The 144,179-nt window shown below is 36.9% G+C and overlaps 1 protein-coding gene and 1 long non-coding RNA gene across 2 annotated transcripts; one reads left to right on the top strand and one right to left on the bottom strand.

Annotated features, from left to right (window-relative positions):
* Nucleotides 1-25,783: 25,783 nt before the first annotated feature.
* On the bottom strand, nucleotides 25,784-65,416 carry LOC140531712 (uncharacterized). The gene is made up of 2 exons (XR_011976408.1): nucleotides 65,100-65,416; nucleotides 25,784-26,054 (listed from the first exon to the last, which is right to left on the bottom strand). It is a non-coding gene; the product is annotated as an uncharacterized lncRNA (long non-coding RNA).
* A 17,734-nt stretch (nucleotides 65,417-83,150) lies between these two features.
* Nucleotides 83,151-140,550, top strand: UGCG (UDP-glucose ceramide glucosyltransferase). The gene is made up of 9 exons (XM_072598066.1): nucleotides 83,151-83,393; nucleotides 119,916-120,057; nucleotides 126,833-126,935; nucleotides 129,892-129,993; nucleotides 131,271-131,383; nucleotides 134,882-135,060; nucleotides 136,808-136,894; nucleotides 137,389-137,578; nucleotides 138,083-140,550. The coding sequence occupies exons 1-9, from the start codon at nucleotides 83,296-83,298 to the stop codon at nucleotides 138,251-138,253; spliced, it is 1,185 nt and encodes a 394-aa protein (XP_072454167.1). The 5' UTR covers nucleotides 83,151-83,295; the 3' UTR covers nucleotides 138,254-140,550.
* Nucleotides 140,551-144,179: the final 3,629 nt, after the last annotated feature.

Below are 144,179 nucleotides of genomic sequence, written 5' to 3'. Positions count from 1 at the left end.
GAATCATCTTAGAAAGAGGGGCTAGAGATACACTGTGAAAGGCTTTAAATGCTGAATTGTATTTTATCCTGAGAGCAATAGAGAGTCATTAAAACTTTTTGAGCAACTGAGTAATATGGCCTTTGGCTGAAATATGAAGCATGGAATGGAAAAGGGAGAGACTTGAGTCAGGAAGACCAACTAAGAGGTGATAATCATTTAGTATCATTTGAACCTCAATAAGGGCCAGAGTTTGAACTAATTAATCAGAAGAAGCACCTTGGCCTAACTGAGTAAACTCAGAAAATGCCTCTTTTTGTGTCAAGAAGGCCCAATGGAGCTGACTAAGAGCATTTTTTCTGTTTGTGGCCATTAAAAATGAGGCCCTTAACCTGAGACACTATCTTCAATAGTGGGACTTTCCTTATCTCAATATTTTATGAATATATACTATGTTATGGCATGTTAATGGTAAAGAAAACACAGGTATCCTGGCTTGTAATTTCAATTGACACTTTGTCAACTCTTTTACCTTATTGTATTTATCACCTAAACAATTAAAAAAAATTCCTTTCTCATACTATGGAGATCATAAAATTGAGTCCTGAGCTGGGATTGCTCTAAAACATATTTAAGACTGGTCATTCTTTTATCAGTCATTCAGAATTTATCTGACTCCACACATATATTCTGCTAACTTTAGGGCAATAAAACAATACGAATTTATATATTACCTAGCCTGTTTGTCTCTTTTAACCAAGCTTTCAGGTCGACAGAGGCTATTGCAGTATTGAAAGCAAGAGAGAAATGAGAACCTGAGCTAGTGGTAAGTGGTACTGACTGGGTACCAGCCCAAACCAAGACCTTTGCCCCTTACCCCAAAAGAATTTGAATCCTATTTGCCAATGGGCCCTGGAAAACCCCACCTACAACTGTCCTTGAATCTTCCCACGGGATCAGGCATTGGCCTGAGGCCATAAATCTTCCATTATGTCTATGCCCAAATCTCTGTTGTCCTTAACCTAGCCTAGCCCTTCTCTGTCTGTTATCTCTGAGCTTCCTGAATGGGGACCCAGCCAGTTGGCTAACTCAGCTTGTCCTGTCCCTCTCCCTCTCCTTCACTTTTCCAAAGGAAGGTAAATTTTGATGGCTGGAAGTTGCCCAGTTAATTTGGAGTTTACTGGCAAGATTCCCTCCTTTCTCCCTTCCTCCCTGACTTCCTCTCTTTTTTCCTTCCTTCCTTCCTTCCTTCCTTCCTTCCTTCCTTCCTTCCTTCCTTCCTTCCTTCCTTCCTTCCTTCCTTCCTTCCTTTTTTCCTCTCCCTCTCCTCCTCTCTCTCTCCCTCTCCCCCCCCACCCCACTCTCTCTTTCTTCCTTTCTTCCTTCTCAAAGACCAGACCTTAAACTCATTTTACTCTGGAGCTCTTAGATTGGACCACAATAAGTCCCTGCCCAAGCTCCACTTAATGAGTATATTTTGGGCCCTCCTGGCTCAGAGTGAATGTCAATAGTAACTATTTTTCTTTTGACAGCAACTCTGAGGGTCTTCCCCTCCCAGTTTGATTTTTTAAAAAAATTATAATGGCTATCTCTCAACTCACTTCTTAAAAAGGCCTCCTATTCACTGAATGGGTACTTCTCTGTCCCTCACCATCTGGTCCCTGATCTCATCACTCAACTGAAACTGCTCTCATGAAAGAGGTAATAAGGATGACTATTATCCACAGTTCTCTGATTATTAATATCAAGCAAGGAATAAAATGGGGACAAAAAATGCTTGCCAAAGTTATTTATTACTGTCAGGGAGGATAATCAACACAGAATCCAAGTGGAAGAAGGATTCCTTACATAATGTGTAGGAAATTGCTTGTGCTTACAGGTGTGCTGATTGCATCAAACTCCAGTATGTCAGAAATCCAGAAAAGAGATGCATAGCCACTCAAAAGAGTTCTGCCAACTCTCTGAATAAGAAGTGTCAAGAGGAAGAATGCCTATCATTGAGACTATTATACAGGCGGATGGATGGACAACCTATAGAGTTAGTCATCATAACATATATTTTGGTCAGAAAATTAATTGGAATATTAGTGGAATAAGAGAAGGAAGAGGAAAAAGAACTAACTCATATTTGGGCAAAATTGTGTTCTTAATGACCCTAAACTTCTCACTAAAACCAGTGCTCATTTTTTTTTAAATCTTAGCCGTTATTCTTAAAATGATGTTGTATGACTGAAATACAGAAATATTAGTGTGCCCAAAATTAAAATTCTAAATAACCTAAAGGCAGACAATGAGGCTTAAAGACTAGTTGAATTTGTTATTATTTGAGAATTGGACATTAATCTTGAGAATACCCAAAGGTATATGCCATTTGAAGGCACAGAGGGAGCTGATTTCTCATACTGGTCCTTGGAATCATTGTTGATGGGTAAGCAGAGGAACTCCTCAACCCTCTTCACTCCAGAATGAGCATTGCAAGAGAAGAAAGACTTTTCTCAAAATACTGGTAAACAATTTATAGCTGTCTCATTGGCAGTGACTTATTCAACTGTATCGAATAGTTTGCTTTAAACAAAATAATGCCAAGCTATTGGACAGGGAATTCAACTTTCTCACGTTGCCATTGAAATGGCTGACTTCCTGGTGAGGAAGGGCTCCAAAGTGGAAGTCTCATTTTCACAATGAAGTGTATCCATTCAAAGTAGCCTCTTTTCAGAAGTAATATCACTATTCTAGACCTGGACGGAGCACTTTCCAGTCAGGATACCTTGCTCAACAACCTTTCAGATGCTTAAGAACCATGAAGGATTAATAAGTGATTAAAAAAAGCTACTTTGTACAGTTAAATAAGCTATGTCTTATAGACAAAAGGCTTAGTTGTTTAAATATCTCCTTATATTTGTAAAATGAGGCTATAAGAAACTTGAGCAAGATCTGCAGCTAAAAGAAGAGGAATTTCAGGCATACATACAGGAGTCTGAAAGACTTTATACTTTACAAGTAGATCCTGTTGGAGCTCTAACACTCAAACAGAGCAACACGGTCTCATGGGAAAAAATAGATTTGGAAGTGTGGAGACCTAGATTCTAGTTAACAGTTCTTCCATGAACTGGCTTGGACAACTCTCTTGACCTATGTAAGCCTCAGTTTCTTCATTTGTAAAATGAAATAGGTTCAATTCAACAAACATTTGTGAAATGTTAACTTTATCCAAAACATTTTATTAGGTGCTGGGCATGAAAAGACAAAACCAGATCAAAAAACCTGTCCTTCTGAAGGATCTCACTTTCCAATATAATAATCTTTAGAGTCTTCTCCAGTTGCAATATTTTATGACTTAGTTTTAACAGTATCATGAGACTTGAAATGTCCCATAGGGGCCATGGATAGTGTAATTATCATTTTTCTTTGAGAATCTTTGTGTATTTCTGGTCATATTCCTGTGCTTGAGCAGGACAAACTCTTGCCCTGAAACCCCAGCCTTCTGATTTACAAGCAATTTGTTTATGTCTGATCACATGTTACTGGAACCTGGTTCTTGATCATATATACTAATTATCTACATATTTTTGATGTCAGACTTTTATCAGAGGTGTTTGCTGCAAATATCTCTGTTGTGTTCCCCCACCCCTTAATTTGTAACTATCCTTGTGGTTCTTCTTTTTCTGCTGTTCCAGTCATTTCAATCGTGTCTGATTCTTCATGACCCCATTTGGGATTTTCTTTGCAAAGATACTAGAGTGGTTTGCCCTTTCTTTTTCCAGCTCATTTTATAGATGAGGAAACTGAGGCAAACAGGGTGAAGTGACTTGTTCAGATCACACAGCTAGTAAGAGTCTTGAGGCTACATTTGAACTCAGGTCTTCCTGACTCCAAGCCTGGTGCTGTATCCACTGAACCAGCCTGCTGCCCCTTCGATTCTACACTCATATGTTAATTACCTGAGAAAAACAGTCATTTTAATGTGGTTTCACTTGATGACAGCATTGGTTATGCTCCCATGTATCTTTCTTGACAGTGAGTTGACTTAGAACTTCTGACTTCGGCAGAGTAAAACCAAATTGAGCTGGCATCCCCACCTTTAATTAGTTCTCTGTCAGTTGAATGCAGGCTTATGTGGCATACAGTCAACCACAGTTAGTCAGTCCACTAACGTTTATTAAGCTTTTACCACCTGTTGAGCACTGTGCTAAGTGCTGGGCATATAAAGAAAGGCAAAAAAGATCCCTTGTCCTCAAGGAGCTCACATGCTAATGAGCAAGGGAAGGAAGTGAATGAACGTTATAGAGAACCTACTATGTGCCAAGCATTTTCTAAAGGTCTCATTCGATCCTCACAACAACCCTAAGAGGTAGAGGCTAGTATAATAACCAATTTACAGTTGAGGAAAAGGAGGCAAACAGAAGGTCAGTGAATTGCCCAGGGTCACACAACTAGTAAGTGTAAGAGGCTGGATAGGAATTCCCTTCTTTCTGGCTCCCGGCCCAGAGGTCTATCAACTGCACCACCTAATTGCTTGAGGGAGATAACATGCAAATAACTAGGTATACTTAAGATTTATAGAGTATGTGGAAAGCAATCTAGGAGGGGAAGGCACTAGCAGCTGGGGAAACCATAAAAGGCTTCTTGCATTTAATATCTTTTGTTGAGTTTTTAATTCTGTTGGCTTTTAAGAATGGATATTACTGCAAAGAAATGTCCAAAAATTGTAGCCAAACATTTCAAGGATCATTCAAGACTGCAGTTAAACGGGATGAGTCACCCTGAAGCATGAAGGGATTTGTGATCCAAAACAAAACACACCAACAAGAACTGATAAACTATTGCTGCAAAAACAGTGTAATTAATCCTTAGAAAATAAGCAAAGATGTTCAGGAGGTTCTCAAATCTGGAGAGACTGTTAATAGCTCCTCTCCACTATGTCATACTTTTTTTGAAAGTGGATAAACAGTGAGAAAACCAGTTAGAAAAAAACAACAGCAAAAAACACCAACATCTGCTTACCATTGCTACAAGGGGAAAAAAGGGTAATTGGAGACTGGCCAATGAGAGGCAAATGTGCAGTACATTTGACCAAATACAGAAACCCATGCGAATTTCAAAGTCAGCCTCCATATTCAATTATGGTTTCCTGTCTATTTACTGTATATTGAGGAAACGCTTTTTGATCAGAGGAAAGGCCTCTGATCCTGAACTGGACATGACTATAAGACTCACACAGAGACAACTCAACTTCTTTCCTTCCCTGGCTATAATTCAAGTGAGTAAGATGAGCTTCTCTTGCACCAGCTCTGTTAAATGTGCTTGTGAATAAGATAATTGCTGGATGAGTTGCATGCCTGCTACAGGACATGGGGGTGTCTTGGCTCCTATTCATCTGCTATTATGCTGCGTCAAGCAGTTTGCTCCTCATAGAGCTTAGAATCCAGAAAAGTCTGGCTTAGAATCCCATAATAGTACTTGAACTCAGGTCTTCCGGACTCCAGGCTCCATTGTGCCAGCTAGCTGCCACTTTTTGTTTCTTGGAACTTTTGAAGTATCATCAGGTCACTTACCAAAGGAAAGAAGACACAGACAGGACCTAGACTCTATTTCAGACACAGGCTTGCCCAGGAGACCATGATCCACTGGGCTTATGGTAGCACCTAATGAGAGGGCCTGAGGCTCCTCCCCCACCCTCAATCCATGGCAGATAGGTCTCCTCACTTGGAGATAGAGAGGAAGGGAAAGAATTTGAGGAACCCAAGTGGGAGTCTTCTGTAGGCAAACTTAATGTCAGCTCCTCAGCAAGATATCTTTGCTCACTGTACAATAAGGAGACAGAAAACGGTAATAGCATACTTTTCCATGCTCTGAAGTCCACATGGAGGATTATATCACTAGGGTGCAAGGACTGGATACTCATTGGACTTTTGTTACAAATGCTTACCATAAGCAAAACAATAAAAAGACTAGAGAACTGGAGATCGTAAAAAGAGAATACTGATAAAATTCACTTTTTTTTTTTCAAGGCTGTAACACACTCAAACTAGGTGAATCTGTAAGATATAGACATCTTCATCAAACTGTATAACCTCTCAAAGTATTTCGGGGATCTTTTTACTCCCAATGAGTCTGATAACTGTGTTCCTGTTGAGAAAATGATGAACTCTGCTAAATATATTGATATATTGGTAAAGAATATTTTTTCTGGAATTACATAAATTCCCAAATGAAGATGGACTACTTCAGCATGACCTTGTACCATGTTTCATATTACAAAATGTTAATATTATCCAAAAGACGGAGACAAAGATGTTCCAGTGACCTGACATGACAATCAATAAGCATTTATTAAAAACTTACTATGTGCCATACACTGTGTTAAGCACTGGGGATATATCAGAAAGCAAAAACATGCCTGCCCTCAAAGGGCTTAGATTCTAATGACAGAAGCAATATGCAAATAACTATGTAGGTATAAGACATACAGTTGACCCTCCTTATTTGAGGATCCCATATTTGCTAATTCTCCTACTCCCTAAAATTTATATGCAGCGCCCAAATCAATACAATGATTTCAGGATCATTTGTGGAACTGTAGAGAGCCACAAAAAATTTGAGTTGACCAAGGTAGGTGAAATTGAACAAGGTGATGATCTGTCTTCCTGTTTCAGCTCTCATACTATAAACAATTGTCCTTTTTATTGTCTCTTTAGGGCACTGTTTTCCTCATTTTTTGTGCTTTTGGGGGTGGTTTTGCTCTTTAAAATGGGCCTCAGGCATGGTGCTGAAGTGTTGTCTAGTTCAAGAAGGCTGTGATGTGTCTTACGGAGAAAAAAATATATGTATGTATATATATATATGTATATGTATATACATATATATATAGATAGATAGCTAGATAGCTAGATATAGATAGATAGATGTATATGTGTGTGTGTGTGTGTGTGTGTGTTAGCTAGGCTTTGTTTAGACGAGTTATAGTACTCTTGGCTCTGAATTTAATGTTAATGAATCAATAATACAGTACTTCCAGAAAATGGAAAAGGAAATTGCCAATCTATATGTTAGTGCTAAAGTAAATATACCCAGAAGCTTACAGGAAACTAACCCTGTATTTTCCCTCTGAGCAATGGGTCAGTATTTACTTATTCAGCGTTTTTGGTGGTTTCACATTTTTTTTGTTGTTGCTGTTTAGTTGTCTGTAGTTGTGTCTAATTCTTCATGACCTCATTTACGGTCTTTTTGCAAAGATCCCAGAGTAGTTTGCCATTTCTTTTTCCAGCTCATTTTACAAAGGCAAACAGAGGATAAGTGACTTGCCCAGGGTCACACAGCTAGTTAAGTGCCTGAGGTCAGATTTGAATTTAGGTCTTCCTAATTCCAGGCCTAGCACTCTATCTGCTGTGCCACCTGGCTGCCTATACTGTGAATGATAAGAATCAGCTCCATATAGTCTTAGACAGAGTGTACTACCAGTGGTCAGTGGTGGTAGAATAGGAAAAATCTATTACAGAATGCAAGATTTGAGTTGAGACTTGAAGGATTCCAGAGAAGTAAGGAGGTAAGGGAGGGAGGGGAGGTAGGGAGATCAGTTAGTGAAAAGGCACCAAGTCAGAAGATAGATAGTCATGTGTGAGAAACAATAAGTACATCAGTGTCGTTGGATTAGAGAGGGGCTGGAAGGGAGTAAAGTATAAGAAGAGGCCAGCTTGTGAAGGGCTTTAAATGCCAAACAGAGCGTTTTATAATTGACCTTGGAGGTAGTAAGAAGCCATAGCTTAGATGACTAAGACATGATCAGACCTACACTTCAGGAAAACAAGCCTGACAGTTGAATGGAAGATGGATTGGAGTGAGGGGAGATGAGGCAGGGAGACTAAACCAGAAGGTTATTGTGGTAGTGAGATGATGAAAGACTGCACCATGGCAGTGGCTATATGGGCAAAGAATATAGGAGAGATGTGGATGTGGAGGAAAGATGTTATGAAGGTAGAAAAAACAAGATTTGGAATAGATTAGATGTTTGAGTTGAGGATGATACTGAGGTTGTGAGCCTGTGAGTGTAACAGCAAAGACTCTAGCATACACAGGAGGGCCTGCTATCACAGTTTCTTTGATTTGCTTTTGTAAAAGGAAAGCAAGAGTCAGCAATCACTTTTATTAAGCCCATATGTCATTCACTTAGTTCCAGAGAAAAAGTCAGCACCCTGAACTTCAGAGAAAATACAGAGAAACAAAGACCAACAGACAGGGCTTCCAACTGTCTGACCATAAGCAATACATACATCACAGATCAAGACAGATCCAACCATACATACATAGTTAACAGAGAGAGAAGCACCTGCATCTGGGTTTTCAAAGCCATGGGGTTCCTTAGTGACTGCCCAGAGTCTTGTCACTTCTAATTGAGTAAGCCCCAAACAAAACCTCACCTCAGAGTATATATACATTTTTCACAGCCAGAAGGTATTATGACCCTTAAGAGCCAGTGCCTTATTAGAAATTAACAAAAAGTGTGGACCTTCCTACAAAACAAATTTCCCCTAATCAAACTTCCCTTAATGGACAGGCCCATTATTGAGTGGGGGAGATCTTTAACTCTCATTAACATTATAGTGATGAAAAGAATGATACTACCCTTTTCAGTAATAGGAAAATTGGGAAGAGGGAAGGGTTTTGAGGGAAAGAAAAAAAATTCTATTTTGGAAATATTGAGTCTGAGATGTCTGTCTACGGGACATCCAATTTGAGATACCCAAAAAGCAGTTGGTCATGTAGGACAGGAGCTCAGCAGATGGACAGGGCTAGATATATATAGCTCTCTAGGTCATATAAAAGATGATAGTTGAACCCATGGTAGTTGATGAGATCACCAAGTAAGATCGTATAGAAAGAGTAAAGAAGAGGGTCAAGAATGGACTCTTGGTGAACACCCATTGTTAAACAGGCATGATATGGAGGAAGATCATAGGAGACTAAGAAAGTGGGTCAGACGGAGAAGAAGAAAACTAGGAGAGAACAGTGTCACAAAAATCTGGAGAGGACAGAATATTTAGGAGGAGAGGGTGACCAATGGTGTCAAAGGCTGCCAGTAGGATGATTGAGAAAATGTCATTAGATTTTGGAACTAGATCAATTTAAATTCTGTTGAAAACCCATAGGTTATAATCAAAACTGACTTTGAAAAATGGACTATTCATCAAATATCCAGTACTTCGTGTTGTTTAGTCACTTTCAGTCCTGTCCAACTCTTCATGACCTCATTTGGGATTTTCTTGGCAAAAATATTGTAATGGTTTGCCATATCCTTTTCCAGTTCATTTTACATATGAGGAAATTGAGGCAAACAGTTATTAGTCTAAGGCAAGATTCAAACTCAAGTCTTCCTGAACTCTAGTCCTGTCTTTCTACTTGCCCCAAATATCCACTATCCAAATATCAGATTATGAGGATTTTAGTAAAATTGTATAGAAACATCTAGGGTTGTATACGAGGATGTTAGTAAAATTTTATAAAAATAGCAACAAGGGTTCTTCTGTTCCACCCAATTTCAGGACATCCTTGAAAACTTTTCTTTGTATCTCTGGTGCTTAACGTAGTCTCTGGCTCATGGTAAGAACTTAATAAATGATTGTTAAATGAGTGACTATTCCATTTGGTTAGTTCCTCCACTTCACCTGGTCATGCTAAATCACTTATATCTTTGCAGCTAGACTTGAAGGACCTTTAGTATGAGTTTTCCTTGGATAAGGGACAAGATTCAGACAAATCTCTGACTATTCTAAGTGTAGGACCTCAGTAGGATTGGAGGCCATATACTTGTCATTATGGCTTAGAAGGGGGGTGGGGGGGCAGCAGAACACTAAACACATAAGGGATTGCTACATATTGGCCTCAAGGCTGGTTGGTTTTCTTCCTTCATTCTTCAAAAGGACCAAAATGACATCACTATGTTAGAGTCAAGTTGCATTGTGGCCAACTGTGGCTGATCAGACCAATATGAGCTCAGAATGTTTTACCACAGGTCAGGCACAAATAGTCCATGTAAACAGTGGGGTGGTAAATTTGTGCATTCTGTGTTTCTTTTGAACTGCTTCAATTCTACCCTGCTCATAGAGCACAGCACTTTCTCTGATGAGGGTCCTACATACTGAATGGTCCTGTGCCAATGTCACCCATGTCACATAATCACTTCCAAAGTTCTCAAGAGAGACCTTGAGAGTATTCTTGTATCACTTCTTCTGACCACCATGTGAGTTCTTGCCCTGTTTGAGTTCTCCACAAAATAACATTTTTGGAAAGTGTGTGATTGGCATTTGAACAACATGGCCAGCCCATCAGAGTTGCACTCTCTGAATTAGAGTTTGAATGCTTTGCAGTTTAGCAGAAGATCCCTTTTCTGAGTTTCAGTTGTGGTGGCTAATCAAAGAGGAAGGAGTATATTATGAGGATGGGTATAATGAATTTAGAGGAGTCAGTACCTGTACAGTCAGCTTCTGTGCTGATTGTTGTGGACAGGGCTAAATGAAATCTATTAGGGTTGCCTAAACCATCTCATATAGTTAGCATTTCCTTCAATTCTGAATTAAAAAAAATTTTTTGGTTATCCATAGTCTTCATTCACCTGCCAAAGGGGTCTATGACCCCCCCCAAAAGTTAAGAACTCCTGCCCTAAGAGAACACATCTTTTTTCTTAAAGTCCCATTGTACCATTGCTTTTGCTCAGAGCACCCATTTTACTGTAAAGAAGCTTCAAGTTTGGACCTCTTGCCATAAAACTCATAGTGAGTTTTCCATTTCCTATACCATTCTCAGGTAGCTAGTATTATTGAATAACAGTATGGACTTTTATTTTTCTAAAATAATATTTCCTCCAATTTTTAACATTAGTTTAAAAAAACTTTGAGTTCCAAATTTTCTCAGCACGGATTTTTAAAATAACTGCTTTGTTATCAACCCCTACTTATCCAGGTTGTCTACCATTTCCCAGACTGTAGCTTCAATAACCAATACTTCTCTAGGAATGGGTAGAGCTCTCTGGCCCAGTGATTTTTAGATCTGACTCACTTTATAAGGAATTTTGGACATAATCCTAGTTAACCCTCTTTATGTTCCAATTCCCTAACCCACACTCAGAAGATTCTGAGGAAATGATTTAGTTTTTTTAATTATCAAGTTTTGTATAGGATGGTTTGGACAACCCCTTCCTAGAAAGGGTTTGGGGGGAATAAGGAATGGAATTATTGTGAGGCATTTTGCTTTTTAATGATATGAAGGAAGTACAGTTGTCTTTACATTTGGTGAGTGAAAATTCACATGGAAGAAGAGGGATCCTTTAGTTGACTTGGTAAACAATCTTTAGTCCCTGGAAGAAGGTGAAGGGGAATGTTCATTTATTTTCCACAGAAAAAGGGAGTAGCCCCTCAGTAATGACCAAAGGGGTCAAAATTTGGTAGTATATTCCTAGTGGAGTTTCCAGAGAAAGAAGATTTTGTCTAGTGGGCCAAGGAACACAAGCAGGGGGTGGCATAGGGTAGGTTGTGTAATATCTTGCGTCTTAGAATAGGTTGCATGCAAGAGACTTATGACCTCTTAGCTACTTTGCCACACCAATGTTTGACTTGTGATGGGGACTGTTGACAGTGTTGGAGCTAACATCATAATGTTACTGGTGCACTCTTGTCTATTTCTTTCTTTCTTTAAATACCATGGTTATTTTTTTTTAAATATCAGAAGACCTACCATGAACTGCTTCTGAAACTATTTTGACTACATGAATTAAACTTTTTAGAAGGTTATTGTTTTATGTTTTTATTATTTGTGTTAAGCTTCTCCTCTGGTGGTACTTATTAGGTTAGAATTATTTTTAATACTGCTTTAGTCGTGGAAGGTCTCATAGAAAATTTTTGTGAAAGGAATGTGGTAGAAGGGGCATCTATTTTACATACCTGGGGATGGTTTCCCCTTAAAATGTCCAGGAGGTTGTCCTGGGGATTTGGTTGGGGAGGTGGGAAGGAGAATTATGACTTGAATGATTGGTTTGACTTTTGCTCCTGAGGCGTACAAGACACAATTTTATGGGGAATTTGTATTCTGGAAGATTTTGTAGCATTCCCATTGCCCCAGAGGGATATCTTCCTGATTGTTACTGATTGTTATGTTAAATAGGAAATGGAGAGGAGTTTTTATTGCTATTGTTTAGTTTTGTCCTATGGACCATACTGTCCACGGGATTTTCTTGTCAAAGGTAGTGGGGTAGTTTGCCATTTCCTTCCCCAATGGATTAAGGCAAACAGAGGATGTGACTTACTCAAGGTCACATAGTAAGTGTCTGAGGTCACATTTGAACTCAGGTCTTCCTGATTCCACGCCCAATACTTTATCTACTAAGCCACCTAGCTGACTCCAATTCAACCAGTACTTGTGTCTCTTTTTAAAAATCTTAATGTAATATCAGTAATGTTTTTATCACATATTTATGGTCGATGAGTAAACCTTCATCTTGACCTGGAACTTGAATCACTGGCCTGGCGTGGTTGGGCCTAGTCTAAAGTAACAAAGATAAGAATTGCAAAGGATGGGCAGGGATGAATGAGTTGCCATTATGTGAGGCCATAGTTCCTTTGGAGTGTTGGAGTACTGTATTTATAAATGTGAATTGCGGCGGAAAGAGTCTGGTCCCAAGCTCCACTTCTATTACTGTCAACTTTACTCAGTTAAGATGATTAAAACCAGTGGACATTCCTTCCTAATGGTAATTAAGTCTAAATTTGTAAACTTGGCAGGGCTGTCCATGTCCTGACTCCATCCTGCATTTTAGCCAAACTGGGCTGCTTCATTGTGTTCTTAACATGCCCTACTATTGACTATATTTTTCATATTTTTGCTATTTTCCTTGCAACTGGAATTTCTTTCTTCCCTCTCTTCTGTCTCCATATTCTGTCAATATGTCTTGAAGGTCGTACTCCGATGTCACTTCCTTCATGAAACCTTCCCTGATTCTCCCAACCAGATGTGCCCTTTCTCTCTTCTGAATCCCCATGGTACTTTGTACCTTTCTTAGGTATTTACATTCTGCCTTATCTTATAGTTACCTGTGAACTTATTGTACTTTGCCAAGGTTGCTTAGCTATGTACTGAACGGTTGAGATATGAGTCAATCAGTCAATAAATATTTATTGAACACCTGCTACCAGCTAAGTATTGGAGAGAAAAAAGGCAAAAGACAGTCTGTTCTCAGGGATCTCAAAGTCTAGTAAAGGAGACAATATGAAAGCAGCTATGTTCGAACAAGATATAGACTGAATCAATTGGAGATAATCTGCAGAAGGTATAGACTAGCACAAAGGAGGATCAGGAAAATTTTTTTGGAAAAAATGAGGTTTTTAGCTGGGAAGGAACCCAGGGAAGCCAGGAGGAGAGAATGTGAAGGGAGAGCATGCCAGGTATGAGGCACAGACAGTGATAATGTCCAGAGTCAGGAGATGTAGTCTGCAACTTTATTCCTTCTGAGGAGAAAAAGGATCATTAGGCCTTACCATCTACCCTGCTACTACCCACTAAAGTCCTCCGGGACTTATCCCCTGCCCCTTCCTCTATACCCTTCAGGCCCCATGCACTGCCAGCCATCTGACCTATTGCTTTAACCTATAGCTGAAACCTTAGGACTCCTGGGTCTTTACATCTTTTCTGATGACTTTTTTTTAATGTGTTGTCCTCCTCCATTAGGGTATGAGCTCCTTGAGAGTTGGGATTGTCTTACTCTTTCTATGTGAAGCCACAACATTATGTGGTCAAGGCAATATTCACAGCACTGGTGGTGACTATGAATATGCCAGCGTAGCTCTCAATTGCCAAGTGTAACAGACTGCCCATATAGAAGGCAGAAGAAAAACATTCGTTCAGATACCAGTAAGCCAAATCCCAGAACCAGACGCAAAATCAGTCATAGTAACCAAGAATATTATCATCACAGCAGGCAGTCATTTCCAAACCTCTCACCCCATGCTAGGACCATCCTACAAACAAACACTCAGGAGCCTAAGCTGTTCCTGCCTGCCTGTGTCCTTCCCAGCTCTGACTAGCCTGATCAACTTCTTCCCAGCTCTGCTCCACCCTTCCTGTTCCACCCATTCAGCAAGCTTCTCTCACCACAGATAACTTAGGCTTCCATGTGATTTAAGCAGGTCACATGGGTCTGTTAATGAATGGGAAAGATTTTCCATTTAAATTACCATTACAAACACTTAGCACAGTTCTTGAAGCTAAGTACATGCATTATAAAAGCTTTTTCATTCATTCATTCCCAGATTTTAAGCTGGGTAAGAGTTGACTCTAGGGGCAGCTTTTTGGTGCAGTGAATAAAGTGCCAGGTCAGAGACAGGAACATCTAAATTCAAATCCCACCTCAGGCTCTTACTAGTTGTGTGACCCTGGGCAAGTCACTTAACCCTGTTTGCCTCAGTTTCCTCATCTGTAAAATGAGCTGGAGAAGGAAATGGAAAATCACTCCAGTATCTTTGCTAAGAAAACCCCAAATGAGGTCATGAAGAGTTAAAAATGATTGAAAAATCAAACAGCAGACTGTATTAGGCAAACCTTCAGTTCAATGAATTTCTCTGATATCTTTTCTTCCACTCCTGTACAAGCCTTCCTGGCTTGATGTTTCTGCTTCATTCCCTAATGTTCCCTACTTCTGTCTTAGATTTCATCACTGAGAAAATCTGGCTCTGGACAGGCCCCAGTCCCTGATTTATATTGGCTTAGGTCTCCATTTGCCCCTTGCCTTTCCTGGGAGGAGAGATTTTCCCTCAGCATGGTACTTAATGAATATCTGGTCGCTGGATTCAGATGGCTGTGGAGAATAAGTGAGGCTGGTGACCTGTACAGCCCTCCCTCACTCAAAACAAAGTCAAGTACAAGTCATGTCATCATTTCTCTGATGGCATCATCATCTTTGGCAACGAAGGACGGACATACACCCAATTACTAGCATGTGTCAGTCCCTATAGGAGATAAGATGGTATCTTTTCCTTGACATGTTTTCAAAAAGTCAATTAATGATACTAGATGTAATTTCGTAGGATGATTGATTTGGAGCTGATAGAGAAATTAGAGATCTTAAGGCACAGAGAGATCAAGTACTCTGCCCAGAGTCATTCAACTGGTAAGTGTATGAAGTCAACTTTTAAATAATAATTAACTTAAAATCAAAAGGAAGATAATGTAAAACAAAAGACATAGGGCATGGAAGGCTTAGAAAGCCCATAAAAGAATTCAAGGGCAAAACTTGACTTTTAAATATAAGGATAAGCACAGAAAGTTCCAGGTCTTCCTGTCCTAGGTGTATTCCAAGAGTGCTGGCCTACTAAATGAGGGAGATGGAACAATTCTGCAGTTCTTATACCTGACTGAGAGACTGTTTCCTCTTGACTTAATTGACAATCATCTTTGAATGTCAGGGGACATACTAGAGAGCAAATAATCATGTGTCAATGGATTTTGCATCCTTTAGCAAAGGACCAGACACAGATCTGCCCCATGTCCCCATGTCCATGCTATGACCTTTACTCCACTAATTCAGTTCTCTATTATTACTCAGGAAGTCTATTGTAATAACTTGCTAAATGATCTCTGCATCAGCATTTCCATCCTTCCTGAATCTGCCAAAAATTTTTCTTTCTAAATAATAGATATTATTCCTTTAATCAATAACATTCACTGCTTCTTATTGTCTCTAGAACAACATACAAATTCCTTGGTCTGGTCTTTTTTAGGCCCTCTATATTCTGGCTTCAGTTGACCTTTGCAGCATTATTTCACATTACTCCTCTTCATGCACTCCTATGTTCTAGCTGAACTAACACCTCTTCTGTAATCTTGACCTTCTATCCCACTTTTATATGATTATTAGGCTGTCCCCTATATCTATATTCTCATCTCTATTAAGATTTTCTTCTTTTCGTCTTTAAGGATTCCATCTTCTCCATAAAGCCTTCCGTGTTTTTCCTGAAGAAAAGTCTTTTCTCCTTCCTCAAATTTTCCTAAAGCAACTTGTATAGACCAGTTTATCCCCATCTATCACATGCCTACGTTGTATTATGTATTTATGTGTATGTAGTTCCTATCTAGCCTCTGGAAGGTGGGGTAGAAATTTCCATCTAAAATTTTTTTCCTTAGTGATTAGGGCATACTTTTGCAAATAGTAGATGTTTAATAAATGTTTGTTGGCCATAAGAAGGAAATAGAAAAGGTTTCTAGAAAATGAACATTTTAATTCCCCTTTGGAATTCCCCTTTGGAGCAAACTGACTTCCTTGGCTCAGTTTCCTTTGTTTCTGTTCTCTTTTAAAAGTTAAAAAAGATCATGTGTTTATGAAAGACCTCTACTTCTCCCCTTAAGAAATAACTTATCTTAATGCTGTTTTCTTAGAGGAATGGGGTTATGTGAGGAAGGCATGTGATGGTTTATAGCCTTAGAGAAGGTAAGGTTATTTTTTTCTTCTTCTTTTCCAATTGAGACTAGACAGTTCACATTTTCCTTGTGGTTGCTGGCAAAGGCAAAATCAAAAACATTTCAAGGATGTATTTTTGATCTGGCAAAAAAGAAAAGCATCTGTCCTAGCTGCCTTAAGTTTCTAACATGAGGTCAGGTGACAAAGGAAAGCAGATGCTGGCTGTCACCTCATCTCAAGGCAGATTTCTTGTCCTTGCTTTTGGGAGAATTGCTCCCTGCTCTAGGCCAGAAGCAGAATTGACCCTATGTATGCCAACTGCCACTAACATGGTGTGATTTAAGGGTTGTCAGGAAGACCCCACATGCTCCAAATGTACCTCACATAAATCCCTAATGCCTCAAAACTTACAGTGAAAGATTATTTCTTTGACTCCAATCTTTATGTGGCAGAGTGGAAGAAGCAGTGGCTCTGCCATCAGAGGGCCTGGGTTAGGCATTTGCTACCTATGGGACCATGGGCAAATCCCTTAACCTCTCTTGTCTTTAGTTTCCTCATCTCTAAAATGAAATGCCTAGACTAGACAGCCTATGGAGTTCCTTTCATTTGGATTTCATTTAAATTTATAAATCATATAGATTTATAATCAAGCAATAAATATTTATTAAGTACTTGTTACATTCTAGGCACTATCCCAAGGTCTGGGAATACAAATAAAAATGAAAAAGTAAAACTTTACTTTTTTTTAAAAAGTTTTTTATTTTTTCCAATTACATGTAAAGACAATTTTCAACATTCATTTTTTTACGAGATTTTGGATTCCAAACTTTTCTCCCTCGCTTTTTCCCACCCCCCTCCCCAAGTAATCTGATATAGATTATACATGTGCAATCACATAAAATATATTTCCATATTAGTCATGAAGAAATAGAACAAAAGGGAAAAAAAGAAACCACACACACAAAAATAAACCCAAAGAAAGTGAAAATAGTATGCTTCTGTTTGCACTCAGACTCCATCAGTTCTTTCCCTTTTCCATAACGAGTCCTTTGGAATTCTTGAATCATTGTATTACTGAGCAGAGCTAAGTCATTCTTGGTAGATCATTGTACAATGTTGCTATTATTGTGTACAATGTTCTGGTTCTGCTCACTTCATTCAGCCTCAGTTCATATAAATCTTTCTAGGTTTTTCTGAAATCTCCATGCTTGTCATTTCTTATAGTGCAATACTGTTCCATTACATTCACATACCACAACTTGTTCAGTCATTCCCCAATAGTGGGCGTTCTCTCAATTTCCAATTGAAAGACCTTACTCTTAACCAGCTTATAATCGAATAGGGGAAGACAACACATAAAGAGGAAACTGAGAAAGTGGTGGTGGTGGGGAAGTTACCTTGGCCAGGGGAGTGGGTAAGATGGAGAAATAATCCAAAGGAGCATGACTGGGTGGAAAATGAAGAGATGGCTGGCCTGTATGCCTTCCTTAAGTGAAAGATTTGAAGAGGAGCTCTCTTCTCCACCTTCTAATTACAGAGGTCCCCGTGGCAGAGATACTGATAAGATATGAAAATCAATATTAATGTGATCTTGCAGAATGATGAAGTTGCTGGTGATATGGAGAAGTTCAAAGGGACGGGAAATAAAGTTACCTTAGGAGGAATAGCTCATTAAGTTAATCAGTCATTTATACCTTGAATAAATGTGCAGACCAGATCTTATCTTGAGAATAGATTTGGATAATGGGGGTTGGGAGTGAGTAGAGAATGGGGATATAGCATGAAAGGGCGGTTTTGATGAGGGCAAGCCCTAGCCAGGAGGCCAGTTTTCACCATAGCTCCCAGTTAAACTGGAGGTAACCCACCCATTACTATTTAATGAGAATTCACCAAAAGCAATTGAGATTTCTGGCAAAGAAAGCTTCCAGCTAAGTTCAGTTCCTCCCCCAAACCACCACAGGAATGATGGAGAGTGCCAGAATCAGCAAAACCAAAGAAAAACACAAGAGAGCATTTCCATCCAGCCTAGTACGGTACCAGGAGGCAACCAAAGTCCAGAGACATTCCAGGCAGGGGAATTAGGGCTGAATCCAGGGGAATCTCTGGGTAAGGCTTGTTTTAAAAAAAGGGGAGGGGGTTTAGAACAATTCAACAGGGATTGAAGGCTAAGTGGGTATAGATTGCTGCAATAGGGGGAGCCTGGACCCTGCTCTTAGTCTAGCTCCAGGTCCCTATAGAAGCTGGCAAGGGCTAACTCCAGATAGCTCCTGAGTCAATGAATAGTGTAAGGGAGTTGAGAACAGTATCCAACCACCCTAACCAGAGTTACAACAGAGCAGCAGCGGGGCTAGGCTCAGCTACCCCACCCAAGAATCCGAAAGAGAGCATAGCTTGACCTCTGCCCAAAATTCCAATCCAGCCACTGAGGATGATGGCAGAACCAAACTGAAGAAAACTCCAGATGCAATGAAGGAATATTATGGATTAAAACAATTACAGGACAAAACCTAAGAAGAAGAAAATAACTATTATGGTTACAAATAGAACACTAGAAAAATACCAGGTCACAAGGATTCTTAGTAGTAGATGAAAGAAATGAAGGAAGAGTTGAAAAAAAGAGAAGAAAGAATGAATTTAGAACCCCTGGATGGAGAAACTTTACCCAAGAAGTTGATACCATGGAAAAAAGAAGGGGACAAATGGACTGCAATAATTCCATGAGACAAGGTGGAAAGAGGAGTAATTCTAGAGTCAAAGGACCTGAGTTCAAATCATGCCCCTGTCATTCTGTGTAACTTTGGGAAGTCAACCTCTCTGGTTTCTTCATCTACGAAAGGTAGGAGAGTAGCCTAAATGACTTTGTGGTCCCTTCTGGCTTAAAATCAATGATCCTATGACATAACAAGGAAATGGAACAAAGTCAGAAGTCTGAAAAATTAGAACACATAACATATCTTGTATCAACCACAACTGACTTGAATAGAGGTCATGCAAAATGCATAGAATATCTGGGAATCAATCTACCAAGACACATTCAAGACTTTATGAATACATCTGCAAAATATTCTTTATAGAAATAAGAGAAGAATTAAATTATTGGAAAAACATTAATATATTGTGGTTGAATCATGTAAATATAATTTAAATGGTGCTGTTACCTAAATTTGATTTATAGATTTATTTCCAGACTAATGAAACTATGAAGAGTTTACTTTACAGAACTAGATACAATCATAACAAAATACATCTGGAGGAAAAAAAGACCATGAATTTCAATGGCAATAACGAAAAAAATTAGGAATAAAAGGGATCTAGCAATTATTAAAACTATTTGATAATGTTTAAAAAATAGAAAAGTTGTCCAGAGGAACTTATTGTATTAATAAGAAGCAGAAGTAACTGAATATAGTAGCATACTGTTCAATAAACTCAAGGACACCAACTACTGGGTAAGGATTCCCTATTCAACAGAAATTACTGTGATGACTGGAAAGCAGTTGGACAAAAATTAGATTTAGATCAATATCTCACAACATATACCACAATAAACTCCAAATGGATACATAACTTAGATAGCATAACATTCTTCTTAAACTATGGGTCTCGACCACATATGGACTTGTGTAACTGAACGTGAGAGTTGTGAAAAATTCGGTAACAGTAACATACAATGACCAAAAATTAATTCTAAATTAAATGTGTAATGGATCTGAGGTGTTTCTGGTAGTATTTGCCAGTGTTGCATTGTGCGATTTCACTGCAACCTTGGTTACGAACACACAATATGCACACTTTACACTGCGTGTGCCCTCACACCACATAATGTCAACAAATACTTCCAGAAACATCTTGGCTTAGATTCAAGACTATTGTATGTTATGAATTGCAGCATTTTCTTCTGTACATGCAAAGCTTTTGGCTCTTATGGAAACATAATAGTTTAATTATGGAAAATAAAAACTTTTAATGTTTGCCTCCCATCATTCCTCAGCATGTATCACATTAGTATAACTTTGGATTGTATTGTGTTAGATTATCTGATTTTTGAAATTGCCGTTATCTTCTTCTTTTACAGAAACTTATGTGTTCAATTGCAGCAAGTAAAGGCAAAAGCCCTTTAAAAATATCTCTCCACTATCACTACTATATGTGGTTAAGTGTGAACATCATTTTTTTAATTAAGTGAAACAAATGTAATTTCATAAACTAAAGTTAGTATTTATTTGAGAAATCATTAGTAATATTTATTTATATCTTAGGACAAAAATATTTTTCTATTATGGAGAAGTGGCTAAATTTAGACAGAAGAGGTACAAGTACTGATAGCAATGTGGCAGAGACTTTGCTACCAGGTACACCTAAACTGACAAGAAAAAGAAAATATGTTGAACTACTTTTGCAACATAAATTTACTTCTAATAATATGATGGTGTGGGAAAACCTCTTTGCTTAATTTGTAATGAAGTTTTGACTGCAGAGAACATGAATACAGACAAACTAAAATGCTATCTTAATACCAAGCATGCGATGTACTGCAATAAACCAAAGATATATTTTGAACAACTTCTAAAATCTGCAAATAAAGAGAAACAATGTTTTGAGATATTTGTTACTGTCAACAAGAACTACTTACTTGCATTTTATGAAACTTCTTATTTAATTGCGAAAACTAAAAAGCTCTATGTGATAAGAGCTGATCTCATGCTACCTGCTGCTATTAAAATGTCAGAAATAGTTCATAAGTATGGGGATCAAATTAATAAAATTACTTTATCAAATGATACTGTTTTCAAAAAGAATTTCTGAAATCAGTAATGAGTGATTTCAGCAGCTTAAGGGCAGCCCAATGTTTGCAATTTAGTTAGATGAAACAACTGATATTTGTAGCATGGCACAGTTGGTACTTTATGTAAGATGTTTATGAAGTAAGCACACATGAGGAACTATTGTTTTGTCACTCTTTGGAAGGGCATCTAAGAGGGGAACATATGTATCTTAAGGTCAATAAATTTTTCACAAATGAAGGTTTATAGTGGAAAAATTGCATTGGAGTCTGTACAGATAGTGCTAGAGAAATAATAGGCAAGAATGTTGGATTTGTAGCAAAAGTTAAAGATAGTGGCAATGAACATATCACTTTTACCCACTGGGAGGCACCTGTAGCCAAAAAAATATCACCAGTTAGATGTTATGCTTTGTGATACTATCAAAATCCTTAACTTCATTAACAGCTCTGCCCTTAACAGTTGTTTGCTTTCAAACCTTTGGAAAGACATGAACTCCAATTACAAAAGATTATTATTACATGCAGAAGTAAGATGGCTTTCAAGAGGTGAAAGTTTAAACAGATTATCGCAACTGAAAGATAAAGTTGTTTTATTTTGCCTGAGCAGAAGTCGTCTTGTTAATTTTTTTTTCATAATGACTTATGGCTTTCAAAAATCTTTTATTTGTCAGATATTTTTGAAAAACTCAATGATTTAGACATGTCACTTCAAGGAAAAAATTGTAACATATTTATGTTATAAGATAAAATTGAATGTTTTGCTAAAAGTTATATGGAAGAACAGGGTGGAAAACGATTCTTTAGAAAAGTTTATAGCTACAGATGATTTTATAATTGAAAATAACTTTCCCAAAGATTTAATTGAAAGAGTTATAATTGATCATCTAAAATGCCTAGGGACACAGTTTCAGAAATATTTCCCTTCAAATTTTGATTCTACAAAACTAAGTTGGATATATGTGTATTTATATATATATGTGTGCGTATATATATATATATATATATATATATATATATATATATATATATATATATATATACATATACTCAATTGAAATACTAGTCATTGCCATTAAAAGTTCAAAAAGAATTTTCTGAGTTATTAAGTGACAGGTTTAAAACTTGAGTTTCCTAAAAACTCACATGTACAAAAAATATTTATGGCAGCTCTTTTTGTGGTAGCCAAGAACTGGAAGTTGAGGGAATACCCATGAGTTGGTGAATGGCTGAATAAGTTGTGGTATATGAATGTAATGGAATACTATTGTGCTATAAGAAATGACGAACAGGCAGACTTTAGAAAAACTTGGACTTATATGAACTGATGTTTTGTGAAATGAGTAGAACCAAGAGAACATTATACACAGCAACAGCCACAGTGTGCGAGGACAGTTTTTGATAGATTTAGCCCTTCATGACAATGCAAGGACCTAAAACATTCCCAAAGGTCTCGATGCAAAATGCCATCCGCGTCCAGAGAAAGAAGTGTAGCATTGGAGCACAGAATGAAGCAGACTATTTTCTCTTTTGTTATGTTTTGGTTTTTCTCATGGTTTCTCCCATTCATTTTAATTCTTCTATGCAACACGATTAATGTGAAAATGTGTTTAATAAGAATGCATATGTACAACCCACATTAGATTGCATGCCATCTTTGGGAGGGAGGAGGAGGAGGAAATTTAAAATATATGGAAGTGATTGTTGAAAACTGAAAACAAATAAATTAATAATAAAGTAAAAAAGCTCACAAAACTTGAGTTTCCTAAAACATTGTTAAATGAATTTTGACCTGGGATTAGGGCGGAATTTCCAACAATTTCTGAAATGGCCCTAAATATACTTTTGCCATTTTGTACCACATATATATATGAAAAGTGGCATTCTCAAAATGGATGATTATAAAATCAAAATATCAATCAACTCTGAAAAACGCTGAAGATGTTCCGAGTCCGGCAGTATTAAATAGTCCAAGGTTTAATTCTTTATGTAAAAAAAAAAAATGCACATCCATCTTATTAATATGCAAATTTGTTTTTGTCTTTAATAAATGGTAAAATTATATGTATACCAAAGAACTTTTAAAATGTATTTCTTTATGATTTATTATCAGTAAATGTTTAATTTGTATACCTATTTTATACACCTGTATACCCAGCATTGTGTAAAAGTTTCCTGGGCAAAAATGGGTTGCGAGTGAAAAAAGTTTAAGAAGTCCTGACCTAGATATAAGAGGTCATAGACATATCGCGTGTGTTTGTCATTCGTTGCCGAAGAAGACCATGCCATCAGAGAAATAATGACATGACTTGCACTTGACTTTGTTTTGAGTGAGGGAGGGTTGTGCAGGTCACCAGCCTCACTTCTCCTCCAGAGCCATCTCAATCCAGTGACCAGATATTCATCAGGATGACTGGGGATGACCCAGGATGAGGCAACTGGGGTTAAGTGACTTGCCCAAGGTCACACAGTTAGTACGTGTCAAGTGTGTAAGGTGAGATTTGAACTCAGGTCCTCCTGACTCTTGCACTGGTGCTCTATCTGTTGCACCACCTAGCTGCCCCCATAGACATATTAGAGGAAAAGAGAAGGAAATGCCTTTTGCAGCTATGATGAGGGGAATTATTCTTAATCAAATAACGAATAGAGGTCATCATAGAATATAAAATGTGCAATTTTAATTGTATAAAATTGAAAAACTTTAGCATAATCAGAATCAGTGAAGTTAGAATTAGAAAAGAAGCGGTTAACTGAGGAAACATATTGAAAGCAAGTTTATCTGATAAAGTTCTGACAATATACATAGGAAATTGAGATGATTATATAAAAATAGATATGTGGGCAAAGGACATGTTTCCATAGATAATTTTTAAATTAAGAAATGCAAGCAACTAGCAGTCACAATAAAAGAATGCTTGAAATCACTATTATTAAATAATACATGTTTATTTAATTTAATTTAACAATACATGTAAATTAAACACAACTCTGTGGGTATACCCCATCAGGTTGCCAAAGATGAAAAAAGAGGAAAAATAGCAATTATTAGAGGGGTTGTACGAGGATAGACACACTAAAGCACCATTGATGGAGATGCCCAAAGGTCAAAGTAGTCTGGAAAACAATTTGGAAATACATCCCTAAAGTCATTAAATTGTGTGTATCCTTTGACCCAGTGATACCACTCCTACACGTATAACCCAAAGATGAAGGGAACAGATCAATATGCTCCCAATTTTGATATCATCATTTTTTTGTTGTAATGATGAGTTGCAAACAAAATGAGTGCTCATCATTTGGGGAATGACTGAATAAATCAGTATATTAGTTTTGGTATAGTCAAGTCATTTCTCCATGAGATAATAAGGTTGTGCCAATATATTTGGCTCTTCTCCAACACCCCCCAATCCTCGCCAAATATGAAATTAATGACTGCCGTTGCCTCATCATCAGAGTGGCCTAAATCAGCTTTAAGTCACTGAGATTACACACATGATGTTAGAGAGACCTCATATTTAATTTAGTCCAAATCTCTACTTTTTACAGATCAGGAAACCAAGGCCCAGAGAGGTTAAATGATTTGCTAAGGATCAAATGGCTAGTAAATGACAAGAGTTGGAATGTCAGCCATGGCTTTTTTGCCCACAATACTGATGCTTTTTCTACTACATCATGTTGCTTTTCAAAGTCCACATGCTTCATCCAAACAATTGAAGCAGAGAGCTGAGCTAACATGAAATTTTAGTGTGTATATCTTAGACAAGATTTACAAGGCTACTCTTCACTGGGGAAATTCTGAATTATGGCTAGATTTCAAAAAATATAAGCCTACTACTGTAGTTCTTGGAGACAGGAATTCTCTGGCATTAAAATGTTTTTTTTAAATAATAGATTCCCTGTGTGTTTATCCTAAGTACTTACCTAACCCTAGTCCAGACTCTTAGAGCTTCGGGGTCCCATATGGTCATATAGGTACACAGTTTATCTTTTACACTCTGTTTTGGGAATATCAGGTAAAGATTAGAGATTGACTTAGAATCTACATAATACTGAACATTTAGCTTTAAGGAACTAAGAAAAATCCCTTATAAAACTAATATGAAACTGTCTGTGGATAGTAAAACTGATTTTTTACAAATTGTATCTCTTTTTGGCAATTAAAATAAAATGATCTCTAGCTCTTAGGACAGTGTTTGAAACATGGTCAACATTTAATAAACGCTTCTTGACTTGACCCCATTTGAAAACACATAAAGAGAAGCCACAGGTGCCATTTTTACAGTTCCTTCCTTTCTTATCCTTGGAACCATGAAAAGACTAGATCTACCAAGATTTGCTTCCAGTGCTAATTCTAGCAGAATTCAGAAAAAAGAAAAGGAAAAAAGAAAAAGAGTTTTCTTGCTAATCGGTTCAGACTCTCGCTAGCAAATGTTACCATGGAAATTAGACACAGGGTAATTGAGGTTTAGAGTAATAAGTACGTGCAGAGTAGCCAAGGAAACAGAGGACAGGGCACCTTGCCTCCCAGTCCTTTCATAGCCCTAAAGAGTTTTAATCATGAGATTATATGGGTAACACAGTCATAAAATCATTATCAACGGCATTTATTAAACTCCTGATTATACATATTAGAAACGATATAAAATGAACAGAGCCAATTTCTACTCTCTAGGAGTTTATAATCTAATAGACAGCAGCCAAGACACTACCAGATGATATCATCTACATGGGAGTACTTGACTCATCTCTCTTATGATTTCCTTTTTTTCTTGGCCAGTCACTTTAAATATTATGGATATATCTTATCTTTACATAATCTTCATTTCCAAGGATATTTCTTTCTCCTTCCTTAACCTAGAAAGAAAAGAGAGGGAGAAAGTGGTTTAGCTGAACTAATCCAAGCATCAGTTGAGTCTTACAGTGTATGGAATATACCGTCTATATATATAAGTATGGAAATACCAAAAGTCACTCAGCTTTTCTAAGAATGGAGGAAGGTGTATTTTCTTATCTCTTTTCCTGGGACAATCATTAACATAATTATCATATAGCATACAGTTTTGTCTTCTTGTTTTTTCCATTTCTACTGCAAGACAACAAGCATTTATTAAGTACCTACTATGTGTAAGGCACTGTGCTAAGTGCTGGGAACACAAAGATAGGCAAAAAGAATCCTTCTTCTTAAGGAGCTCACAGTTTGATGGTAATGACATTGTGGAAACAAATATGCACAAAGAACATATATGTGCATATATATGTGCATACACACACAAACATTATATATATATATATACATGATATTTTGGAGATCATCTCAGAAGAAAGGCAGAGAGATATTATGAAAGCAGAATTAACAAGACTTGGCAAATGAGTTAATGTTGGGGCAATGAGGAGGAGTGAGTAGTCAAGAATGACATATGAATGGTAAACCTGGGTGAATGGGAGAATGGTGGTGTCTTTGACAGTAACAGGAATGTTCAAAAGAAGGAAAGTTTGGAGGTGGGAGGCAGGGAGGACAATGGGTTCAATTTTGAACATGTTCGGTTTAAAATGTCTTAAGGGATATCTAGTTTTTGATGTTTATTAGGCCATTAGAAACATGAGACTAGAAGCTAGGAGAGAGTGGTTAGGGTTGGACAAACAGATCTGAGAATCATCTATGTAGGGATTGTAATTGAATCCATGGGAGATGATGAGATCACCTCATTTGGTGATTTTTCATTTAATAGTACAGAGGGAGAAAAAGGCCCAGAATGGAGCCTTGGCGGCTACGACACTCATGGTTATCAGGCATGACCCAGATGAAGATCTGGTAAAGTAGAAATGAGAGTAGTCAGATGTATAGGAAGGGAATGGGGAGACAGCAGTGTCAAAAAGATCCTAAGAGAAGAGAGTAGCAAGGAAAAGAGGGTGGCCTACTACGTCGAAGGCAGCAGAGAAGTCAAGAATAATGAGCACTGAGAAAAGGCTCTTAGATTTGGCAATTAACTGAGTAATTCTGGAGAGAGCAAGCTATGATTTTTATTGATATATAATTAAATATCTTACAATTATATGTATTTTATAATATATGCTAAATATTATATATGATGAAACACAATATATAATATAAATATTTAAGTGCAAAGAAAGGAATTAAGTTGAGGAACGACTAGAGAAGGCTGAGAGTAAAATGCTGTGGCAAGCATGAACATTCCTTCAATTTGTTTAGGGCTGATTTCCAGGAGGAGTTTACAGAAAGAACTTTTTGAATGACAGTATGCAGTATGCCAAACTAAGGTAGGAAGGCAATGCCAAACATAATACACAGCTTTTAAGAAGGTTCAGGAGTGGGAGTCAAACAAGTGAATATCCTAATTAAGTTAATTTGTCTGGGAGAGCAGAGCAGGTGGATGGTGTAATAGGAAGAGTGGTATGCTGGTAAATGTTTAATGACTGACTCTCCAGAAAAATGAATGCACAACATACTTTTAAATTTCATCTGTTACTAGTATTTTTATCGATCACTTTTTTAAAAAAAAACTTAGAAGACAGAATAAGCAAGCTTCATTCCAGAAGGAAGGAAACAAGCCAAAATAAAGATCCAAACATATACAGGACTACCAAAATAGGATTGGGGGGAGGGGAAGGGAAAGGAACAGATATTCATTAAACACCTACTATGTGCCAGGCACATAGTTATCTCATTTGATCCTCGAAAGAACTCTGTGAGGTACATGACCTCCATTTTACAGTTGAGAAAACTGAAGCCGACAGAGGTTGTCACTTGTCAAGGGTCACACAGCTAGTGTCTACAGACAGATTTGAATTCAGTTCTTTATGACCATTAGCTCAGCCCCTCTATCTGTTGAGGTACTTAGCTACCTCAGTGTTTGTTGGAATCAGCTTTTCTGATCCCAGATGAAGTCTCCAAGTATAACAATAAACTTGCACTAGCTGAGGAGACAAGGGACATTATCTTCAACTATCTTCAAACTCTGGGGCGGGCTTGCTGGTACTAAACCTGATCTGAACACTTGCCCAGAGCTGGAGCACCTTAGTGGGAGACGGCATCATTCCCAGTCCTCTAGAACAATGCCTGTTGATTATTATAAATGGATCTGGAAAGGATTTTATATTCTATCTGGTCCACCTATTTTATAGATAAAAAAACTGAGGTCCAGAGAGATGTATGAAAACAATTTTGATACCCTATTCAATTTAATCAGTATTAACTCAGTTTATTGTGATTTAAGGGGTATCAGTGATTGTATTGGTGAGTTTGAATAAAGTATTGGTGAGCAGAATAAAGTTTGATTTAATTAATGCTGTAAGAATAAGAGTCATATGGGTTACAATTAATTAACCCACCATGTGTTGATGATAATATTACTTCTATTTGATTAATAGGGTAGATTTATACTTTATTAGTTATGCCTGCTATAAGGATTTATATTAACTTCTGTTGAAAATTTGCTGTGTTGGCAGTACCCCTCTCCCCATTCCTATGAGAGAATGGTGCTTGAAAAAACACAGCTTTCTTGTGCTTCCTTGATCCCTTGCCATAATGTTTTGGATAGCCTCTGGAAAGCCCTAGAATGCTGCTGACAAAGTAGTAGTGGTTGATGAATATCTCCCTTAATCAAACATAGGAGTTTCCCCTGCTTCTGAAGATGACCAGTCATGAATTGTAACACCTGATTAGTAATCTCCCAAGATCCATGAAAGCTGCTGAATGATAAGCAGAGGGATCCTTGACTGTGAGGAACGTCTTGGATCCAATCATTTAGGGACCACTGATCTCCCTAATAAATTAATCATGCTTAGAGCTCTGGCTCAGTTTTCTTTTCTTGCAGATTGGATTTTTGAAGTCCATGGGTAAAACAAGTTGTCTAAGGCTATATAAGTAGCAACTGGAAGAGTTGGGATTTGAACTTAGGTCCTGTGACTTCTCATTGAATTCTTCAAACTCGGTGCTCTGGATAAAGAAGTTTTTGATTTGATCAACAGTTTCATGAGATCCACCTGTAAGGTTTGGAAGGTCAGAGGAGCTATGGTCAAATTTATTGGTAGAGAAGACAATTTAAGTGATATTATAAGGAATTGATTAGAAGAGAGAAATTCAAAGAGTAAAGGGCTATAATATTCTCATTGAACAGGGATTCTTTAAATAAAGTCCAGGGAGGTCTGTGGATAGATTCCATGAACTTGGATGGGGAAAATAAAACCATCTTTCTTTTCACTAACTTGTAAGTGAAATTTAACATTTTCTTTAATTATTTAAAAGTATTCTGAGAAGGGTTTCATAGATTTCATGAGATCATGACAAAGGGATCATGACACAAAAAGGTTAAGAACTGTTCCCAAGAAATGACTAATGAAATTATGGTTTTATGGAATGGAAAAGGAAAGGGTAGATCCAGAAGACATCACGAAGGGAAAATAATGGCTTGCGCAACACCATCACCAGATCTAGAATTGGAAAGGTACTGGGATATTGACTGAGTCCACCACCCTCATCTAAGGTTGTGAAATATGAGGACACTTCCCAAGGTTCCACAGGTTTCATTTGGGTTCCAAATCCAGGTCTTCTGATTCCAAGTAGAGGATTCAAGGTGGTATGGGAAGGGCAACAATAAGACATAAATCATTATAAAGTTTTACAGTGTTTGTAATATAAATTCACTGCAGTAAGATGGGAAACAAGCTACAAGGGAAAGCTGTAGAGAAGGAATGATACAGGTATTACTGGAATCTAGTTTACTTCCAATGTTTCACCCCCATACTTCCACCTCAACTCTTCCACTCAATGTGGATTTCACTGGTGTGGATACTCCCTTTGCTAATGCAGACTGCAACTCCTCCATCACTTAAAAGAGTTTCTACGGACCAAAGCAATCATCCCACAATGGCCAACCTTTAGGCGGTGAACCTCTCTAAACACAGAGAAGCTGAGGCAGCCATTGCTGGGCCATGCTTGAAGTTTCTCCTGTTTGGTTTATCCTCCCAGAGTTTGTGCTCTGTTGCCATAGCCCTTAAGAAATGTACAGGATAATAATGTACATGCCATGATGAAGCAACCTTGTAGGACTGCTCTGCCTTGTTTAGGGAGGTAGGGCTGGAGCGCGAGGGTGTGGTTTTATTGTAACATTTGAGAAGGAATCCAGCCATCTCCTATTCATCCAGGGTAACAAAGAGCAAAATTATAACTATTACAACCTACACAAACCTCCAAATGATTGTTCAAATCATAAGGGTGCCTTCCATATACACCATAGTTATCCTTCTGTCTCTCCTTCCTTCCTTTTTCTTTCTTTCCCTTCTTTCCCTCCCTTTCCTTCCTTCCTCCCCTTCCTTCCTTCCTTCCTTTCCTTCCTTCCTTCCTTCCTTCCTTCCTTCCTTCCTCTTCCTTCCTTCTCTCTCTCTCTCTTTCTTTCTTTCTTTCTTTCTTTCTTTCCTTTCTTTCTTTCTTTCTTTCTTTCTTTCTTTCTTTCTTTCTTTCTTTCTTTCTTTCTTTCTTTCTTTCTCTTTCTTTCTTTCTTTCTTTCTTTCTTTCTTTCTTTCTTTCTTTCTTTCTTTCTCTTCTTTCTTTCTTTCTTTCTTTCTTTCTTTCTTTCTTTCTTTCTTTCTTTCTTTCTTCTTTCTTTCTTTCTTTCTTTCTTTCTTTCTTTCTCCAGACTGGAAATTCAGGAGTTATTACATGAGCTCCATCCCACTATCTATTTTTTTCATTGTTGCAGCTTTTATTTTTAGTGTGCTTATTTATAAGATGTATAGGTATAGATGGATATATAAAGTTCAAAATTTTCAATTAATAAGTATTTATTCTCTGTCTGTTTGTCTGTCTCTGTCTATCTCTGTCTTTCTTTCTCTGTTTCTCTCTCTCCTCCCCCAAAATGGGGCAAGGATAAAAAAGGAAGTATGTTTGCTAGATATATAGTCAAGGAAGACAAATGTCCACATTGACCATGTCCAAAAATGTAAGCCGCATCTTGAGTCAATCACTTCTCTATCAGGTGTTGAGTCACCTGCAATGTCGTTGGCCCCTTAGTATCATAGTTGTGGTTGGCCTATTTTTATTCATCAGAGTTCTGAAGTCTTTCAGCATTGTCTTTACAATGCTTCTGTCTCCCTCCTGATTTTACCACTAAAAACCATCAAAAAAGGTTTCCTTCTCTTTCCAGTAATAACTTCATACATAAGTTTTGATATGGTCCCAGATAACTCCATAGTATTTGAAACCATAGGTATAACCATCCTATTCTCCTTATTGGTTAACCTCTGGTAAATCAGAGAATATCCCAGTCCCATGTTTAATTACTTCACTCAAAGATCCTAAAGTATATATGTGGAAATGGGGGATAACAGCTTATTGGCACCAGAACTTTGACTTGCTCTGTTTCTGATCTAAGCTCAGTCATCATCATTAGGCAATCTGGTGCCTCCCTGCCCATCCTCCCATCCAAGGAGCTCACCACAGTCCTGCAGAACTAAATGATACGCTTAGGCCCAGAGAATATGAGGAACTCTTGAGTTCAAAAGATCCACCATCCTTAGCCTCTCTGGTAGCTGAGATTACAGGCCTGCATTTATCTTATACATACTGGTTTGTGTATATGTTATATCCCTCATTAGAAATATAAGCTCTTTGGGGGGCAAGAACTATTCTCTGTGTATCCAGCACTTAGCATAGTGCTTGGAACATGAAAATAGGAATGAGGACTTTGATGAAAATAACTATTGATAGGTAATGCCTCTCAGGAACTTTATCTTAGCAAGAGACAGAGCACCAAGAGTTTAAGTGAGTTGCCCCAGGGAACACAGCCAGTATGTGGCAGAAGTTGGAATTGAACCTAGGTCTTCTTGGCTTTGAGGACCATTCTCTACCTACTCTTATCTACTACGTCCTGGAACGTAGTAAGGCCTTAATTAATTCTTGCTGATTGATTAATTTTAGCCTTTTCTATAACTAACTTGGCAGCTAGGTGGTGTAGTGAATGAAGTGCAGGGCTTAGAGTCAGGAAGACCTGAGTTCGAATTGCAGCTTCAGATACTTACTAGCTGTGTGACCCTGGGCAACTCACTTCACCCTGCTTGACTCAGTTTCCTTGTATGTAAAATGGGCTGGAGAAGAAATGGCAAACTATTCCAGTATCTTTGCCAAGAAAACCTCAAATGGAGTCACAAAGAGTTGGACACAACTGAAAAGACAGAACAACAACATATGTAAAAGACTGGGAGGACACAATGTGTACGTAGGTAAGTAAATAAGATACATAGACTTATAGATAATAAATATAAAATATGCACAAGGTGAATACAAAGTAATTTCGGAGTTAAAGGGAAGGGAGATCTAACAGACAGAGGTCAAGAAAGGCCTCTTGTACGAGGTAATTCTTGGGCTGAACCTCCAGGACTGTGAGACCAAAGATGCAAAAAAGTGATGAGGAGGGAGAGCTCAACTCACAATAACTCTGTGAAGCAGCTAACTGCATTTTATAGATATGAACTCCTCCCCACCTCCCCAGCAGTAGAATGTAAGCTTCCTAAAGGCAGAAATTGTATTATACTGTTTTGTTTTGACCTGTGTTTCCCCAAAGCCTACTAATGCCAGGTTAGCAGTGAATCCTTAATAAATTTTTGTTGGATTGAGGCTCTGAGCAGTTCAGTAACTTCACCAAAGTCACTAAGTCAGGAAGTATGGGGGTTTGTCCAATTGGGGTCATGTCTGATTCTTCATGATCCCATTTGGGGTTTTCTTGGCAAAGATATTGGGGTTCTTTGCCATATTTCTTTCTCCAGTTCATTTTACATATGCAGAAACTGAGGCAAACAGGGTGAAGTGACTTGCCCAGGGTCACACAGTTAGTAGGTGTCTGAGGCTGCATTTGAACTCAGGTCTTCTTGACTCCAGGCCCAGAGCTCTATCTGCTACACCATCTATCTGCCCCAGATTCAAATCCAGATCTTGTGAGTCATAGTGGAGGGCTTTTTTCCACTCCTTTGAAACAAAATTATAACATCAGCAAAAAAGTTATCATCTCATTTTCACAAAGTTGGCACAGCTTCAAAATTAGTCCAACTCAACTCATGTCAAAATCAAAATATCTTTCTACAGGGTGGAGAGACAGACAGATTGTTTATATTTCTTCATTTGCAGTGGGCTCCAGGAAAGTTCAAGAAGGCAGCTAGGATAAAGAGTCTGAGGCCTCAGGAAGTGCTGGATCCCAGGGCTTGAGAATGAGTTTAGTAATCCACCTGTGACAGAGATAAATTCATGACTATCTGAATGTCATGAAGTTTGGAAAGTGGGAAGGGAAAAGGGAAAACGTATCTGAGAAGGAAACAAAACTATAATCTGAGAAAATCGAGTCACTATCCGAATGAGGAAAGGCAAAGCCTGGGAACAAGATTTGGGTGGAGTGATGTAGGTACTGATAGCTGTCTGCTTACTCACAGGAAGGTTGTCATCGTGTGTGACCTGCCCCATTCACCAAAAACATTTTTTTAAATTCAGTTTTATTTTCAGTTATGAATTCTCTTTCTCTCTCCTTCCCTTACCCCTCCCTTGCCCATTGAGAAAGAAGGAAAAATAAAATCCTTTGCAAAAATGTATAGTCACGTAAAATAAATTTTCACATTAGAGCCATCTCTCTCTCTCTCTCTCTCTCTCTCTCTCTCTCTCTCTCTCTCTCTCTCTCTCTCTCTCTCTCTCTCTCTCTCTCTGCCACACACACACACACACGTATGGGTAGACAGCTAAATAAATAGACTTCAGTCTTTACTCTGAGTCCATTACCTCTCTATCTGACCTCTCTATCTGAAGATGGGTGGCATGTTTCTTCATGTCTTCTGAAATTGTTGTTGGTTCAACCGGGTTGATCAAGTATTCTTAAGTCTTTTAAAGTAATTTGTCTTTACAATATTGTTATTATTGTATAAATAATTTGCTGGTTCTTTTCATTTCACTTTGCATCAGTTCACACAAGCTTTCCCACATTTTCCCAAAACAATCTGCTTCATCATTTCTTATAGCACTATAGCATTCCATTCCATACCTATACTACAGCTTGTTCAGCCATTACCCAGGTGATGGACACCCCTTAGGCTTCTGGTTCTTTGCCACCAAGGAAGAGCTGCTATGATACATATGGGGTCTTTTCCTCTTTTGCTAATCTCTTTCCACCAATATCTCTTAAAGATACATACACACGCACGCACACACAAATATCATACATAAGTATCAATGTGTACCTCCATGGAAAGTATACTGCCCAGGTGAGTGAACTTATCCACAGGACTCAAAACTTCTCCATTTGGAAACTACATCCAAATTCTCCATTCAAAACTAATGGTTCTTCATATGGATGATGTGGTACAGACTGATGGAGCACCTGTGTTTTCTTGGTGGTGTTAGGCCAAAATCAGTACAAGCAGCAGAAACTGATCCACACTTTATTGCATCTCATCTTCAGAGGCTGCATTGAACGCACAATCATCTATGAACAAAACATCACACACCAACTCTCCCTCCATTTTAGTCTTGGCTTGTAGTCTTTTCAAGTTAAAGAATTTACCATCAGTATGGTAGCTAACCTGGATGCCATGTTTGTCCTCATTGAAGGTATTTGACAATATGGAAATGTATATAATGCAATATATATGACATAGGCTCATAAAGCATTGGCTGACCCTCCTTTCCTTAGAAAGTAAAAGTACTTGCTATTTGTTTTTTTTCTTCTGAAGTACTTCTTTTTGTTGTTGTTGTTGTTCAGTTTTTTCAGTTATGTACAACTCTTCATGACCCCGTTTTCTTGGCTGAGATACTGGACTGGTTTGCCATTTCTTTCTCCAACTCATTTTACAGATGAGGAAACTGAGGCAAACTGGGTAAAGTAACTTGCCTAGGTTCACACAGCTAGACAGTGTCTGAGCCTTGATTTGAATTTAGGTCCTCCTGACTCCAGGCTTGATGCGCTAATCATTGAAATATTAAAGCATATTTCTGTGTGGTATCATTAGAATACATAGTCCTCAGTACCTTTATTTTTTCATCTTGTGTTAGAAGCAGTGGTATGTGATGGAGTAAAGACTGGCTTTTGAACCAGGAATGTCAGAATTCAAGTTGTTCTGCTTGTGATAATAACTATGAACAGTGTAACTACAAGCAAATCACTCAGCTTCCAGTGCCCTGGCGTCTCTCTAAGACCTTAAGGTGCTGATGAGTTGCCAATCTGCATCTGGGAAGCGAATTCCCTACACTGATGAAGTCAAAAGTTTAGACAGAAAGAAACACAAGTAGCAGGCAGAAATCATGATAGAAAGACATACATTTTATGTTTTGTTTCATCAGAACATCCCCAAAAGATACTGCTTCTCCAGCAAAGCACCCCTTCCATTTCATTTTTAGGAAGCTAGCGTTGCTAGAAAGCCAAGCCTCAGGGTAACTATTGTGCTTTATCTACCGAGCAAAGATGGAGCTGATGGTCAGAATCTTTCTTTGGTAAGGCTTCTAGGTGGTGTAGTGCCTGGAGAGTACTGAACTTAGAGTCAGGGAGACCTGAGTTCAAATTCTGTCTCAGGTACTTTCTGTGAGACCTTGGGAGTCACTTAAGTGCTATATAGCTCAATTTTCCCAAGATAGTAGCATCTGCCTCTCAGAATTTTCAGACTCAGGTGAGATAACATATTTAAAGGATTTTGTGAACCTTAAAGTGCTGTATAAATGCTAGCTATTATTATAGTTCTTATAATTACTATCCAAATACCTTCTAAATTTTTCCCTGTCCTGGTTTCTTGTCCCTATCAGTTACCATTTGTCTTCCAGCAAATAAAAATTCCAAACCAAAGAAATAAAAAGATATTTTCACATCTGGAATGTAACTCTTGCCAAGCTGTGGATGTACACAGTATGCAATTTAAAAATACTTTTGCACACTTTTTGCTTATGACACATGGCTGATCTGGGGCTAGTCTCATGTGTCACGTATATTTCAACACAGGCCCAACTTATGGGGGCTGTTTCAATCTTATGCCCCTGTTTATGATGGTCATCTAACTTTTTTGAGGGTAGGATAATAATAGTTTACATGTATAATGCTTTATAGTATATGATAAAGTGCTTGACCATGGGGGTAGGCAGTGAAATATACACTGTGTGCCCTCATAAGGAAGTGTGTGGTATGTGTGATTGTGTCCTGTGATTTCATTGGTGAAACACATATATTCAGGTCTATATACACATGTACACAAGCACACCCATAGGCTTAATGGATTAAACTTCAATGAGGTTTTTGAGATTTTATGTATGTGTGTATGTGTATATATTGATTACATATGCCATATATATTTATTTTAAAATATTTATTGTATATGCCATAGAGTTTGATGTAACCATATCCACATACACATGTATGAATAAATATACAAATAGATATATGTGCATATGTACATGCGTATGTTCAAGTGTATGTGTGTGTACCAGATCTATGACTTCACTGGTGAAGGGAACTTCTTCTACCCCCGGTTTAGGAAACTTACTCTACCAATACGAATTGGCAACTGCCCTACAGCTTATTGTTATGTGCAATAGCAGAGAGTTATCTGGCACACTGAGAACTTGATTCACTTGCCAGAGTCAGAGATGATAAGGTCCTTGAAGTCAGGTCTTCTGATTGGAGTCCAAATGTCTTTCTGTCACACCATGCTGCCTCTTTAAGGCAATTCAAGATATATGTTTGGGGTGAGGAGAATTTAGAGCTTGGAGCTGAGAGTTAAATAACCTCTGGAAGAAGCTAAGATGCTTGTCCTGGTCTGATCTTTGCTCTAATGAAATGAGAAAAACTCCCGCGTTAGAAAGGAAGGAACTACTCTGCTTTAAATCAATGACCTTAGTGTTTGCCCCAGGCCCCAGATGGTGAGGAATGAAGAACACCCAGAAGATACTTTTAATGTGTAGCATCTCAGCTCCCATCTTTGTGTCCCCACAACCACAGGTCCTCTACTATTGACACCCTGAGACTTAGGATCTCTGGTGAAGGTGGGTTCCCATTGGTTCAGACACTCTAGTGTAATTGGATCCCAGAGGCCCAGGACCTCGCCTATTTAAGAGATGTTATATATTTTACATTTATTTGTGTAGCTATTGTACACAATAGATATAGGTTCCCCAGGAATAAAGACTTTTTTTCTCTCCCTTCTCTTCTTTTCTTTCTTCCTTCTTTTCTTCCTTTCTTTTTCTTGTTTTCTCTCCCTCCTCTCCCTTCCTTCCTTCTCTCTCTTTCTTTTTCCCTCTCATTCTTTCTTTCCTTTCCTTTTTTCCTTACTTCCTTTTTCTTCCTTTCTTTCTCTCTGTCTCCCTCCCTCTATCTCTCCACTCCTCTTTGTCTGCCTCCCACCCTCCTTCTCTCTCTCTCTCTCTCTCATCTTCCCAGCACATAGCATAGTGTCTGGCAGAATGTGGGCATTTTATAAATGCTATATGATCTTGATCAAGAACCTCCCCAAGTAGAACCTGTGAGTTACCCTTTCATTTAGCTACAACTTCCTTCTGACTTCTGGCTTCATTTACAACAAGAATGCCAATATTGACATGATTCATTTCCTCCAAGAGTGTGTCCATTCAGTCATTCTACAGGGATTTCAAATAGAATGCCAACTCTTATACTAATGCTCGTAAGACAGACTAAAAATGATGAGCTTCTTAATCCCATCTACCCCATTTTCAGTTCCTCTGACACTGACACTGTAGAAGTAGAAGGGTATTCCAAAAAGTTACTAAACTAGGTGTGTGTGTATATATATATATATATATATATATATATACACATATATATGTGTATATATATATATATATAATGTGCATATATGCACACACACACACACACACACACTCCTTTGATAACACTACTAAGGTCATACACCAAAGAGACCAAGGAAGAAAAAATAAGATCTAAACATACAAAAAAATAATTAGAGCTTCTCTCTTTGAAGTGGAAAAGAACTGGAAATTTAAGGGATTGCCTATCAAGTGGGAATGGCTAAACAAATTATAATACATGAACATAATAAAATACTATTGTCCTGCAAGAAATGAAGCAATGATGGTTTCAGGAAAACCTGGGAAGACTTGTCTGAATTGCTTCAGAGTGAATTGAGAAAGACCAGGAGACATTTATACTGTAACAACATTGCAAAAAAACTAACAACTTAGAAATACTTAAGATTAACACAATGACCAACCATGAGTCTAGAGAAAAGATGATGAAGCATGCTATCCACATCCTGACAGAGAAGGGATCAACTCAAGATTTAGAATGAGACACATTTTTGGCTGTGGCCAACATCACGATTTTTTTTTCTATTTTTTGCTTGACTGAATCTCTGTTATAAGGGTTTTGCTTTTCTTTTCTTTCTTTTCTTTTTTTCCATAGTGGAGGAACATGGGAAGCAGAGAAAACAAACACTCATTAGTAAAAAAAAAAAAAATTAAAAAATAAGTAGAAGGGCACTCACTGCATTGGACTAAGGGTCATTCCTGTGAATATACTGGTAAATGTTTAATTGGTTTTCCAAAAAAAAGGTATAAAAAATATACATGTGACACACTTTAAAGCTTAATCATAATGCTGATATTTCCTCTACCACTGTCTTAAGTCTATACAATCAACAAAATAATATATAAAGCCCTGATTTTGTAGAGTTTTCCATTCTGTGAAGTGTGAACGCTTCCACTGAAAATTTAACAACTGGTGCTCCCCAACTGGTTTGAGCTGGCTCCATCACACTCTCAGCAATTTTTTACTTTTCTGTTTCATGAGCGATAAGCTAAAAATGCTCATCACCTGTTAGTCTGGTAATTAGTAAGTCAGAAAGTACCTCTCAGGGCTTATCTAATTTGGTCCTTGGAAAACAGACACAGTCTGTCACAGGGACTGTACAATTAAACTTTTAAATTTATAAAGTAAACATAGTTATTGAAAAGCAGGCTTAACATTGTGAAGTGTTAATAACTCCATAATCAATACAGAAGTCATTAGTTAAACAGAGAATCAGATTGCCAATATATGTAGAGTTTGCCAATTTCCTGATTATTGATGGACATTAGTGAGTTGATGAACATCCATTATGACATTCTCCTAGGGGCAGGAAATCTGACCACCTGTTGCTATTAATTCCACTTCAATGTCTGTCCAGTATATCCTGGATGTTTTTTAATATAAATTCTTAGTTTCTTAGAGAGGAGATTCACTCGCTTTTCCTCTTTAGCCCCTGTGAAATCATAAATAGGTTTGTGAAGACACAAAGATTCTGAGCCTGGGATCTGTGAACTTAAAAAATTATTTGGCAGGGGGGAGTTGTGGTGGTGGAGATAAATTCATTTGACTATAATTGGTTTCCTTTATTTTGTGCACTTAGAAACATTATTTGAGAAGGGATTCATAGGTTTCACCAGACTGCCAAAGGGGACTCCCTAAAAAGTTGAAGATCTTTGGATTGTGGAGAGTCTCTTTCTCAGGTGCTTTCATTGTGAAATCCATATTTTTGGGTCTTTTGTAAAGTTAATAACCATAAACAGGAAGCACCAATTTAAAAGTATGTATGATCAATTAGAGACATACGCAGGACAAAACTAAACATGTTTTGCTGTATAACTAGCTTGTCTACCTTCAAATTGCACCACTGTATTACATAAGTCAAGATGAATGGGCTTTATTGGAAAATATTAATATGAAGGTTATTTCCCTTCTCAAAAGATATGTGATGAATCATAGCATTTAATTCCTATGCCAAGAAAGAAAAGTACTTGAAAGAATGGTTTGGAAGCAGAATTCAAAGTTGAGTTACAAAGAATATCAAGCATGTCTGACTGCGACTTTAAAAGACCAACAGACTGGTTTTATTGAACTTCCTCTCTTTTGTTGTGGAAAGAGCACTGGGCTTCGAGTCAGGAGACTTGGCTTCTAGCTTTGGTTATTTGTGACCTTGGGAAAGTCACATCACTTCTCTGGGCCTCAGTTTACCCATCTGTAAAATTAAGAGATTGAATTATGGGTTCTTAACTTAAGCTCTGTGCATTTTTTACATAATATATTTTGATAATTATTTTCAATATAATTTGTTTCCTTTGCAATCCTGTATATTTTATTTTGTGCATTTAGTTTTCACTAGACTACCAAAAGGGGTCATCACACACAAAAAAGTGAAGAATTCCTGACTAGATGGATTAGCTCTAAAATTCTAAGGTTCTTGACATTATTCCCTTCAACACCTCTCCCCTCCTTCCTATTACTTCTCTCAGTTTCATTCACATCAAACTTTGGAAGTGTCTTGGCAGGTACAAAGATTTTAGAGTTTGTGTACAAGGGTTTTATTGCACATAATACTTTAGTCACTTACACTTACATAAGAGTGTTTGCTCCAGTTGGGGAGTCACAGGAACTACCTTTTCACTGTTGGCAATTGAGATTTCCATCCCCTCCTCCCTCTGTTTCCCTCTTGCTGCTACAGACCATGGATACTTTGAGAAGCAAGACTCTATGGTGGAAGGAAACATCAGGCCTTGAGTCCAAAGACCTGGATTCAAATTCTACCTTCATTACTTATTATCTGTGTGAATTTGAACAAGTCAATTTACTTCTCTGGGCCTCAGCGGTTGGACCAGACAGTCTCTAAAGTCCTTTCTGAATCTAAATCTATGACCTTATGGTCAATTCTTGGGAACTGACTTTTTTAACCTTTTAACCTATTTTTCACTTCACCTCAGTACTAGTGATTCAGGAATGAGTCTGAGGTGCCAGGAGAAGTGGTGCAAGGAAAAGGGGGGAGTAGGATGGAAGGGTAATAAACTCCTAGAGCTTTTCTTTATCTCATTCCTATCCCATCTTTATTATCATAATGGCATTGTAGAAAGGTCCCCAATTCTGTTCCATTCCTTAAGAGTACCAGTTCAATTCCTGTAATGAAGTGCTGGGAACTGCCTTTATCTGGGGAAGGGGAGGAGGAAAAATAGACACCTATACTTTCCACTAAAGCAGAGATAATTCTTCAGCTTCTGTATATTGAAAGACCCGCTATGATCCCTTATATCTTTGCCTCCAGGAGAAGGGAAGTTCCATGTAGGAAACTGGAAACCAGCTTAGAGAACAATTTAGATGTGGGGAAGGGAGAAGCTAAGGATAATTTATAAATATTTATTAAGACCTACTCCCCATCACGTAATGGAAGAGACTTTGAGTTCTTAAAGACTATGCCAGTAGAACACATGGTCTAAAAAGGTTCTACAAGACTGCAAGAAAAGCTTCAAGCAGAGAGTAGATAATAGAATATCTTTGCTTTCTAACGATCAGCATGACTGAGATGGAAAGGCTCCTCCTTAGTAAGTTGACCACATAGCAATGAATTTTTGCCTATAGAGGTCTCCATACAACAAAAGAAAATACAAAACAGTTCTTTGTTTCATGCAGAGTCTTTCCATTTCTGCAGTCATGGCAGTAGAGTGGTAGAAAAGAGGGTTTCTGCTGATTGGTTCTTTTTTTTCTTTTCGCTTTTAAAAATACTATTTGTTCCCTGGGATGGCTCTTTTGGAGAAAAGGAGGAGTACTAGGGAAAGACTGCCATGATGAAAAAAAAAAGACTTTAATAAAACTTACCTAAAAATAAAAGTAGACCAGAGGATCCTAAGAATTACACAATCTATGAATGCTATATACACTATAAATATTAACTGAGCTGTTGATAAGATCTACATGTTTAACCTTGGTCACTCTCCTGAGTTTCATTCTGGTGTCCCCAATTGCTTATTGGACATTTAAGACTGAATATCTTGGATGTATCTTAAACTCAAAATGTCTAAAAATGGATCTTGTTGCCTTTTTACCCAAACCTACTCCTCTTCTAAATACCGTCATCTTTCTATCTCCCACGTTTATGATCATCATTTTTATCAACTCCTCAGTCTTTACATATATCCATTTTGTTGCCACATCCTGCCATCTCTACCTCCACAATATCATACTCACCCCACAGCCGCCACCTTCACTCAGGTCCTCATTGTCTGTCACCCACACTATTGTAATGGTCTCCTAATTGGTCTCCCTGCCTCAGTATCTTCCTACTCCAATCCCCCTTTCCAAAGTGATCATGTAATTACCCTATTCAATAAACCTCAATGACTCTTTATTGCCTCAAGAGCCAAATATTAACATCTGTTCAACTTTAAAGTCCTTTACAAATCTAATCCCTAGCCTGTCTTCTTAGCTTCATTACACTTTACTCCCCTTTCCACAATCTATAGTCTAGCTAAGCTGGCCTTACTGTTCCTCATACATAGCATTCCATCTCATCTTCATGACTTTGTACTGTCAGTCGTCACGTCTCTAAATTACTCCCTCCTTATGTCCACATTTTTGCTTCCTTCAAAGACATATTTCAAGCACCCCCTTCTAGGTGAAGCCTTTCCTGATTTCCTCAACTCTTAATGCTGTCCTTCTCTGTGTTTTTATTTTGTATCTATCCTCTTTCTATACACAAACATATATGCATATATATGTATATGCAGATGCACATATATGTATATGGGTATCTATATGTGTATGTGTCTGTTTGTCTGTCTATCTAGTGATCTATGAAGCAGTTAGGTGACTCAGTGGATAGAACACTGAGCTTAGAGTCAGAAAACCCTGAATTCAAGTCTGGTCTCAGATAATCACTGGCTGTGTGACTCTGGACAAGTCACTTAACGTCTATTTGCTTTAATCTGCTGGAGAAGGAAATGGCAAATTACTCCAGTATCTTTGTCAAGAAAACCCCATATAGGGTCATGAAGCATTAGAAATGACAGAACTCATACATACATACATATACACACATGTGTGTTACATGTATGTGTGTGCATGTCACCTGCTTTAATCGAATGTAAACTTCTTGAAAGAATGGATTTTCTTTTTCTTCGAATTTGTATCCCAATGTCTAGCACAGTGTCTGGAACATGGGTGCATATGTACTTGCTTGTTTGGCATGCTTTGTTTCATATTGTTGTCTAGTGATGAAACAAACATACTACTAAGAAAATGAATCATATTAATGTTGACCTTTTTGCTAGAAATGAAACCAGAAGACAAGAGGAAGTTGGAGCTAAAAGGAAAGATGGCTTTGAGATTATTCATTCTTCATCAGCAGTTGGTGGAGTTAGCTTTGTTGGGTATCCAAACAGAAACAGTGTTTTATTAGACAGTTGGTAATCTCCTATTACACTGCTGATAAGTATGAAAAGTATTAACAAAAAGCCTGCTACAAAGATTATTGCAGCTTACATGCCAACATCTCTTGCAGAGGATAAAAATGTAGAGAATTTCAAAGGAAAAACAGTTAAACACAATCAACTGACATAGTGACCGCATCTGGTAGAATATGTAACCTGTAGCCTTCCTCCCCTTTTACTAAAATTAGGGCAGTGCTTCTTTCTGAGGTGAAATTTAATAAGAACAAACAAAATTACATATTTGTACTAAAATAATTTGATCTCACAAATATAAAATAGGGGAAATGCAGATGGGCAATAGTTCTTCTTAAAAAGAACCAAAGGCCTTTAATAGACTACAAACATAATACGAGTCAACAAAAAAATTATGCCAGCCAAAAAAGATAATTCAATCTATAAGAGAGACATGGATGCTTAATTCTGGGTACCACTTTTTAGGCAAGACAAGAAGTTAGAAAGGGTCTAGAGGAAGGGTAAACAGGATAATAAAGGACAATGAGAGCATATCCTATGAGAAACACTTGAGGGATGTATAGCCTGTATATGAGAAGACTTAGGTGAATCATGATAGCTGTCTTTAGGTACTGGTAGGATTGTTGATGTGGAACAGGGAACACTTGCCCTGTTTGACCCAAAAGGGTAGAACTAAGAGTAATGGGTGGAAACTGATGAGAATCAAATTTAAAGTTGATGTGAGAAGAAACTTCTAAGCCATCAATCAGCTCTAGTTAGCTAGTCCAGTGCTCTTATTCCACAGAGGGAAAAAAAAACTGAGGCACAGAGGGGTTAAATGTCTTACTCAAAGTCACACAGATAGTAAGTATTAGAAAAGAGATGTGAATTAAAGGCCTTTGCCTCCAAATACAGTAAATACTCTTTCCACTGTACTGTGCTCTCTCTAAAGTAAAAGTTGGGTGACTACTTTTTGGAAAGTCTTTCTCCATTTTCCATCCTCTACTTATTCTAGAGAAGATTTTTCCTGGTTGGATTACATGGCTACTACATTCCCTTCCAATTCTAACATTATATGCTTCTGTAAATAAGTCAAGCTAGGATTCATTATGTGCCAGACAATGTACTAAGTCCTCAGACACAAATAGGAGAAAGAAGAAAGACAACCACTGTTCTAAAGGGATCATATTCTAATGGGGGAACAAAGCACATACAACGGAATTGAAAAGAGAGACAAGAGATCCCTTCCAGGGGCAAAGTGGCCTCATTTGAAGAATGCAGGATGGCTGGTCGGGGTCCCTTCTCAAAATGGAGGTTCCAGGAAGAATTTTCCAATGGTAGAAGAGTGCTAAAGGGGTGGAGAAGAAAGGTAGCCAGGGTATGGTGGTGAAGTCCAGAGAATATAAATATCTACTTACTTTCATAATTACTTTTTTTCCACTATGAAAATAGATACTTATATCCTCTGGATAATAATAAGATAATATAAATATATACTATGAGAGTAAGCTAGCTGACTCAATGAATAGATCACTGGGCATGGAGTCAAGAAGACTCATCTTTGTGAGTTCAAATCCAGCCTCAAACTTACTAGCTGTGTGACCCTGGGCAAATCACCTAACCCCTCTTTGCCTTAGTTCATTCATCTGTTAAATGAGCTGGAGAAGGAAATGGCAAACTACTCCAATATCTTTGCTAAGAAAATCCCAAGTAGGGTTACAAAGAGTTGAACACGATTGAGACAGCTCAACAAAACAACATGAAAGTAAGTACCTATTAGGTGAAAAACTCTATGCTAGATGAGATACAAAGATATAAAGCATCAGGCTCTGTCATTAATTATTGGGAAACTCATAACACATATTGAAATAACTTTTCTAGAAAATAGATCATGGTAAATACAAACAAAGCACCAATCAAGATCCACAGAAGGAGAGATAATATATTCCTGAGCATCAGAAAAGACTTCAAGGACATTAGAGACCTTCACCTGGCTCTTAAAGTATGGGTAGGACTCCAACAGGTAGGAATGAGAGACACAGAACCTTCTGAAATGAAAGGTAGGGGAAATGTATGGAAGGTGGCAGTTAATACTGTTTGACAGGAACATGGAGTATGTTTGGGGTTGGGGTGGGGATTGTGTGGAGTAAAAGTTAGAAATAAGACTAGAAAGCTAGAGTGGGATTTTGAATATTGAACTAAGGATTCTGAACTATGTTGGAGAGATAATGGGAAGTCAGTGAGGGATTTCGAGCAGAGGAGTGGCACGATCAAATTCCACATAAAGAAGATTGATTTGACAGGAGTGTGAAGGATGGATTAGAGAGGAATAAAACTGAGGGTGATAAGGCCAAACGATAGCAGCAGAAATAAACATGAAGGAGTGAGATAAAATAATGTTGTGAACAGTTATCATTTAAATACTTACCAACCTGTTTTTTGATATAATTTCTTAGTAGAATGTAAGCTCTTTGAGGGTAGAAACTGCTTTCCTTTTGTCTTCATATCCCCAACACCTAGCATTCTGGGGGTTTAATGATTGTTTGTTTGGATTGGAGTAGATCAGATGACCACCATAGGAATGTGACACTTAAAGAAGAAGAAATTATCAAATATCACAATAATGTTTCAAGCGTGGGTGCCCAGGTGGATGGTAGTATACAAGGGGCCTTTTGTTAAAAAAGGAAAACCATCCAGTAATTTATCTTTTCCATAAATTTGGATTTTACCTGTATTGATATATTTTGTATATAGGCCTACCTTATAAATGTGGAAATACACATATGCCTATAGAAGTCATGCAAAAGGCCTTTTGGAACTAATAGCAGAGGATTCTAGTAGGCCAAAATCAAATTTTGTTCGGGATTAGCATCTTAACTTAAGCTTGCAGCTGTCAGAATCATTTCTTTAACAATAACTGAAACTCAGGAAGAAGTTTTTCCATTCCTATTTATTTTCATACATATTAAAATCTGTCATCAGTTGGCAAATTCTGATTTCAGATCTGTTGTACCAGAAATCTGTAATCACACACTTGCCATGTCCATCTTTCTTCATACATTCGTAGTTGACAGATTAGGAAAAGCCAATGGATCTGTTTTATTGAAGACCATAGGGCATCAGACTGGCCAGTAAAATGTGTGGTTACAATGGCCAACAGACTAAAGATCATATTACACTGTAATATAGTGTAAGTTCTCTGAGGGTATGGTCTGTCTAGTTTTTTTTTTTTTAATATTCCCAGCATCTAGCACAGTGCACAGTGTTTAATTTAATTGAATGCTTAGGTTTAGTTCCATTGCATAACAACATGTGGATTTTGTTGATTTCAACAATGGCAAATTCTACTGGGGGACTATATATTTGTGAAAATTAAGCCAAAGGATAATTCATATCCTTTAGCAAATGTCTTGTCTTTGAAGAAGACAATGAAGGTGACAATAGTAGATCACCTCAAGTAAGAACCCAGGAAATGTTCTTCAGAATTTCCTCTTGAATGAAAACTTACCTGAGATTATTAAGCAAGCTTCCATGCCATCTATCTCCTGTACTTCAATCAATCAATCAATCAATTAGGATTCTCTGAAGCACCTACTACGTGTACTGATGTTGGATGGCCATAAGACATACAATGCAATAGCTTATGATGTATTAAAAATGAATATCACTCAAAGGATAGGGGCAGCTAGGTGGCACAGTGGATGAAATGCTGGGCCTGGAGTTAGGATGTCTCATCTTCCTGAGTTCCCCGAGCAAGTCACTTAATCCTGTTTGCCTCAGTTTCCTCATCTGAAAAATGAGCTGGAGAAGGAAATGGGAAACCACTCTAGTATCTCAGAGGAGAAAACTCTAAATGGCATAATGAAGAGTCAGACATGACTGAAAAATGACAGATCAGACAAAGGCTATGTACAATAGATCAGAGATGATCAACTGGTCCAGTGGCTGAGGTCTGAAAATGGAAAGACATGAGATACTTGTAGTCCATCTAATAGGTAACAAAAGGAGTTACTTAGTCATAGCAAGGGATGGACACTAAAAGCAGGAACAATATATTTATTAAGGATGCAATTGATTCTGTTGATTATATTTTTCCTGTGCCACTATTGATCATGCTATAGATCCATGGTCAGGAAGCTGTGGAAAGATCTCATGCCCTGACTGTTTTGGACTCAGGTGACCAGGAAGCTACATTACTCTCTTAAATCATGGTCCTCTGAATGAATTAAATCTTGGGAACCCTTTCAATACCCTTTAAAGAAGAACTAATCTAACCTGTCAAATAGAAGCAATGGACTTTCCCATAGACTAGTTAGTCTAACTCTCCCTAATAAGTCAGTGAAACTATCTTTAAGAATTAATTTAAGAATTAATTAATCTTTAAGAATTCAGACTAAGGCTTGAACCATTAAACAACTTTGTAGACACCTAAGGCAAAACAAACAAACACACCAACCAACCACAGTCACAACAAAAAAATAGGCAAACAGGAGCCAGAACCTTCAGGAAACTCTGAGTTAACAGACCCTCCTGATGAGGCTTTCTCTTTATGGAGATTAAGGAAGCTGTCTGCTCCTCAACCAATTCTACAGGTATCTCATTTAATTTTAATCCTGAGATGGAACCACCAGATTGGCCTGAATCGGGCTTGATCTAAAATAGAGGATAATGCATGATGTGTGGGAACCGGCTACAACATAAAATCAAAGAGGAACTTTTAAGAGAACAAACAAAACGTATCATCAAGGAAATATATGACAGGAAGAGAAACCAGGCTGGTCATGTAGAGATGGTGAGGGGTGACAGGCGGATGGACAATAGTGTTCCACCAGCACCCTTGTAATGTTCTGACAAAGGAAGGAAGGGCCTAGCAAACTGGGTGGACCTTCTGTGGGGGACTTAGGAGAAGACACTGAGAAGAGTCAAACAGTTTGGGTGGGTGGGTTTGCATCTGCATGTTTGGAAGGAAGTTCCAGACCGATGAATAACATTTTTGGAAGCTAAGCATATGATTTCTATTTTTCATGAGATTAGAATATAAATCCATTAGAATATTCAACAATGTGCCAAGCACTATAGTAGGCACTGGGAATAAAAAGCAAAAGTGAAGGTGTCTCTACTCTCTGTTGGGGAGACAATATATAAATAAGTATACATAAATGTATAGATATAGATAGATTGGCAAATAATACCGTAACTACAAGGTAATTTGGTGAGTCCTAATTAGGAAAGGCTTCATATAGAAGATGACACTTGAGTTGAATTTTGAAGGAAACTAGTGATTCTAAGGGGGCAGAATAGAGCAGGGAGCACTTTCCAGGCATGTATACACTTGACTTAACAAAACTCAAAAGACAAAACTTGGTACCAATGGCAAGGGTGGAGTGGGCAAGCTAGATATAGAAACTGCCACAGGATAGGGTTTCCACATCCCTTAAAAGGTGATATCCCCTTGCAGAACAAGAGGTTTTTACTACCACAGGGAGTACAGAGAGAGCAGAACTGCAGCTCTTGAATATTTTCCTTCTCCTTGGAGGGAGAAACAATTTAGGAGTGAAGCTGAGCCTAAGTAAATGCATCAGGGGTTTTGGGAGAAGATGAAAAAAAATGGTATCAGCAAGATTAGACAATAGTAGAAGGATGCAGAATCAGGAACTCTGGTTCATAGGATTGCTATCCTAGGGCCAGTCGCTGAGGACTAATCTGTGTAGATGACCTTCAAGTAATCCCCTTGGCATAGAAGGCAGTATCTGAAGTGCCTTTCTCCTGGGCTATGTCCATTCCAGACATCTGTCAAACCAGTCCTAGGAATTACATAACAATCCAAAGTACAAGCCCTCACAAATTGAACTATATCTGAAGTCTGGATCTGGATACTTCCAACTCACCTATGACTGATGAGGGATGGGGAGGTAGAGGAATGATAGAGGAACCCCAAGACTGGTGTTCCCTGCATGGGCTGCCTGGAAAAGAATTTGTGGACTCAAGCATTCTTGAGATCAAGGTGGTAAAGATTTATTACACTGTTTAGTGGGCAAGAGTTCTTAGAGAACTTGCTACCTTAGTGTGTATAGGATATTCCATAGTAAGACATTTGCCAAAGGTGCTAATTAGGTGATTCAGGGCGGGATTAGGGACTGTTTAGGGAGTGGTTAGCTCTTAAAGGAACATGTACTTTTAGTATCTATTGTGCAGGTATTTTACCCAGAGTTCACTGGGAAATAACCCAAAGCAGGGCTATATGGAGGTATGGTTTTAGTCCTGAAACATCATTAAGTCTACTAAAGGTCAGGACTGACTAATACCCAGGCTGTTCTCATCAATGTCTTGTTAGACAAGATAAATGTAAAGGGGTATACTTATGTCTAAGTCTAGGATACACAGGACTGATCAGTGAGTAGTAAATGTCATTATGACAGTACACAGACCATTCAGCCAGCACACAGCTGGTTCAAACCAATAAATTCTATAGGTGTAGTTTTGGTTGCTGTAGCAGGAAGGAACACAATGGTTTTTGCTGGGGCAGGCCGTTCTTGGGCTAGGGAGAAAATGCCTGGGACAGTGTTTTGAGGCTAAGGAGAACTGTGATTTTTAGAGAGAAATGTGATTTTAGATTTGGGTCCAAGCAGAGGCACCCAAGCACCCCATCATGACTGCAATCCGCATCTATTAAATGCCAGAGAGCAGTAATATTGGTGGGCTGGCGTTTATATAGTACTTAAAGATTTGCAAAGTACTTTAAACATGTTATCTCATTTGATCCTGATAACAAAACTCAGTGGTAGGTGCTATTATTATCTCTATTTTACAGATGAAGAAACTGAGGCGGATAGAGGTTACGTGACTTCAGGCCCACATGGCAAGTATCTGAGGTAGACTTTGAGTTCATGTTCTTCCAGACTCCAAGTCTAGAATTCTAGCCATTGTGAAACTAATAGATACCTAGAACAATGTAGAATAACAGAAAAAATGGAGAGACTGTAAATCCTGGTTTCAACTATAGATAAATGAAGGCCTGAGGTGGTTCTGTTCTTTGGGAGCTTCTGGTTTAGACCATTTATCCACTGTGTGAGTACAGGGCCAACCTTAGGCAAAATTGCAAAGTAGGTCCTCCAGCCTACTTTCTCTTCCCCTAGGGTAATACTAATAACATTTATATAGCACCTTAAGATTTGCAAAATATTTTACAAATATCTTTGATTTTCACAACCCTGGGAGGTAGGTGGCACTATTATCCTCATTTTGCAGATGAGAAAACTGAGGCTTAGAGAGATTAAGAGACTTGTTCAGCGTTACAAAGTTAGGAAAGATATATGCGGAAATCTGAACTCGGGTCTTCCTGACTCCAATTCTAATACATAGAGTACTGCCTCCCACAAGTTCTGGCTCTGAATCCAGTGCTCTTTCTAATACCCCATTGTTTTTATTTTAAAATGCTGTTGCTTTCTTTTATCTTTACATCATCTCTGTTTTCAAATATGCTCCCTGCCAATTGTCTATTAAAAATAATGAAAAACAGTTAAAACTAAACTCCGTATTAACAAAGTCTGATAATCACTGCCTCATTTTTGAAAAGTTATCATCCCCTTCACTAAATATTTAAAAGCATGGGATTACTTTATTAAAAGTGTCTTTAATTCAGTGTACATATTTTATGAACTATCAGTCCAATCTTTCAGCATTCTCATGAGAAGGTTTGAAATTCTTCCTTCTTATTCTTATTATAGTGGAATTTGAAATCATCTATGGGGGCCATCCCAAGCAATCACACACTGAATTCATATATTCAGTCATATGCTGATATTGCCTTAAGAAGTAGACTCATGAAGAAATTACTTGTAGTTCTGTTTTGCTTTGCTTTTTCCCCTTGAAAATTAAAAGAGATGAAAAGACATAATCAGTCTTTTTTAATCTTTTCTTTCCTTTTTCTTTCCAGTGCAGGTGGCAAAGAGTGGAATTGTCATTTTGTCCTTTCCCTTCTTTAATGTCACTGAAGTCTTAGCTAAATAGAGGAGCTTTGGTTAATTTGATGGTAGTATAGGCAATCCTCTATTTTCAGTGTCCATTGTTCTGCCTTTTCAAGTTAGTTTAATTAACATGTGTTCTACTCCTCAGTGCCTTGATCCATGCTGCATGTTTTTACAATTGGGTCCCATGGATATGGTAGCTTCAGGAAAAAAATGTACAAAGGAATAGTTCCTTCACTAGCCATTATTGATCACACACACACACACACACACACACACACACACACACACACACACACACACACACACACACACACACACACACTCTCACCCCCAAAAGCACAAAAAAACATTTTTAAAAATCCCCTGATGCAAGGATCCTGAGCATCCATCCCTAAGCCAAAAGATCTGGATCCATTGTTGACTCCACATCTTACCATCTGGGTAGTCTTGGACCAATCTTTTACCTTTCCAAGTCTTAGTTTCCTTATGTGTAATATTCATGGATAGTGATACTTGACTTTATAACTCAGAGGGTTATTCTAGAAATCAATCAAGCCATCAATGAGATTTATTAAGTCTTCCTTATACGTTAGGCTTTGTATTAAATACTTTGGCTACAAAGAGCAACAAATCAGTTCTTGTCCTCAATTAGCTTATATTCCAACGTAGAAAGCAGCACATACATAAATATAAGATACATTGGAGAAGAAAATTGTTCTAATATTTTTGCCAGTATTGATGTGCTATGGTCCATGGGATCACAAAGAGTTAGACGCAACTGAATGAACAAACAAGATACACACTGAGTAAATGGAAGATAAACTTGGAAGGAAGGAAGGAAAAGAAAGAAATAAAAGAAGGAAGAAAGAAAAAAGGAAGGACAGAAAAAGAAGGAAGGAAGGAAGGAGGAAGATAGAGAATAGGGGAAGAAAACAAGCATTTATTAAACATCTATGTATCAGACACTGTGCTAAGTACTTTACAAATATCTCCTTTGACTTCACAACAACCTTGGAAAGAAGGTACTATTATTATCCACATTTTACAGTTGAGGAAACTGAGGCAAACAGGTTCATTTTTACTTTTTTTGGTGACTTGTCCAGGGTCACATAACCAGTGTATTTGAACTGACTTCTGATTGGCTGACTCCAGGCCCAGAGCTCTGTACTCTGATCATGAAAATGAGAATTAAAAGACCTGGTTTCTGGCTTAGCTATTAACAAGCTCTCTGACTTTTGACAAATCATTTTAGCTTCATGGTCTTCAATTTCCTCCTCTAAAAAATGTGCATAAGATTAGATGGTTTTCTTCCAGCTGTGATACTCCATGACCTGGAGGCTTATAATTGTTGAATTTGAATTTCCATGGTAGACACAAATAGACTTGGTAAGCAGGAAGGCAATAAGCACTTAGCAAACACTATTGCCATTCACTGTGCTAAGAGCTGAGGATACAAATTTAAACAAAAGGAAACAGTTCTTGCCCATGAGAAGTTTATATTCTTAAGAAGAAAGATAACACATGAAAAGGAACTGAAAAGAGGAAATGGAGAAGGACACTTCCACAAAGCCAGTGGTACTTCACTGGGTTAGAGGCAGCTAGGCTGTGTAGTAGACAGAGCCTGGGACCTAGAGTCAGAAAGATTAGAGTTGAAATTCAGCCTCAGACAAGTCCCTTAAATTCTGTTTACCACAGTTACCTTGGTTGTAACATGGGGGTAAAATAATACCACCTACTGCCCAGAGTTATTTTGAGGCTCAATCAAGATAATAGTTGTAAAATACTTAGCACATTTCAGGCACTATCTTAATGCTATCTGTTATCATTGTTATTATATGCAATCCCATTCATGCAGACATTCTTTCCATTGCTGTAGATTGCAAATAAGTCACTTCTCAAGCTGTATATCTGTTTTGGAAGCCTCTTTACATTTTGTGAGTAAAAGTGCAACAGCTTTGGGTTGTCTATATATTTTTTTGCTGAGGCCACATGACAGGACCATTTCCTTTTCTGATCTCATTTTCAGCTTAATACTGGAATCAGTTTTTTTGGGGGGTGGGGTACATTTTATGAACTTTGTTCCATGACCAGTCTGCCTTCTCACCCTGAAACTTCTCTCAATGTCTTGACCTTTTCACTCCGGAACATTAGCTTTCTCCATTTTGGGGAAAGGCCTAGGCTGGGAGGCGGTGCTGAGATGGTGGAAAAAAGGCAGAAAACTGCAAGAGCTTTCCCCAGTTTCCCTTGAAACAACTTTAAATCATTCCTCAAAGCAAATTCTGGAGCCACAGAACCCACGAAAGGACAGGGTAAGACAATTTCCCAGCCCAAGATAACTCAAAAGAACTACAGGAAAACTTTGTCTCACTTGGTTAAAAGGGGAGCACAGCCCAGCATAGTTAGTGTCTAGGTAAGTCAGCAAGAAGTCCCTACTCTCACCATAGATCAGCAACCAAGGCACCCTGCCCTGGTTCAGCAATCCAGAAGTACAGCCAGCCAGCTGTGAGGCTTCTAGTGCAGCCGGCTAGAGGTCAGGTCTCAGAAGTCTAGAGGCCCTGGCACATAAAGCCAGCGACCAAACCCTTGGCCCCTGGTGTAAGAAGATTGGAACAGTTCCCCCTGTACCCCAGAAGCAGAGTTCAATTTTAAAAGTCACAAAATAGACTTGAAAAATGAGCAAAAATTTTAAAAAGCCCTAACCATAGAAAGCTATTATGGTGACAGGGAAAATCAAAACACAAACTGAGAAGAGAACAATGTCAAAATGTCTATATGCAAAGCCTCAAAGAGAAATATGAATTGGTCTCAAGCCTAATGACTCCATGAGACAGCAAGAAATGATAAGACAAAATCAAAAGAATGAAAAAAATAGAAAATGTAAAATGCCTCATTGGAAAAACAACTGACCTAGAAAACAGGTCAAGGGGTATAATTTAAAAATTATTTTACCACCTGAAAGTCATGACAAAAAAAGAGCCTAGGCATCATCTTTCAAGAATTTATCAAGGCAAACTGCCCTGATATCCTAGAACCAGAGGATAAAATAGTAATTGAAAGAATCCACTTATCACCTGCTGAAAGAAATCTCAAAATGAAAACTCCCAGGAATGTTGTAGTCCAATTCCACAACTCATTGAAGCACCAATGGTTTTGTAAAACAGTGTTCATCTTATTCGTCATTTATTTTGAGAAGAAATAGAAATAAAGAGAAGGACTGCACCTGTGATTCATTGATATAGGTAATTCCCAGATGAAGAAACTTCCTTTACCAAAGCAGCAAATGATATCTCTGTACAACTAAGTTTTGGAGAGTTGCTTAGAACATTGAGAGGCTAAATGATTTGCCCAGGGTCACTCCACCAGTATTCATCAGGAGAAGGACTTGAGTCTAGGTCTTCCTGGATCTGAGACCAGCTTTCTTATCTACTGATTCTCAGAGAGGAAATTCATTCTTCATTTATAATATGATTTCTTTTGAAAAAATACCATCAACCTTATAACAATCTGTGTGATGACAATTGACCCTTCAATAAAATTTTCAGAAATGAATTGTAAAGAAAACAGATCCTTCAAAAACAGGAACTTCAAAAGGGGAGACATTACTGAATGATTATGAAAAGGAGAAAATCTGGAAGTAGAAGAGGAATAAAATAATATTACAACTCTCCATCTACAATTAATATGAGGAAAGATACAGCTAGTGCTGGAGAAGGCCGAGGATATTATTTCAAGTGAGAAAAGCCTATGAGTGCCAGAAAATGGAATAAGCATGAGAATAAGAGGTCCAAAATAAAGAAAAATCTGTTAGCTATAGAATGGGAATTCCAGAGGCACAATAGATGAAAGAGGTAGAATTGGATTGGAAGATGGGAGGGGTATGGACATAAAGGAACAGAAAGTGATTAGGATAGTAATAAGTGATGATATTCACTCACATACTCTCCATCATTTTCTCAATCTTGGGTTGAATGGATGAATGAATATAAAAGCATTTATTAAGCAATTACTACGTGTCAAGTACTGGGGATATAGACACAAGAACAAAGATGGTTCCTGCCCTTGAGGAGCTTAAATAAGGGGTGGCCAGAGAAGGGTACTCTGGATCATAAAGTTAAAGGGGTGATGAGTGCAGCAGTAGAGGAGGTAGTTGGCATACCCCATTCATAAACAAAGGCAGAGGTGATTTGCTCAAAGTTCATGGTCATAGAAGTGGATGAGAGTTGGAGGAAAAGATATATGCATGAGATGGCAAAAAAAGTTGTAGTAATGGCAATATTGCTTTAAGAATGATTTTGAGTGACTAAGTCATTTTGACTATTAAGAATGCACAAATTAAAGATAAAGGATAAAATGGACGGGGGTGGAGCCAAGATGGCAGAGTAAGAACAGGGACTTGCTTGAACTCTCCATCAAACCCCTCCAAATACCAGTAAAAAATGACTCTAAACAAACTCTAGAGCAGCAGAAGCCACAAAATGACAGAGTGAAACAAATTTCCCGCCCCAGACAACCTGGAAGGTCTATAGGAAAGGTCTGTTGCACCAGTCTGAGAGAAGAGTATATAGTTCAGTGTATGCTGGGCCAGCACAGAGCAGGCCTCAGGGCACTGAATCACTGGCAGCTGTGGCATTTTCCAGATTTCTCAAATGCAAAGACAACTTAGAAGGTCAGAAGGAAAGGTCTGTGGGATCTGATTGAGAGAGGAGTACAGTCCAGCCACAGACCCAGGGTGGCAGGAAGGGAGGCAGCAGCAATACTGACAGCTTCCAGAGCTCTTGGCCCACAGTTGGCAGGGGGAATCAAGCAGCTGATCAGAAGAGGATTACAGGGATCTCTTTGCTGGTGCTGAGGTAGAATTCTCTTGCTTTGCCAATGCTTGGATCTAGGTCCCAGTATTGCGTGGTGGCCCTGGGGTGAGAAGAAGTGCTGGCATGGCAGAGCTTGTAGCAGCAGTGGACAGGGAATCCTCTTCAGAGTTCCAGAGCAGAAAAGAGTGCTTGTGGTCACAGATCAGAGCATAGACCAGGAGAGGAGCAAACACTTCTCCTTTGATCATACAACCTTGGAAGAGCTCAAAATTTACAGGTCCCTAGAAGTGTCTCTGAAAACAGCTGCACAAAGCCCCTGAAGCTTGGGTCAGTTTGCCCTCTATCCTGGAAGCAGAGTCCTTCCTTAGCAAAGAGCTAAAAAGTCCAGTAATTGGATGGGAAAATAAGCAAACAGTGGGGAAAAAAATCAGACTATACAATCTTTGGTAACAAAGAAAATCAAAACATACAATCCAAAGAAGACGATAAAGTTAGAACTTCTACATTCAAAGTCTTCAAAAAAATATGTCCTGGTATCAGGCCATGGAAGAGCTCAAAAAGGATTTTGAAAATCAAGTAAGAGAAGTAGAGGAAAAATTGGAAAGAGAAATAAGTGGTGGAAGAAAATCATGAAAAATGAGTCAACAGCTTGCTAAAGGAGACCCAAAAATATGCTGAAGAAAATAACACTTTAAAAATAGACTAACCCCAAAATAAAGGACACCAGAAAGATACTCTCTGCATTCAAGAATGTATAGAATGCATAGAATATTTTTTACATATATATGTGTGTATAACATATGTGTGTATACACATATAGATATATGCACATACATGTATTTGTATTTAATGGTATACATCTCCAGGGCAGGGAGGACCAAAGGAAAAAAAGAAACTTACATGAAAAATTTACTGTGTATTTGAAGGGAATAGCAAATTGCACATGGTAGATTTGCAGTTTCATGTGAAATCATTTTTTATTGTATTGTGTTATGGAAATTCATGCTTTGTTCTATGAATTGAAAATAAAATTAATTTTAAAAAAGAGAATGATGGGAAGGTTCATTAATTTCCCCCCACTCACATATAACTTCTTAATATATGAGGCTATCCGGGGGCGGAGCCAAGATGGCGGAGTAGAAAGACGCACATACACATAGCTCCGAACCCACAACCCATAGAACAGCTACAGGGAAGTAAACTCACGGCGAATTCTGCACCCAGAGGCCACGGAACATTGGAGCAAGGGAGATTTCTGTTCCAGAGAGACCTGCAAACCTCTTGCGGGGGGTCCTTCACGCTGCGGACTGGGCGCCAGGACTGGGAGCTGAGTGCAGCCCTGCCGCGGTCGCAGCACCGAGAGGAAAAGATCCGAGCGGGCTTCATGGACGGGACCTCCAGCAGCCACGCGGGTCCCTCCACCCACAGAGGGACCTGCAAACCTCTCGCAAAAGGTCCGTCACGCTGCAGACGCGGAGCCCAGCCCAGACCTGCCCTGGCCGCAACACCGAGAGGTACAGATCCGAGCAGGCTTCAGGGACAGGATCTCCAGCAGCCGCACAAGTCCCTCCACCCACAGGTGACAGGGGTCAGTGAGAGAGTCTCTTTGGCTGGTTGAGGGGGGAGTGGGGTGCCCCCATAACTCAGGCCCCTCCGGGAGGTAGAAGCTGAGAGGCAGCTGCAGACCAGGGCTCCCCAAGGGGGCAGGAGCCTGGATCCATTGTGGAAGGTCTGTGCATAAACCCCCTGAGGGAACTGAGCCTGAGAGGTGGCCCTGCCCCGACCTGACCACCTGAACTTAATTCTCACACTGAATAGCAGCCCTGCCCCTGCCAAAAGCCCTAAGGCTGGAAGCAGCATTTGAATCTCAGACCCCAAATGCTGGCTGGGAGGATCAGGAGGCGAGGTGGGTGTGAGGAGAATATTCAGAGGTCAAGTCACTGGCTGGGAAAATGCCCAGAAAAGGGAAAAGAAATAAGACTATAGAAGGTTACTTTCTTGGTGAACAGGCATTTCCTCCCTTCCTTTCTGATGAGGAAGAACAATGTTTACCATCAGGCAAAGACACAGAAATCAAGGCTTCTGTGTCCCAGCCCACCCAATGGGCTCAGGCCATGGAAGAGCTCAAAAGGAATTTTGAAAATCAAGTTAGAGAGGTAGAGAAAAAGCTGGAAAGAGAAATGAGAGACATGAAGTCAAAGCATGAACAGCAGATCAGCTCCCTGCTAAAGGAGACCCAAAAAAATGTTGAAGAAAATAACACCTTGAAAACTAGCCTAACTCAATTGGCAAAAGAGGTTCAAAAAGCCAATGAGGAGAAGAATGCTTTCAAAAGCAGAATTAGCCAAATGGAAAAGGAGATTCAAAAGCTCACTGAAGAAAATAGTTCTTTCAAAATTAGAATGGCACAGATGGAGGCTAAGGACTTTATGAGAAAGCAAGAAATCACAGAACAAAGCCAGAAAAATGGAAAAATGGAAGAGAATGTGAAATATCTCATTGGAAAAACAACTGACCTGGAAAATAGATCCAGGAGAGACAATTTAAAAATTATGGGACTACCTGAAAGCCATGAACAAAAGAAGAGCCTAGACATCATCTTTCATGAAATTATCAAGAAAAACTGCCCTGAGATTCTAGAACCAGAGGGCAAAATAAATATTCAAGGAATCCACAGAACACCACATGAAAGAGATCCAAAAGGAGAAACTCCTAGGAACATTGTGGCCAAATTCCAGAGTTCCCAGGTCAAGGAGAAAATATTGCAAGCAGCTAGAAAGAAACAATTCAAGTATTGTGGAAATACAATCAGGATAACACAAGATCTAGCACCCTCTACATTAAGGGATCGAAGGGAATGGAATAGGATATTCCAGAAGTCAAAGGAACTAGGACTAAAACCAAGAATCACCTACCCAGCAAAACTGAGTATAATACTTCAGGGGAAAAATTGGTCTTTCAATGAAATAGAGGATTTTCAAGCATTCTTGATGAAAAGACCAGAGCTGAAAAGAAAATTTGACTTTCAAACACAAGAATGAAGAGAACCATGAAAAGGTGAACAGCAAAGAGAAGTCATAAGGGACTTACTAAAGTTGAACTGTTTACATTCCTACATGGAAAGACAATATTTGTAACTCTTGAAACATTTCAGTATCTGGGTACTGGGTGGGATTACACACACACACATGCACACATACATAGAGACAGAGTGCACAGAGTGAATTGAAGAGGATGGGATCATATCTTAAAAAAAAATGAAATCAAGCAGTGAGAGAGAAATATATTGGGAGGAGAAAGGGAGAAATTGAATGGGGCAAATTATCTCTCATAAAAGAGGCAAGCAAAAGACTCATTAGTGGAGGGATAAAGAGGGGAGGTGAGAGAAAAACATGAAGTCTACTCTCATCACATTCCACTAAAGGAAAGAATAAAATGCACACTCATTTTGGTATGAAAACCTATCTCACAATACAGGAAAGTGGGGGACAAGGGGACAAGCAGGGTGGGGGGGATGATAGAAGGGAGGGCATGGGGAGGAGAGTGCAACTCGAGGTCGACACTCATGGGGAGGGATAGGATCAGAAGAGAATAGAAGTAATGGGGGACAGGATAGGATGGAGGGAAATATAGTTAGTCCTATACAACACAACTATTATGGAAGTCATTTGCAAAACTATACAGATTTGGCCTATATTGAATTGCTTGCCTTCCAAAGGGAAGGAGTGGAGAGGGAGGGAGGTAAAGAAGTTGGAACTCAAAGTGTTAGGATCAACTGTAATGTTCTTACCACTAGGAAATAAGAAATACAGGTAAAGGGGTAAAGAAAGCTATCTGGCCCTACAGGACAAAAGAGAAGACGGAGACAAGGGCAGAGAGGGATGATAGAAGAGAGAGCAGATTGGTCATAGGGGCAATTAGAATGCTTGGTGTTTGGGGGGGGAGGGGATAAAAGAGGAGAAAATTTGTAACCCAAAATTTTGTGAAAATGAATGTTAAAAGTTAAATAAATAAATTTAATTAAAAAAATATATGAGGCTATCCTACTTCACTCTTATACTTTCTAAGAATTAACTAGTTAATTAATTTTTGGTTTTCAGCACTCACTTCTATAAGATTTTAAGTTCTAAATCTTCCTCCCTCCACTTCTCTACCCCTAGACAGCATGTAATATGATGTAAGCTATACATGCATGATCATACTAAATATATTAATAGGCATGCCCTAAATTTCTAATTCTTTGTCAACACAAAAAGAGTAGCTATAAAAATTTTTGTACATGTGGGTCCTTTTCCCTTTTTTATAACTCTTTGCTGGATCAAAGGGTATGCCTAGTAATATAGCCCTTTGGGTATAGTTTCAAATTGTTCTCCAGAATGGTTGGATCAGTTCACAACTCTACCAAAAATGCATTAGTGTTCCAATTTTCCCACATCCCTCCAACATTTATCATATTCTTTTCCGTCATATTAGCCAATCTGATAGGTATGAGTTAGAACCTCAGAGTTGTTTTAATTTGCATTTCTCTAATCCATAGTGATTTAGAACATTTTTTTAACATGACTATAGAGAGTTTCAATTTCTTCCTCTGAAAACTGCCTGTTCATATCTTTTAACCACTTATCAATTGGGGAATGACTTGAATTCTTATAAATTCAACTCATTTCTCTATATATTTTAGAAATGAGGTCTTCATCAGCTGTAAAAATTGTTTCTCAACTTTCTGCTTCCCTTGGTTGCACTGGTCTTGTTTGTGCAAAACCTTTTCAATTTAATGTAATCAGAATCATCCATTTTGTATTTCATAATGTTCTGTATCTCTTGTTTGGTCATAAATCATTTCTCCATAAATCTGACAGGTAAACCATGCCTTGCTCTCCTAGTTTGCTTATAGTATCAGCCTTTAAATCTAAATCATGTACCCATTTTGACTTTATCTTGGTGTATGGTGTAAAATGTTGGTCTATGCCTACTTTCTACCATACTATTTTACAGTTTTCCAAGAAGTTTTTGTCAAATAGTGAGTTTTTATCCCAGAAGCTAAAGTCTTTGGATTTATCAAATAGTAGATTACTATAGTCGTTGACTATTGTGTCCTATGTACTTAACCTATTCCATTGATCCATCACTCTATTTCTTAGCCAGTATCAAGCAGTTTTGGTGATAGCCACTTTATAATGCAGCTTAAGAAATGCACCTTCCCTTTCATTTCTTTTCATTAATCCCATTGATATTCTGGATCTTTTGCTCTTCCAGATGAATTTTGTTATTGTTTTTTCTAGCACTATAAAATAATTTTTGGTAGTTTGATAATAATTTAGTCAGAATTGTTATTTTTATTACATTAGTTTGGCCTACCCATGAGCAACTGAAATTTTTCCAATTATTTAGATCTAACTTTATTAATACATTAATGTAACTTCATTACAAAATTATTGGTAATCTTTGTGAGAGCAAGTTCTATATAGTGGTTGGGTCAGAAGCCAGATTTCAAGGCAACGAGAAGAAAATGAATAGTGAGGACGTGAAAGTAACTAACACAGACAAATCCTTCTAGAAGTTTGATAGTGAAGGGGAAGAAAGACACTAGACAATAACTTGAAGGTGTGATAGATTTTTTTTTTAAAGAATGGGATATTGCTTACCATTTTTATAGACATCAGAAGAAAGAGTAAGATTGGGAAAGACAACGGAAGAAAGAGAAGGAGAAAGATTGATAGTGTTGAGTTCCAGGAGGAGATGTTTTAGAATGAGGCCACAAATATGATGGTGGTTAATCCTGGTAATCCTGAGCAGAATGGCCATATCTTCCTTAAATATAGGAGTAAAAAGAAAAGAAATGAGCAAATGGAGAGTAGTTTTGAGGTATAAAGTAGGAAATAAGCTTTTTATCTTATCTAGGTGTCATAACATTTTACATGTAGTAGCTGCTAGAAGATATGATACAGAGGATTAAGCATTAGATTTGTAGTGAGGAAGACCTGAGTTCAAATTCTGCCTGTGACTCTTTCTTGTTCTTAGATTTTTAGCTCTTTCTTGTCCTTGGCAAGTCACTTAATCTTTTTCAGCTGTAGTTTCCCTATCTGTAAAGTAAGGATAAAAATAATATCTACCTCCTAGTGTTGTGAGAATCAAATTAATATATCCAAAGCACACTAATGTACTACATAAATGCTATTATTACCAATTGATTAATTGGCTACTATACTTTTAGCACTTGGGCTATCTTGTGTTAAATTTTTTAGATGTTTGCTTTATTGATTTGTTGTTGTCATTGTTTCCAGGATAGGTGATTTTAGTGGTATGGAAGCTTCTGTTGAGAAAGCTCCCTCTAACATACAAATCAGCAAACTGTACTGCAACTTAGAACCCTTAAAGTATTATATCTTGAAGTGAGAAGTTAAGTGATTTGCCCAGAGTCACATAGTCAATATACAACAAAGATGAGACTTAACTTTCACATAGAATAGTATTGGAACGGTCAAAGTTGACCGATGTGATGTTTGGTTTTGCTGAATTCCTCTCTTCCCCAACTCCCTTCTTTTGTCTTCCTTCTTTGTTATAAGGAATAGCTTTCTGGGTAGAAAATTAGGAAGAAGACATTTGGAAATGAATGTGGTATAAAGCAAAAGATATGTTAATTTTTAAAAAAATGAAATGTAGAGAAAAAATAATGGTGTCAGTAATGGTGAGGCTAATTGAAATGAAGCTCTCCTTAATTCATTGGTCAAACTCTTGGAGTCATATTTTCCTTATCTGTGGTTGTTGTTGTGTGTCCTTCATTTTCAAAGAGGACTAGTAACATCATGGGGTGTTGTCTTGACTTGCTCATGAATTGGATTTAAGTGAGGCAGAGTTGCTCAAGTCATAAACCTCACTCTGTCTTCCAGAGTCATTGAAGTCCAGAGGCAAGACAAAAGTCAGGACAATTGGTGATAGCCCAGGACACAGTGGATGATGCAGTCTCTGAGGTCTGACCATGCTCAGTTGCTTTCAAGGCCAATGGAAGAAACTGTTCTTATACTCCCTTTCTTCAGATGCTTGGGGTAGATATCCCCCTAACTCACCAATGTGTTTGAGGTACGCTGGTTACTCTCAACCTAATTTAGCCTTTCTGCTAAGATGGTTTTGTTGTGGTGTGGCTTCTGCACATGCTACAGCTTCTTGGAGCCACAGGTGAGAGTTGAATGCCAGGTGGTCCCCAAAAGTGGATGGGCAGCCACGAAAAGGGCTTGGCAAACCCTTGGCAAACTAGAGGTACTAGTCCTCCTCTACACACCATACATCTTTTCCTTATCTGCATACCGGAAAATTATAGACACATTGCAATCAGCTTTAATTACCTCATGACCAAGTAAACTGTGAGTTATCCATTTGGGCTTTTGCTTTAATAAAGATTTCCAGAAAATTAAAAAAGAACTCCGGAAAATAAAAAAAAATCTATTGTGAAGCTTTTCAGCTTCAGCTTTTTAAAAAAAATTAACATATCTTTTGCTTTATACCACATTCATTTCCAAATGTCTTCTTCCTAATTTTCTACCCAGAAAGCTATTCCTTATAATAAAGAAGAAAGACAAAAGAAGGGAGTTGGGGAAGAGAGGAATTCAGCAATTTTAAATGGAAATTAATTAATGCACACAAAGACTTATGGGGTATTGATCCTTCTACAGACAATTGATCTTCTCCAACAAACGGATGGAATAGATTTTGGTGGGTGGCTTTGGTTTCAACTGCCAGGAAGCAGCTTTGTAGGAAGGAATGATGGATCTAGAATGAGAGGAAGTGGGTTTAAATTCTGCTTTTGCTATTTACCACCTGTGCAACTGGGTAAGTCACCTAATCTTCCTGGTCCTCAGTTTATTTTCTATAAAATGAGGGGTGTGATAAGATTAACTATATTTCCCTGACTCAACTTCTTTCTATCATTTATAACCCGGGAATGCCCAGGCTTCTTCTGTTCCTCTAATCTTTAGGAATTAGCTTTCCCTAAAAGTAGGCAAAGCTGTCTGGGACCTGATTGGCCCTGACTTCCCTGATACAATTCTTTGTGACTTACATGCATAAAATCTTCCAACCACCAGCCAATTGAAGCCTCTAAGACATGATGGACTTCTGAAGACCACAGAAAACACCATATCCTGTCCTGACGACCAGATGAGTTTCTATATGGAGACCAGGGTGAGGACTGTATCCTTGTTGCATATCTTTGCTGTGTTAGGGCAAAGTAAACCCTCTTCTGTTGGTTACAGCTAGGTGACTAAGAGGATAGAGTGCTGGGCTGGGAGCCTCAGACACTTACTAGCTGTGTGACCCTGGATAAATCACTTAACCTCTGTTGTCTTAATCCACTGGAGAAGGAAATGGCAAATCACTCCAGTATCTTTGCCAGGAAAATTCCATGGACAACATTGGCATGCTATGTATAGTCCACAGGTCATAAAGAGTCAGACACAACTAAACAACAATAAAAACTCCCTTTGTTAACTCTTCAATGACTTTCAAATGCTACATTTTATTCCAACATAGATCCTGAACTAAGAATCTTAGTGTTAGATCTGCCTCCAATTAGAGGGTTGGACTATATGGTCTCTGAGGTTTCTTCTAGTACTAAATCTATAATCTTTTGTTTCTGAGATACTGCTACCTGTGCTATGGCTTATGGAAGGGTTTATTAAAGCATAAATCTACTTAAATGAGTAAATAAACTATTTTATTAAACTAGAATCTTCTGAATATTCTCTCCAAGTATTATAGATCCCAGTTGTGAGTTACCAATCCTTTCTTCATAAAAATATTTTGATTTATAGAATCATGGAAGCTCAGATTTAGAAAGAACCTCAAAAGTCATCTATCCAGAGAAATCCCCTCAGGAACATCTTCAACATATCATTTAGGCTCCACTTATGGAACTGTATTAAAGAGAACTTACCACCCCTGGAGGCAATCCATTTCACTTCCTAGCAAAGTTGTTATAGGTAATTTTTCCTTAAATGGAGTCCAATTTTCTTTGCAACTTCCTCTCACTCATTAGAGTTTGTTCCCTTGAAGCCAAGCAAAACAAAATTTAATCCCTCTTACTTAGGACATCTCTTCAAATTCAAATTCTTTAAGTCAACTATCAAGCCAACCACTCAAGTTAACTTCAGGCTGGCCCATAAGAACCTCTCCCAGTGCTTAGGAACCAACAATCAGCAGCAGATGAGACACATCTGAGCTAGCTCCTCCACGAAGGGTTTCAGGAGAATCAGTTTGAGTCCTACAGTCAATTAGAAGGTATTACCTGTAGCTTGCTCTCAGATTCAATGCTGAACTCCCTGGCTTGAATATTCTCTGTTGAATCTAGCTTCCTGCTTGTCTTTTACCCTTATTTTTTTTTTTCATTTTCTGAAGAAACCCTCATTCTGACCTAGCTACACTTCTGGTTTTGCTTACTTGGATATTGATTTGGATGTTATCTCTCTTTTTCTTAGGAGAATTCTGACTCCGTTTCCCCCAAATGAGCTAATGACCCACATATGATAACCTCCCCTGTGGTCAATTCTACAGTATCACATAAGGAATTTGTCTAAGGAGCAGCCTTAAACAAATTACTTGTTGCCAAAGGCACTGCAATTCACCAGAAGGGTTCCAGGGATGACAGAGGAAGAAGCTACTGAAAATTCTTAAGCAAGAGAGTGCCACTGTCATACTTGTATCTCAAAAATGTTAATTTGACAGGAGTGTGAAGAATGGATTGGAGAGGGCAAAGATGGAAAGCAGGGAGACCAATTAGGAGGGAATTACAATAGTTTGGCAACAGCAGATAAGGAGCTGCTCAGGGTAAGGCCTGTGTGAGTGGAGAGGTAATAGATATGAGAGATGTTACAGAGGTGAAATTGACAAGACTTGGTGAATGACCAAATGATGGCAGAAGTGAGGGAGAGTCAACAGTGACTGCTTACATGCCCAGTGGACTATGAGAATAGGGGTACTTTCAACAGACATAGAGCAACTTGAAGTAGGAATTAGGTAAGTGGTGAAGAAGATATACTATATTTTGGACCTGCTTAGTTTGAGGAGGAGATGTTCAGCAGCCAATGAGAGATGAGGAACTGGAATTCAAGGAAGAAATTAGGGATTGGATGAATAAACATTGAGGTAGAGATAATAATTTCCTCTAAAAAGGCAGATGAGTGAATTCTCCTATGAGTGCATCTTCTTGATATGACTGATGTCACTACCCTTTTGATCTGGTATGTTACCTTTGAATAATGTATACTTTTTTATAAGCATATTCCAGTGATGAATCACATCCTCTCATGTTTCAGTAATACCTGTGTGTTTGATTTTTATCTCATCCTATTAAATGATTAAATGTTCTAGTTAACTTTGTTATTTCCCTATGCTCTTCACATTTGTATAGAAGTAATCTTACTTCATGTTTTATTATGGCCCTCCCCGCTCAAATATTGTTTCCTGTGAATTTTTGGCTCTCTAAACTGATTTTCTTCTTGTTTTGTTATACTTACTATTCTCTTTAGCATCAGATGTTGAAGATATGTATGTGTACAACACTGTAATGTTTCTGGCATGACTGAGTCAGGAGGGGGCATGGCAGATTGGGCCTGGAATCATGTTGATATATTCAGGGCAGAGCAAAGGAAGGGAACACAAGTAGGCATCATAAAAGAATAAAGTTTTGGAGAGACAGGTAGAAAATCAAACAAATGAGTAGTTCTTCCAAGACACCCTACATCTTTCCTCCAGCTTAGTCTTCTAAGTTAAATCTCTATCCCTAACACCAGGTTTTTCAGGTTTGCTTCAGCCTCTTGGATTTGGCATTCTATAACCTTGTCATGTTTCTCTTTGATTAGCTCCTGATACAATCCTAGCCCCTCTCTCCAGGATAAGGCTGCATTTCTCGCACCTCAATCTTTGTCCAAGTCCTATCTCTTAAGAGACTTTTCTTCAGCAAGCTATGACATGAGGCAGTTTTATGTCCCCCCCCTCCATTTTCACCCTAAAGTTTTAATCTGATCTCCAAGTCTCAAAGCAAATATATTTTTACTGGGCTAAGAACCTACCATTCCTATATCTTGAACTCTGGACCAGAAACTCAAATTTTAATATCTACCTTCTTAACCAGTTGTTTATATCCCATACCTGCCTTTTTCTTTGGAATCTCCTACTTTCAGTGGGCAGCTCAGACACCACCTGAAACCTGAAGTTCTTTAGTTTTTTGCTTAGGACTTCATAGTTGTTATAAATGCTATTTACTTTCATATATTGTATTCCCAATTCTTAGCCTCTTTTTGTTTTTTTCTTTGGTAAGGCATGCCACCATGGTTTCAAGCTTTTCTGTTCCACCAATTGTTTCTGCTGTGCAGGTCATAAATTCTGGGGTCACAATTATTACTTACCTTTTAAAACATTCAGAAACATTCTACTGTGGTTCCATGCTCTCTTGGGAACCCACAGGTTTCTATGTATCATCAGAGAATAATTGATTTTCCTTTATCTTATAATATTTATTCATAGATGCCTGAACCCTTTCCCCTGATCTGGAGGTCTTATTCCCTTCTGCTATTAATATCTTCTCTGCTGGTTTATCTGCTTATGCTCAAGATCTTTAGTTGAGTTTTCTTCCTTCTGAGATCTTTGGTAATTTCTATCTTTTCCCCATTATTTTCTCCTACTGCTCGTTTTCTGACTCCTTCCTCTTTGTTGAGGGTTTCTTTGAGAGATGGATCTCAGAGTCTCAGTCATATTCCATACTGAGAAATTTGTAATTTGCCATCTCAGCCTCTGTCCCAAATGACTTCTGAGGGGACACAACAGACCTCTGCTGGATGCTGGCACTTTCAGGCTTAATGGAGTGTCACATAGCCATACACACATGTCCTACCCCTGTTTCCTAAATTTCTCAGTTCATTGGCCCTGTTATTACAACACAGGCAAATTTCTGCTATTTAGAGTTTTGATCTCTGTAGCAGTGGGAGGAGGTTGAGTTCTATTTCAAGTATGGAAACATGTCCCACTCTGTTCCCTCTCTTTCTCAATTCTTTGGCAAATTTCTGTTGTGGCACAGAGTACTACAGTTCTACTTTGTTGTCAACTCCTTGCTACTATCACAGCTTGAGCAAATTTCTGTCACTTGGATATCTGCAGCTTTAGGAGGGAGAAGATGGGGTATGGAGTTGAGTTCTATTTCAATCTTAGAACTGCTGCTGGGATTGCGATAGGTGGTAGAGGAGGGTATGCTGAAGAATGCATTAGGGGTTAGGTATTAGCCTTCTCTGCTATTAGTTCCTTAAGTTTTTACTTTGCTTGGATTCTTGGAGTCCAATATCATATAGAGAAATGAAATTTCTTTATTTTGGAGAGGTTTGAGAGGTGATGAGCATCAGAGCATCATATTAGTCCTGTGACGCAGCTGTCCTGTTAGTGATTTTTAGTTTTTTTCTCATATTAGTCCCCACATTTATCATCAAAAAAGCAGGTAGGGGTTTTCAGTTTTGACAAGTGTTGGGAGGCTCTCTATCATGTTCCTGATGCACCATCCTCAGAAGATAAAATATCAGGGGGAAGAAAATGAACCAGACTCTAGAAGATCTCTTGTTCTCAGAGTTTTTCAGGCTGGGTCTTGAGGCTTTTATTCAAATTAATTCTACATTCTTCTGTGATGCTTCATTATAGTATGAAGATGACACTAGATTCTCAAAGATCAAAGACCACACACACACACACACACACACACACACACACACACACACACACACACACACACACCAGGAGATCACAAGTTCTGAAGGTTATACCAAACTGGAAAGACTTTAAGGACAGGATAAATGATGGAATACAATGTGTCCCAAAAGTTTTAGTGTAGTTTAAAACTTTCATAGCTTCAGAAATATAAATACTACAGAGTTACATAAATGTAAATATGATGAAAAGTTAATTCAAAATTTTAAACTATTGACATGTTTATTATTAAAATGAAAAAATAGCACCTGTCTTACGTAATATATTACCCTAGATGATTTTCAAAGTTTGTAAAAACTTTTCTCAGCTCTTGCTCAGTGACTGGACAGATTACATTTGTAATCCTAGCCTTAGGATCATTCAAACAATGAAGTTTTGTTGCGTACGCATTTTGATGTATTCAGTTTTGATGTGACCCCAAAAGAGTCTAATGGATGTAGGTCAGGTGAATAAGGTGGACAAGTAAGAGAACATCCTCTACCGATCCACTGGTCTGTAAGAATGAGAAGCTATTGTAATGCCTTGCATGATAAGAGAGTGCCCTATCTTGTTTAAAATTCAAATTCAAATTTTGCCATGCAAATTTCACAAGACTGAATAAGTGTGCAGCAAATTTAAATGATGAATATGTCAAATAACGTCATTTTCAATTTTGTAGCATTTATACTTATGGAGATATTAGAACTATAAACTGCACGAACATTTTTGAGTCACTTTGTAATTTGAGGGCAAGACTAGGTAAAAATGGAGAGGCTCCCAGGTTGTCTACAGGTGAGGAATTTTGAGACCATAAGAATTCATGAAGACCTTTTACAAAGATATAGGGGAGCTGCAATCAGTATTGTTTGAATGATAGTAGGACAGAATAATAGCTGGTGAAAAAATCAGTTCTCACACTAATGAAATAATAGATCTTTAAAGTATTAAAAATAATTCTACAGATACACACTTGTCTTTCAGAATAGGCACTGAGTTGTCCATCTCTTATTGCCTTAAATTATAGATCAATTATTTAGACCTTTTTTAGTCAAAAACCCATTTGTGCATGATGCTATGTCAAATAATTTAAGAAGATATACGATAATCAGAGGTTCCCAAAGTGGTTGATTCCACCCCCTGAGGGGTGCTAAAATGATTGGGGGATAGGCAGGCGTAGGAGGGGTGGTAGTTGCCTTAGATGCAATTGAGTAGCATTGAATAAAAATAAGGGTGTGGTAGAAGCATAAGGAAAGAAGAAAAGAGAAGAAAATTTTGAAAAACCATTCATACATATTTCATCTGTTGTGCAACAGAGTTAAAGTTGTAGTGATTACATTATTTTCCAAATAAACACACAAAATACAAGTTATAACCAATCAGCGATCAAGTCCACTGACAGGTCTTAACAAGCAAGCGTTGACAGGTGAGAGTATCATACATTGTTGGGAAGTACAGCATCCATCAGCAGGAATATTTGCATATAATGACTTATTTATACTATGATATTATATGGTTATGTGATGCAATATTAATTATGTCATCAAAATTTCAGCGGAATCATCAAGAGGCTAATATGTACAAGGCTCTAAGGTAAAGGATGGGGAAAAAAAATAGGAAACAATCCCTACCTTGAACATTCCACCAAGAGCTTGTAACACATGTACGTACAAATAAATACAAAATTAATATAAAATATAATATAAAAACAAACTAAATGACATAAAGTAATAATAGGCATAAAATGATAGTAAAGGGGAGAGGAAATCAGGAACGTTTTCTCGTAGGAGATGGCATTTCACTAAGCTGTATTTTGAAGGAAACTAGGAATTCTACAAGGCAGAGGACAGAGTATATTCCATATGGGGAATGGACCCCTTGAACAAAAGATAGGTGGCAAGTGACAGAATGTCATGTATAGGGAAAGCTAGTTCATCAGTTTACCCAGAATAAATAGTATGAAAAGAGGATTAGCATATAGTAATAAAGGAGATGGGAGCCAACCTGTGACATATAGTTTGTGACCCTTGGTAATTTACTTAACCTCTCAACCTCAGGCTCTGTCTCTCTAAAATGGGTGTACTGATAGTGCCTGCCTTATAAGGTTATAATAAGGACCAAATGAGGTATGTAAAACACTTTGTAAACCTTAAAGCATTACCAAAATATGAACTCTTAGTACCCTTATAGCAGTATCAGTGCTAAGGAAACTGAGGCTCAGAGCGGCTGAGTTGCCTCACTTAGTGATCTCAAAGGGTTACATAGCTAGTTAGTATCAGACTTGGGATTTGAACCAAGCACCTTCTTTTTCCTTTCTTGCCATACTACTAATTCAGAGCTAAACAAATAAGTATTTAGTACCTCAGATTATTTTTGAGTTTGGATGTTCAGATAAATGTTACAACATTTTTGAGGGAGAGGTCACCTCTGAGGAATAAAAACGCTTAACTTTTTAAAACAAAAAACTTCTACCAGTCAGCATATTTGCTACTATATTTTATGCTGTTCAACTTATCTAACACAGGGGGGAGTATTTTCTACAATATTCACCATCCAAAGGGAAAGTTGTTGTTCGATATACTTTATTTGTGCTTGAAAGTCTCCAAGTCTAAATATTTCTCTAGTTTTACTCTTTGGTTGCACAGCATTTACTTTGAACACCCTGGAATTTTTTTCCCACATAAATGACTGAAATTCTTTGACATCCCCTCCCCCTCCCTTCAATGTGATTACTTTCTCTCTATGGTCCAGCCAAGAATCTCTTTGCCACTAGCATGTTCAGCTAGATAAGTCAAAAAAGACAAGAGACAGAACAAGGTGTTCTACTTTCTTTTAAAAAGGGGTTCAGATAAGGATTTGTTTTGGACCATGACAATAATCTACTACAAAAATTCTTAAGGTTTTATGAGTTTGGATTTGGTTAAGGCGACAAAGAGTTAACTTGTCTTTATATGTGAAAAGTAGAAGAGGAGTAGTGGGACAAAGAAGAGAGGAAGCACTCTTAGAGAGGAAGAATTAAATTGTAGAAAATAAAATTCTGAAGGAGCAACAAATGTTAGGCAAGTTGATCTTCATAAATGAGGGGTTTTGCTCTGGTATTCTGAAACAACTCAAGCATCTGAGACTCCTTTGATTCTATTACTTATGAGTTTGAATAACTTTAATTTTTCATAGATTCACTTTATATTTTCCAGGCTAAAGAAAGAAAACAAACAAAACAACTAATTGTAATTCACTTTAAAAAAGAATCTTAATACTGGATTGTTTGGGGGTAGGGAAATTTTAAGAAAAACCATGTGAATTTCAACAGTATTTCTTGGCTTTCTTTTCTTGTTGTCTTATCATTTTCAGTCATGCCCAAGTCTTCATGGTTTTCTTGGCAGAGATACTGGAGTGGTTAGTCGTTTCTTTCTCTCGCTCATTTTTACAGATGAGGAGACTGAGACAAACATGGTTAAGTGACTTGCCTGGGGTCACACAGCTAGTTAAGTAGCTAAGGCCAAATTTGAACTCAGGTTTTCCTGATTCTAGGCCTAGAATTCTATCAGGTACCACTTGCCTGCCCTCGGATTTCTTTACAATAGAGAAAAATGTGAGAAGAAAAATGTCTTCTTTTTCATTTTCTCAAATGAATCTCTATTCCTGATGAATAGTTTTCATATGGTGTCTCATTTCATGGGATTTCATTGAAATGAAATAACACAAGTGATTCCAAGGCAAGCATGAGCAAGATATTTTGATTAAATGTGACTATTTCTTATCAGCACAGCAAAAAAAAAGTAATTGAAGAAATGAGGCCTTTCTATTTAATATAAATTTTGTCAGTAATCACTCAACATGTATTGAGCACCTATTATATGCCAGGCACTATGCTAACCACTGGTGATACAAGAAAGAGTCAAAAGACAGGTCCTGCCCTCAAGGATCTTATAATTTGTGGGTGAGACAACATGTAAACAAATGAAAACAAAGCAAGTTATATACAAGATAAATAAGAAATTTTTTTTTTTTGCCCCATGGGAAAAGAAATTGAGACAGAATATTGTTTATTCTACAGATACTGATGTTAATTTCTTTAGTAAGGGCAACCAAACAGCAATTCCAGCCAAAAAATCCTTTTGGGGTTCCGAATTTTGCTGAACTAATTGTAGCAGATTCATCAAACTAACACATGTACCACAACCCTATCTGAACTTCCACTATGAGAGAAGTCAGTAAACAAATTAATTATAATTAATAAATTATTATTAATTTATAACAAAATAAAATATTAAGCACTTAAACTGTGTGCCAAGCATCGTGTTAAATCCTTGAGATAACAAATACAAACAAAAAGAAAGCTAATTCCTACTCTCAAGAATCTTACATTTTACTGAGGATAAGAGAGCAAACGAAAGGAGCTGAGAAATGAGTGGGAGGGGGGGAAGTAGTACAGAGAGTCAGAAGCAGAGATGAGAACTGAAGGATGACTGGCCCAGGTGCTTCCTCAAAATGAAAGTGCCAGGAGGAACTCACCAGGTGGATAAGAGGCCTACAGGAGCTGATGGATGTTGGAGGGTAAGAAGACCAGAGTCGCTGAAGAAAGTTCCAAGTTAAGAAGCTAGCATAGGCATGGTGGCAGTGTCTGGAGAGTGTGTGCAGAGCAAGGAAAAGAACCCTGAAATGACAGGTTTTGTATTCAAATTACGGCTCTACTACTTAGGATCATAGACGCATAGCAGGAAGATAGGTGGGAAGTCACTTATGATTTTGAATAACTTTAGAGAGGGCAAGATCATATAAGGAGCATAACTGGGGTGAGACAGGTCCTATACGGACTCCCTAAAAAACCATCCCTTGATTCTGGTAGTTCCTCAGACTCTACCATCTTAAATATCTTCTCTACACAGCCAACTGTTACCAAAAACGTTTACTCTCCTTCCCTCCACTTTTTCAGTTCCTACTCCCTTCTCAGTCTATTTCATTCTGGCTTCTGACCTCATCACTCCATTGAAATTATTCTGAGGTATAAATAACCTCTTAATTACCAAGTCTGATGGTCCTTTTTCAGTCCCTAAACCTCCAAGTCTTCCTTTACGTCTCAACTAGATTCTCATCTTCTGCAGGAAATCTTTACCAGTCCCTCCTAATTATAGTGTCTTCCCTCCATTAATTATTTCCTACGTATCCTGTATATAGCTTGTTTGCACGTATTTGTTTATGAGCTCCTTGAGGTCAGGTTCTGTCTTCTGCATCTTGTTGCATCCTTAGGACTTAGGACGATGCCTGGTACACAGTAGATTCTTACTAAATATTAATTGACAGATTCTTAACCTTTCTCCAGCGTTTGTCACTCTTGAATGTGCCCCGATATGTTTTCTCCTGTTGCTTTTCCTGAAATGTATCTTACATTTCTCTTTCTACTTATTTGGCCATTCATTCTCAATCTTCTTTAATAAATTACCATACTTGTCCAACCCCAGATACGTAGTTTTACATAAAGACTTTGTTCTTGGATTTCTTCTACCCACTTTCTAGTCTCTCTTGGGGTTATCTCATCAGCTATCATCTCACTAGTGATAAAATCATGGAACATAGGATAGGCACTATAAAATTGGAGAAGGGATGATGGCTGTTTTTCAAAAAGGGAAAGAGAACAGTTTATTTGGCAAGTGAGTTTGACTTCAGTTCCTGGGGAATATTCTAAAATATTTCATTAGAGATATAACTGTAGAACATCTAGAAAAGGAAACTGAATAGAAACAGCCAAATTGGCTTCATAAAGAATGGGTTTTGCTGACTGATTTCATTCCTCTCCTCCCCCCACCTTTTTGTTTTTGACAGGAAAGGTTATAGATAAAATTTACCTAGATTTTATCATAGCTTTTGGATTAAAAAACTCATACCACTTTTGTGGAGAAGATAGAGAGATATAAAATCAGATTCAGAACTGGTTGGTCAGTTGATAGTTCAGTATCAGTAGGCAGGAGGTGGACTACCTCAGCGAGCTGTGATCATCAACATTTTATCAGTGATTTGGATAAAGGGATAGATGGTGTACTCACCAAATTTGAAGATGAGTCAAAGCTTAGAAGACTAGCTAACCCATTAGATTAGTCGGAATCCAAACAGATCTTGACAGAGATCTGGGCTGAATCTAGAAAGATGAAATTCAATAGGGATAAATGTAAAGTCTTGCCCCTAGATTAAAAAAAAATCATCTTCACAAGGTTGGGGAGGCTTGGAGAAATAGCAGTTATTCTGAAAAATACCTGGGGTTTTAGCATATTGTAAACTCAATATAAACCGACAGTGTGATGTTACAGCCAAGAAAGTTAGCGCTTGGGCTTCATTAAAAGGGACATAGCTTCCAGGAATAGAAAGGTGATAATCCCACTGTATTCTGCTCTCTGTAGACTTCATATGGAATAGTGTGTATAATTCTGGACACTGTTTTTAAATAAACATTAATAAACTGGATAGCGTCCAATGGAGGACAACTATGAGGATCAATTAAAATAAATGGGCATAGGTTGCTTGGAGAAAAGAAAACTTGGGGATAGAGGTAGGGTGGGATAAGACAGTTGTTTTCAAGAATCTGCATGTGAAGGAGGGACTGGACTTTTCCCATTTGGCCCCAAGTAGAACCAAGAGTAATGAGTGAGAGTTGCCAAGAGTCCAATCTAAGCTCAATGTCAGGAAAAAAATTTCTAACAATTAGAATGGAATGGACTAGCAGTGAGATTGTGGGTTCCTTTTTCTTGTAGGTCTTCATGCAGAGTCAGGGTATGTTATACTGAGAATTCCTTTGATGTAAGGGATGGACAACATGGTTCCTTCCAACTTTCAAATTCTATGATCTTGCGACTCTCTGATCCAAGTTCAACATTCTTACTACCAGATAGTAACCTTTCTGGATCTTAATTCCTTCATCTATAAGACTAAGGGATTAGACTAAATGATCTACCTTTCAGTTATAAATTTCTTTGAATTTATATGAACATAGCTAAGTGACTTCCATTTTTCTTTTAGTGACCAGTTCATTTTAGTGGAAAATAACATGATGATTGAAGCATGGTTAACATTATGCAAATAAATTGGCTAAAATGTCTGTACCCTCTTACACAGAGATTCTACTGCTAGGCATATCCCAAGGAGACCACTGATAAGAAGAAAGTCTCTATATACATCAAAACATTTATAGCATTTTTGTGATAGCAAAGAATCAGGAACAAAGTCATGCCCATTGATTGAGGAACAGTTTTAAAAAATGGGATACATAAATGCAATGGAATACTATTGTGCTATAAGAAATGACAAATATGATGAATACAGAGAAGCATGGAAAGATTTCCATGAAGTGATTCAGAATGAGGTAGCCAGAGTCAAGAAAACAATATACACAGTGACTACAACAATGTAAACAGAATGAACCCCTACCCTCAAATAAAACAAGAATGTAGCAAAATTACAAAGAATAAAAATAGCTCCAAAGAGGAGATATGAGAAGATAAACCCCATTCCTACGCACAGATAGGGAGGTCCAAGAGCATGATACACTGAATATATTTTTAGACTTTTTCAGGGTATAGGTTAATTTTCAATTAGTCAATCAATCAAACAAGCAGTTATTAAGTACCTACCACATGGGAGGCACTGTGCTGAATGCTAAAGATATAAAAAAGGGCAAAAAGCTATGCCCTGCCCTCAAATGGAGGAGATAACATATAAACAAATACATAGAAAGCAAGGAATGTACAGAGTAAACAGGAAATAACAGAGAAAAGGCTGATTTTTCCCCCTTTTTTTGGTCAGAAAAATATTATCTGTTATATGTGATGGCTGTCCAGGAGGAGGAGGGGAAGAGGGATACTGGGATTAATTACAGTAATTTAAAAATAACAAAAGGCATCAATATAAATATATTTTAAAAATATTCAGTAAAAGAAATTTCAGAAAGAATTTAAACAAGATAGAAAGAAATTTATGTGAGACATATTTTCAAGTCTTTTCCTGATTGGACTTCCTTTAGGAAAGCTAGTGCTTCATCGCAGCAGAATCCAGACTATCCTAAGATAAGTCACAGGTCACACATGAAACATGAAAAATGAGTAATACGTCAGAGCACAGAGTGAGTAATTTGAAAATGAGTTACAAAGCAGCTGTGAATAATATGAACTCTAGTGAACTGTAGCATTCCCCTTTACCACACCCACATAAACACACACAAAACCATCCAGTAAGTTATTATCAGTCATTGAAACGGCAATTTACGAAGAGCTATTTCATCATCTCAGCAAATAGTCATTGTAAGAGAGTATCTTAGTAAGATTACAGTTGTATCTTAGTATCTTCAGTCTTTTACAAAGTTACCTTTTGACAAAGCAACAAAGACTTACTTAGCAAATAGATTAATCATTCATTGTATTAAACAGTACCTTTAACTTGGGAAAAATAATCAAATCAATCACCAGTGCCATCAATTACACAGGAAAAATATTTCAGGCTGGCCTTTACTGACTTTCTTTTAGGAATTTATACGTATTTAGTGCATTTTTGACCAATCTGGGGATATTTTTTTTGTTCAATTTCCAGAAAAATAATCATGAATCTATCTTTAAAGTAACTTAATAGAATCATAATAATAATTGAATGTGAAAATAAAAAGGAAACATTATCTGCCCTAGAATACTAAACCTCTATTGGGATCTGTTAGCATATTCAGCAAATCTTTAAGAGTAACAATAATAAAAATGATTAATAATAAATAAGCATCTGGTCCTTCATATATCCCTTCTGCATTTTAAGGGAGTAGGCATTCATTAACCTAAAAAAAACCATTAAACTGTCAATTATGTTATGGATCTGCTATCAGTACCTTATCTGGTTTTAATTAATTTCACATTAGTAGCCCTGAGATGTACCACCCTCCTTTGCTGACTCCCACTTGTAACCAATGACACTTCTGCAATATGACCCCCAGGAGTTCATTGGAGGGGGGTAGGGACTATAGGTTCCCATGGCTAAAAGAAAACACTCAAACAAATGTGTCTAGTCGACATAAGCAAGGGAAATTTGAAAGCTGAGTACTTTTCTAGTTAATTCAAATGATGTAGACTATCAGATTTATTCAACCCCCCACAAAACAATTTTTCTAATGGTAATATAATTTAAACTTGAATTTTGGAAAAGTTACTCAGCTGACCTCTTAGTTTCTTCCCTTTACTTGAAAAATTCTATTTTCCAAAAATTCTCAACAATGCACAAAATAAATTAGAAATTTTCAGTGAATGTATTTTCAATATAAAATACCAAATACTTTCTTTGGAAAGCAACTGAATCTGTTAAGGTGTTAAGTTGCCAAAGTTTAATTAAATTGCTTCTTTGTGGCAACTCATGCAGCTGTTCCCTCAGTCTCACGCTTACTTTTCCTTTCCTAACTCTATGACAAGGAAATTAAACCAATAAATTTTCTATTTGTTTCAGTTCAGGTTCAGCCATAACTAAATTTTTATGGTTCAATTTTGATTTGAGCTAATATGTTCTATGTCTTTGGTTTGAGCTTCAACACGGAAAGAATACTATCTATCTATCATCTGACAAAAGAAAAGCAGTTAAACCTTGTTATGATTGTTTTCTATTGTAGGAGCGGAAGAGGGGAAAGATGAGAGAAGTAGAAACTTAAAGAGAGTGTGTGTGTGTGTGTGTGTGTGTGTGTGTGTGTGTGTGTGTGTATCTGACACAGTCCAGTAACTAGAGAGTATAATGGATAGAGAGATGACCTTGGGATCAAGAAGACCTGGTTTCCAGTCTTGCCTCTAATACATACTGGCTATTGGGCCTGGGCAAATAATTTAATCTCTCAGTGGCCAAGGCAATTCTCTAAGAATATAAATTGCAGAACTTTATTTATAAAGGCAATTTCCTCATCAGGTAATCCCAGTACCAATGATATCAGAGGTTTAGTCTCTATACACACTCTACACACACAGACACACACACACACACAAACAGGGATTCATGTTTGTGAGGTTTAACAAAGCCTAAAAATGAAATAACAATTTCAGTAGTTCCAGAAACAAAATAACTAAACTCTTAGATAATCTTAGAGATCTAGTACAACCTTCTCATCCTGTAGAATAGGAAACTGAGGGCCAGTGACGTTAGATGATTCTATCACTAACTCTCCTTCTGCCACATCAAATTCTTCCTGTCTATTTTCAATAGTTTACTTAAAATTGGACTTAGTTTAGTGGATTTAGTGACTCTTATAGTGTTTTTGCCTTAAAACAGCATGTGAACTTCAGTACTTAAAGATATGATTTTTATCCATCTTGGACATCTTCTTATAATTGTGCATGTTTTTCATGAGTTGTTTTTGTTCCTTAAATATAATTACTCGACCAACTCACGATAGTTAATTCTTTGTACATACAAAACTAAGTTGGTCTTCCTATAATAGGCTTGCATCCCTTCAAGATTGGTAGGATCTGCCAGAGCGTTTGTTCCACGAATACGATCTTTGAAAACCACCAGTCACTTCCAAGCCACAAAATGACTTTGGAGTATGATTCTAGTGGGAAGAAGAAGGGAAAGGAATAAGCAAATATCTCATTTGTCCCCTGAAACAACTCTGTGAGGTAGGTGATATTATCCTCATTTTACATTTGAGAAAACTGAGGCAAAGATTCAGTGACTTACTCAGAGTCACACAGCTAGTAAATGTCAGACTGGATTTGACCTTAGGTCTTGATGAGTCCAGGTTCAGCTGTCTACTGTACCACCAGCAGTATCTAGGGGAAGAATCAGTGAATAAAATTTACTTTTTTCCAGCAGTAACTTTAATTGCAGTATATAACCATGCCATAATTTACATACAGAATGGTTTCTAATCCTTTCTCGAATTGTACTATTCTATTTTTAGCTTTTTTTCTTATTCTTTCTCCTGACCAAAGTGCCAGTTGGAATAGGAATAGGGACCGGACCTATGATTTAGTTCATTCATATATGGAACTTCATTTACTAACAAAGACCTACAACTTATAGTCTCAAAAAGTTGCCTAGAGCACTGAAGGGTTAAGTGACTTCCCCAGGGTCACACAACTAGTATATATCAGATGCAGAATTTCAGCACAAGGCTACATTTGAACCCAGGTCTTCTTGTTTTTAAGGCCAACTCTCCATTCATTCACTACACCCACTATTGGTTTGCATATCACATACACATATATGTAACACATACTATATATGTGCATATTTAAATTTTTGATAGCTTTGTCATACCCCTCGAGATAATTTGGGACATGACCTCTTCCCATTTCCACCTATGGTAAAATTTCTAATAAAAATATTTTTTGATATAAATACTAACTGATGACTTCTTATGTTCTGAAAGTGACTATTTCATTAGTAAAGTGATATCACAATGTGAATATAGTATTATTTAATTGTATATATAAATAATAACATTTAATATTATATATATGTGCATGTGTAATTGTTACTTTAACTTTCTCTAAAATAAAAGAATAGTTCTCATGAAAGAAACAACAATATCACTCCAATTTTAAAGACTGAGCCCATTTTGTCACATAGAAAGTTAGATTGAAAATAGAATTTGGGGTCTTAATTCTTATTATTATATTCTTGGCACATTTTATTTATCTAGATTGTCAAATTCCTTAGGCAGTATTTAATGTAGTAGGTACTATAAAAATATATGGGCATTCTTCTAGATAGTCATTATGTCTCCAATCGTCAGCATTCTCTTCAATTTATCACTTGTATTTACTTATCTGTTTACATGTTGAATACCCCAGTAGAGTTCTTTTTGTTTGTGTATTCCTAGAATCTCATAAATTTTTAATATAAATGCTTATTGAGTTAACGTGTTTTTTTAAAAAAAAATCATATGGTACCATTTATTGACAGGTCATGGTTCAAAACAGAGGCTTATTTTGATAAAAGATACAGTCATTCATTTAAAATACTATGAGAAATGAAACAATGGTCAAAGATTTCCTAGTATTCAGAAAGTCTCCCCATAAAAACTGCTTAGAATAGCAGGAGGAATCCTTGATAGTAACATCTGTGAGTGCAACAACAGGTCTTAAAATTATTTCTGAGTGAGTGTTATGTACACATACACAGAAGTTTATGTCATATACGAAAACACGCACCCAGTTTTAAACCTGACGCCAGGTTTAAAGAGATTTAGAAAGCACTCCATAAGTTCACATGTGAAAACTCTTTCAAAGCCCAAAGATACTCTCAAGAGTATTCCTCCACCTCCCCCCCTCAAAAAATCAAACTGACCAAATCTTGGCCCTCTGGAGATGGTTACCTCCAACTACTACAACCAGTGGTTTTTCAGACCTTGCAAAATATATTCCTTACAGTCAGTTTCCCAGTCATAAGTCTTTAGCAACACCCATCCCAAGATTTCATTTTCCCTGGTAGGTTTCCTTACTCCTGGCCTATTTTGTGCCCAATACCCCATTTCCAGGTGATTCAGTAACATCAAGCTAAGAAGGAGAAGAGGGAAAGAAGAGCAGGAACCAGTTTAGGTGATAAGATAGGATTATAGAATAATAGACGCTTAGATTTAAATCTATGATCTCATTTAGAGCTGGAAGAGACTGGAGATATTTTCATTTTACTATTGAGGAAACTAAGGCTCAGAAAGGTCCGGTGACTTGCCCAGGATCGCATATACCTAATAAGTGTTTTATGCAGCATTTGAACTCAAGTTTTTCTCACTCTGACTCCAAGGACTCCTTTCACTACAATGTGGAGATGCTTCACAACTCTTCAGTCTTCGGCTTTTCTTCCCTGATCAATCAATCAAGCAAGTATTTATTATATACTTACCATGTGACCAGCACTGTACTAAGTGTGGGAAATACAATGAAGGGCAAAAGACAAGTCCTTGCTCTCAAGCTGATCACAGTCTAATGGGGGTGACAACATGGAAACACCCAAGTAGAAAGAAGATCTAGACTTCTATCTACCTACCTACCTACCTACCTACCTACCTACCTACCTACCTACCTACATATCTAAGTATCTATGTATCTATGTATCTATCATCTATCAATCATCTATCTATCTATCTACCTACCTACCTACCTACATATCTAAGTATCTATGTATCTATGTATCTATCATCTATCCTCTATCAATCATCCATCTATCTATCATCTATCATCCATCTATCTCCCGTCTATCTATCCATCTAATACACATCAGGGCACATTGCCTTATGTGCATGTGCACATGCATACATCTCTTCACAATATGCATATACCTTCAAACACATGTCTAGATCATCACGTATATGTGTGTGTGTGTAAACAGATGATACCTAGCTAGCTAGCTAAACACAAAGGATAAACTGGGAGCACTCAGCCGAGGGCAGGCGGCAGCATCCAGGAGGACGCAGGAGACGCTTTCCGTGGAAGTGGGATTTTAGCAGGGATTGGAAGGAGGCCGGGGAAGCCGGAGGCGGAGACAGAGGAGGGGGAGTTCCTTTCGAAAATATGCAGTAAAAAGTCTAGTTCCCTTTTTTCCTAAGTGGTCACATTCATCGCTCCACACCCCGCCTATCCTTTTGTGTGATAAGAGGGATAAAAAGAGGGGGAACTTTTTTAAAATCGTCTCTTCCATTCAGCAGGGGGTAGATCCCACTCCAGAGCCAGGCTCGGTCCTGCTAGCCGAGGGCACAGGAGAGCTCGCTCTGGCCCCGGGGCTCCAGCCTCGGGGCCTGGCCCCGCCCCTTTCGGCGGTGACGGGTGACGTCACGCAGTCGGGTGGCAGGAGGCGGGGGCCGGTGGGGGGCTGCCGGGGCGGCGCTGGGGAGGGCCTGCGATGCGGGGTTGGGCGGGAGCCGGGGAGGGAGGTGAGAAAGGAGTAGGAGGAGGCGGGGCGCCCCGGGTTCTCTGCGGCGCGAGCAGCCGCTTTCGGTTAGTGTGCGAAGCGACCGAGGGGGAGCCGGGAGAGGCTCCGCGCGAAGCGACGCTGAGCCGGGCGGCAGCTGGCCGGAGGAGGCGGAAGAGCAGGGAGGGGGAGCGGGAGCCGGAGCCGAGCGCGCAGCCTCCAGCCGGGGGCGGGGTGGGGACAGAAAGGGCCCGAGAGGTCCGCCGCGGTCGTTCCGGCGCCGGCAGCTCGGGGCATCCCGAGCTCGCGGAGGGGCGCGTGGCCTCCCCGCCCCTGGCCCCGGCCTGCTGAGCGCCCGCCCCCTCCCCCGCTCTCCATCCCTCGCCCCCCCCTCCCGGCCCCGGCTCCGCCCCCCGCGCCCCCCGCGCGCGAGCCGCCGGCCCGGCTGTGGCTGCTGCGGCGGCGGCGGCGACCAAGACGACGACGACGACGCCGCGGGGAGAAGGGGAGTCGACGGGCACCGGAACGGTGACCCGGGCCGGGCGATCCCGGTGATGGCGGTGTTGGACCTGGCCCAAGAGGGGATGGCCGTGTTCGGGTTCACCCTCTTCGTCGTGCTGTGGCTCATGCATTTCATGTCCATTATCTACACGTGAGTGGAGGAGGGCAGGGGAGGGTCGCCGGGGCCGTGGCGGAGGCCGGGCCGGATCCAGCCTGCGCGGTCCGGCGCTCGCATCCACGGGGATGGGGTGGCGGTGGGGAGGGGGCGGGGAGGCGCGGCGTGCCTGGCTCGGCTCCGTGGAGGGTACCCGCAGGGGGGCACGGGGAGCCGATGTCTCTGCGGCCTACTGCGTGGCCCTGATTGGGGGGGTACCCTTCCCCCCAGAGGGGCCGGAGGATGGAGGAGGTTGTGTGGCGAGGCGGCGGGAGCTGCGGCGCGTGGGGGCGGGGAAGTGGGTCGAGGTTGTGTTTGCTTAGTGTTGTGTGTGTGTATGAATGACCGGCGGGGCCGGGAGGCTCGTCTTTGTGTGCAGGGATGCTGGAGCGCGGCTGCACCGCGATGGGGGCGTGGGGAGCCCACGGGGGACCGCCGTGGGGATAAGCAGAGGGAGACCGTGACTGGTGGCTCTGCGAATCCGCCGGGGTCCGCCGGATTCCATTTTCACATGTCATTGTTCGCGTCTCCTCCGGGAGTTGTAGACAGCCACCTGCTGGTCACCCTATTGATTCCTGCCTTCCTGGAAGGGTTCTGATCTGTTTACCTAGGTGTAGCCCCAGTCTCCCTCGAAAATGCCCCGGCGCAGGTCTAACGAGCCGTCCGGGAAAGGTCGGGTCAGCTGAACCCAGTTCTCTTCATGTGGAAGTAACTTAGAACCTCAAGGAGATTTATCCTTTTCTCAAAAATCAAGCCTCTTCGCCCCTCCTTTTAAAAAGTGGCCTTAGTTGAGAAGGATTAAACCGTTTTATAGTTGTCCTATCGGAAGGGTAGGAAAGAAAAGCTAAATTTGGTGTCTCGCTTGGAAGTCTTGTTTTCATCTTTCTTTACAGTGATGTCCAACTCTTCATGACCCCTTCTGGGATTTTCTTGGTAAAGATTCTGAAGTGGTTTCCTATTTCCTTCACCAGTTCATTTTACAGATCGGGAGACTGAGGCAAATAAGGTGAAGTGACTTGCCTAGGGTCACACGGCTAGTAAGTGTCTAAGGCTGGATTTGAAAAAATAGTCTTCCTAACCCCACTCTTTCCACTTTGCCTCTTAGCTGACTATGTATAGTAAAATTTAGTTCTATGGAGAAGAGAAAGATGCTTAAGGTTTTTTTTTTCTTCAACCAGTTCATCGTTTCTATAGAGAAAAAAAAAACCTTTCTATTAGGTGGGGGGAGGGCTGCCACCACAATCCTATGTTGTTACAAGTAGTTATTGCCATCTGCTCATGCTTAGGTAAGAAACAAGCTTATTCAATTTCAGGTTTTTCTGTTACTTTTTTGGCCCCACTCCAATAAAATTGGGCTTGTCACCCTCCCCCATGTCCATTGTTGGTGGATTGTTCTATTTATTAGTACTAACGAAAGGTGCTACAGTTCCTGATGCTTTCTAAAACATAAAGGAAGGTATTCCACACTAGGCAGTGGTGATTTTCCTGGATCAGTGCAGGAACCTGAGGGTCAGTCTTCTAGGTTTTTGAGTTAGTGGTTAGTTGAACTGCAGATAACATGAATTTTGTTGCTCCTTGACAACTAAACTTAAAATTAGTATTGCTAAAAAATCGTAGCTCAGTTCTGTTAATAATGATAACATATGTATCATATATCCTAATTTCTCCACATAAAGGCATTTCATATTTTTTATGAGCCTTAAAACTGTGAGTTTAAAAACATTGACAGAGTTAAAATTGACTTAGCAGTGATTTTAACTATTATCAAACCATTGATTTAATGATTCCCCATTAGGCTACATCAAACAAGCTAGTGTTTGTTAAATGCCTGTTATGTTCCAAATATTGTACTAGGTATACAAAGAAAAAAAGTGAAAGTCCTTGTTCGCAAGGAGCTTACAAATCTAACAGAAGAAACATGTGCAGAAATATATACTTGAAATGGTTTTTTAAATTTTGAAAAAAACCGTGCATAACTGAAAAACTTTAAATAGAGCCTCTTTCCCCATTAAGTTAATGATTTGGGCTCTTTATGCTGGTATAACTTATACATATGTTTTTTTGAAAAGTTATATTTTTAATGTTAAATCAGTATGTATTTAGAAATTGATAAAGAAATCATTATGAATACTTTTGGAGGTGGTGTGGGAAACATTCTTATGTAAAGCAAGTAACTACTATCTAAATTTAAGCTTTGTTTAAATTCTGTTTTATATGAACTTAAAATATAAGGGCAACATTTTACACTTGGCTTCACTTTTGTGTTTGTGATTCCTCTTTCACTGAAATAGACAGTTCCTGAATGTTTGAGACATACTCTTAAACAGGGAACTTCTCTTCCCTTTTTTAAAAAAACTGTAGTTGATATTTAAATACTTTCATTTAATTGTCAGAATTTTCACAAGGAAGAATGTGTATATATGTATATATATACATATATATGTATATATATATATACACACACACACACTTAAATATAATTAAAGGGATAGCAGATAATTTAAAGTTTTGTGTCAAAACAGTATACTAATTTGTGATTACATGAATCTTTATTCAGTAATGAAGGGCCATTTTTTTATGGTGTAGTGTAGAGCTCTGAACCAGGATTCAAAAACCTTCCTTTTTCCTCCTCTTTGCAATCCTCACTCTACCTCTTACTAGCTCTGTAGCCTTGGGCAAGTTCTGGGCCTTATTTTTTTTCAATTGATTAAATCAGAGGATTGGATCAAATGCTTTCTAAGTCCTTTGTATTTCTAATATTTTTACATTCATAATGTTAGAACATTTCATTATCAGCGATTTTTACCAAAATTGTTGTATTTTTAAACTTTGTAATTAGTTTAAATGTATTAAATCAAAAGAGTATGTTCACAGAAAGTTAGTATTCATAAAGTTCAGTCCTGTTCTTTGAGAAAAAAATTTAAGTCTATTCAGATGTCTGACTTTACATATTCTATAACAAATAATGACATTTTTTGATCACCCAGTCTTAAGATTCTTTTAATATTTTGAGGGTGAAAAGTTAAAAAATTACATAAAATCATGAAGATTAAAGATTTCTTCACTTTAAAAACAACTGATCACTAAATAGATTGTAAACAAGGAGTTTGTAATGGCTCTTTAACTAATTTTGCTAAAATCTTTTAGATCCAGATTGAAAAATAGGAGCTGAAATTTTGTCTGTAATATGAAAAAAAGATGATTTAGATCATTATAGCACATGAAAGCATATCTTTTTTTCTTCTATGATATTTGTACCTGGTAAAACATTGACAAAATGTTAGCATACTTTATAGGGCTATTATAAAATGTTCCTTTCTTTCTTTCTAGCTTTTTTTCTTCTTAGCATCCTAACTTACAGACTGGTTTGAATGCATGTCCTTCCTCTGATTTTATCAGAAAGTAAAAAAAAAATGATAAGTGTATTTAATGTGTTTGTTATTAATGTTGCTGTTGAAAAAGTTTTCCCAATAATTGTTACCCGTCTCCCCATAATTTTGCCCCATTGCCCTAACATTTGTGACTTTGGCTGTGCCTTTGGGAGGTTCTACTAAGCTGGAAAGGTTTTGAGTATGGTCTTAGAAATAGATGGTGTCTACAATTCTAAAGTCTGACTGAGATTATCACAAGTAGATTTGCCAGGAGGGATGAATTAATTCTTTGGCCATCATGAACGATGGGAAAAAAATTAAACTTAAAATGGTCCTTAGCATTCTGTGACCTCTTTACATTTCTTCAGTGACAGTTGCACAGTCATGAAAAGAGGAGGAAAGGGGGGCAAAGGAAACTAAGAATTATATCGTTTTTAGATTGCTTACAAACATTAATGGTATATGTGAAATTCGTCCAAAGAAATTTGTCCAGTGACCTCTAAGCTGAAATGCTACTGAGGAACTGACCCAAATCTGTAGGAATGCTTCATGGGTATATAAAACCAGAAGACATAGTGGAGTTGCAGCTAAATGTAAGGACAGCCTGTAGGAAAAAAGTTGGTGCAGTTGTTTTCCTCATACACCCAAAGGCCACAGAAAATAGTTTATGGAACACTTGGTCATTTCACCTTGGCGGTCAGGGCTCATGATGCAAGTAAGCAAACAGAGCATTGTGAAGGTAACTGCAGTTAATGCTAACAGCTATTTCAGAACCTCATTTGTAAAACATTTATGGGGGAGGTGAAAGATTATGAGGAGTCTCCTCTCAGAAAAGATAGAAAAGCTGGGGATAGGAAAATGAATCTGTAGAAATCTTGGTATCAGGGTTTTTTAATCTGGCCTACGCTGAGAGACTTTTTAGATGAAACTGGAAGGAGGACAATAAGAAGTTAAATTCTATGTAGAACCTGATAAGATCCTTCAAACCAAATCAATATATGCCTTGATATTTGATGACTTGATGCCAGCTGTGCACATAGGAAGATGGTGAAAAATATCTGGGAAAACAAAATGTAGGATTAAGAAAGGAACCTGTATATCAGGAACACTTGAAGAAAATTGGAGAACACTGGATGTTGTGGGAACTGAATAACATTACCAGAAATATAATTGAACGGAAATGACTACCATCGTGGTCATCATTTCAGAATTAGCTCTTTGTGTACAGTTAGGTAGATCATCAGTTGTTTTCAGAAAAAAGATAAAAATCCACTATAAATTAAAGGATAAGGCACTATGTTATCATGATAGTACCAACCTGATCTACTTTTTTCAGTCTTAAGAATTTATTTTATTTTTTAAAAAATAATTATTTTTGATTTTCAGTATTCGTTGCCCTAAGTTTTTGAATGTTAAATTTTCTCCCCCTTTCTCTCCTCTCTCTTCCCCAAGACTGGGTGCAATCTGATATAGGCTCTACTTATATATTCATATTAAACATTTTCGCATTAGTCATGATGTAAAGAAGAATTTAATGAAAGGAACTATGAGAAAGAAAAAACAAAAGGAGAATAAATAAATAGTGTGCTTCCATCTGCATTCAGGTTTTTCTCTGGATGTGGATAGCATTTTCCATCATGAGTCTTTTGGAGTTGTCTTACAAGGATCCTTTCATTGCTAAGAGGTTAGTCTACCAAAGTCAGTGATCGCACAATGTGGTTGTTACTGTATACAGTGTTCTCCTGGTTCTGCTTACTTTACTCAGCATCAGTTCATATTCTGCCTGTTCATCATTTCTTGTAGCACAATAGCATTTCATTACATTTATATAACACAACTTGTCGAGCCATTCCCCAATTGATGGGCATCCCCTCAGTTTCCAATTCTTGGCCACCACAAGAAGAGCTGCTATAAATATTTTTGTACATGTGGGTCCTTTTCTCATTTATATGATTCCTTTGGGGCATAACCCTAGAAGTGGTATTGCTGGGTCAGAGGCTCTGCACAGTTTTATAGCCTGTTGGGCATAGTTCCAAATTGCTCTCCAGAATGATTGAATCAATTTACAGCTCCACGGCTCCATGAATTAGTGTTCCAACTCTCCCACATCCTTTCCAACATTTATCATTTTCCTATTTTGTTGTGTTAGCCAGGCTGATAAGTGTGAGGTGGTACCTCAGAGCTGTTTTGATTTGCATTTCTCTAATCAATAGTTATTCAGAGCATTTTTTTTGTATGACTATAGGTAGGTTTAATTTCTTCCTCTCGAAACTGCTGTTCATATCCTTTGACCATTTAGTAATTGGGGACAACATGACCTATTTAAATAAGCTGTTGTTGTCCTGGTACCTGCCTGGAATGTATTCCCTTCTCATTTATACTTCATAGAATCTTTCACTTCCTTCAAAATTCAGCTGAATCATCCCCTTTCACACTAAACCTTTACTGATTTTATTCTCAACTGCTAGTGTCCTCCTCTTTCACTTGTATTTAACTAACATATATTTTATTTATTTTGTATTTTCTACATATTTATATATGTTCATGTTGTCTCCACAACAGAATATAGGTTCTTTGAGAGCAAGCACTATACAAAGTCATTTGAATAATGCTTGTTGATTGATTCTGGAAAAAATGGGAAAGGAATAGGAAAAAAAAAGCCAGTCATTGACTGATTAGTGCCATTTTAAAGGAGAATTTTAGCAGATATAAAATAACCACTGATATGAAGACTTAAAAGGACTCTAGAACTGTCTCAACTTGATCTCCTTGCCTAGTAGAGAGATATGACAGCAAAGAGCAATGCTAATTTAGAAAGTAACCCAAATCTGTGATCTTACACTTCATTTATAAAACATTTAGGGAGGAGATGAAAGATTATCACTAGCTTCATCTCAGAAATGGTAAAAGAAAAAAACAAAACCAAAAGCTGTGGAGAGGAAAGTGAATCTATAGAAATTTTGGCATTGTCTTTTATCTGGCTTATCCTGAGAGACTTTTTAGATGAAACTGTAAGAAAGACAACAAATAGACATGAAATGGAACAGATTTTCGGGATTTCTAGAGAGATTCACTCTTATCATCAACAAGAGAAGAATTACAGCATTTGGACTATACATATTGTCAGTGAGAAAGTGGAAATGACACTCCAGATAGGAAGAGAAGTTCTTAAACTTGATCAAATACGCACAGGAAAAATCTGGGAGAAGATGACACATTTTTAAAGCATTCGGGGATCCATTTCAAAATATCTCAGAGGATAGAACTTTACAAAAACAGAATAAAAAAGAGAGGAAATGAACAACTTTCAACTAATATATAATGTAATATTAAGTTATTAAATATAACATAATACTTCCCCCATCTCTACAAAAATCTTAGGAAGTGTCTCTGTTGATGAAAATATGAAACTGTAGTGATCTTTTAAAATGCTTTTCTTTAGAACACCACATTTTCCTAGCAAATTAACCAAGCAAATTCCTGATTGTCTATTACAAAAGCACCTTTGCATTGGAATAAAATTTTCATTAAAAGTTCTCTTCATATAAGATGTATCTTGTGCTTATATTAAGATCATGTGATTTTTCTTGATAAATGTGACCATAAATGTGAACTTTATACAACCATCCTCTTGATTGTCAAGATAAAACAAAACATTAAACCAAGCAGATTATATTCTTGCCAAAAATGTTGCTTTACATTATGGATAAAGTCCTACATAAAGTTTAAATATGAGATGGCTTTTTTATATACAGTTTTTTAGAAATTTCTATTTGTGTACATTATTGTGCTAATTGTTAAGATCTAAACCACTATAACTTCCTTAATTAAATCTGTGACTACTAGATATATTGGTCTAGTGTGTTCGTCCTTTGTTGCCTAAGAAGACCATGCCATCAGAGAAATAATGACATGACTTGCACTTGACTTTGTTTTGAGTGAGGGAGGGTTGTGCAGGTCACCAGCCTCACTTCTCCTCCAGAGCCATCTGAATCCAGTGACCAGATATTCATCAGAATGACTGGAGATGACCCAGGATGAGGCAATTGGGGTTAAGTGACTTGCCCAAGGTCACACAGCTAGTGCATGTCGGGTGTCTGAGGCGAGATATGAACTCAGGTCCTCCTGACTCCTGCATTGGTGCTCTATCCACTGCATCACCTAGCTGTTGGTCTAGTAATATATAGAGGAAAACCCAAGTTATTGAGAATACACACACAATACCTTAATTATGGTGTGTACCCATTAAAATAGCCTGTCATCTGCCTTTGACTTGTAACTGTCAAGTCTTATTCTTGATTGCCAAAACAAAACAAACAAACAGCACAACACATAGGGAGTAAAGGTTCGAAAACAATTTGTCTGAAAAGGATCTGAACATTATAATAGTTAGCAGGCTCAATATGAATCAGTAGTGTAATGGAACAGCTGGAAAAACTAATGTGTACTTCGGCTGCATATAGAGAGGCATCTCTTCCAAGAATAAAGAGATAATAGTCTATAACCTGCTCTAGTCAGATGACATCTGGAGTATTGTGTTCAACTTTGGACACCACAAGTTAGGAAGGATGCTGATAAACCAGAGAGCATCCAGAGGAAGGTAAGTAGAATTATGAAAGGCTTGAGTGTTGAAAAAACTGGGAATGTTGAGCCTTGGAGAAAAAGTTAAGGGAACTTGAGAGACACCTTCAACTATTGGCAGGTTTGTCATGGGAAAGAGGGAGTAGACTTGTTCTCTTTGATTCAGAGGACAGAACAGCAGAAACAGTGAGAGGAAGTTGCAAAAAAAAGCAAATTTAGGCTTGATGTGAGGGGGAAAAATTAAACAAACTTCCTGTGGAAAAGTGGGATGAGATACTTCAAGAAGTAAAGGGATTAAAAAAAATATCTGAAGGGTTCTGCCTCATTGGATATCTTCAGGCAGAGTATGGATGACCACTTGCCAGTATGGGTTGGACTGGATAGCTGCTCAGGTGCCTTCAAATTCTGGTTTCTGTGAATGTCTTTTGTAAAATGAAGCATATTGTGTGTTATATTAAATACTTTCTTTGGTCCTTTCCAATTCTAAATTTGTGCTTCTCTTAACTGTGGCAAATTTTGAATGGTCAGATGGAAATATGCAGACAAACTGGTATTAGGTGTTAAAGCAAATTATTTCCATTGATAAAATGTTTGCAGGTTTTAAAAAAAATGCAGGTTACCATTTCCTTTGAACATTTGTCTGGAGAATTTTTTATGCAAGATTTTTAATCCTGCTAAAAAGAAATATAAGGATTAAGTTTTTTTAGGTTGTTTGCTATTTTTTTGAATCACAAAACAGTTCTAAAACTAGTGTAACTCCAGAATTTTAGGACTGGGTTGCAACAAACAGCTATGTGATGCTGTGACAATCAAAGTTAGTGAAAAGGATTGAGTTTTTATTATATTTTGTTACATTATGACAACTGTTAGAACTTTATTTCTTCCTAGAAGGGACTGTATTAATTTGATATCCTTCTGTTTCTTGTATTCACGACAATTTTAGTGAGAGAATAGAATTTTCAAAGAATACTGTTTGTCCTTTCCTGTTTCTGGAACCCTTCTTTTTTATAGCCTGACCTCATAATACTTAATACTAGTTTTAATCACTTAATTTTTTTTTTTGGTTACCAATTGAGAATAGTTTTGTAACTGTATTACTTTATATTTTCTATTAAAATTCTTAACTGTGAGTTAAGTAGTTTCAGTATCATTTGTCTTTGTGAGGAAGCTGAAGTTCTGAGTGACTTGTCCAAGGTGGATGTACTTAGAAGAAGTAGAGCTGGAATTAAAACCCAATTAGTAGGTACAAATTCTGTGTTTGTTTATTTATATAATTTTTTTCTTTCTAATTAGGTAAAAATTTCTTTCCTGGTATTAAAAAAAAAAGAAACAATCAACTGCCTTTTATTCTTATTTCCAGCTTTTTCATTATAGCAGGTTTTTTTTTTATCCCAGCTGAATCAACCTTTGAATTTTAAAACCTGTGTTTCATCTTATATGGAAGTTAATGCCATGGATGGTTATAGTAGAATACATGTAGAAAAGTCATGAATAGTTGTGGTTTGGTCATTAGAAAATTACTTTGTAAAAACTCATTGCTTGAAATTCTGCTTACAGGATTTAAAATATGTTTTATTTGTGAGCCTTAGAAGTTCACCTGAGAACATATTTTCTTAAAAAAAAATCCCCCAAAGCAAAACTCTTGGATAAGAGAATAATAAGGGAATAAGGAGAAACTTTTTGAATGTTTCATTTTCAGTCATTCAGGGGTACCTTTAAATGAAGTCTTTCAGTAATTGAACCCCCTTGAGTTAAATAAAAGATCAACTTAATTTATGGCATATTTGACTTTAGTAATGAGAGTTAGAGTGGAAGAGCACTAAGTTACAGTTTAAGAATGCTAAGAATTGCAAAGTGAGGTGGATTTTTTTTTTCTGGTATAGATTCTAATATTTAAACATAGCTTTGTTGACATTTTTTGTGACTTCTTTCTCACCTATCCCCAAAACCCAGTTACCAAGTCCTGCCAGTTCTGCTTCCCCAGGATGTTTTGCATCTGCCTCCTCTTCAGTATAGCATATAGCACAGTATACCTGTGAAAAACAATCTTCCTAACACATAATGATCATATCACTCGCCGCTTTCAGTAGCTTTTCTTTACTTAAATGATAAATACAGCTTGGAAGTTAAGGCCTTTTATGCAGTAACTTCAGTCTTATTTCATTCTACATTGCGGTATCATGGGGCAGGAGCAAGAATTTTACATTTCTAGTCAGAAATATTTTGAATTTGAATCCTGTTCTTACACTTACTAGTTAAACTATGAGCAAGTAATTTAATCTCAATTTCTTCATCTACAAAAGGATATAGTAATATCTGTAGCATTGTTTTAGGGACCAAATGAGATCAAATAAATTTGTTGTTGTTATTATTATTATTATTAACTTTCTGTTCTAGCCATGTCCATGTTCTTGGCCCTGTCCTGCTCTACTTTGAGAGTATCCCATATCTGGAATGTACTCTTTCCACATCTCTGTGCACATTCTTTTCTTTCTTTAAGGAAATCTTTCCTGACTCCCCCAGATAAAAGTTTTTTTCCCCCTTCTCATATATCTTACGGCAATTTGTCTATTACATTCTGCTTGGTACATAGTAGGTAAATACTGCTAGTAGGTTAGTTGAACTATTATTTGATCATCCCCTCTTATTTGAATTTTCACTAATCATTCCTTCAAAAATATGTTGTTGAATTTTGCCCAAAATCAAACTTTCAAGCTCTCTGACCTGTGGTTTCATACTCTACCCTCTGCCCTGTTTTTGGAAACTGGGGCATTTTTCAATCCTGCAACAGCTCTTCCATTCTCCCTGATTTTTAAAGGGTAACTTACAGTGCTGTAACCATCACATATGCCAGTTCTTTGAGTACCATGGGGCCTGGTAGCTTGAACTCATCAAGAGTAACTAGGTAGCTTTCTTATTATCTCCCTACTTACCTTGAGTTTTACTTAATCGTTAGCTATTTTTTGTGACATCTTTTTTAGTTCAAAGATCATGCTCTTTGGCAGAGGAAACAGAAGCACAATGGAGTTAAGCAGGTGTAACTTCTCTCATGCATTATTATAGTCCCGTCTATGATGAGCAGTAGTCCTGATCTTTATTCATCCCTTTTCCCAGTCAAACTTAATACAAAATAACCCATCAGACCTATTTTTTTTTATTTTTCTTGACAACTTTAGTTGATTTTTATGTTTATCAGTAAGCATTTATTAAATGACTATTATGTACCAAACTGTGCTTAGAGCTAGGGGTGCAAGTGCAGAATTAGGCAGTCGCTCCCCCAAGGAGCTTTCCTTCAGAGGATGCATGCTTGCATATAGCACATAAAGTATAAACACAACATACGCAGTGATTTGTGGTGTGGGAGAGTGCTGCAAATTGAGAGAGTCAGCAAAGGTGCTTTAGAGAGGTGGTGATTGGGCTGAATCTTGAAGGGAGACAGAGGTAGGGAAAACATTCCAGTAGTGGGGTAGGAAGGAGTAAGGGAGAAGGGCTATCCTGTGTAGAGTTAGGAGATGAAATAGCTTGTATAAGGAACAGCAAGTATGGCTAAAGTGCATGAGGAGCTATGTGTGATCAGTTTGGAGACAAAGAAAGAGAAACCTACAGCCATGTTGTGAAAACTTTTAAATGCTAAACACAGAGATGTTTGTCTTTTGTCCTAAGGCAGAGCTGTACAACTTGACAGAAGGTAGGGGCCAAAATTAAAATAGACTAATAATAAACTTCTTCAGGCTGCAGATGGGTTTTAGCGGCTCACTTTCCAAGTAAAGATATAATTAATGATTAAACTATTTTGCTAATAAACCATATTTTTGAAAAGGGAAATTTCAATTAATATCAATTAATTGCACTTATTACTTAAGATTTTTATTCATCATAAAAATAATATTAATGTTTAAAAATTACTTTGCCAAGTGGTAAAACTTTTAATACATTTTTCTAGGTTTTCTTACTGTTTACATTTAGTAATGACTGAAAACAGTGAAAAGATATGACTCTCACTCCTCTCAGACTAGAAACAAACTGACAGTGGTTAGTTGCTACGGGTCATGTGATAAACAGGAGGGAGTATGCAGTGGCAAGCCAACCTCTTGAGTTACATGAGGGGCATAATGGTGACTAGTGGAAGGTGGATTAAACAGGACATGAAGAAAGCACTCATTAAATGTTTATTTTCTTTATATCCTCTACATTTTTTGCAGGCTGCTTGAAATCCTATGATGGGCTGTCTGTTGTGCAGGCCTGTCCTAAGGGCAATGAAGAACCGTTAAAGTTTCTTGAGCAGGGAAATAATATTCAGACTTATGCTTTAGGAACATCAGTTTGGCAGCTGTTTGGAGCATGGATTGGGGAAAAGAAAACTGGATACAGAGAGAACAATTGAGGTGATAAAAGTCTGGACTAGGGTGATTGCTGTGAGGTAGAAGGTGATAGACATGAGGAATGTTTGTAGGATTGTAGGATGATAAATCTAGAGCTGGAAGGGACCTCAGAATCTCTCTATGCCAACCCACTAGTTTTAAAGAAGAGGAAACTGAGGCTTCAGAGAGGTCAAATGACTTGGCTAAAGTCACACAGGTAGTAAATAAGTTGAGGTGGAGTAAAAGAAAACAAAATAATAACTTGGTAATGGATAGGATTCCTGGAAGAATGATAGTGTTATCAAAAGAAATAGGAAAGTTAGGAAGGATAGATTCAGGGTGAAAGATAATGGATTCTGTTTTGAACGTGTTGAATTTGAGATGAGTTTGGGACATCTTGGTGGAGCAGTCAGGCATGAAGGTGGAGATGTACCCGGAGTTTAAGTGAGAAATGAGAGAGACTTAAATATGAAGGTAGGTCTTAGACATATGAAAGCACTCTGAAAAAAAAAAAAGCTTAACTATTTGAAGTTTTCACTGTGTGTGCCATAGTATAATTGCAACCAATATTTGACGTAGAAAATAATTAACTTTTGCCATGCCATTGGACTTAAGTCATAAAAGTTGAAAAATGTTGTTGATATAAGGTAAATTCACTTTTAATTAGGAGATTAACTTTTTTTGGCTCATGCCTGTTCAAATAATTTTTGAATTGGACATATAGAGTATATATACCTGTTGATTTTTTAAAAATAAATATTTATTGATGTCTTCTGTTTTAAATTCATAATTATTCTCAGTATCCCTTCTCTGTCCCCTATCAGAGAGTCATCCCATATAGGAAGTAATATTTTTTAAAGGGGAAAAATGATTAACACAACTGTTCAATGCATTGAAAAAGTCCAGCATGTGCATTGTGAATTGCATGAATATAGTGTTCACACCTGTGAACTTAACCACTTCCCCAGAAGGAGGGTGAGTTGGGGGTGTTTTCTCATATTGCTTCTTTGAAGTCGTGCTTGATTTAATTGTGTTATCTTCACTTTTGATTTTTTTGAGTGTGGTTCTTTTCATTTACATTGTTACAGTTATTGTGTATTTTGTTTTCTTGGCTTTGCTTATTTGACTATGCAGCAGCTGTAGGTCTTTCCATGAATCATTTCTTAAAGCACAGTAATATTCCATTACATTTATGTATCATAGTTTGTGTAGCCATTCCCCAATTAGTGGATGTTCTTGTGTCCAGTTCTTAGCTATAACAAAAAGTGCTTCTATAAATATCAATTGCCAAGTGTGAGGTGGAATCTCAGAGTTGTTTTGATTGCTTTTCTCTTATTAGTGCTTTGGAGCATTCTTTGATGTGATTGTGAATACTTTGCAGTTTTTATTTTGGAGGGCTATTTGTTTTTATCCTTTGACCACTTATATATTGGGGAACGGCTGTTAGTTTTAAATATTAGTTCATTGCTTATAGTTATCGTGAATACCCAATCCTTATCAGAGAAATTAGATTTTTTTTTCCATTTGATCATTTCCTTTCTTATCCTAGGTGCATTAATTTTTTCTTTGTAGTAGCTTTTCAGTTTCATGTCATCAAAGTTACCTGTTTTATCACTTGTAATTGCCTCTATTGTTTGTTTGGTTAAGAGTACATTTTCTGTCCACGGCTATGGAATATAGAAGATCTTCTCTTCTAATTTTTTTTAATGGCATGATTTTTAGTATGAAAGATGTATATATATTAGACATCTATTGAATTTTAAGGATAACAACGAGACTGACTCTGATTTTTCTTTCTAGTAATTTATATTTCATAGTTACCTGCAGTTACCAAAGTACTTTCCTGTGTGCTTTCACTCAATTGTCTGAAGCAGAGATTTACTATTTCCTTTTATAAGTGAGAAAATTGAGACCTAGAGACGTGATGTGGCCAAGGGTTAACAGGTAACAAGTAGCTGAAGCAGGATTAGAATCCAAGTCTTTGAAAGCACAATACACTTGCCCTACCCTTGTAAAACTACCAGAGAATGGAAGAAGCCTAGTAGAGAGCTACTTATAGAAGGAAATTGCAATTTATTTGTGAGGAGAAAACCCTAAAGAATGCTAATTGTCTCTATTATAGGTCATAGTGAAAGTAGTTTGTGGCCAAAACATTTTTTTTCATATTGTTCTACTCCTGGTTTAGCGATTGTTCTGGATCTTTATATCCTGTGGGAGAAACACCCTGGTTTAGTGGGTAGAGAAGCAGCCTCTGAGTCAGAAAGACATCAATTTAAATTCCATATATGACACTTTGGCTAGGTAACCTTGGGAAATTTGCTTAACTGCATAGTGCCCTAAGCAACTCTCTAAGGAGACACAGGTCTGTGCACACACACGCGCGCGCACACACACACACACACACACACACACTCACACTCTCTCTCTCTCTCTCTCACACTCATTTGCATAACTGTTTCCAGTTTGCCTCAGTTAAAGGAACTTTCTTCACTAAGAATTCTACCTACCAATGAAATCATAGGTTTAGAGATTAATAGACTAAGTAGTATTACTTGACAAAAAGCCTTATTAAAGCCCTACTCTGATTCCTTGTCTTGGAATTCTCAATTCTTGAAGGAAATCCCAGTAGAATTTGAATTGAAAAGGCTTTGAGTATGCCCAGAGATATGCCTAAATAAGTTCATAGAAGTGTAATCGCTACCACCTTGGTCACCAGATTTTATACACACAATATAGAAATAGATATTGATGAAATTCTTTATGAATTTTACCAAGGTATAAAGGTGATGGCTTCCGCTTTGGTGGAAATAACACCCATACTAATGAAATAATAGACTTGAATAGTAAAATATTTATTAGCAAAGTTGGTATAAATGTTGAAAAGTCATGTAATTGACTTCAGGTGACATCAGGTAAAGGACTAAATGACTTCTGAAGTACTGTGACTTGGGTCATTTGCAAGTGGTTTGTATTTTTGGAGTTTCTCATGCTACCAAAGCAGTATGGCATAATAAAAACAAAAGTTGATTTGGGCTTAAAAGACCTGGGTTCAAATTTCAGCTCTTTCAGTTTTTATCTGTGTGACTTTGGGCAAGTGGGATATAGAATAAGAGAGGCTGCATGTCCGGAGAAGGGAAAGTGTTGTCCTAATTTTTTTAAAGGGAAGAGCATATAATTCTCAAAATATGTCAGTGAGCTTGACAACAATTCCTATCAAAATTGTAAAACATGTTTATTACTAATTCTTTCAATAATACTGGGAAAAGGACAGAAAGCCATGCTACACTAATAGTCCTTCCTCTTCCCCCCATTTTTGTAACCAGGTCATTAGACTGATAGACTATCCTATAGATAGAGTTTACCAAGATCTTAACAAAACATTTAATCAAGTTTCTTGATATGCTTTTATAAAAGGTAAACTTAGGTAAAATGTTAATAACATAGGTGGGTTTAGAACTAGTCAAATGAGCACAGAGTAATCATTAATAATTTCATATCAATTTAGAAGAAAGTCTGTAGTAGAGTGTCTCAGGGATTTGTGCTTTTCATCCAAAATTTATTTCACAGTAGGACTAAAAGGAAAATATGTGTGAATATCATTTTTAGGTATTCTGAATGTTTTGGTTTAGGAGTTCTTACTGTTTAGATTGGAGGGGAGGTTCATGATAGCTGTGCTGTGTAAGAACCATTAGAATTTTCTTTTGGTGGGCTGGGGTAGGAGAACAATAAGTGGGAAAAGGTGAAATTAGGCTCCATATGAGGAAAACCTTCCTAACCAATTGTTCTGTCCATAAAGTGGTATGGTGAAGGAATGAAATAGGTAAACAGTTTTGATCTACTTACGTACATGGTATGGATACAAAGCAATGAGACTATTCATTGGATTTACTTGGAAATATAACCATAGCCCTAATCTATATTTTATATCTCTATTTGGCCTGTTAAGTACTTGTAGGAGAAGACTAATTCATGGAATCATAGAGACTTAAAAATATTGGAATGAACAATTCAAGAAGATGAGTATTTTATTTGGCAAGGTCTATTGTCCACTTAAAATTTACGAGTGTTATCTGTTACACAGAACATAATTTAAAAATCATTATAATAAAGACAACACCATTTTAAAAGAGATAAGGAAAGGGACTAGAAGTTTATAATTTAGTTGATGGGGAACTCCCCCCCCTCTGCCCCAAGGAAATTCTTACTATCCTTACAGGTTACCTTCTTTGCATTTTATAGTCATAAGAGAGTTTTCTTGGGGCACTAAGATGTTAATTGATTTACTCATGATCACAAAGTCACTGTATTTTAGAGGTATGATCCAGGTCTTTATGACTGATTTTGATCTCTCTCTCCACTATACTGGGTGCCTCTCCATTTGAAAAAGTTAGTTCTAGCTTCATTTTAAAGATGTAATCATCCTGTATTGTAGTTATTATTTACAGTAACAATGCGTGTTTACTAGAAATTCTAGTAATGCCATTGGTTAAGCTGTTAAAGTGAGTCAACGGCGTATCCATTGTTTTTATATTTTGAGAATACTGTCCTTAGAATTTGTCATAAGAAATGGTGAAAAGAGCATTTGGGGAAAGAGCAGAGGACTTGGGGTTTATACCCTTACTTTGCTACGACCTGTGTGATCTCAGACAAGTCACTTAACTTCTCTGGACCTCAGTTTTCTTACATACAAAAAGGAATATATTTTAACTTTGATCTGTGATTCTGTGTGATATATATATGTAATGTATGTATGCGTGTATGTATATGTGCATATATGTTATGTATGTATAAATGTGAGTGAGAGAGACAGACAGACAGAAAGACACACTCTAATGGCCTTTTCATTCCAATATTTGTTCTTTTGGCAATGGCATCAAGAAAAATTTTGTAAGAAATTATGGTTTCTCTGTGAATCATAGAATCAGCAGTTAAAGTAATTTTAAAAGTCTTCAAGCTAATTATCCCAGCAAATTTAGAAAACTCTTTTCCAAAACATCCCTCCCATTACTGAAAGACAACTGAGTAACAGCAAATGGCATGCCTTATTCTTAGTGAACCCATTCTGACTCCTGCTTGTGATTTCTTTTCTAAGTGCTTACAAGCTATCTGTTTAATAAATCACTGTAGAGTTTTGGTGGAGATTTATAATATCAGTTCTACTGTTTTTAGTTTAGCACTTTGAGGAATTTGCTGTTATTTCCTTTTTCTTTTTTTTTTGAAAATTAAGACCATGTTCTTTAGTCTAATCTTATGACATACTTGAATTTCCACAGTTCCTTAAGTTATAGACAGCAATTACTGGAAGATATCAAATTCTTGGTACTCTTAGAGATAATTCATCTGGTTCTGGATTCTTGAACTCATTTAAAGCAATGAAATTATTTTGTTACTTTTGCTTATATTAGTATTTAGTTCCATAATCTTAACCAGTGAGTTTTATAGATTTATTCACTGACATAAAACAGCACAGTATCCTTCCCCCCACCTCCCTTTAGCCTCCCAATGAAACTGTCCTTTTCAAGCTTTTTTTTTAAACTGTTGCCCCTCATTTCTGGAATTATCTGATTTGGTGACTAGGTCTATATTCATTCTGTCTACCATTATAGCCTTTAAAATTGACTTTTCAGATTAAAGAGCCTTTTTTTAAATAAAGAAGTTTCTTCTCATATTGAAGATCCTCCCTTTGTTCATTTTAGTTACTTTTATTTAATCCTTTTCCACTCTTGTAATGTTTTTCTTGAGGTATGGTGGCTGAACTGCAAAGTTACCCTGCTTGATATTAGCCAGCATTTTGTTGGGTTTTTTTTTTTACCTTTGTACAAATGCACTGATTATCTTTAGTGAGTAGTCCACAGAAATTGATGGATGACATTCATAGCTAGCATTTATATGGCACTTTAAGGTTTGCAAAACACTTTGCATTTGTTATCTTAATCTGATTCTCACAGCAGCCCTGTGAGAAGGGAGCTTTTTTCACTCCCATTTTACAAATGAGGAAACTGAGGCTAAAATAGATTTTTTTGAAATTTGCCTAGGTTCACATAGCTATTGATTGAGTACCTGAAACAGGATTCAAACTGAAGTCTTCCTGATTTCAAGTCCAATGCTATCCAGTGAATCAGATCTTTCCTGAGTTGTAAATGAACCTCAGCATCTATTAGTTTCTAAGTATAATTTGATTATATTTTTCCCAACTGTATTACTTTGAATTTGCTCAATTTGAAGATCATCTGCTACTCTTAAAATTTCTCAGTCTTGTGCGAATTTCCTTGTTTCTTGTTTCTGCTCTGCATCTTATGATAAGAACTTAGCATTAATCTTCACACTTGACAATTTCAGTCTACACTATTGTTCAGTCATTTTTCAGTTGATGTCCAACTCTTCTTGACCCCATTTGGACTTTTCCAACTGAACATAACACTCCAGATGATGGCATGTCCATGACAGAAGGCAGCAGAACTATCTCTTCCTTAGTCTTAGATTTATGGATCTTAATGTCATATAAGATCATGTTAACTGTTTTCGTATTTTAATGTTGACTAATACTGAGTGTGCAATCCCTAAATCCACTAAATCCCGGGCCATTTTTCAGATAAATTGTTTTCTCTCCATCTCTTACTTGTGGAACGCCTTACTTTTATTTATCCCTTTGTAGATTTGGCAATATTCTAGGCTATCAGGATCTTTCTAGCTTTTGCTTATCATTTAATATTTTCTCTAGCTTTGTGTTATCTGTAAATTTGATAAAGATGGCATCTTACATTTAACCCATTCTTTGGTAAAAATATAGTGGCAAAACACTCCACCATTGACCTTTAAATTGATGTTGAATCCTTAGTGACTAGTCTTTGGGCCTGGCCTGTCAGTCAGCTCTGAATTCATCTAGCCTTCATCTGTTCATCTTTTTGACAAGAATATCACAAACGATTTTATTAAATGCTTAGCTGAAATCTAGGTAAGCATAGATAAACTATGTATTGTCTTAATCTACCAATTTGGCATGGCCTGTTCTTATTAAAGCTATGTTGACTTTTTGTGCTTACCTACTTGCTTTTCTATCTATTTTGTTAGTTATGCCATTAGTAGTGTATCTCCTTAAAGTCTGCCTTAATGCCCTGTGAGGTCTAGACTCCTTTATTTTGAAAATTGGGAAGTCAACAGCCTTTCTTTAATTCTGTAATATTTCTGCCAGAGATAATTGAAAGCCTCACTTAGTGACACTTTCAAGTTTCTTCAGCACCATAGGGTGTAATTTATCTGGACTTGGTGACTTAAATCATCCAGAGGTTTAGATCTAGCCTCTATTTCGACTTTTGTCACTAATTGGCCTTGTGTCCTTGGGCCAATGATTTAATCTCTGCTCCTTAGTTTCCTCAAAAATAAAGTTAAGGGATTGGGTTAGACCTTGTATTTTCCAACTATTAGTACATGGCAGATTTTTACTGGGATACAAAATATTTTATAACAAATGTCCTTAAAACCTGTAAACTTTCAAACCTTCTTTTTCCTTTTTCCTTCTTCTCTGACCCCTCTATGACCTGTGATACCATCCCATCCCCTACCTTCCTGCTTTTAACTTGGTTCCCAGCCCTGGACCTGATACCTTGAGCTACCAAACTGTAGATAACAGAACTGTTTGAAGTAGAGAATTTGGCTATTATCCAGGGTTTGGGTTGGGAATCACTTTCTCCAAACTAAAGTTTTTCTCCAAGATTTATTTCTTGGCTAAAAGTCAATGAGAAACCCTTAATCTCATGGTAGGAACTGTACTGCTGACTGATAGAGGACACTTCATCCTGTTTTATATTTTACAATAATTGTGAAGGCTTGGTTTCTATATGAACTTGGAACTAGTAGAGCATATAATGCATAGCAATCAATCCTGTTCACATATCAGAAAGTAATGACTTAGATTTTTTGCAACCAAAAAGTTGAGTATAGTACCAAAATTGGTCCAAAACTAAAGTATCTGAATTTTTATGAAGTATCAGCAAGTGGTTAAGAAAACATTTGTTGAAATGTTTAAGTCTCTCATTCTAAACCCTAGAAAGACTGTTGACATCCCTGACCTGGTTGATAAATGTGAAAAAGTTAAATGGTGCGGAATGCCAACTATCTTTTGATATCCACTGTATTTTAAGGAAATTTATTGTCATTGGTCATGAATGTAATTTCTGCTGTTCATAATTGGAAGACAGTTCCTCTGACTATTGATGACTATACTATCTGTATATGAAGCTGTGGCTAGAGATTCATGCAATTTTTTTCACACTCAACATTTGCAAAAGTTGTAATTGCTTCTAATGAAGAGAGCTAGAGTGATGAAAGTGAGATGCAGGCAATTTTTTTGTTGTATGATTAATTCTTAACAAAATACAAACTCCTGGCATTTTAAAGTTCTTTACAGCTTCCTTGTAAACCACGATACCTGGCACATAGTAATTGCTTATGAATTCTTGTTCAGTGACTGCTTATAGTACATAGTACTTTACTTCAGCATCACATTCTACCTTACATCAATTTCTTCCATCCCACTTCTCCTCCCACCCCCATTAGACTATAAATTTTGAGTACAAGGATTGGTATTTCTCTTTTTTGAAGGCTTAGTATTACACAAATAGTAGGTGTTTAGTGTATGTTTACTGAATTGAACTTTTTCTGGATTTGGGATATATTCCAAATGACCCAGGTGCCTAGAAGTCTTATTTTCTTTGGTAAACTCATTTTATCACCTGAAAGTCCTCTCTCTAGTGACTGACATCACAGATTATTGCATTTGGTAATTTATCTGATTTTCAATTTTGTTTATTAAATTATTATACTAATGATGAATCACTAGAAAATTTCCATCATGAATTCTTTAACAACAGAATTAAATAATGCCCAAATATAATGATAGATAACATAAATGCTGTTAATACTTCAATGGGCCTGTGACCTCGATGTGTAGGTATTTCTTTTAATAGTATAAAGCTATATTCCATTCACACAGGCATTTGCTGGAGATAGCTTGAACCAACAAGAACAGATTATTAAATTTTTAATGTGAGCATTTGTACTTCAGATGTTGGCAAACATTACAAATCAGGCCATGATATATTATTGTGTTGATGGTCTAGACTTCAGAAAATGATAACATTACTAATGAAGATTAAACTTAGAAGTATGTCACTGGTGCACTTTTCTCCCTCCTCCTAAGTGTGGATGTTGGACATTTACCACTACATCATACCTTTTCAACCCATACAACACTTGTTTTTGAGTAAGACTTCACTCATTGTTTTGGGTTTATTGTTTTCCTATCAGATTCTTCCCTTTCTAATATGTGAAGAATCATAGGATCATTAAATTATAGAAAATAAGTAATTTTAATTTAATTTTAATTTTTAGTCTTCAGTTTTGGTGGTAATTTTTATCTTTATTCTAACAAGACAGGCATCGGACTTTTATAATCTCTAAGATTCCCCATCTTTGATTTTTTTTAATCCTAAATCATACTGTCTAGCATATTATCTTTTATCCTTTTTTCCCTGCTTTTGTTTGCATCTGCATGATCTAGTATTAATGTGTATGTTGTTGAGTTAATTTGGAATATCTCATCTAGTCCTTTATAGAATTTCTTTATCTTAACCTCTGAAAAAAAATGACAGCCAGGGTGTGGTCATTTCAGTGATATTTTTGATTATGCTCATTGTGATCACTACAAGGAGAAATGATTAAGTACTTCATGAAATAATATTTGTTGCCTTTGTATGAGCAGTAAACCCAATTCTATCAACACCTTTTATTTTCTTTAGCGGAGAATATGTAAGACATTCTTTTTTTTTAATCTACAACTTGTTTGTCTTATCTTTTCATTTATAGCAGTGTCAACACTGATATGATTCAGTTCCCCTAGCACTGTCAGTTTCTTGAGGCGTTAAATAAGAATATCACATTTAGAATATAAACAGTTAATATTTATAGGTTGGTCTAAAAACTGATTTTGAGCATCGTCCTATCCCTTTTCTGCCATTCTTGATTGTCTTTGGAAGGAGAAGATTAGGTTGAGTGCCATTCTGTGTCTTATTATTGTTACTAGCTTTTCTTGCATAAAGCTGTTAATGGTCTAGTGAGATTAGTTTTCAGAAACAGGAGTAATCTAACACGAGGATATAATCTGATGTTAGGGTCGTATCTTTCGCAGCATGGTAGAACTTTCCTCACACTTGATCTTCTTTCCTATAGCTTTTTGAGAACCCAAGGATTACTCTTTCCATATCATGAAAGGTATTTTTTTTTTTTATTTAACTTTTAACATTTATTTTCACAACATTTTGGGTTACAAATTTTCTCCCCTTTTATCCCCTCCCCCCCCCCAAACCCAAGCATTCTAATTGCCCCTGTGACCAATCTGCTCTCTCTTCTATCCTCCTTCTCTGCCCTTGTCTCCATCTTCTCTTTTGTCCTGTAGGGCCAGATAGCTTTCTTGACCCCTTAACCTGTATTTCTTATTTCCCAGTGGTAAGAACATTACATTTGATCCTAACACTTTGAGTTCCAACTTCTTTAGCTCCCTCCTTCCCCACCCCTTCCCTTTAGAAAGCAAGCAATTCAATATAGGCCAAATCTGTGTAGTTTTGCAAAAGATTTCCATACTAGTTGTGTTGTATAGGACTAATTATATTTCCCTCCATCCTATCCTAACCCCCATTACTTCTATTCTCTTATGATCCTTTCCCTCCCTATGAGTGTCGACCTTGGATTGCATTCTCCTCCCCATGCCCTCCCCTCCATCCTCCCCCCCACCCTGCTTGTGCCCCTGTCCCCCACTCTCCTGTATTATGAGATAGGTTTTCCTATCAAAATGAGTGTGCATTTTATTCTTTCCTTTAGTGGAATGTGATGAGAGTAGACCTCATGTTTTTCTCTTGCCTCCCCTCTTTATCCCTCCACTAATAAGTCTTTTGCTTGCCTCTTTTATGAGAGATAATTTGCCCCATTCAACTTCTCCCTTTCTCCTCATATTATTTCTCTCTCACTGCTTGATTTCATTTTCTTTTTTTAAGATATGATCCCATCCTCTTCAATTCACTCTGTGCACTCTGTCTCTATGTATGTGTGCGTGTGTGCATGTGTGTGTGTGTGTACTCCCACCCAGTACCCAGATACTGAAATGTTTCAAGAGTTACAAATATTGTCTTTCCATGTAGGAATGTAAACAGTTCAACTTGAGTAAGTCCCTTATGACTTCTCTTTGCTGTTCACCTTTTCATGGTTCTCTTCATTCTTGTGTTAGAAAGTCAAATTTTCTTTTCAGCTCTGGTCTTTTCATCAAGAATGCTTGAAAATCCTCTATTTCATTGAAAGACCATTTTTTCTCCTGAAGTATTATACTCAGTTTTGCTGGGTAGGTGATTCTTGGTTTTAGTCCTAGTTCCTTTGACTTCTGGAATATCCTATTCCATGCCCTTCGATCCCTTAATGTAGAGGGTGCTAGATCTTGTGTTATCCTGATTGTATTTCCACAATACTTGAATTGTTTCTTTCTAGCTGCTTGCAATATTTTCTCTTTCACCTGGGAGTTCTGGAATTTGGCCACAATGTTCCTAGGAGTTTCTCTTTTTGGATCTCTTTCATGCGGTGTTCTGTGGATTCCTTGAATATTTATTTTGCCCTCTGGTTCTAGAATCTCAGGGCAGTTTTCCTTGATAATTTCATGGAAGATGATGTCTAGGCTCTTCTCTTGATCATGGTTTTCAGGTAGTCCCAGAATTTTTACATTGTCTCTCCTGATTCTATTTTCCAGGTCAGTTGCTTTTCCAATAAGATATTTCACATTATCTTCCATTTTTCCAATCTTCTCACTATGTTCTGTGATATCTGTCTTTCTCATAAAGTCCTTAGCGTCCATCTGTACCATTCCAGTTTTGAAAGATCTATTTTCTTCAATGAGCTTTTGAATCTCCTTTTCCATTTGGCTAATTCTGCTTTTGAAAGCATTCTTCTCCTCATTGGCCTTTTGAACCTCTTTTGCCAATTGAGTTAGGCTAGTTTTCAAGGTGTTAATTTCTTCAACATTTTTTTGGTTCTCCTTTAGCAGGGAGCTGATCTGCTTTTCATGCTTCTCTTTCATCCCTCTCATTTCTCTTCCCAGTTTTTCCTCCACCTCTCTAACTTGATTTTCAAAATTCTTTTTGAGCTCTTCCATGGCCTGAGGCCCATTGGGTGGGCTGGGACACAGAAGCCTTGATTTCTGTGTCTTTGCCTGATGGTAAGCATTGTTCTTCCTCATCAGAAAGGAAGGGAGGAAGTGTCTTTTCTCCGAGAAAGTACTCTTCAATAGTTTTATTTCTTTTCCCTTTTCTGGGCATTTTCCCAGCCAGTGACTTGACCTCTGAATATTCTCCTCACACCCACCTCGCCTCCTGATCCTCCCAGCCAGCATTTGGGGTCTGAGATTCAAATGCTGCTTCCAGCCTTAGGGCTTTTGGCAAGGGCAGGGCTGCTATTCAGTGTGAGAATTAAGTTCAGATGGTCAGGTCGGGGCAGGGCCGCCTCTCAGGCTCAGTTCCCTCAGGGGGTTTATGCACAGACCTTCCACAATGGATCCAGGCTCCCGCCCACTTGGGGAGCCCCTGTCTGCAGCCGCCTCTCAGCTTCTATCTCCCGGGGGGGGGGGGGCCCGAGCCAGGGGGTACCCCACTCCCCTCTCGCCCCGCCAAAGAGACTCTCTCACCGACCCTCGTCACCTGTGGGTGGGGGGGCTTGTGCCGCCGCTGGAGATCCCGTCCCTGAAGCCCTCTCGGATCTTTTCCTCTCGGTGCCGTGGCCGCTGCAGGACTGCACTCAGCTCCCAGTCCCGGCGCCCAGTCCACGGCGCGAAGGACCCCCCGCGAGAGGTTTGCAGGTCTCTCCGGAACAGAAATCTCCCTCGCTCCAATATTCCGTGGCCTCTGGGTGCAGAATTCGCCCTGGGTTGGTCCCCTCTAGCTGTTCCGTGGGTTGTGGGTTCGGAGCTATGTGTATGTGCGTCTTTCTACTCCGCCATCTTGGCTCCCGAAAGGTATTTTTATAGAAGAATAATTCTAATAGTCAATGTTTTCTAGTTTATGAAATAAAAATCTTATACCTCCGTATGAGTTTTTTGGGTGTCAACTTTGAAAATAGATATATTTTCTTTAAAGATGAACTCTTTGAAGTGCATTGTAGTACAGCTTTGCATTGTTGCTCATTTACTTGACTCTTGCAACCATACCTCAGATGAAGAGATAGCAAATAGGCTCCACTTGTTGTGGAGGGTTATTTGATATAGGGGAAAGAGTATTATATTTAAAACTTAGTTTATTTTCTTCACTTTTGTGGAGAGTGTGGTACAACAGGAATAATGCAGAATTTGGAGTCAAAAGAACTGGACTTGAATTCTGACTTTGCTGTTTACTATCTGTATGTCCTTGGGCAAGTCACTTTAAGTTTTTGATCTTCATTTTCTTCTTCTGTAAAATGAGAGAATTATATTAGATTATGTAGTTTTTTCCTTATAGGATCATAGGGTCATTGATTTATAGTTGGAAGGGATCTCAGAGACATATAGTCCTATTTTCTCATTTTATAGATGAGGAAACTCTAAGGTCTCTTTCTACTCTAAATCTATGATCTTTATCTATGAGCCAGTGATTATATAGTGTGTATTTTGGCAACTCAACTATTGGGATTAATATATAACTGCCAATTTAAATTGTAGAGTTTTGCCTGGAATTTACTATTGCAGACTCTATAGTCTCTTTCTTTTATAAAAATAAAGACTTATGCTTAATTCTTCATTCTTTTTTTCATCCATGTCATCCTATCTACTATGCAGCACTTATCTTTTTCTTCCTCTCTTTTTCCTAAGTATAACTTTTAAAAGGAAATAAATCTTTTGTGGTCTTTTTCATTTACTGTCATCCTCCTTCTTGTGCATCAGCAAACTTTACTTCTTTTGATAGTCTTATAAAATTTGCCACCTTTCCTTAAAGAATTCCTTTAAAGAATGATTATTCTTCAAATCCTCTCATTTTCATTTTATAGATGTTCTTTATAAATTAGATTGATATATTTCTTTTGAATTGCTATTCTTTTTTTAAATTAAACTCCTCATCCTCACTATAGTTTGTTTCCCGTTCTTCCTGTTCTGGCTTTCCCTGCAGAATTTTAGGTTGTTGAAAACCTGGTTGGTTGTCCTTCATGCTCGAAGAGGACCAAAATGACATCACTATGTCAGGGTCAACGTACAGTGTGTCCAGTCATGGCTGATCAGACCAATATGAGCTCAGAAGGCTCTACTCTATGTCAGGCACAAATAGTCCATATGAACATTTGGAGTGGAGATGTCTCTAAATTTTTGTATCTCATGTTTCTTTTGAGCTACTGCAATTTTGCTTTGATGCGGGCACACCATGTTGGAGACACTATGCCAGTGTTTCCTATGTCTCACAATCGATCCCAAAATTCTTCAGAGAGACCTTGAGGTCCCCTCTGACTCTTAAGGTCTCTTTATTGAAACTTCAATCATTCTCTGAACCTTTTGAAAATCTGTCATCCCAGAATTTAGGGCACTTACCAAGTTACGCATATATTCTCTCTCTTCTCTGTCATAAACTTAAAACAGAGCAATGTCTTCTCCAGAGTTGGTACCATTTTTGCTTAAGCATCCAGTTCCTTCATGCTAGTGAGAATCCAGAATAATTACCCTTTGTGCTGTTTCTGTTTTTTGAATGATGAAAACAAATCATGAAATTATTAGCTCATTTAATTTTTTAAATTATATATATAAATGAGTCATATATATGTGTGGGTCATCTTTTGCAAGAGAACTTTGAAAGTTCCATTTTGCTCTACTGAATCAAATACTTTAAGAAAAGTTGATAAACAGCAATGTTAACTTCATGTCTTCATACCAGTCTTGGGATCTAGTTCTTGGACTCATCAGTTTCCTTCTGTCTAGTTATTTTGTAGAAATACTCACCAAAATGCTGTTCTCCTCCATGCCTGTATTATGATTCCAGAATGTCTTTTCTTTCTTAAAATGCAGTGTTTGTTGTATATTCTGCTCCTTTTGAATAAGAAGTAACTTTCCAGAACTAATAGGATAGTGACTTTGAACTCTTGAGAAATTCTACCAACATTTAAAAACCCTTAAGTTTCCTTTCCCACCCATTCTCTTTTTTCTTTTTGTTCCCTGAATCAGCTAAGCTTAGTAAGTGTCATGGCTCTTTAGTGTGAATGTGGTTGATGTTAATGAAGGAGATAGGAAGCTCTTTTAAAGTGGACTCCTTATAAAAGTGTTTATCATACAAGTGAAGAAAAGGGACTTAATTGGGTATCAAGTCTCAGCTGAACTGATCTTCTGGAATTGACAGAACAAGGTTATTTGCATATTGCTTATTATTAAGGTCATGTAGGGAAATTTTGTGTGGAGTACTCCTATATTGGAGGATAAAAAAATTATTTCTAAAGTAATTCTAGGCATTAACAAGGTCACAGGGAGATTTTTTGGGGGTGTGGGGGGGAACAGGATAACCTCGAACCCATTTGTATAGGTTTTATTTTGCCCCTTTCCCTACAGGTCTCCTTCTTCTTTTAGTTCCCTGGGTATAGGTCCCCTACTTCCCCTAATGGTTTCTCTATTTCAACCAGAACTCCCAGATAATTTATGCTTTTAGTATATATTTGAGTTTTAAAAAGGCCATCTTGATAAACCTCTTTCCTATTTAATCTAGGGTCCTGGAGAGTAGGTCCCAAATTCACAAATGATACCCTCTGTTTGTTATGTTGTACTCACAGCCTCTTCTTGACTCAACTCTCTTAACACTTGACTCAAGTCTCTTAACACCAAAAAGGATGTGGGGAGAGAACAAAGCTTTACTTCCTCTCTCAAACTTGACAACAACATAAAAATAAAAAAAGCAATCCCCAAATTTCATTTATTGAACCACCCAGTTATTTAATGAAACTAAAGATAATTAAGTAGTCATGGTGTTTTTAGAATGATAGAATTTTGTGGCTGTAAGGAATCTTTGAGATCAAGTACACTCTACTGTCTTGCCAGTGAAGAAACTGCCTTGGGTGATGGAATTGGGTGGTGAAAATATTTGTACTTATTGAAGTAGCTTGAGTGAATAGAATTTTAATTTAACCAAAATTCCATAACTTGTGATGATACTAGTTATTGATCAGGTAGTGTAAGGGAAAGCTTTGTTTTAGTCTAAAGAAAGCTATACTAAGCTTCTTCTCTATAGTAATACATTTTACTACATTAATATTTCTCAGGAAATAATAAAAGCAAACTAACTATTTTATTGTAGCAGTGATGTGATTGGAAAACTAGACCTTTTCCTCTGACCTTGCAGATTAATGTTTTTTGTCTTCTTTTCTCACTAGTATACTTTTTAAAGTTTTTCCTGAATTTCTAATATTTCTTTGACTTATTTCTCAGAATAGGTGAGAGAATTATAAAAGTCAGTAAAATATTTGTATTAAATATAATTTAGTACCTCATACCATGATATAAAAATTGTTCACATTCAAAAAGGTAAAAGGTTTACTTCTAAAGAATAGGGTTGGGTCTTTGTGACCTTTCAAATCTCTATAATTCCTTTTAATTAGTACTAAAGGCAAAATTTGAAATATAGTTGAAACCAAGTTATCATTTTAGTTACTAATAGTCTTCAGTTTCAAGAAGTAATGTGAACTTTGAGGATAATACTCAGAAAATGGGGTGCTTAATTTATAAACATTTTTGATACTATATTTCATTTCTGTCATTCTTTCTCAGCTTCTTAATCCTATTGTTAAACGATGCTTAATAATCTCCATAACGTCATCCCTTTATTTTCAACCTAGCCCCTACAGCCCAGGAGAGCAGGTATATTAACTTCTCTCTCTCTTTATTTGGGAACAAGCCAAACACTTCTCAGTTGCTTTTTTTCTTCCAAATTTATTAATTTATTTGTTTTAATTTTTAACATTCACTTCCACAAGTTTTAAATTTTCTCCTCTTTCCTTTCTCCTCCCTCCCCAAGACGGCATGCTCTCTTATATGGACCCTACACATATTCTCAGTTGCTTTTAACATTCCATCCATTAATTTCCTTATCTCCCATTTAATAAGAATATTCTTCTAGTTACCTGTTGCCAGTAACCAGTATTGTTTATCAGGAAATACAGATTTCCAAAGATTTTCTTTACCCTTTTTTCATTTAAAACAAGTAAAGAAGGATTTTAAAAAGGAAAAAAAAATGTAGCTTCTAGATATCAGTTGGAATATTCACTAGGTCCTTGAATCTCTGGTTTTTCTATGATTGTTTCCATTGTCATGTCAGATTTTTGTTTCCTGCAAGAAAGTAAAATAAATGGAAATAGAGAAGGAATGGTCAAAAGACTTTCAGTAATATAAATTATAGTTGCTACCTTCAAAATGTAAATGTTAAAAATGCACTTAGGCTAAGATGAGATTGAGTATAAGGGTATCTATTGGATACTTTTTGCAAGTGGCTGACATGAACCTTCTTGAATATAACGAACAAATTTGAAGCAGGTATTTTATTTATTAACATTTAGCAAGTGTTTGAATGTCTGTTTTGTACAGATCATTATATGTATCAATGAATTTGAGTTTTTAAAGGTAATTCATTAATTTTGAAATAAAGTTGAATATTGTTTTTTACTAGCTCAACTTCATTATATGTAACATATTACCTTCCTTCCAGTCACCCAGATTCTCAACCTCATTGTTATCAACAACTCTCATCCCATATAACCAATTTGTGTCCAAATCTTTTAAAAAAAAAGATGTAAATTTATTTTTAGTTTTCAACATTCATTTCCACAAAATTTTGAGTTCCAAATTTTCTCCCCATGTGTCCCCTATCCCCTGCCCTGAGATGGCATGCATTCTGATTACCTCTTCCCCCAGTCTGCCCTCTCTTTTATCATCCCCCCTCATCCTCTTCCCCTTTCCTTGATAGATTTCTATACCCCATTTCCAAATTTTACATTGCATGTAAAAATGATTTTTTTTAACATTTGTTTTTAATACTTTGATTTCCAAATTGTCTCGCTTCTTCCCTCCCCACCCACCCCCATTGAGAAGGCAAACAATAAAGTTATACATCCATGATAGTCATGTTGTGAAAGACTAACTATATTTCCCTCCATCCTATTCTGTCCCCCAATTATTCTGGTTTTTTTTTTGACTCTGTCCCCTTTCTGAATACCCCTTTTCATTTCTATTTTACCCTCTAGTTCAAGAATATCAGGGCAGTTTTCCTTGATAATTTCTTGAAAGTTGATATCTAGGCTCTTTTTTTTGATCATGGCTTTTAGGAAGTCCAACAATTTTTAAATTTTCTCTCCTGGATCTATTTTCCAGGTCAGTTATTTTTCCACGGAGATATTTCACAGTATCTTCTATTTTTCATGCATTTGTTTTATAATTTCTTGTTTTTTTGAAGGAATTATTTTCTTCAGTGAGCTTTTGGACCTTCTTTTCCATTTGGCCAGTTCTGCTTTTTAAAGCATTCTTCTCCTCATTGACTTTTTGGACTTCTTTTGCCATTTGTGTTAGATTATTTTTAAAGTTGTTATTTTCTTCAGTATTTTTTTGGGCTGTCCTTTAGCAAGCTGTTGACTCGTTTTTCATGATTTTCTTGCATCACTCTCATTTTTCTTCCCAATTTTTCCTCAATTTCTCTTACTTGATTTTTAAAATTCCTTTTGAGCTCATCCATGGCCTGCAACCAATTTGTATTCCTCTTGGAGTCTTTTGATGTAGGAGCTTTGACTCTGCTGTCTTCTTCTGGTTGTATGCCCTCATCTTCTTTGTCACCAAAGTAAGATTCTATAGTCTGAATTCTTACAGGATATTTATGCACCTTCCCAGCCAAACACTTGACTTTCTAACTCTTTGTTAAGGTAGGGCTCTGCTTCTAGTGGTGGTGGGGATGAGTCTGCTGTCCCAGGTTTCAGGGATTTTTGTGTCAGCTGCTCCATCCCCCAGTGTCTGTGGGCCCAGACCTCTGGAAGCAGCCTCTGAAGCCACTGCAGCTGCTTACCACTCGACTCCACTGCCCTCTGTCTGGGGCCAGACTGGTCGGACCCTGCCAGTCCTTTTTCTCCCAGGTCCCACAGAGTATTCTCACTGACCTTTTTGTAGTTTGTGGGTTGACAAGTCTGGATGGATACTGCCATAGCTGCCAATGATTCAGTCCCCTGAAGCCTGCTCCAAACTGTCTATTCTGGTGTGGCCCACACCAGTCTGCATTCTGCTCTCAGCGCAGTGCGATAGACCCTTCCTGTCAACTATCCAGGTTGTTTGGGACTGGGGTTCTATCATTTTATGGTTTCTGTACCTCTAGAATTTGTTTAGAGTAATTTTTACAGGTATTTGGAAAGTTTGGGGGGAGAACTCAGGGAAGTCCCTGCTTTTACTATGTCATCTTGCCTCCAACCTCCCAAATCTTTCAGTTCTATTTTACAATATCTTCTCAATTCAGACATCTACTGCCTTAATTCATAACCTTATCACCTTTTGCCTGGATTATTACAAGGACCTTCTAATTGTTCTTCCTTTCTCAAGTCTTTTCCCTCCAATTCATCCTCTGTACAAATGCTAAAGAGATTCTTTTTAAAGTTCAGGTCTGACCTTGTCATCCATCTCTCTCTAGTGGCTCTCTATCATTAATCCAAATCTCTTTATTTACATATGGCCTTCTCCAGCCTCACTATTCCTTTTCATATGCCCTATGGTCTAGCCAAAATGATTTTACTGTTTTTCATACATGGTGCCCAGTCTCCCCTTTCTGTAGCTTTTGTACTGACTGTCATGTCTGAAATGAGTACCTTCCTCACTTTCTTTTTGAAGAATCCCTAGTTTCTTTTATGACCCAGATCAGATACCACCTTCTAAATCAGTGCATCTCAAATGTATATTTGTTGACATGATGAATTTCAGTAAACCAAATGTTTTTTTTTAATTTATTTATTTAACTTTTAACATTTTCATTTTCATTTAACATTATTCATTTTCACAAAATTTTGGGTTCCAAATTTTCTTCCCACTTGTCCCCTCCCCCCACCCCAAAACACCGAGCATTCCAATTGCCGCTATCACCAATCTGTCCTCTCTTCTATCATCCCTCCCTTCCCTTGTCACTGTCTTCTCTTTTGTCCTGTAGGGCCAGATAACTTTCTATACCCCATTGCCTGTATTTCTTATTTCCTAGTAGCAAGAACAGTACTCAACAGTTGTTCCTAAAACTTTGAGTTCCAACTTCTCTTCATCCCTCCCTCCCTACCCATTCCCTTTGGGAAGGCAAGCAATTCAATATAGGCCATATCTGTGTAGTTTTGCAAATGACTTCCATAATAGTTGTGTTGTGTAAGACTAACTGTATTTCCCTCCATCCTATCCTGCCCCCCATTGCTTCTATTCTCTCTTTTGATCCTGTCCCTCCCCAAGTGTTGACTTCAGATTGCTCCCTCTTCCCATTGCCCTCCCGTCCATCATCCCCCCCACCCTGCTTATCCCCTTCTCTCCCACTTTCCTGTATTGTAAGATAGGTTTTCATACCAAAGTGAGTGTGCATTTTATTCCTTCCTTTAGTCGAATGTGATGAGAGTAAGCTTCATGTTTTTTCTCTCACCTCCCACCTTTTCCCCTCCACTGAAAAGTCTTTTACTTGCCTCTTTTATGAGATAATTTGCTCCATTCCATTTCTCCCTTTCTTCTCCCAATATATTTCTCTCACCCCTTAATTTCATTTTTTAAGATATGATCTCATCCTATTCAATTCACTCTGTGCGTGCGTGTGCATGCGTGTGTGTGTGTGTGTGTGTAATCCCACCAACTACCCAGATACTGAAAAATTTCAAGAGTTACAAATATTGTCTTTCCATGTAGGAATGTAAACAGTTCAACTTTAGTAAGTCCCTTATGACTTCTCTTTGCTGTTTATCTTTTCATGCTTCTCTTCATTCTTGTGTTTGAAAGTCAAATTTTCTTTTCAGCTCTGGTCTTTTCATCAAGAATGCTTGAAAGTCCTCTGTTTCATTGAAAGACCATTTTTTCCCCTGAAGTATTATACTCAGTTTTGCTGGGTAGGTGATTCTTGGTTTTAGTTCCTAGTTCCTTTGACTGCTGGAATACGATATTCCACGCCCTTCGATCCCTTAATGTAGAAGCTGCTAGATCTTGTGTTGTCCTGATTGTATTTCCACAATACTTGAATTGTTTCTTTCTAGCTGCTTGCAATATTTTCTCCTTGACCAGGAAACTCTGGAATTTGGCCACAATGTTCCTAGGAGTTTCTCTTTTTGGATCTCTTTCAGGCAGTGATTGGTGGATTCCTTGAATACTTATTTTGTCCTCTGGTTCTAGAATCTCAGGGCAGTTTTCCTTGATAATTTCATGAAAGATGATGTCTAGGCTCTTTTTTTGATCATGGCTTCAGGTAGTCCCATCATTTTTAAATTGTCTTTCCTGGATCTATTTTTCAGGTCAGTTGTTTTTCCAGTGAGATATTTCCCATTCTCTTCCATTTTTTCATTCTTTTGGTTTTGTTTTGTGATTTCTTGGTTTCTCATAAAGTCATTAGCCTCCATCTGTGCCATTCTAATTTTGAAAGAACTATTTTCTTCAGTGAGCTTTTGAACCTCCTTTTCCATTTGGCTAATTCTGCTTTTGAAAGCATTCTTCTCCTCATTGACTTTTTGAACCTCTTTTGCCAATTGAGTTAGCCTATTTTTCAAGGTGTTATTTTCTTCAGCATTTTTTTGGTTCTCCTTTAGCAGGGAGCTGATCTGCTTTTCGTGCTTTTCTTTCATCCCTCTCATTTCTCTTCCCAGTTTTTCCTCCACCTCTCTAACTTTATTTTCAAAATCCTTTTTGAGCTCTTCCATGGCCTGAGCCCATTGAATATTAATTTTGGATGTTTGGGATACAGATGCCTTGACTTTTATGTCTTTCCCTGATGGTAAGCATTGTCCTTCCTCATCAGAAAGGAAGGGAGAAGATATCTGTTCACCAAGAAAGTAACCTTCTATAGTCTTATTTTTTTTCCCTTTTCTGGACATTTTCCCAGCCAGTGACTTGACTTCTGAGTGAGGTCTCCATACCCACTTTTCCTCCAGATCCACCCAGCCAGAGCTTGAGATTTGAGATTCAAATGCTGCTTCCCAGCCTCAGGGCTTTCAGTGGGGGCAGGGCTGCTATTCAGTGTGAGATTAAGTTCAGGTGCTCAGGTGGGGGCAGGGCAGCCTCATGGGGCTCAGTTCCCTCAGGGATTTACAGAGACCTTCAACAATGGATCCAGGCTCCTGCCTCCTTGGGGAGCCCCTGTCTGCTGCTGGCCCTGCTGCTGCCTCCTGAGGGGGCCCTAGCCATGGAGACACCCCGCTCCCCTCCCAGCGAGCCAAAAATACTCACTCACCCCCGGCTCCTGTGGGTGGAGGGACCTGCGTGGCCGCTGGAGATTCTGTGCCTGAAGCCTGCTCGGATCTGCTCCCCTTGGTGCCACACGGCCAAGGCAGGGCTGGGCTCTGCTCCGGGTCTGGTGCACAACGAACCCTTCGCATCAGGTTTTCAGGGCTCTCTGGAACAGAAATCTCCTCCGCTCCATTGTTCTGTGGCTCCCGCTGCTCCAGAATGTGTTGGGAGGCCTTCTTTACATATATTTTATGGGCTGTGGGTTCAGAGCTAGCGTATGTGAATCTTTCTACTCCGCCATCTTGGCTCCTCCCCCTAAACCAGATGTTTCAGTTGACAATATTCAAGACTTGTGCATGCAGTATTTTCCTTCAATAAGAACAGACTTTTTTTGTTGAATTCATATTTGGAGACTAATATTTATGTGTAATGAGCAAGTTTTATTTTGTGAATTCAATACTTATCATTATATATGGGCAAGTGAAATTTATATTATATAAAATATTTATAAACTTTCTTACATCTGAAGTAATGTTTTTAGCTTCAACTGTATCCTAAACTTTTAGGGTACCTGTAAAACTCACAGCATATTCTTTCAGAATTTAAAAAAATTAATTTAAAATTTCTTTCTGCATTCATGTTTATAAGATTTTGGGTTCCAATTTTTTTTCTCCCTCTCCCTTTCCCAAGACAGCAAGTAATCTGATATAGGTTATATATCTATAATCATTAAACACATTTCCATGTTAGTCGTGTTGTGAAAGAAGAATCAGAACAAAAATGAAAAATCACAAGAAAGGGAAAAAAAGGCAAAAATAGTATCATCTGCATTCAGACTCTGATTGTGAATAGCATTTTCCATCATGTCTTTTGAAATTGTCTTTGTATACAGTCTGTCATTTAATTGCTGAGAAGACCCAAGTCTATTACAGTTGGTCTTTACAAAATGTTGCTGTTACAGTGTATAATGTTCTTGTTCTGCTCACTTCACTCAGCATCAGTTTATGTAAGTCTTACAGGTTTTTCAGAAATCTGTCTGCTCATCATTTCTTATAGAATTACATTCATATACCACAGCTTGTTCAGCCGCTCCCCAATTGATGGGCATCTTTGCAATTTCCAGTTCTTGGCCACCAGAAAAGAGCTGCTATAAATACTTTTGTACATGTGGGTCCTTTTTCCTATTTTTTGATCGCTTAACAGCAGAATCACCATTCTATACAGTGCTCCCTTCCCCCATCACCTTGTATCTGTTACGCATATATTTTATATCTACATTGTGTCTTCCTTGGATAGATTGCAAGCTCCTTGTGGACAGGAATCTTCACATTTGTTTTTGCATCATCAGGGCCTAACACAGCATGTGGCTTATAGGAGATACTTAATAATTTTTTTAAAAGCTTAATAATAGTGCTTACTAATAAATGCTTGTTTGATTTTATGTCATTTGTAGTTCAACAGGAAAATTTCCATTTTTTAGCATATATTTATTTATTAATCTTTTTTGGGGGAGGACATTTAAGGGATGGAAGAAGCATTGAAACTCTGGTTTTTGTGGCCAGAAACAACAAAAGTAATACTAACTTTTATGACTAACTTGTATTCTACAAATAGTAACATTAAAACATTTACTTGTAGTTCAAATTTAATACTTTATTGGCAAGTTTGACATTTCTTATTGTTTATAACTCAATGTTCACTTGTCTTATAGAACTTATATAATGTATATTAAACATCTATATTTATATTTTGTCTTTTATAGACGTTTACATCTCAATAAGAAGGCAGCAGACAAACAGCCATATAGCAAACTCCCTGGCATTACACTTCTGAAACCATTGAAAGGTGTCGATCCTAACTTAATCAACAATTTAGAAACATTTTTTGAATTGGATTATCCCAAGGTATGTATACTGTTTTAGTTTTTTTAAATCAGGTTGGAGATAGAATGTATTCTCCCCTGGGAGAACAGAAGGAAAGGAGACTTTGACAATAAACATAGTGGTAGCCATAGCTCTTGGAACATCTAAGTGGCATGATAGAACACCAGGCAGGCCTGGAAGGAAGACCTCAGACACTTTCTAGCTTTGTGACACTGGGTAAGTCACTTAACCTTGTTTACCTGCGTTTTTTCATCTGTAAAATGAACCTGAGAAGGAAACAGCAAACCACTCTAGGATCTTTGCCAAGAAAACCCCACATGGGTCATGAAGACTTGGGCATAACTGAAATGACTGAACAGCAAAAATAGCTCATCGATCAACGATTCATTCAACAAGTATCTATTAAATACAAAGTAGTTCAGTACAATGTAGTTTAAAAGGAAGGCAACTAGAAATTGCAGGGATCAGATAAGACTTCATTTAGAAGATGGTTTCTTAGAGCTATGTCTTAAAGGAAGAGGGAGCTTGTGTGAGTCCAGAGATAAGGAGAGATCATATTATAGACATGAGGAAATGTGTGGAGATGTGAGATGTAGTATTGTGTAAGGAATAGAGAAGGCCAGTTTTGCTGTATCACAGAGTGTGAGCAAGAGTAATAAAGCTTGAAAGGTAGGTTGGCCAACATTGTGAAAGTCTTGAAAACTTAACAGAGCAGTTTATATTCTATCCTAGGAACAATAGTGAGTTATTTTGGTTTATTGGATTGAGGAGTAAAATGTTCATGTCTTTGATTAAAGAAAATTACTTTGACAGCAGTGTGCTTCAGTGGTGAGAGGCTTGAGTGTAGGAGACCATTCAGGAGTCTGTTGCTATAATGTAAATGAGAGTTGATTAGTATCTGAACTAAGGTGATCACTGTGTAAGTAGAGATAAAGGAGACTGATGTCAAAGATTGTGGAGTAGAAATGGCACAATGTGGCAACTGATTAACAGGAAGGTAAAGAAGTAATATTTGAGGATAATTCTAAGGTAATGGACCTGGAAGACTAGAAGGATGGTGATATCTTTGACAGAAATGAGGAAGTTTAGAAGACAGATGGATTTGGAAGGGTGAGTTCTGTTTTGGACATGTTAAGTTTGAGATTTGCAAGAGGAAATTCTTGATGTAAGGAGGAATTGAAAAATCCAGAGAAAAGGAAATTCCAGATATAGAGGCAATGTGGTCAAACTTGTACATTTGCAAGATTATTTTGGCAGTTTTGTGAAGGATGAATTAGAGATGAGAAAGAGTGGATGTATGAAAACTAGTTAGTAGGATAGATGAAAGGAAAATACTAGGTTGAATTTGGTTTGTGCAAGTGTGAACAGGGAGAAGGGAACAGCAACGGTTGACACTGTGCTTTGAATATGAGTGTTGACAAGAAGGGAATTGGCAAAGATGCTTTTGTGATTTTGATCCTTCATAACTGGAAGGACGGTAGTGCTATCAATAGGAATAGGAAAGCTGGTAGAAGAGTTTGATTTAGGAGAGTTATAAGGAGTCCTGCTTTGGACATGTTGAAAATGAGATGAATTCCAGGAATGGGATGGCCTATGTGATTACACAGAAATGGGGGATGGCATTTTGAGTTTAAGGAACAACTGGTAGACCAGTTTGCCTGAAACAGAGTTTATTAAGGGATATAGTGTTAAATAAGGCTGGAAAGTTAGATTGGAGCCAAATTGTAGAGGATCTTTTAATAATAGGTAGAGGAAAGAGTATATATTTTTTCTAATATTATAGAGTTACAGAAAGTTTTTGAACAGTGGAGTGACTGATTTATAAGTCCAATGCCTTGGGAAGATTATTTTGTCAGCTATGTGAAGGAAGAATTAGGGAAGGATGAGAGCCTAGAGAAAGAGTCAAAGACCAGTAAGGAGACTTTTGTGCTAGTACAGGAGAGTGATGAGAAGAAGAACTTTTTTGAATCTCTTTCTTTGAGATAATTTAGAATTTTATTTATATATTTTGTTATTATATTGAATTTTTATAAAGAAGGACCAACATACTTAACTTTTATCATTAAGTTAAAATGATTGAAAGGCAATCATTCAAGTTGACATGAAGTCAAGAGGATGAACTATAGACTCTAAGAAGAGTTTTAATGTCTTATGAATCTTAGCAACTGGGTGCTAAAAAAGTGGGAGATCTCTGGATAGGTCCTTAAATGTAGAGCAGTATAAAAAATCTCCATTAAATCACTATTTTCATAGTATTTAGATTTGGAGAGATCATCCAAGCCTCTTCATTTTCCAGGTGAGAAAACTGAGGTTTAGAGAAGTCTAGTGACTACAGAGCCAGGATTCAGATTCGTGTTCTTTGACTCCAAACACAATGCTCTCTCTAGAGGTTGTGAAGTATTTATTAAATGTTTGTGCCTAGTTTATGCCAGGCACTGTGCTAAAACACTTAGCATACAAAAAGAGGCAAAAGAGAGTCCTTGTCTTCAAGGATTTCACAATTTAATGGAAGAGACAATAAGTAAACAAATATGTTACAGACAAAGGATGTGGTTTGGCTCAAGTTTTAATAACAGGCTAATGCCAAATATTAGCTAAAATGCAAAATAGTTATTTCCTTTTAATTTATGGTGAGAGGACTGAGAGTCATTCATATGTCAAATTAAAGTTTTCTTACATCTTGACTTGCAGTGGACATTATCTGTAATGTGTAACTTATCTGAAAGTGTTTTGTAAGTCTTAAAATTCTGTGCAAGTGTTAATTTCCTTCTTCATTTAATCCAACTATATGTGACCTTTTAATTTTTATTTATTTATTTATTTTTGGGGTGGGGAAGGCAAGGCAATTGGGATTAAGTGACTTGCCCAAGGTCTCACAGCTAATAAGTATGTCAAGTGTCTGAGTCTGGATTTGAACTCATGTCCCCCTGACTCTAGGCCCGGTGCTCTGTTCAGTGTGCCACCTAGCTGCCCCTACATGTGACTTTTTCAAAAAAGATAACACTGTATTTTGTAAAAAAACAAAATAAAACTTACTGGGATTTTTGGTATTATAAAATTTATTTGCCATTAAAGCACCTTTGTCTTATTTTTTACATTAGAGAAATTCTACTATATGACATGAAGATTAGAATTTGAGAGGTTATTTTCTATACTAATTAAACCCTTTGTAGAATTCAAGTCTCATATAATAGAGAAAGAAGTTTAAGTCCCAGGTCCTACTTGAAGGATTCACATCCTCATTCTTCTATTTTCCGTGATGTTGAACAAGCCAGTTGACTGCTCTGATCCTGTATTTTCTTATCTGTGAAATGAGAAGATTGGATCATATGACTTAAAAGATTCCTTCCAACACTAAATCTCTGATTCCATCATCCTTGATGATTTATGTGCCACAATGAAGTATAAATGTTTTCATGACTAAAAACTGCTGATTTTTCTTTTTGAGAGAGGGGACAGTGGGCCTAAGGGGTAAAGAAATAAGTGGAGCTGTTTTGTGGGGAAATAAGAAAATGAAAAAGTGAAGAAAGCTAGAGGTAATTATGCCTTCATAATATTAAAGGTAAAAAGCATTAAAACAAATGAATCTAGTATAAATGAATATAAAGTTAAAATGCAGCCAATGTTTGTTAAAAGATGAAAAAATCTCCATGGCCCCAAAACATTGCAAACAATTCCATATATACATTGTTTTCTTAAAAGAATTAAATTTTGAAATTTACAGCTTTTAAAAATTAGGCTAAAGAATTGGGAAAGTAAATTACTTTCTTCATCATGCATTCACTATTATTTGTTTAAATGCTTTGTTAGGAGCAGAACTGTTGTACTCATTCTGCTTTTTATATTCTGTTTTTGTTGGAAAATTAGGACAAATCCAAATTTAACAAAATACTTTCTTTGTAAATCAAATGTGTTTTTTACAAATTGAACATTTTATACAGAAGTGGAAATATACTCATTTAATACATAATGTGATTGGGTAGTGTATTTTTAGATGATTTTCACTTTTTATTAATGGAAAACACCTTTTAAAAATATTTTATGTCTTCATTATATCTTTTTAAAATGAAAGCTTAATTATATATTAGGGAACCAAAATATAATTTGATGTTGTATTGTTAAATATCAAGAGGTTATTTTTTGAAAAAAAGCAAATTCTTGAATTATCAAGGCCTCCTCCCTTGTACTTTAAACATTTTGGTAATTTCATTGTTCATTTCTCCCTTTCTCAGAGAGTGGAAAGGGGAGAGAGAAAAGGAGATAGAGATATTTAAATGAGTTTATTGGCAGTTCCAGTAAAAGTATAATTCAAGTTAAATTCCATTACCAAAAAGATTTAACTTTAGGAAGCTATAAATATAATACATACATATTTTATGCATTAAACAAAACAATTGAGAATCTCATGAATTTTTTTTGTAGTGTTACGAAGTTAAAGGTCTTAAGATTTTTTTTAAAATTTGAAATAAAGCATTTCTATTAATAGCAAACAATTATGTATTTGAAGAATTTTTGTACTAGCATAACCAGGCTTTAATTGATCTAGTATCCTTTTTATTACCAGTGATTAAATATTATGGCACAGTAATAAAATATTATTAAACTATAAAGACCCAGAGGTGATTGAATATCACAGTTGAAAACTCAAGATACTTGTTTAAACCTCGATTCTTTAGAACCTACTTGAAATGCTACCTTCATTTTGGTATCATTTTTAAATGTCAGAAACATAATTGAACTGGAGTTATGTTAAAGATTAAAATTATTTAGTCATGCCAGCCTGAATATCAGTTATAATCTGAGATGTCAGAAGGTATTGATATTTGTTTTGCTTTCAAAAGTAGGCCAAAGAAGTTGTAGTTAATGAAACCAGTATTTAAAAACCTTTGCTTATACATAAAAAGGAAAATTTCCTTCCTTGCGCCTCTAGTATTTTATATCTCAAGTATTTTTGGTAGAGAAATTTAGTGGCACTATATTGCCATCATTAAAAAGTAGCTTTTTAAAAATTTATCTGCTTTGTAAATATTTTCTTGCTATTTTGTAATTGCAAAGCTACATGGCATAAATAACAAAGGTATCACAGTAGCTTTTGAATCTTTTTAAAATTTTTGTAACTTTTAGAGTATAGTACTTGAACAGCTTAATTTGGCTATAAGGATCTTAATGATTTTAGTTCCTTCTGAGAAAAGATTTTTAACTTCATATACTTTGTGGCTCACTCAAAAAAAATTTCTGAGACTCAGAAAGGGAAGATGGTACTATTAAGGCCTTATTGTTTTGTAATTTTAATGAGCCAAGTTTAGACTAGAAAAGAGAGTTGAGAAAATGTACTTCCTTTACTTGTAAAGATTGGGGACTATAGTTATGGAATATTATATTGCATAAATTGTCAGACATGGTTGATATGTTGGTTAATTTTGCTGAACTACTTTTCTTTTTTCCTTTAAACCTTATAAAGGATGGCTCATTGGGTGTGGGAGGAAGGATATGTTGGGGAAGAATTTAATGTGAAAATAAAAGATCAGTGGATCCAATTACACATTATTGGTGATACTTCTGTTGCTCTAGACAGCCCATATAAATTCTGAAATTATAGAGATCGTTGTCGTATAGATATCTTTTTTTCCATTCTCATTTTTTTGTTAGCTTTTTGAACATCAGATTAGTTAATATACTTCCACTGTGGACAACAAATCCTAATCATAACTTCCAGCTGCTAATAGGGTAAATGGGAGTGGTTGTGAGACATAGGTAATAAAAATGACAGCCAAGTGTTAGGCATTAGGCAAGGAAAATTCCTTTCAGTCCTTTAATAAGTAAGATTATGTACTTCTAATCCTTCACACACTTAACATAGTTTTGTGGTCACAGCCATCCTCCCCACTCCTTGAAATAGGTTGTATGTATATGACGTTGATTACAAAGGAGCCTGAGACTGTGGATAGATCAGTACTGGGAAATAAAAACTCCAGTGTTGTGTAATATTCCAGTATTTTGTCAGTAGCATTATGCAAGAAGGTAAAAAAAAACTTTAAAAAATATTTAGGAATATACTAAATGATAAACTTTGTGGTCTGTCTTACTACAGAGGAGTATATTGAAGTGCTGGTCAGATTCACTGGTAGGTGTCTTCATAATTATGAAGTTGAATATGTTTTTATTTACAGTGAAGAATATTGCATACATCAAATTTCATTAGTGCAAGTACCCATAAAACATGGATTCCAGATCTACTTTCTGCAGATATCATTTAATAGACAGTATTTAGTGCAATAAAATCATTAACAGTCTCTTGAAATTAATTGTAGCAGGACTTGACCTGTAATTATTTCATTTTCAATAAATAGTATTAATTTTTCAACTAATTTATTCAGTAAGTAATATTAGCTTCTACAAGATAGTGGTTTTGCTGTTTATCTTACTTTGTGTATTATTTTTTATAAATCTTAACATCATGTTGTTTCATAGAACTTAGGTGACAGTGAAGGAGATGGCAATTCTTGAAATTTAACTTAAGGCCCCTGGTCAGGCATATATGGAAATGACAAGCCTTAAGTGACTTGGATCTTGTCTGCCCATTTATTTCCATTTCCTACTTGGATATCAGTCAAATTCTGAAGAAATGCATGATATTTGGTTCCATTAGTATTCATAGATTGCTTATCTCACCAATGTTGATTTCTTAACTTTTAACATGTACAATTGTTTTCCTTATGTTTTGATCGTAGTAAAAGTAGATATAACTTTGATTTTTAAAGTTTGCTAATAAATTTGTAATAATTTCTTTGACTAGTATGAAGTACTTCTTTGTGTACAAGATCATGATGATCCAGCCATTGATGTATGTAAAAAGCTTCTTGGCAAATACCCAAATGTGGATGCTAGATTGTTTATAGGTAAGTAACAGTAGTTTTGATTTGTTTGTGTAACTGCTTTAATGTTCTCTGTATTGTAAAATACCTATAGTATTTTATAGTTTTATGTAATATATTATTATGAATTTCGCTTAGATTACAGATACCAACTTATTTAAAAATCTTATTACTCCAAATGAAAACCTTTTAAATTTTTCCACCATTATGCTCCTTGTTAAAGTGCACAGCCTTACTTGTTTGAATTATAACATGTCAACTTTTTAAAGGAATTCAAACTATGAAAGTAAGATTATCTCACATGGGATGATCTTGTCATAAGAATATGTTTGCCTATCATGTAAAATTTTTTCTTTGTATGTGAAAGGGTTTTTTTTTTGTATGTTTGTTTTTTACCTTTCTCTGTCTCACTGATTGACTTAGAATAACCAAGAATTTAAATTGGGAGTCAAGGAGGAAAGAACACAACTTTCATTCATTGAAAGAAAGACAAGCTTCTGAAACCCATATACTTCATGAGCCATTCAAATTGAATGACATTTTAAAGCGCCTACTGTGTGCATAGGGAGCAGCGTGATAAAGAGTTGGTCCCTTCTGTTGTAGAGTTCAGTCTTTAGAGGACTAAGCTGCTCTGGAAAAATGAACAGTTCCTCTCCAAGAAGTATACAGACATTGAAGGATATTCTTAGGATACTTTATGAATCGGTAAAAGTTTATAGAAATAATTTTGGAACATACTTCCTTTCTTGAAGTAGTAGTAAAAACTAAAAAAAGTATATGACATTATTTGTGTAAAATGTCAGAAGTAGAATCAAAAGGTGCTCTGTGGGTGAAATCCACATAAACTTAACCAACAATATTTTGATACCAAAGTCTTAAAAAATGGCTGTCATGTGGATTGGTTTATTGAAATGATATTGTTCATAATAGCAATTCAGGATCATGTTGATGACAGCAGCAATTTTATAGGAAGGCAATCTTTAGAAAAAGCCACATTGCATAGTGGGTATCTTAAGCAGGCCTGTTCACAGAATGGGCATTACCTCACCCTAAATGAGTACTGAATAGGCCTTGGCCTCAAGGGCCAAGGTGTCCCATTGCATCCTGAGCCATCTCCAGTCATCCTGATGATTATCTGGTCACTGGATCCAAATAGCTCAGGAGGAGAAGTGAGGCTGGTGACCTGCAGAGCCCTCCCTCACTCAAAACAAAGTCAAGTGCAAGTCATGTCATCAATTTCTCTGATGGCATGGTCTTCTTCAGCAGTGAAGGGTGAACATAACAACAACAAGCCAACAGATAAATATACTATAGAATAATCAGGAAGGTTTTTTAAAATTTTTTTTAAAATTAATTTTATTTAATTTATTTAATTTACTGGATGAATAGGAAATGAACTAATGAAAGGAAAGCAGGACAGTAACTTCAGAACTGGAAACCTGATGCTACGAAATTCACAAAGGTCAAAAGGCCTTCTTCCTATATCATTAGATTTTTTTTAATCTTGAAAAAATAAGAAATCTGTTTGCTAAATCTGTTTACTTATTTGGTTTAGCTTTCAACATTCACTTTCATACAATTCTGAGTTCTAAATTTTTACTCCTTCCCTTACCCCTTCCCCTTGCCCGTGATAGCATGCAATCTGATATAGGCTATACATGTACAATCATGTTAAAAATATTTCCACAATAGTTATGTTGTGAAAGAAAGAAGGAGAACAAAAGGGAAAAACCCATGAGAAAGAAAAAAACAAAACGAAAAAGAAGATAGTTTGCTTTGATCTGCATTCAGCTTTCATAGTCCTTTCTCTGGATGTGGATAGCATTTTCTATCATGAGTCTTTTGGAACTGGCTTAGTTCATTGCATTGCTCAGAAGAGCCAAGTCTAACAAAGTCAGTCATTGCACAGTGTTGCTGTTACTGTGTACAATGTTCTCTTGCTCACTTCACTCAGCATCAGTTCATGCAAGTCTTTACATGTTTTTCTGAAGTCCACCTGCTCACCATTTCTTACGAAGCATACATTATGGAACATTGTTCAGCCATTCCCCAAATGATGAGCATCCTCTTAATTTTCAATTCTTTGCCACTACAAAAAAGAGGTGCTATAAATATTTTTGTACATCTGTGTCCTTGTCCCTTTTTTATGTTCTGTTTGGGATGTAGACTTAATAGGAGTATTGCTGGATCAAAGGATCACAGTTTTATAGACCCTTTGGGCATAGTTCCAAATTGCTCTCCAGAATGGTTAGATCAGTTCACAGCTCCATCAGCAATGCATTAGTGTTCCAATTTTGCTACATCTTCTCTACCATTTGTTATTTTCCTGTTTTGTCATGTTAGCTAATCTGATAGGTGTGGTGTGGTACCTCAGAGTTGTTTTGTTTTCCTCTAATCAATAGTGATTTAGAGCATTTTTGATATAACTATACTTAGCTTTAATTTCTTCCTCTGAGACTGCCTGTGTATATATTCTGACCATTTGTCAAGTAGGGAATGACTTGTATTCTTATGAATTTGACTCAGTTCTCTATATATTTTAGAAATGAGGCATTTATCAGCGACACTGACTAAACATTTTTTCCTAGCTTTCTGCTTCCCTTCTAATCTTGGTTACATTGGCTCTGGGCAAAAACTTTTCAATTCAGTATTATCAAAATTATCCATTTTGCAGTGTTCTCTCTTTTATTTGTTCATAAATGTTTCTGTTCTTCATAGATCTGATAGGTAAACTATTTCTTACTTTCCTAATTCGCCTATAATTTCACATTTTATGTCTAAATCGTGTAAGATAAAATAAATGTTAAGATTTTCAGTGTTCATTTTTATAAATAAGTCAGCTTTTCAATTTATTTTGAAAGTGTGTCATAGAGTTTTCTGTGGTGTCTTTTTCTCCCATTGACTCTGTGATGTAAATTCTAGAACTAAGTATATATATCATCATGTGATCCCTTTCAGTTTTGTATTTTTAAATTTTTAGGTGGCAAGAAGGTTGGAATTAATCCCAAAATTAATAATTTAATGCCAGGGTATGAAGTTGCAAAATATGACCTCATATGGATTTGCGATAGTGGAATTAAAGGTGAGGTTCTTTTTCTTACAAATTTATTTGTTCATAAGTAATTGAACTACAATTCAAGCTCCACTTTCTTGACTTGAAAAATTTACTTTGTTATTATATGACGGCATAGAGGTGGCAAAGAAATTCACCTTTTAAAAAGGTGTGTAAATTACCTTGCAATTCTTCATCTTTAATATCAGTTGCAACCTAATAACTTTTGCATGTCTAGATGTTTGTTTCCTTCTTTTTATTCTTTCATTTTATTTTTTTTTAAAGAGTAATTTGTATACACAGATTAAGAACAATAGGTATATTTCTTACTGGAACATTTTTGGGTGTATGTAGTGGTCTGTACCTCTAATTTCATTAGCATACAGAACTCTCTGTGAGAAGACTCTTACCAGTGAAAATTGGCAAATATTCTGCACAGCTAAATATTTGTCTAACTCTCAGGCTATTTTTCTATCAAGTATGCCATATCTTTTTTATTATAATACACACACATTCACACACACACACACACACACACACACACACACTCATGAATTAACGAAGTACTGCTGATAATAGTGAAATTTGAAACTTTATTATTGCATTGAAAGAATCCATATATTACTTGGTCAAGCTACAGTGATTCAACAGTAATTTTAAAATTTTCCTAAATCCTATTTTTTTTTCTCCATTTGCAAACAGGTCATAATTTTTTGAAATTTTTGCATTGGCTTTGAAGGAAATATGTTATCTTCCCAATATCTCAGTCTTATATTCAGTGTTCATTTTTAATTTAAAATATCTGCCTTAAATATTACTTATAAATTAAAATTTAAAAATTCAAGTCCTTTTAAATGTGGTTGGGAAGCTTACTGTTTTCAGAAATGCTATTGTGAGAATTATTTTTAAATAGAGTGAAAACTTTTTTTGTAAGTTTTCATAGGCAATTTGCCTTAAATAGGGGCACAAATCTGTAAATTTTGTCATCACTGCTTTAAAACTCACATCTATTTTCCATAATTCTCAGTATGGTCTCCCAATTAGAGGTCATTCATTAATTATATGTTGCTGTGAACTCTACTCTACTGTTACTAGTAAATTCCACATTGTAAATGTTTTGGTTTGTTGTATGTTTTAATACTGTTTTAGAATTTGGCATGTAGCCCAGAATTGCTATTTGATCATTATATTTATATTTATTTAAATCCAAATGTAGTCATTTTATATTTATATTATGATTCACGAAGAAAATTTAAAATTTGGCCCTTTAATTAAAGAAAACTAATCCTCTCATTCTTTTTTTCTAGTAATTCCAGACACATTAACTGACATGGTTAATCAGATGACAGAAAAAGTGGGATTGGTTCATGGTCTACCCTATGTTGCAGACAGACAGGGTTTTGCTGCTACATTAGAACAGGTGAGTGTGGTATTTATGAGTGCCATTATGTTACCAGGTCTACAATCCTTTAAAATACTTTGGGGGTGTTCTTGGGGTATGAGTTAGAATTAGGGTGAGCCTAGGAAACCTGGATCTTCCCCTGATATTTGATGTGTCTGGCAAATACCTGAACTTAAAGAATAGTTGATAAAAAGTAGAATCATCTAGCTAGAGAAAGGATGAGGCTGTTCCACCCTACAAGTTACTAGGATTTCCATTTGCTCTTAGACTGCCTTGCTTCTCTCCTGGAGCCCGTTGAACAAATGCTGTGAATTGTCCTTTCTTAACTATTTAAAGATGACCTAAGCCTTGATATTAGGAAGATTCTCTGAAACTGTCCTATACTCCTTGGTTGATTTGATGATTTCATAAATTACTTGAGGGATTTGGAATACAGCTTGGAATAAAACTAGAATGAAAAGGTTCACCCATAATTGCTGACAATCCCAGTCTCTTAGCAGACTGTCATTTAGATGAAGTATAGTTGTAAAATGACCTCCACCTGTCCAATTTTTTCCACTTCACATCATATTTTAATTTTTTTTAAATTTCAAAACTTTAGTGAATCCTCATTCTTCTTGTCAAATAAATGCATCTCATTTCTCTTTGCTTCTTCCTTGTTGGTTCCAGTATTGTGAATAAATAGGATGTTGGAAGGAAGATCATAGTGTACAGTCTGTTCTTAGAAATATAGTCTTAAGAAAACCTTGCTGTTAGACAAATGAAGGCTTTTCATGCATATATCCTTTGAGTTTTTTCAGTCAAACAGACCCTTTCATGCCTGTCCATTCTGTGTGACTCTTAACTGTATCTTCTCATGAGTTTGCCACAGGTGCGCCCAACATGGTGGGAGCCTTCCTTGATTTTTCCTGACATATATTAATGAGTAGAAACTCTGTCAAATCCTTTTGAGGTGACAGGTCATATTTCATTTAAGAAACTTTAATTTCAGTTTTAAATAGAAAGTAAATTTGGTTTGATAGTTTTCAGGTTATAGCTGTTCTTTTAAATGTTGTAGCAGTTTAATTCAGAATTATTTGAAATACTTGTACTGGAGAGGATAAAAATACATTTTCAAAATGGTAGAGACTTATGGTTTCATTTCAGCAGTGCAGAAGATTTCTGGTGATAACATTCTTTTTACTAATGTGGCCATAATTATTCTGCAGTTTAAAGCTTTCAAAATGCCTGGGAGCACTAAGAAGTTAAGTGACTTGCCCAGGTTTCATAGACATGGGGCAGAGGCAGGACTTACTTAACCTAGGTCTTCTGGATTCCAGGACTGGAGATAGAGATAGAAATTTACTCTGCCGTGTTTCTGACTTTGGAATATTTGAACTGTAACACTTAACATAGAATGGCAGCATTTTTCCCCCACAGCAAAAATATGCAGTAGCCATTTTAAAAGTATTGTGGTTTTTGTTTAGTAAAATAGTCCTGAAGAACTGTTGTAAAATTAGATATGCACCATGAAAATTTTTCTAATTTTGGAAACTACAAAATGAGTGTTCCTACCATGTGTTATCATCACTCTAAGATGGAGTCTTTAAATTTCTGTTGTTTCTAAGACTCTCAGTTGTTTCCATATGATCTACAAGACTCCCAGGTGGATGTTGTCCCTAAGTCGCCAGAGATCCCTTTATGGGTCTTTATTAAAACCTAGGCAGGCTTAGGGAATTGTCTTTGGTTATACTTGGTTTATAAACTACTCTTTGTAGCTGCATGAATTGTTGAATATATTGTCAAATATATTTTGAGTTGAGTTCAGGTCAGACTCAAACTTTGGGATTCATTGTTTTATAAGGGGTAGGAAGAAAGTTTGAATTCATCCCATTTCCTTTTATAAAGATTCCAGAACTATGCAAGCATATTTTCTTTGCTGAGAAAATCTTTTGTTTACTCATTGTAGTAAGCAATGACAAGTAGATCACCTCAAAGGGATGAAGAGTAAAAGGCTTTATATTTCATATTTCTCCTCTTAACACTCACTGAACAGCCTATATGTTTTATGACCTATGTAATACAGTTTTTGTAGAGAGGAACTGGCTAAGATAGGGATTGTGTTTCTATGTCTGTATTAAGCTTCATGTTGTATTTTTAGTCTGAGAAGTAGAGATAAATTAAAAAGTTAAATTGATTGAGAGGAGATTAGGTAAGAGAGAGTTCACCTGCGGGATTAGTGGGAGATAGGAAGTGCCTGACTATGACAGGATCTGTAACAAGGAAACAAGGATTGCCATTCAGGATATGCACATAACATATTACTTTTATCTTTTTTTCCCCCGTGCAAATTTTGGAAAAACATGAAGCATTGAAATACCATGTAGTATCCCATATGTAAATACGTGATTTAACCATTTTATTTTTATTTAAATTAAATATTAAAGTACTATCTCAAGCTGAATATAGACCATCATCTCCCTACCCCTGATCCAGTTTATATAAAACCTGTGTCATAAAGCTCTCTGTGCAAATATATGTATGTAGTGTGTAGCTACATTTTTTTTCAAAGAGATCTTTTTTTATGTGAGGGAATCTGTACTTGATGAAAGATTATATTTATACTAATATGTAAAATTTAAAAATGACTCTTGTTGAGCAGAGGGCAAGATATTTCATTTTCTTCCTACAAGCCTCTTGTAAAGGAAAACTGTAAGTGATCAGTCTGTTAGAGCAAATATTTCTCAATGAACCATATTTATTAATCAGTTAATATGGAAAGCTTTTATTTTTACATTGCCCCAATTTCTCCTGTATCTTTTCCTCTTCCCTGCCCAAAGAACTCTCTCTTATAATAAATAGTTTTTAAAAAGAAGAAGAGAATAAAATTTAACAAAGCTGATTATCATTGAGAAAAAACATCTGATGTTGTTGGAATTATCAACATGATGGCCCCACACCTCTGCAGAGGAGCAGCCTTCTCATATCCCCTCTTTGGGGCCAAATTTTCAAGAGCATTTATTAAGCACCCATTGTGTTTCAGACACTCTATTAGGTACTGGGGATACAAAGATAAAAATAAAAGTTTTATACCCTCAAGGAACTTAAGTACTGTAGGAGAAGACATGTATCAGTTTGTACAAAGCAAGTAGATACAAAATATATGAGGCATTAACTAACATCTTGAAAGACTCATGTAGGAGGTATTTCAGCTGAACTATGAAGGAAACTAGGGATTCTAAGAGGTTTTAGAGAAGTTTTGAATAGATAGGTAGGAGGAGAATCAAGAGAGAAGAGTATCTTGAAAAACCTAGAGAGAAAAAAGTTATTTAGGAGAGAGTTAGTCAGCTGTGTCAGAGCATAAGGATCAGAAAGGATAAGATTGAGTAAATGTTTAAATGCCCATGTGTTCCATTTTGAGCTTATATATATGCCTGCAAATGATAGAATATATGTTTAAAGATAATTTATTTGGAAAATTGTTTATGCTTCCTGTTCAGTGCCATAAAACATTAATTTTGAGTTTTGTTTTTGCAGGTTTATTTTGGAACTTCACATCCAAGGTCCTATATCTCAGCTCATGTTACTGGGTTCAAATGTGTGACAGGAATGTCATGTTTGATGAGGAAGGATGTATTAGATCAAGCTGGAGGGCTCATAGCTTTTGCCCAGTATATTGCTGAAGATTACTTTATGGCTAAAGCAATAGCTGACCGGTAAGATAACTAATTTAAATCAGGGTGTTTTTATTAGCAGCCTGAAGTGTATGTGTATGTGATGTAGAAAAGTAATTTTTTTAAAAAAAGATTATAAATGAGTACTCAAATTTCTTCCCACCAGAATCTTACTCAGATGCTTTTCCTGAATTCTTAAAGGCTATTTCAGTAGGACACAAGCTCTGGCAAGGCCTAGCAAAAATGGAAAGGCTTTGAGAAAAGTTCCAGTGAGGGACTTTGTGCTTATTGTCCAAGGACTAGTCTTGTTTAATTTGGAGAGGCTTATCAGTACAAGGTTGGCCACCAGGAACTGAACTCCATTTGAGGTAGTTCACTTTGGATAGATGTGTTAGTGGAAGGAATGCTCATGCTAACAAAATCAAGGATCTTTCAGATTGTTGAAGTGAAGAAATAAACAGGTTTTCTAAAAAAAAATTTTTTGCCTTAGATTAGGAAACCTCATTAGATGACATTTCATTTTTTTTAATGGGGAACAATTTAAAATGCTAAATTAATTTGTCTGCTGTGAAAAATGAGCTTCATTTTTCATCAAGCCCTAGAATATGCTTCTCCTCTCCTAAGATTTATACATGACAGCTTAAAGTTGCAAAATAACACATACATGACTTAAGCTGTTTTTTTATGTTACATCACTGTAGGTAACTTCATTATCTTCTTTAAGAAAAAGCATAGGTTCAGTTGCTAGTGTATTTCAAAGAATATTTGTAACATTAACTTTTTTTTTACTGGTGAACATAACATATGAGAAGAATTATGAAACAGTGAAAAAGCAAAATTTATTTATGATTCATACCTACAGCCTAATGAAGGGAATAAATGCTTAGATGCTTCAAATTTTTTTTCAAATTTAACAATATGATTTGAAGTCACTAAAAGGGGTTGTGTATATGATATGTTACATGAAGATTTTTATGTAGCTGACCTCAAATTTTTATGTTGTGAAATACTGCTTATTAATAATAGCTAGCATTTATTTTAAGATTTGTAAAATATTTTACTAATATCTCATTTTCTCCTTGCCGTAATTACAGTGCCCTTTTTACAGATGAAGAAAACAAACATTTTGCCAAGCATAGTGTAGCTAGGAACTGTCTTAGGCCAAATTTGAACTTAGGTGTCTTCAGGTGCAGCACTATCCACGTAGCTGCCTCCAACTTTACTATAGAAATTAATGTGTTGTTTAACTATACTTCTTCAAACCTGGTGCCAAAAGTATATTGAAAACAGAAAATCCCTAAACCTCAATTCATAGGCTATATTGTTGACTTAGTTTCGGTTTCCAGTTAAACAACACAGTAGAAATAACACTGCATTTGGAATCAGAGCACTTGGGTTTAAGTCCTAGTTGTGTGACTATAGACAAATCAAATTATCTCTTTTGGCCTTAATTTCTACATATGTAAAATTGAGCAGAATTGGATTTCTGAGCTTTATGTCCTACAAGTCCAGATTGTAGTCATGTTGTGTGTGTCGCTTACTGTATTTACATAACTGTAGTTTATATGTCACATGCTAAATTAAATATAGAAAATAGAAAAATTATTTAACTAAGACAACATATAGATGTGCTATGCCTCAATTAGGTTATTCTCTGGTTTGCTAGTCTTGTCTTCAACATCAGTTTTACAAAAGATTTTCAAATTACGACTAATATCAGATTATTGTAGATATTTTAATGTATGGAGCTATAAACAATTTCTCATTTAACAATTATATTAATTTCCAGAGGCTGGAAGTTTGCAATGGCCACTCAAGTTGCAATGCAAAATTCTGGGTCCTATTCAATTTCTCAGTTTCAGTCCAGAATGATAAGGTAAATAAAACCACCTTGTTCCTTCTGTGCTTATTTTTCTACACTTTGATTTAGTGAATTAATTTTTTTTTTGCCTGATGCATTGTTTAGTGCCTGTTGAGAGGGAATGGATACACACACATACACACACACACACACACCTATACACACACATATACATACATACACACACACACTTATACCTACATGTGTATATGTAAGTATGTATCCTTTGAAAAATAAATGTTATATTTTAGATCGTATAATCTTTGTAACACCTAAAAGTATTCAATTAAAATGCTTTATTTAGCTTTTATGTATAATTGTATTATTTGTCAGATTGTGGACCATTACAATTAATCTAGTCTTTTTGCTTTTACTTTGTGTTGCTATATGAGAGAAATATCTTGAAATTTTAAAAGGTATAGTCTTCAAAAACATGTTCTGACCAGAAATTAAACTGATTAGTTTTGAAATTGAATTGTTTATTTTTTAAAGAAGTCTTTTTCTTTTAGGTGGACCAAACTACGAATCAATATGCTGCCTGCAACAATAATTTGTGAACCTATTTCTGAATGTTTTGTTGCCAGTTTAATTATTGGATGGGCAGCTCACCATGTATTTCGATGGGATATCATGGTATTTTTCATGTGTCATTGCCTGGCCTGGTTTATATTTGACTACATTCAACTCAGGGGTGTCCAGGTATGTGGGTAAGCATGTAAAACTTGGCAGTTAGTTAAGCAAAATAATTTTTTTAAGCTTAAGGAGTTGAACAAATGTTCTATCCTTTAGTCAGAAGCACTCTTCAGTTTTCTGCTAAGTCTTGGTGTTAGATTGAGGGATATTTTCTGTTAGTGGGGTATTAAATTTAGAATTATTTCAATTCCTTGTAAATGAAATGTGGACAATGGGAAGTACATTATATATAGTATATAATAACATATATACTATTTGATAGATAGAAGAACCAATGACAGTTGCTACAATATTTCATGATTTTCTTTTGTAATTAGTTTTTTTTTAATTTGAGAAGTCCTTACTAGATAATATAAGAAATTTGTATTTAAAAATTTTAATTACACAAGGAATTAATGTACCTTAAAGTATGCTTGTAATGATAAAAGCAGAGAATTGTTTCTAAAATAATTCTTCACGTGAAATGCAATGAAGAAAGGAATATTAAATGTTAATTTTTATAACTCCTAGGGTGGCGCTCTATGTTTTTCAAAACTTGATTACGCAGTAGCTTGGTTCATCCGAGAATCCATGACAATATACATTTTCCTATCGGCATTGTGGGACCCTACTATAAGCTGGCGAACAGGACGCTACAGATTACGCTGTGGAGGCACGGCAGAGGAAATCCTTGACGTATAACCACAGCTTTGTGACTGTATTTAAGAAAATAAAAAGAAAAAAGAGAAAGAAGTATTATAAATTATGTTTATATAAATGCTTTAAAAATCTACCTTCAATAGTTTTATTACTTATATGTTTTGGTATCTGTTCTTTAATTTATTTTGCATGGCACTTGCATCTGTGAAAAAAAGAAAAAAATACGTGTCATCTTGGCCAATTGGTACCTTTTTTTGTACAAATAGAGAATTAAGAGAATTGGTTCCAGGACCCTTAAAAAAAAGAAAGGAACATATAATTGCTCTGCAGCAAACATTATGACAGTATCCTTCAGTAGAAAAAATTTCAGATTTGGCAATAGGCTAGTCTGATAAATTTATGGGATGGAATCATCTTTGACCCACTGGCTAGCAAAGAACGAGATAGTAATGTTATGCCTATATGGAGTGTCTAATATCATTGTGCTCACTGTGAGGGACTAGTGGAGAAACTTTTTCATGCTTTATGACTACCTCTTGTAGTTGCTGCAGAGCAAGTATAAATTGTATTAGGTAACTAGGCCTTGCAAAAACAAACCAGAAAAAAAAATTTTAAAAAAAGAGCTGGAGTCTTGTATTTATATGTATATATGAGGGATTTTTTTTTTTTTTTTGTCTCATTGCAATGAACCAAAAGTGGACTGAGTTTGGTTTTTAATGGTAGCCATGTATTGAAGGCATCTTTTTGGCCAACTCTTGTTGGTTCTGTCTTGAACCATTGTTAATCACTGTGCTGTAATTAGTGTAGCTTAACCCTTCCTTCCCTGCACCCCTAATCCTTATTCTGCTTTTCATTAACTTTTTTCAGGGGGGTTGGTTTTGTTTTAGTATGAGTGAATGTTTTGATAGCTGTGAGAAAAAATGCATTTCAGAAACATTTCACACATGACCTATTTTCTTACACAGTATGTCTTATTGTTAATAAGAATGTAATTTCATGATGCAGATATTTGATATCTTTTTTTAAGTAAGCAAATATTCTAGTCATCAATAAATTAAAACTGCAGTAGAGTATTAAGAAGGGCAGGATGAGTTTATTGTTAAATTTAATCAGTATAAAAATAAGTCTACTGTTAGTGTTTCTTTTGTGCCTACTACAGTTAGTCTAGTCTTATTTAAATTGAATTTTTGTATAACTAAATAGACTAGATTAATGTAAGTTGTAAATGCATGCTGTACTTCACCCTTCCCTTTCCATCACACCCTTAAACTTGCCTTTGATTCTTGTCAGGCTGTTGTTAACTTGTGGTGAACTGGACTTTTTTTTTTAATGGGCAAAAATTTAAGGGATGGTGCATAAGCCTTTTGTTTTTATAATGCTGTTTATGCTTCTTTTTCTTCACAATTAGATGGCATGTCACAATGAATGTCTACTCGCTAACTGCAGGGCTAGCAATGGCAATATGGCAGCTTTAATTTTCAAGTTATTACAGTTTCTTTGTCAAGGTGTAATGTGTAGCATATTAGCAATAACTACATGTATTTATAGAAAATGGATACTTTTTTCACCTCACTGAGCCAATCCATTTAATTGTCTAATGATGAATATACACACAGTTTAAAATGTACTATATGTGTGTGTATCTTATGTATAAACTATATATAAGCATTTCTCTGGGCCAAATTGCTTCACTTTGTTTAATATTCTATTGCCTTATGATATCACTGAATTTGTTTGAAGGGCATTTTCTACATGAACAAAGGCTTTGATGCGTGTTCCATTTCTTATGTGAATCAGGTAGTGATGTTTCCTGAGGAGAGTTGCACAATGAAAACCAGTCTAGTTGTGACCCACTAAATGTTTCTTTTTTCATCACTATTACACAGCTCACTTTGGCTGAACGTGTATGTGTTTGGTTTATGTTTAATGAAGTTTGGTTGATGCCATGCCTTGCTTAAATTTAGCTTTATGCTGATCTCAGTGTGGGCAATGTAACAAAACCAAAAAAGGCTGAACAGACTTCTTATGTTTTGTAGATATGGAAAATTACTGTTCTCTACGTGTGCTTTTTGCAGTAGTGGAGTCTAGCTCACAAAAGTGAAGCTTCACTTAAACAGACAGGTTGTTTAGGAAGTATGGATTGATTATGAAATGGAAAGAATTAATACAAGTGCTATTGAAAGCATCCCAACAGAACTGCAGGAGTCCAAATTTAATTTAATAAGCTATCTTTAAAGATACCAACAAATGTCTAGAATAAACTTTACCATGTTTTATTATTTAAAATCATTGTCTTTAGTTTTTTGTTGAAAAAAATAAAATTTTGAATACAATCAAAACTTGTCTCTGCGACTTTTTAAAAAAATACTGCCTATATTTGTTGCTTTTCACTTTACAAATAATTTAGTATGAAATCCAATATGTTAGTTTACAAAAATCTTATTAGGGCAGCTAGATGGCTCAATGGATAGAACCTGGAGTCAGAAAGACCTGAGTTCAAGTGTGACCACAGACATTTATTAGCTATGTGTGATTTTGTGTGATGTGTATCATCAACCTTTGCACGTCCCAATTTCCTCATCTGTAATATGAGGGTATGTCATGCTCTTACTTCCTAAGACTATTTTGAGGATGTATCCCCAGTCCTTAGCACAGTGCCTAGCATATAGTAGGGACTTAAAACTTGATTGACTTTTGTAAATTTTGAAACATTATTAGCTATTATTATAATTTATCATCTATTATATAGTAGAAATCAAAATATAATAATGAATTGAGTTTCAAAGTCTAAATTTAAGCTTATAAATTTAGTTTAAGGGAGTTGTATACACATATATACACATACATACATACATACATACATACATACATACGTACATATATATGTACACACATATGATACAGAGTCACTGAATTTGAAAAATAGATCTTCCTTACCACACATGTGGTTTCAGGTTATTAAAACTTATATTTAATATTTATGAAGAGTCTATATGCATTTGCCATTAAGAAAGTCCAAAATAATTTTGTTCAAAGATGGTTAGAATTGGAAGGTTGCTGAGAGATCATCTGACCCAAAGACAAACTGAGATCCAGAGATGACAAATAAGTAGCAAGTGCTCAAGACTCATACCTTGTTGACAAGCAGGACAGGGGCCAGTAGCCCCTGTTCTTTGTACTCACTATTATAAAACTTTGCTTTCTTTCAGTAGTAGACGTAAAGTTCTACTTCATTACATCTTCAAAATTTTAGATGATGCTAGGTTGTAAAATATTTAACTTAGTCTGAATCCTTATTTATCTCTTGAAAGTTAATTCTAGATTTTTTAAAAAAAAATTAGGTTCAAATCCACTGAACAGAGCCTGCAAATTATACTAATTTTAAATGTTGGGAGTTCTGTTGATACAGAAAGGTAGTACATCTTACAGTAATGTATTAGTGTAGCGATAATGCTTGAGATATTTTGTCTTCAGTTAAATTAATTTATTGATGTACAGAATTTCAATGGATCTATTGATGTGGATACTACCTTTAGCAGTGCAGATTTCAACCCACTGAGGCTTTCTTACCCTATGGGACTAATCTATTTTTTCCTATGAGCTTCCATAAGGTAACTATCTAAATGTGCTAAGGCCCTTTCTGTAGATCTTTTTTTTTTTTTTTTACAGCATCAGAGTAGGTACCACTATAGAATTGGCCTGCTGATACCTCACATTTGCTACATAACCATCCCACCTCCTTTTCCCAGACATATAGATAATTTATGCCACTGGGTCAATATTAATCACATTTCCACTTATATACCATTTGTCCTCTTCATTATCTTTTGGGTCATTCACAATTTTGATTGTTTTAAAATTGTCTGGTTTGCAACTAACATCACCAGAAGAATATTGTTATTAAAAAGATTGGGTTTAGTTTCTCGTAGTAGTTTGGGATCCTTAAAAATATTGCATATTTTCTCAAATGTAATCCATGTCATGGAGCAGCTAAATGGTGCAATAGATAGAATCCTGAGCCTGGAGTCAGGGAAACTCATCTTCCTGAATTCAAATCAGGCCTCAGACACTTAGTTGGGTGACCTTGGGTAAGTCCCTTAACCCTGTTTGCATCAGTTAAAATAAAAATGAGTTGCATAAGGAAATGGGAAACCACTCCAGTATCTTTGCCAAGAAAACCTCAATTGGGGTCACGAAGAGTTGTAAACAACTGACAAGACTGAAGAACAAAAATCCACGTCATACTTTTTGTGTATACATTGGGCTAGGCCAGGGACCTTTTTTATGTTGTTGGGTCCCTTTTCAATTGGAAGTTTATGGCCCCTTTCTCAAAACAATGTTCTGAAGTGCCTAAAATTTTTTAAATGGTATTACAAAGGAAACAGTTGTATTGAAATATTAATTAGAAAAGTATTGAAGTTATCAAAGTATCTCAAGCTATCAAACCCCCTGAAATCTTTCCATGGACCCCAGGTTAACCCCTGGACTAGATACCTGTTAGCAGCTTGGAGGTCCCCTCCAACTATCAATTTCTACCATTTTCTTCCTTTTTAAATCTGAGCCCAGAATACTAGCTACCTGCAGTGTCTACCTAACACTACTACATATTATAGCCTGGACAAAAGCTGTTCTTCATCTTTTTTTCCCCATGTGGATCCTTTGGCTAAGCTCTTGGGTGTTTGTACATCATTAAGGAGAGTTTAATGTTTGGGGCTTGATGCAATCAAAAGAAGAACACAGGAACATCTGGAGTACCTGTCTAAAGAGAATCCTTTTTTTCCATTTTGACTGTAGTGGACATCCTTCATGATTGTGAAAACACATTTGGTGAGTACACTTTTTCTTTTATATCTTGTTTTGTATTGATACTCAGAGCATCACACAAAGTTTATCTTTGTTCATCTCTTTCAAAGAATCTTACATGATCTCAACATATACACAGGCATTTTGCTGTGCTGAATCAGGTGCCCTTGAAAAAATTATAAATGAATGTGAAATCTTGTATTCATTTTGCTTTTTAGTCATTTCTGTGAATGAACATGTGGTTTGCTATGGAAAATGATTTGTGAAAGCCTGCCTGTTTCTCATTTTCATCAAGGAGACTTTCAAGATCTGTGTAACTCATGCTCCCTGAGATGGGGAAAGTCACTGAGAAATGTAGGTAATTAAAAACAAAAGATGAATAAATTTATTTTAATTATTTGTATAATTGACATTACCTCCATATTTATTTCTAATCAAGTAGGCTCCAGATAGTTCGCCCATAATTGGTGGTAAAGCATAGATGTGACCATATCACTCTCCTGCTCAGTTAACTTCAGTGGTTTCCTTATGCTTCCAGGATCAAATGTAAACTCCTGGGCATTTAACTCTTGATAACCTGGCTATGTGCTGTCACCTACATTAGAATGCAGGCTCCTTTATGTCCCTAAGCACTTAGCACAGTACCTGGCACACAATGAACACTTAAATGCTTATTGATTCACAGTATCTCTGTCTCCATCACTGTGTGTGTCTCTCAAAACTCATCGTATTTATAGTTATTACATCAGGGTTGACTTTTTTTTTTATTTTATTGCTTTTCCTTTATATTCTACCCCCTTCATATTCCCCACTCCCCCTTATCATCCTTCCTCAATGTCTGCCTCTCTTTCTTCTTTCGTTCTTAGGTAGAAGTAGAAACAAACTCCAGACTGCTTACTGCCTGCCCCAGGTTTCCCCTGCCTGAATGAAGTAAGCTAAGGGTTCTGAGAGAAAGGAATTCCAGCCATGAATCCTAAGCTGTAAACACAAAAGAAACAATGGAGAAGCACCCCCATGACTATAGCAGAATTGGAAGGTATTTGAGCTTCTATCAGATTCTTTTCCCTTCAGTTTCAGTAGGGCTATTTGGGGAATATTTTGTAATGTTTAGCCCATGAATCCCTTCTCTCAGCATACAATTGATACTTAACTGTAACACGTGGAC

This window comes from Notamacropus eugenii, chromosome 3 (genome assembly GCF_028372415.1).
Source record: "Notamacropus eugenii isolate mMacEug1 chromosome 3, mMacEug1.pri_v2, whole genome shotgun sequence".
NCBI lineage: Eukaryota > Metazoa > Chordata > Mammalia > Diprotodontia > Macropodidae > Notamacropus > Notamacropus eugenii.
The sequence above is the reverse complement of the archived record's forward strand: the minus strand, read 5'-3'. Positions and strand labels throughout refer to the sequence as shown.

Excerpts from the sequence above, each read along its gene's own strand:
- UGCG (XM_072598066.1), top strand. The coding sequence starts at position 83,296 with ATGGCGGTGTTGGACCTGGCCCAAGAGGGGATGGCCGTGTTCGGGTTC. Across the intron at positions 129,994-131,270 it reads TTGCGATAGTGGAATTAAAG|TAATTCCAGACACATTAACT; the intron begins GTGAGGTTCTTT and ends CTTTTTTTCTAG. Across the intron at positions 136,895-137,388 it reads TTTCAGTCCAGAATGATAAG|GTGGACCAAACTACGAATCA; the intron begins GTAAATAAAACC and ends TTTTTCTTTTAG.